The 137,145-nt window shown below is 39.5% G+C and overlaps 1 protein-coding gene across 3 annotated transcripts; it reads right to left on the bottom strand.

Moving 5' to 3' along the window:
• Positions 1–75,727: 75,727 nt before the first annotated feature.
• On the bottom strand, positions 75,728–136,333 carry LOC148033825 (pentatricopeptide repeat-containing protein At5g27110-like). Of its 3 annotated transcripts, XM_087681834.1 has the most exons (3): positions 131,674–136,333; positions 131,419–131,578; positions 75,728–75,996 (listed from the first exon to the last, which is right to left on the bottom strand). In XM_087681834.1, the coding sequence occupies exon 1, from the start codon at positions 136,267–136,269 to the stop codon at positions 132,952–132,954; it is 3,318 nt and encodes a 1,105-aa protein (XP_087537960.1). In that variant the 5' UTR covers positions 136,270–136,333; the 3' UTR covers positions 75,728–75,996; positions 131,419–131,578; positions 131,674–132,951. The 3 variants fall into 3 exon arrangements, with proteins under 3 accessions (XP_087537960.1, XP_087537958.1, XP_087537957.1); XM_087681832.1 differs by lacking the exon at positions 75,728–75,996 and having other exon boundaries at positions 130,999–131,578; positions 131,669–136,333; XM_087681831.1 differs by lacking the exon at positions 75,728–75,996 and having other exon boundaries at positions 130,999–131,578.
• Positions 136,334–137,145: the final 812 nt, after the last annotated feature.

Raw genomic sequence — 137,145 nt, 5'->3', positions numbered from 1 at the left:
TCTTGAATTTTCAACATTGCATCTTAGCTCACAAGATTCAAAATTTATTGCATATGCATGTTTCCAACAAGTAGAAGCTTAAGTTATATGAAGAACCTTCTTTAGGGTGATTTTGGGACTGCATAAAGGAGGTTTTTTACGACTATTTATAGTAGTAAAATAGAGTTGAAATCATATAAATAGGCCCATACACAGATATTATAGGATTCGGGGCTTATAATTTCTTGATATCATGCCCGATTGATGGTAGCTACTATATGCTACAAGTTTTCTTGGATTAACATGAGATTCGAAGCTTATGAGGATGCATAAAGCTCGTGTATAATAGAGACTTGTTCTATAGTAGAATATTCTTTGAGTTCTCATCTCAAAGCTTTTGGACAATTGTCTTGACAAGTGGTATTGTGCTCCTACAATGAGTGCATGTACTAGACTTCCTTTGTTATGCATTGTATGAATCAAAGGGCTTTGTGATAGCTTTAAATAGAGTCACTTTGTTTTCAAATTGATCCAATATTCACATTTCTTATTCTTTTGGAATTGTACTCTCTATATCATTCTCTCTTAAACACCCCTTTGGTTAAGGCCTTCGATTTAATACCCTCTGACGCCATACCATCTCTATGAAAAATATAATCAATAGTTGAATGTAGAAATCACAACCATAGCAAACAGTGGCTAAGCTACTACAAATAATCCTTTAAAAAATCATTATAGAAACTACAAATTCACTTAGCACAATTGCTTTTGTGCGATTACAAAGATTGAGTACTCTTTTCTATTCAATGGAAAACTAGAATATGCCTATATATTCAAAACCCTATGTGATTTAAGAAACTCCATGATTTATGATCCTTAGTAAATAGTAAACAACTTCAAGAATGAAAAGTATGAAGAATGTTTAAAAAACAGAGGAGTGCAATGCTAAATGTAAGCTTATGATGAGAAGGTGCAAATATGGGTTGGATGCCCAAAGGGGTGAGAAATCCTTGGTGACCAACCTTCACATGAGAAGGTAGAGGATAATCAATAGGCTTACCATCTTGCATATGAAACTCCTCAAGGACTTTTTGGATATACTTCTTATGTGATAGATAAAGGAGCCCCTTAGAGTGATGGCCCATGATACACATCCCAAGAATATGAGAGGTATGTATGTCCCATGTCCTTGATCTCAAAGCTCTTCTTGAGTTGAGTTTTCAAGGCATCCAACTCATCATGAGCTCTCCTAGCAATAAGCATATCGTCCACATAGAGTTACTAGCAAAATCATAAGGTTGCCATCACAAGGCTTCTTCTATATAAATATAAATCAATATCACTATGGCCATATCCTTGTGAATGCATAAAAGCATCAAACTTGTGGTACCATTTTCTAGGTGCGCATGCCTAAGGCCATAAAGACTATTTCTCAACTTGCACACTAAGTATTCCTTGCATTTTTCTTCAAAGCCCTTAGGTTGTTGTATATAGATCTCATCATGCAAGTCCCCATGTAAAAAAGTCGTCTTTACATCCATATGAAAAAGGTTCAAATCTAGTTGAGCAACCAATGCTAGTATCAAGCATAGGGTTGTCATTTTGACCAAAGGAGAAAAGATTTCATCAAAGTCAACACCATATTCCTGCTTGAAACCCATTATCTACCAATTTGGCCTTCTGAGAGGGCTTGGAGTTTCCAGGGATACTTTTTAGCTTGTATACCCACTTGCATGATAATGCCTTCTTACCACTAGGAAAATGAACCAAATCCCATGTATGGTTAGTATATAAGGAGTCAAACTTTGATTGTGTAGCCTTGTCCCATGAGTGACTGTTGTCTCTATGCATAGCCTCATCATAAGAGAGAGGGTTACCTACGTTTGTCACCATAACATAAACCATGGAGGACATAAATCACTCATGCTGAAGTCTAGCTCTAGTAGAGTGTCTCAAAGAAGGCTGATTTTACACAATAGATGGGGCTTGGGCCACTGAGCATTGGCTACTGTAGGTTGTCTAGATGGCTGTATGGGAGTAGGAGGCTTCTCCTGAAAGATCACCATGCATGCCTCAACCACCTACTTAAGTTGCTTATGCATCTTTTCCTAATGGAAAATGACATCATGGCTGTAGATAGCCTTGCGAACTTACAAATCCCATAGGCAATAGCCCATCTAACTTGCATCCCCATAACCAAGAAAGATGCATTTCACGGACATATGATTTAGCTTATTGCGCTTATATTTGGGAACATATTAGAATGCCTCACAACCAAAGATGTGCAAATGAGCATATGATGGAGGTTTCCCAGTGGAGGTTTCCCAATCCCCAGACCTCCTCTATAACTTGGCAATCAATAATAGTGCAAGGGGACCGGTTAATCCTGTATACAACAATAGTAATTGCCTCAGCCCAAAAGTGATGTGGTAAGTTTGTATGGCTAAGCATACTCGGACTCTCTCTTAAATCATCATGTTCATGCGTTTGGCAATACCATTCATACTCATCCCCATTATCTGACCTTAGGCATTTCGGCCTATATCCAAACTGGTTCTCAACAAGAGTCAGTCAATGCTAAAAGGCAAACAAGACATTCGATTTTTGCTTAATAGGGAAAGCTAAGACCTTATGTGAGTCATCAATGAATGTGAAAAAGTGCTTTACATCACCTACTAGTGAGACTAGCATGGCATGGGACCACATACATCTAAATGGACAAGAGCCAAAGGCTCACCCGTGGACTTCATGCCAGACTTCTTATGTGTACTATGTGTCTCACTACCATGTAAACAATGATCACGAGACTCAAAACACTTATCATCTAGGGGCAGAAGATACTGCAAAATGATAAGCATTTTCATTCCTTTCAAAAACATGTGGCCAAGGTGATGATGCCAAAGAGATACATGTGGAACTATAGCCATAGCCAAAACAAGGTCAACTGACCCAGATACAAGCAAAGGATAGAGGGTACTATACTTAGCATCACGTGTAATAACAAGACTCCTATGGAAAATCTTTCATGAGGAATCACCAAAAGAGACAACATAACCTACATCATCCAAGGTGCCAATAGAGATAAGGCTCTTCATGAGAGCTAGTATATGATGTATATCATAAAGAGCGAATATGTTGCCTGAACCAAAATGCAGTTGGACATCACCAATACCAATGATCTCCAATGCCAAGTCATTACCCAAATAGACAGATCCAATCATATTGTGATAGGAGTGAAACCACTCTCTATGAGAGGTCACATGAAAGGAAGCCCTTGAATCTATCAACCAACATTGAGTATATCCTAACAAAGCATCAGTCAGCTGTGAAGCATCCAAAGAAGAAGCTATCAAGATAAAATCATTAGATTTATATGGCTACACCACATTAATCTCTTCAATCTTGTCACTAGACTTGCTAGGCACAATGCTACGATCATCATTCTTGTCTTACACTTTACCCTTTTCCTTTTTCTTGCACTTGTCTTCACACATTTTATGGCACTGTGGTCGAATATGACCCACTTTCCCACAATAATGACAAGTAAGACCGGACTTATGGCCACGACACTTATAGCAAGATTATCCACGTGTCCTAGACTAAGACATATTAGAGTCTCTACCATGGCCATTTGCATCCTCCTAGCCTTTCATAGTCAATGCATGTGATGTATGGGAAATATCCATATTATTTTCATTTACCTCTTCGATCAAGAGGGCACTCTCAACATCCGACAATTTCATCCCATCTTTAGCATAGAGAGTCGTATGGAAAGTATTCCATGACTCAGGTAGAGTACCAAGTAGAAATAAAGGATGCAAAGTATCCTTGAACTCAATCTCTTGAGAAGCTAAATGGTTGATGATGGAGTGAAACTCATGCAAGTGTGTAGACATAGAAGTTTCTTCCTTCATGCAAAGGTCTATCAATTGTTTCAGCCAATACATTTGAGATGTAGGACTTTGCTTTTATAAAGATTCTTAATCAAAGTCCAAAACTCATATGTTGTTTGATGTCTAGTTAAAACACTGCAGTGAACTTGCTTAAAGAGTGATAAAATGATTGTGGACTTACATAGGTCATCCAGTTCATCCCAATCCTTGGCTATAATATTTTCAGGTTTAGCATTCCCATTTTTGAGTGGTCTAACTTGCAAATTTTGCACTAAAACCTGCCATATCTCAGTCTTCCAATAGCTATAATTGGTCCCATCCAATTTCTTAATATTGAAGATAGTACTATCATGAGAATCACTAGCCATAATGAGACCAATCAAGTACACACAAGGGCAAGGCTTTTGTAATACCCTACAAGTAAGCCCCAAAACCATTTCTAAATTACATGGGAGATAGGAGATATTGCCAAAATAATGAGTTGTCCACAAACTGTAAGCAAAAGACTATCAAGTCTAGGTAATTGCCCTAAAATAGAATGCATAGAATTGAAATAACAAATTGCTATAGTAAATTACAACAATATGCCAACAACCAATTGTGAGCAACCAAGAAGAAAGAAGCCAAGAACAATTGGCATTGAAGACCATCACAATGGCAATGTGTTAGAAACCATACATGGAATAGGCATAGACATCATGCATAGGGTAGGTCTCAAAGATAAATGGAGAAAATTGCTAGATGCATAACCCACTGAGCAAAGTTCAATACATAACCCAAAAGCACATAAATACCATTGATAACACCTTGGCAGACATAAGTACTAGGTCGAAGCCAATAGATCAAATCAACCCATGATAGGATAACTACATCCAATAAATATTAAGAGAGCATATATATGTCACAACGAGTCCCACTATCTCACTATAATAAGCTCAAGCTCAATTGCATAAAGCAAATGCTCTATAGTAGCTCCATTGAAGCAAAAGTCGAATGCCAAATGAGCAAGCAAAGCTCAAAACATCATGTGAATGACATTTGAGTATCAAAGATCCCATATAGCATACATCCAAAAGAATTGAATCCAAGTAATCTATAAGACTCTAACTGTAGCATCCAAATAGAATCTAAGGATAGGAATGACAACTAATGTCAAAGTATCCAAGCTCCAATCTTAGCCTAGGACCATGTCATAAACATATCCATACGCATATATGACAACCAAAGTGTCAGTACATCTAATATGTGGTACCAACATAGCTTCAAAGCATAATGAGCATAATCTTTATCAGACAATGGCTTTTGTTGTCCAGTATGAACAATAGGGATATGACAATCAAAATTGAGTGAATGCAAGCTCAATTGAAGCCCAAAAGTATTCTAAGACATGTGTCAAGTATCCCCAAGTGTCAAGCGAACATTCAAGCATCAATATCAAGCCCTGGAAGCATTAAGTGACAAGAGACATATGCTTTTCCCATATGAATGGCATTCAACTATGTTATTATAGCAATAAAATCTTTGAGAAAAATGAGCCAACATGTGCTAAAATCAGTCCAAAAGCATAACCATACAATCTAGGCCCTAAAATAACATCCTTAAAGCATCAAACATGCATTATGGAATTATTGTTTGTCATTCAAACTAAAACAATTTTGTTTTATATGAAAGATAGAACAAAAATGTACATAAAATCAACTATATGGGTGCTTAGATTTGTAGCTCTTGTCATGCTCCTTGTTTCTAGCTATAGAACACCTAAATCCGATATCGTATACAAAAGTTATGGTCAAAATACGATAGTACTGTCAAGCTACCATAGTTGTCCATGACTTCTATGGCATGCTTTGTATCCACTCAAAATGGATAAAATGGCTGCTTCTTAGCTTAATAAGCACTCAACAAGGCTCAACTAAGCCTTGGAAAGCTCATCAACAAGCATGGAGCAAGGTAGAACAAGTCAAAAGAAGGAAAGACTCATTACGTACCTCGCAAGAAAGAAACAACGATTGCCATGAAACCTTGAGTTGAAGCTTTGAATCTAGGTTGAAGTAAAGGATGAAGAAGCTTCTCAAATGGTTGTCTCTGATACCAGTTGAAGAGAGTGAGCCCGAAGTGGAAGCACGTGAGTGGAAGCAAGAGCTATGGTGGAAGGAGCAAGATCAAGAGAGAGACACACAAGATGTGGAAATTCCAAGAGCCACAATGTATGATTGGACTTCCCTTTATTCAAATGCCACTGAAAGAATAAAGTGATAGTAATGGGTGCATGCCACCTGTAGTGTGGAGGTATGTGGGTACTGTCAGTATAGTAATACACGGGCAGCTACACATATGCACCTTTTCCCCCAATATGTGTGTGTGTGTGTGTGTGTGTGTGTGTGTGTGTGTTAAGTTCTTGGGAAGGGAGGAGGTAGAGGGGTCACTCTTGGATATGTAATTATATCACATGCGTCCAAAAGTAGATGCTTTTGAAACACATTTTTTAAATATTTCCTACATATAGACTGGTGATAAATAAAGGGGTTATTCACAAATGGAATAGAAAAGGGGTGTAATTTATGTAGGAAAAACTAACAAATAAGATTCTTTTTAAATAGGTCTTGAATGCATATACTATAGAGGGTTTCCATAACGTGAAACCCCTGAGGAAGACCCTTAAGGTAGTTGTTCTATTATAGTAGCAATGGGCTTAGTAAAAGAATTATAACAACAATAGTACGTGTTGGGGTAAAAGGCCCTTGGGCCTTCCCATGTACACTGACCGCCTGTATTCTTTATTCATATATATGAGATAGTGCAATAAGGCTATCATATCATTCTTGACACACCTACATTGTGTGTGTTCTTCTCTCCCGCATCTTCCTCTTCTCCTTATCCACTGCCATTGCATCCCCTTCAACTAGTATCAGAGCTTTGGATCAGAGCTTGATCGTGGAGCTTGGCCTGTCGGCATTACTTCAGCTCGGATTGAAGACTTGGAGCTTGGAGCTTCAATGCCAGCCATGGCTTCTTCCCCCTGAGGTAAGATTTCATCTCCCGTCTCTCTCCGACCCTCATAGGCTCTTTGCAGGTATTCCTTGGCTTCATTGGCCGTGTATGCACCCATTTACCCCCTTATCCTCAGGATAACCAGTAGGCCCCACAGTAGCAGCTCACGTTTTTTTGCGCATGTTTCAAAATCTGGCTCAAAAATCCCATTTTTTCTCATATCTCAGGCATCTGGAACCCGATTTAGGCAAGGTAAGAGTCTAACTTGGGGTTTTAGCATGCTTTGAATGTAATGGCGATGTCAGATTTGCCAAATTCCGATCAGATAATGTTCTGTAACAGATCTGAGTTGATTTACATCAAGAAAATGTCATGCTCTTAGCTTATGTGATGCTCCTGAGGCTTGGTATTTGATGCCCAGATGCTTTGGGGGTGTTTGCCCAATGTTTTGAGATGCTTTGGGACTTGGTTTGAGCTTCCATAGCTTGATTTATATAGGGATTTACTGCTATACATTGTTTGGGTAGCAAGGTTTTATCAGGGACGGCTTATGTATAATGCTCTTTGTTGACATTCGGGTGTCCTATTGGATGTATTGATTCTTGGTCATCATGGTTTATGCCCGGATATGCTATTTGAGAGCTTTTGAGCCTTGATTTGGATGCATACACTTCGTTGTTGGTTGGGATTTATGCTACCTTGGTTGACAGGTTATTTTACCTCCAGTTTGGTTATACCTATGGTCTACGGGTGCTCCTGACTACTCAGGATGATATGCTGATGTATTTGGATGATGCCACTCTAATGTTTATGCTCCCAGATGCTTCTTGAGAAAAGATTAGAGCTCAATTCTGGGTTCACTATCATTTTCTTTACAGCTGGCATTTCACTTGACAAGGCTTATGCCCCGTGCTACCCATTATGGGATTGATGTCTGATGTGAATGCATTTGGGTTCGGCTGCAGTATGGCAAATGTTTGGGCTTGAATCAACTTGCATTTGAGAATTTTGTGGAGCATTTTGCATTTGGTTGGCTTATCACTTATTCAACTTGGATGCTATTTGGTCCTTAATGCCCTGATTATGGATCTTGGATTTACTTGGATGCAGATACATGTTTGAGCAGTGCTTACTCCATTGTCTTGGCAGTTGGTTATTGAGCTTTCATTGCTCATTGATGCTTGGTTATTTGCGTGTTACTCCTTGATTAGTGGACTTCTTGACAGTGCTTGGTTCAACAGTTATGGCTTTGTTGCTTTTGTGTTGCCTAGCTTCTATGCTAGTTGGGTTGCTTTTGCCCATACATGTCAGAGAGCAGTTGCTCTTAATGCTTATCTAGCTATGCACTTTGTCTTCTATCATGTACTTTATAGAGCCACTTATTTAGATGTTGTTGTACATATACTTGGGCTTCTCTTGGAGCTTGACCATTGTAGGATCTTATGCCACTCATCGGTCTTGCATTGACTTGGATGCTACTATGTGGTGTGATGTACTGCAGAGTCATGTTTGCCATTATGGTTATGGGCTGATTTCATGGCTGAATATCGTATGCTATTTTGACAAATGTCTTGCCTTTTACACTATTGTAGTTGGTTATGTCGTGCACTTAGCTACGAGTCTTTTTCATGTGGGAGCTTCTGCATCCCTGGTTGATGCTTCTATGCTTCCCTCTCCAGCGAGGATGGAAGAGTACTTGCAGCCGCATGCTTCTACCACTTGTGCTTCTACTAACAGTTGTCTTGATGAGCAGGTTCCCTATGTTGGAACAACCCTAGACTCTTTGAGTTCCTTGGATGTGGATAGCCCTATTCATGGTGACTTGGATTCCTTGTCATCTTCTACAGGTTCTTCTACTTCAGATGTTGTTTGCTTTCATTGTGGGAATCTTGGGCATGTTCAAAGAAAATGCTTTAGACGGATTAGAGAGCAGCAGAGATAGAGATGGAATCGACGTGAGCAGAGAGTCAGAGGTTCTAGAGTTGGTTCTCATTACCCAGTGCATGCCTCTCATGTGGGAGATTCTATGGTTGCAGTTATCCGGATACCACATGCATTGCTATGGCATTATTGCCTAGGCCATATGCACCACAGAGAGATGGAGATCTTGTCTCGTTCAGACTCATTACTGCCTCCTTTGTCACATGCAATCTTGATGCTTGCCATGATTGTACTTATGATCCTTGCAAAACCCCTTTGGCTCATGGCGATCATGAGGCATGATCCTCTAGATCTTGTCCATTGTGCAGTATATGGGCCTATGCCTTCCTAGTCACTTGGTGGAGTGTCATATTTTGTGACCTTTGTGGATCATGCTACCCATCGTGTTTGGGATTTTCCCTTGGTATGTATTGAGGATGCCACAGTTATGCTTTACAAGTGTATGGATTCTGATGGTTGCATGCCTAGGTGCTTGCAGATGGATTATGAGAGTCATGCTATCTCTCCTAGCTTTAAATCCTATTGTCAGCAGTCTGTCATTGATTTCTTATGCCCGGGGTATTATGGGATTGCTCATGGCATGTGCATGACTTTACAGGCAAAGGTTTCTTCTATGCTCACCATAGCTAGGTTATCTTATGTCTTTTGGGTTGAGGCCCTTATGACTGCAGTCTACTTGCTTAATAAGATGCCGTGTTTGACTTTGGATGGTATTACACCACACAAGGCATGGAGTGGCATGAGACCCTCCTATGATGACTTGAGGATGTTTGGTTGCCAGGCATTTGTATGTATGCCAGATATGCCTATGTCATGCAGATGTATCCTCCTTGGTTATGGAGATGGTGACTTTCAGGCTTATAGGTTATGGGATTCGGATGTCCAGCAGGTTATACGCAGCCATCATGCTGTCTTTTATGAGACGTAGACATCTCTCAAGCCTCTTGATGCACGTTCAGTGCGATTTATAGTTAATGCTATAGCCGTATGTTAGTCTTCCGCTTCGCTGAGGCCGTGTACTATCTTGAGACCCCGTCCGGGATGCTGGCCCTTCTTCTATGATTGACTTTGGAGAGTCTATGTGCTCTCAGCTGTCTCCTATGTGCCATGCTGATGTTTTGCGCTACTCTAATGCTTATGCATTACAGCCTTGCACTCATGAGTCGTGCTTGCTTCATGAGAAGTATTCTTGGATTGCTCCACTGTATGGAGCTGCAGGATCACTTATCTCCTAGATGTCATGGACTCGAGGATGCTTGACTCTTCTTTTATAGAGGTTTTCGCTTATTGCACAGCTCGCTTTCCGATTGGGCATTGGGTGAGATGTCATGATTCCTCACCTTGTCTCTTTTCATTTTTTCTTTGTTTTTTCACTCCTTGGCCCATTGGCCTTTTAGTGGGAGGTTGTTGGGGTAAAAGGCCCTTGGGCCTGCCTGTGTACACTGACCGCCTATATTCTTTATTCATATATATGAGATAGTGCAATAAGGCTATCATATCATTCTTGACAGCACCTACATTGTGTGTGCTCTTCTCTCATGCATCTTCCTCTTCTCCTTCTCCACTGCCATTTCATCCCCTTCAGTACCAATATCAAGACCTATTAATATACATATTAACCAATTACAAATAGTAGCAATATTAAGACCTATTAATATACATACTAACCATGAGAATCACAATTAAATGGCAAGTAAATTTGAGGGGGGAGCAAGAGGGAAAGATAGGATAATCAATGGTGGTGCGATCTTTCTTGTGCCCTCAAACTCTTTCTAGAACATAAACATCAAGGAAAGGTTTGGCAAGTTAGCACATTGGTAGTTAACAATGGCAATTGTGATCCTACCCATTACATTGGCCATCACCATATATTTGCAAAGTGTTGACAACTGAACTCACACATAAGAAGCTTCAAGATGCTAAAGACAACAAGGTCTTTTGAACTTCATGCCAAGTTCTTGGCCACTAAATAGACTTGAATGTAATCATTTTGATTTGTTGTCTCTAGATTTAGGAAGCTCACTTCACATAACTTCATCACATATGTTAGAAGTACTACTTTGCACCCATTGATCACATCTTCTAGTGCTTTGCATATTAGTGTTCACCTCATGCTATTCACTCGGATCAATCCCCCATTGCATTCTTGTTATGCATAGAAGTTTAATGCTTGGCAAGTAGGTGCCTATTCCAATGCCAATTTGAGAGAGGAAGAGGAAGAAAGTAATATTGCATTTGTAACAATGCTTGTGTTTAAACAAGAGAGAGTGAGAGAGAGTTAAAGTTTTATGCACATGAAGAGGGAGAGATTAATGGGGGGACATATCAATCTAATAATGTTGCTTGAGAGGTTGCAACTTTGTTTTGTAAGGCAAAGGATAGGAGCCTTGAGAGAACTAAAGTGCCCACATGTATGCATTCACACACATGCATACACATACAGATTACATTGAAAATATTGCTAGCCTTCATCATACAACAACCAAATATTGATGAAAATTTGAGAAAGGACAAATTGCAAGAGAGAAGAAAATAAAATAGGCTTGTGCGACACAAGATCATTATGTACAATCTCTTCCCATCATGGGTGAGCACCTACCCCATATTGCATGTATTTATGAATCATATTAAGCTTTTGTGCTAAAAAATAACATTGAAAAGCATCTTCTTTTGGGCCTTTGCTTTTCTTGTATGAACGGCATACTATTACTCCAATATTTCTAATTTCTATCAAATACACCTAAACTAAGGTTTGCAAAATAATAACCAAGCCTTCTAGATCTTCTAAAATAATTATATCCAAATAAATGAATTATCCATGGGCACCTAAAATTTTCTTGCCCTAAGAGATATACAAAAATATAATAATGCTATGTTATGAAGTGCTCAATCATAATTAATTCTTATGCATAAAGATACACATTCACAAAGTATTTATTATGTATAACTCCATCTAATAAATTGTTCAATGCGCCATTTGATATGGAGATATATGCATGAAAATCTATTGTAGCTCCTCATCTATGTACCATCTTCTCATTCTACTCTCTGGACCGTATGTAGTGACGTACACAATCATAAATAGATGCTAGGACATTCAATAAAAGGTGAAAGTAAAGCATAATAATAATGTCTTATTCAACATCATGATCATCATTGTTGGTCATTTTTGCTATAGTATGGGCAATATATCATTTAAATGATGAGGTCACCCACTAAATCAAGTAGAAATCAACAAGTCTAACAGATTTTCAGTAAAACTCTAGAATTTAATGATAGGCAAGTGAGTGTTCCTATTTTTGGTATTTTGACTTTTTGCATTATAAGAAAATCAAAAGCTCTAATCTAAGTCTAATTTTAGCCAACCAAACTTCTCTTCTCAAATCTTTTCCCAACCATGCATTGATTATTTTCCAATTGAGTTCATGCACTTCCAACCCCCTTTAATATCTCATGGCCTCTCATATCATAAGCATTCATATCGCACCTATCTTGCTTGTGTAGGCTATCCATGGAGCTACACTATGGATGTTGTCATTATCTTGCTTGCTTAGCCTATCGTCAATCCCATTGATCTTTCAGGTAGCTTCCTAGACTAGTGTCACATGTGTATACTCATGCAACGAGTCATGAATCATGCAAGAAATACACAAAATTCAAAATCAATAAAATAAAAAGCATATTATTTTCATAGTGAATTTTGATAAAATATTATAAATACCATAATTTCATAGCATTTCAAGAGGTTTCACACAAAAGTCACGAATTATGCAACAAATAGACAAAATCCATAATAAATCAAATAAAAATCATATTATTTTCATAGTGAATTTTAATCAATACCATAATTTTATAATACAACATATAAATATAGGCAAGAGAAGAGAGAGGTGAAGAAATCGAGAGCACACATACAAAACAATGGAGACTTTGACATACATAGAGATATGGTTGAAATCTTATTATTATTATTTATTCTTCTTCTTTCATACAAAAGAACTAAGTCTACAACATAATAAAAGACTAATATGAAAGTACCACAATGTATATACATGAGGTTACTAAGTGTGAACTTGCTAAGAAAAGGTGGCACAATGAATATGCCATAACCAAGGTAGACTTTGTGGGTGTATTCCAGTTGTAGAATCACTAGCGTATTCTCATGTCGATCACCTAGCACACCAGTGAGTAATATCCTACCACATCACTAAGGTATGTAATGGATGCTAGCTCATGTAGAGCTCGAGACCTCAATACTCCCCTTTGAGCTCAACAAGAGCTTGTAGACTCTAAGCAAAGTCATGAAGCATTAAAGCATAGTCATGAAGCATTGAAGCTTCTTAGCTCCTAAGGCCTTGGAAAAAATGTAGTAGCTTGATTCTGTGTGGTGACATAAGCCAAGTCAATATCACCTACCAAAACCTACTCCCAAATGAAATAGTAATGAACCTCTATGTGTTTGGTCTATGCATGATACATTGGGTTCTTGGCCAATTGAATGCTACTAAGGTTACCATAGTAGAAAATAACCTTCTTATCCACATGCATCCTCAAGTCACCAAGTACCTTGTGTAGCCAAGCTATCTCATATACTATAATTGTAGCACCTCTGTATTAGACAAGGCAATTATCGGCTATTTCTTACTACTCTAAATAATGTCAAGAATGGCATGGTGGGGGGATTTGCTTGAGCTGCCATGCCAAACACACATAATACACACAAGAGGAAGCTCACTCAAGAACACAAGAAGAGAGATGGAGGCCAAAACATTTTCTTGCTGGGTTCTTCTTCTTCTTCCACTCATAATACAATGTACACAAAGTATAGATAAGATAAAATATAAAGGAAAGTGGCCTACTAAGTTGACCAATGCATAACTGACTTGTTAATTGAGTGGCACTAACTATGCCAGCTATAGGTAGGTGTAACAAACTAAATATAATAAGTGATAGGTTAGTGGCTATGTGAGGATCATAATAACCATCGATGTGCTATGTGTAGACATGCGGACCCATCTAGCCAGGCACTCCATTATTAATGTTTGCACATGTTGAGCTTGCCATCTCAATAAGCAATAATAGCACTGCTAAAGGAAAATATAAGATGATTGGTAGACCTCCTGTCTGAAGTACTACTAGCTCAATCTGCATCTATATAACCATACAAGTCCAATGGTATGCTTGCACCATAGAATAAGGCCTAATCCAATGTGGACTTAACATAATGCAATGTGTGCTACACTACATCCAAATGTGGCTTTCATGGAAGCATAAACTAACTCTCCAAACCAACTATGTAGTATAGGTCTGGCCTAGTGATTATCAAATAGATAAGGCTATCTATAATCTTTCGATACATAATGATGTCTTTAATCAAGTCACCCTCATGCACACTAAGCTTAGCATTGGCATCCAAAGATATAAAAATAGGCTTGTAATTAGTCATATCATATTTCTGTAATATATACCAATGAGTATTGTATTTGTAACAACCATATACCCTCTAGAGTTTTGATTATCTCTATGCTGAGAAAACAACACATCTCTCCCAAATCCATAATCTCAAATTCAATCTTGAGGAGACTCTTCACATGGTCAATCTCTATCTCACCATCACCCATAGTGATCAAATCATCCACATATGTAGTAATGACCATAATACTTACATCACTCACACATACATAGAGTGAGTGATTAGCCTATGTTCTAGAAATCCAATGTTGACATGGTATTTTTCAGTCCTATCATGCCATGCCTTGGGTACTCTTCAGCCCATACAAGGCCTTATGAAACCTACATACATAATTTGGATGACTCTCATACATATAATTAGGTGGGCGCTCCACATAAAATTCCTCTTGCAACTCCCTATGCAAGAAGGCATTCTTAACATCCATTTGGTGCATCATCAAACCTTTTGATGTAGTAATTGCTATGACAACCCTTATAGTGGCCATTTTAGCCACCGGGAGCAAAGCCTCCTCACAATCAATACTATGTACATACCCTTTGGCAACCAATCATCCCTTATAGTGCTCAATAAATCCATTTGCTAACTTATGATTTGACCTTGTAAACCCATTTGTAGCCAATAGCTTTCTTGCCTTTAGATAAATGCACTAACTCCCATGTGTCATTCATAGCATGATCCCAATACTCATTACCCACTGCATCCTCAAAACAAGTGGGTTCCATATCCTACACAACCTTAGTTATTTATGCATAATGATGAGCTACATAGCTATTATATGTCAATCATTGCATTGTCTTTCTTACTCTACTCGGCTTGCGTGGACTTGGATCACTACCATGTGCTTTAGCATCGTCTTATGTGTTCCACACACTAGGTGTTTTAATAGAGGGATCCCAAACTTGTCATCCAAGATTTGCTTAGAGCCATTTGAATTAATATTCACATGAGAGAAACCTAATTATACATTTGTCATAATAGGTAAGTCCCCAACTTTCTCTTTACATTTTCTTGACATTTGTGATGTACTTGGTGGAGTAACCTATGATCTCAATCTACCACTCTAAGGTTTATCAACAGAACCATAACTGGAAGAATCTTGTAGTCTACTGAATATTTGTGAGACCCCTGACCATTTTTTGCATAACATACATTGATGACACCAAAAGAAGCATAAAAACAAGGCACAAAAGAATCCAAGCTTGCATCATATTTTTTATCAAGAGAATAATACTACATTGTTACAAAATCACCAAAAAGAGATAGAGATATGAGGGGGCCACATCCACATCCACATCCATCATAAATAAATGGTATACACAAAAGTGTTATGTGCATGCATTTGTAAAGGGTAGGAATACTCAAAATTAAAGGCCAAAGGTCTTATAATATCAAATGTATCAAAGTTTCAAAGAAATAATAAAATACGAAGGGGTATGCTTTTTGGGAAAGAGGTGGGGTGGAGTGCACGAGTGGTTATGTGCCTCTTTCCCTTCCCTCTCTTGTCCAATCGCATATTCTCCCTTTTGGTGCTGCCAAAAATTTGTTCTCTCTCCTCTGTTTTTTGTGCAGAAATTCCTATTTTCCCTTTTGTTCTTGCATAATGGTTGAAGCTATGGATGAAGATGATGAAAGTGACAAATTTGTTCATTATTAAAAAAGAGATTTATGGTTTTTTTTGTCAGTTTTGAGATTAATGGCAGAGCCATACACATAGATTTTGTGTGCTTTGTCCCTGGTTTTGTAGCTGATTATGTTAGTGGGAGGGTTGCTGTCATACACACTCTCATGCTTATCAACCGCAACTACATTCTATACATTACTATATGAGCTACTCATTTCATATATATTTTTGCTCAAGACTATCCTATAAATACATTTTTTAAACTTTGGGATCCAATTTACCATGCAACTCACTAGGAATATGCATATAAGCAATACATCCAAATACTGTTAGATAGGACAGATTTGGCTTTCTACATGTAAATTTCTCTTCGAGTATCATACTATGTATAATAGCAATGGGTGTCCTATTCATAAGTCCTATTCATAATGTATATAGTAGTACCAACTACTTTAGCCTAAAAGTAATGAGAGAAGTTTCTTTCTGACATGAATGCACAAGTCACCTTTGAAATTTTCATGTTTTTTAATTCAATAGCTCTATTTTGCTACAGAGTATATCTATATGTCATCTAGCTATGTATACCATTTTTTTGTAAGAAATTAGAAAACTCATAAGAGAGATATTCCCCCCCTCCATCCGACCTTAGGCATTTAGTATGCAACCTTCTCAACCAAAGCCTTAAAGATTTTAAAGTAAGTGAATACATAAAGTAAACCTATACTTTGCAAGTATGATTGTCAATGAAGGAAATATAATACTTGCAAACACTTAAGGTTGTAGTCTTTGTAGGACCTCACACATTAGAATGTATCAATTCAAGTTGCTTCTTGCATACATGATTTTCATGTGGAAATGCATGCCTTGCTTGCTTTCCAAATTGACATGCTTCACATAATTTATGCATTCCATCAACCCCAAACTTAGGCAAACCATCCACAATATGTTTTGATTGTGCGTCTTTCAGCCGTTGTACATTCACATGACCAATTCTCTCATGCCAAATTTCAATATCAACCATAACATTGGAACCATGGTAGCTGTAATGAAACATTCAACCATGAAAGGAAATCTAACTAAAACTGTAATTGATATGAAAACAACAAGAAAATAACAAAGAACTATAGCACCAAGACATCTTGCCATGTATTAATGTTGATGGTTCCAAGATACATGACAGCCATGGCTGATGCTTCAACTAGCAAGAAAGAAGCTAACTTCAAGAAAGTAGACAACCGAATTTAGTGAATGAGCCAAAAGATCCCTTCCCTTGACCTCTTGCCCTCTTTATTCTAACCCCCATTTCCAAAGTTAAGGTCTATTCACATAGGCAAAGGCTGAATTTACAAGGGCTGGAATTTACATGCTATAGAACTAACATGATTCCAAGGTGCAAAAGATATCAAGGTATTTTCCTTCATGACAAACCATTCCGTCCTAAGATGGTTTTGTCCTCAAAACCAAGGAGAAATGGACCAAATCCAAGTGGAAGATGATAGTAATCATGCCTATATAGCTCCAATATGATATGAAAGCACTTTCCAAGTGAGAGAGACCTTTATGTATGTCAAACTGTGAGTAAACTGGCTGCTGTCCAAACAGGGCTGATTTGTAAAAAAATCTATCATAACTTTTGATAGAGTGGTCCAAATGATACATATGAGGTGTAGAAATGAAGTCTACACTCCCAAGTATCATCCCATAACATCAAAATCAATTTTTGATAAAGTCAGGACAGTTTTATTTATGACATAAATTTCTCACAGCAAGCTATCCCTGCACAATCCCTGCACAGTCTGTCACATATCATCCTGTAATAACCAAGGAAAATCATTCACATAAGTGGATGATTGCCAAGAAGATTCCTCTATAGGTAGACTCTTCCACTTAATGAGATACTCAGTAAGAATACAATTTCTGAGCACTTTTTCTCTCTTCCCAATAATGCTTTCAGGTTCATATATAACAAGTCCTGCCTCATCTAAAGGTGGCAACTCTTCCAATACCTTCACATCAGGTCCAACATACTTCTTAAGTTGTGAAACATGGAATACATCATATATTCTAGTGGAAGAAGGTAGTTGTAGCTTATAAGTGAGCTCTCCAACTTTATCCAAAACCAAATATGGTCCATAGAATCTATGAGCAAGCTTATTGTTTCCACCCTTTAATGAAGCATAATGGGTCTTGGGAACTTTGAGAAACACCCAATCTCCAACTTTGAAATCCAAATGCCTTCTCTTCTCATTGGCATAAACTTTCATTACTTCTTGTGCTTTCTTTATGCTGTCCTTGCATTGCCTCATGAGCATCTCCATTCTTTTCAATTTTTCCTTTGCTTGGGGATTGATATCTTCATGAAACAAAGCTGATGGGATTTGAACTTTGTATCCATAAAGTGCTTCAAATGGGGACATACCTATGCTCAAATGAAGTGTGTTTTTGTAGCAAAATTCAGCAAGGTGGATCCAACGATCCCATGAAGCTTGTGTGTCATGGCAATAATGTCTAAGGTAAACTTCCACCCAATGATTGACTCTTTCCGTTTGCCCATCGGTTTGGGGGTGATAGGCTGTACTAGGAGTGAGGGAAGTACCCATAGAAGAGAAAAGACTTCTCTCCAAAAGTTTCCCATGAACTTGTATCTCTATCCGATACTATTCTTATTGGCATACCATGCAATTTGAACACACTTTCCATGAACTGCTCAGCCACTTACTTGGCTGAATATTGTACCTTGGTTGAAATAAAGTGGGCTGATTTAGTCAATCAATCAACAACCACATAGATACTATTCCATCCATGACTAGTGGTAGGTAGTCCCGTTATAAAATCCATGGAAATATCGGTCCATTTACCCGTAGGGATGGGTAAAGGCTGAAGTAAGCCGACTGGTAATAAGGTAGAGTTCTTATTTTGTTGACACTCTAAGCACTTGGATACATGCTCCTTGACATCTTTCCATAAACCCTTCCTGTAAAAGCCTTGATGAACTTGATCAAAAGTCTTGAAAAGACCCAAATGCCCAGCCATTGGCGATGAATGCATCTCATGGAGCACTTTCAGCTTGAATTTACTGTTAGGAACCAAGTACACTTTACCCTTAAACCATAAGAGCCCATTATGCACTTTGAAATTTGGAAATTCTTCATCACACCCTTGTTGTAATTTCTGTAAAATCTGGGTAGCATGCTCATCAAGCACATATTCTTCTTGGATGCCGTCTATCCAATCCTTATAAATTGTAGACACGGTAGATAAACTGCATGCCCACATTCTAGAGAATGCATCAGCCACAATATTATCCTTTCCAGCCATATATGCTATCTCGAAATCGTATGATTGCAAAGTGGCCAGCCATCTCTTTTGCTTGGGAGAAAGGTTGGGCTACGAGAGAAAATACTTCAACACTCTATGATCGCTTTTGACTTTGAAATGCGTCCTATAGAGGTAATGATGCCATTTCTTGATCCCATGTAAAATAGCAAGCATCTCTTGCTCGTATACATGCATCTCCCTCTCTTTCTCATCAAAATTTCTGCTCTCAAATGCAATGACACCATGGTCTTGGACCAAAACAGCCCCTAAACCTCTACCATTAGCATCCGTATAGATGGTAAAAGTTTTAGAAAAATCAGGGCAAACTAGTATAGGTGCTGAAATAAGCAATTGCTTTAGCTCATTAAAGCTCTTGTCGGCAATTTCATCCCAAAAGAAGGCCTCTTTTTTTAGCCGATCAGTAAGACATTAGGGCCGAAAACGCTTCAAAAAATGCACTTTTGTTAATCACGGGATTAAGAAAAGGGCCAAAGAGAGTTTGCCATGTGTGCAAGAATATGGTATTCTTGTCTCCTCTTTTTTGGAGATAGTAGAGTCCACTTCGTGATTCTCTCCTCCTTTTTAGCCAAAATCTCCAATGTCTGACATGTTTTGGTAGTCCCGAAGTCCTTATTTACTTATAAAATTTGACAAATGACATAATAAAGTTGCTGTGAAGTTAATGATGATTTTTTTGAAAGTCAAAAACTTTTTGGCACCCAATATATTTTCATTAGTCTTCTTAATATTCCTTTTTAGCTCATTCACCTTTCTCAGTGAGCTTCTTTCTCTGCTTTTTAGTTCATTCATCTTTCTCGATGAGCTTCTTTCTCTGCGAATTTAATTTAAGTATGGCATCCAGAAGGCGCTCTTCTCGTTTAGTAAACTCTTGCACTGTCTATAGCAGAGTTGATGAAAATTGGGAGCCAAAGATCTTTAGTATAAACGATTAGGTTGCCATGCTGCCCTCTTGCAAGGACTCTCACAAGGTGAAAAGAAAAAAACGAGAGGATATTAAACATCACTGGAAGGGACGTATCATTTCTTTCAAAATTATGCATGAAGGGTAGTTTATCAAACTGCAACATGTTTATATGGCGAAGGATATCCACTTGCCTCCAAACGAGTATGTTTCGCAGCAAACACATTGTAAGACTTGAGTTGATAACGTTTTTTTTTTTCATTTAAGCAAGTACTAATAATGAATTCTTGGTTGTAGATATATTTCTATCAACAAGTACGGAATGGCAACCTATGGAAAGCCTAAGTGGAACCTTCCATGCGATTCATAAGGTGTTCATAGACATTATCTATGCTGATCAGATTGTGGGTTCTTTTATTATGCATGTTTCATGGCTTTGTGGAGGGGAATCGGAATCAACTAGTGTGATTACCCTATCCAAAATCAACTCAATACATTGCTCCCTTATCCATTGCATATATGAGTTAGGGTAATCTTAGCACTACGAGAAAAAATGTGACAAGTTGGTAAAAAAGGGTCCCTAAAAAAACCAACAATATGAAAGAGACTTGCATTCACTCCATCTATCTTGAGTATCTTTGAATCTATTGTCCTGCAGACATTTGAAAAGCACTCGCTTTCCACAAGTATATATATGACTTTGTGACTTTGCGATGGTACTTCTTGTTAGAGAGAGTTATATGGTTTTCTAGGATCAACAATATCCTCATATGTGGTGTCCAAGAAGGTAGTCATGAGCCTGCCATCACTGCAAATGGAAACATGTAACTAAAATAGACAATCAAATAAAATAAATAATTAACCAAAAAGCAAGCAGTATTCCATTCAACCCACATTCTTCCTTGGCCATGGATACCACTTAGAGAGTTCGTGAGGATAATTTCTCTGGTGAGTGTATCCGATGTAATAAAAAAAAATATGGTAGTTGTGATGGAATCAAAAGCTTTGAAAGACATTGTTATATTTGAACCAAATCTCGAAAAAAATTCCATTGATAACAGTGGATCAACAATACACATAATTTTAGAGATTTATTGGCTAAGAGATGCAATCAATGTCCTAAAGCTAATAGCAAAAATAAAGGGGTGTTATTTGCAATCAATAGCACAATTATTCTATATACTAAAAATTTTTAGAGTCAAAATGCCTTACCTTATGCAATAATAAACTACAGAATCTAACAATTAAATATCCTTTTTACAACTAGCATGGATTTGTCCTCATGAGATATGCTAAGATAGTCCTCTTCCTCAGAAGTGCAAGAAACATTGATAACCATTTGCCCATACACCTCACCCATTCTCTTATAATTAACAGGTCCAAGTACATCGATTTTTCTCTTACAAACATCATCCTCGGTACCTTATTCTGCTAATCATATTAAAATCTTTGTTCATTAGGGTGATCTTATGAGCATGAGCAGCAACAATGTAAGAATAATTCATAAAGTCATAAAGTCAACCATGTGAGAATAAATTGATATGACGCGAGAGCAGCAAAACCAAATTTTCGCAGGGTCATATTCGCGCTGTATCATGGAGCAGCTCATACGGCGCGAGCGTGGCAAAAAGCATAATGTTTGGTACTATACTTCTCGCTCCGTATTGTGGATGAGTTGATATGGTGCAAGAGTGGCACAACAAAATCTCCGTAGGGGTCCTTCAAAGCTGCTCGGACATCCCCCTTGTAATGACTTCTTTTTTGTGGGACCTTAAACCCATAAAAAAAATTCAAAAAAATTTCCATAAGTTTATTAGGCTCTTAAAAAATTTTAGAAATTTTTAAAGATTTTTTTGAGCTTTTTTACTATTTTAAAACAAATTTTTAGTAGGGGTCCTTCAAAGCTGCTCGGACACCCATTTTCGTGCCATATCGGACATGCTATTTTTGGGTGATTTTTTTGTGATTTTTGGGGTCTTTTTTAGGCTCTTTTTACTAAAAATTTGTTTTAAAATAGTAAACAAGCTCAAAAAAATCTTAAAAAATTTCTAAACTTTTTTAAGAGCCTAATAAACTTATGGATTTTTTTTTTGAATTTTTTTGATGGGTTTAAGGTCTCACAAAAAATAAGTCATTACAAGGGGAGTGTTTGAGCATGTCCGATACGGCGCGAAAAATAGCATGTCCGATACGGCGCCAAAATGGGGTGTCCGAGCTGCCCCATACGGCGCCAAAATGGGGTGTCCGAGCAGCTCGGACACCCCATTTTGGCACCGTATCGGACATGCTATTTTTGGGTGATTTTTTTGTGATTTTTGGGATCTTTTTTAGGCTCTTTTTTGCTCTTCTGCTCAAGGAAGTTCATGTTATTTATTTATCTAACTTCATTGACTTGTCAAAAGTTCATGTTATTTCATGTAGAGAACTTTGTTTAACATCATATAATACTCTTTAAACTATTTTTAAAAAATAAATAAGATCATGAATGCTATAGAGTAAAGGAGATCTATAATCACAAATATTATTTTGATGGTCTTTTTTTGTGAAATTGAGATATATTACATTTGAAAAAAGATATACAAGGATAAAGCATCAATAATGTAGTGATGCTTTCAATTATAAAATCAATCTGCATTAGAATCAAAGTTCTGAGAGAAAGAAATAGAGTCAAGTCCTTTCTATTTCTTCTTACAAATCAAGGGAAGAGATCTTAAGAGATTTGCTAGGATATGATAGCATGAGTAGTATCATCCCATGACATCAAGCCACCATTTAGGTATTGAAATCTGATAGTGCTAATAAGAATCACAATTGAAGATATTGAAACTTGAAACCCCATAGTGCTAATTATAGTTGAGGGTATGATGAGAAAAATACTCCCAAGAGCTAATATCAAGTAAGAAGTTGTATCCTTCATATTCTTCGAAGCATCCTGCACACATAAAATCATCTTAGTCCTAAAGTTGATATGATACACAATATCACTAATACTTCTATCTATTACTTGTTTAATGTTTTTTATATTTTAATAAACAAAATTGAATAATAAACATTTGCATCAACACCATGGGACTCTTTTACCCATTTTCTTATGAATCAAATTGAAGAGATTGAAGAAAAAGCTTGGATTTAGTTGAAACAAAATCTTACAGAATGGATGTCTTAGGAGTCGAAGTAAAGATGCGGCTTGGATGTCCCAACCTAGTTGGGTCTGCTGAAAACTAATGAGATGATCTCGTCTCAGGTCCATGGAGGACCATATCTCTATAGCTCAATCGGCAAGTAAGTGGTATTGATCCTCTGTGTAGAGACTCTTTTGATTGTTGATCACCTTCTCAAGATTTTGTGAAAGGAGATGAAGGGAGACGAAGGGAGACCAATGCACGCTGCTGGTAAGAACCGGACGTGATTTTGGTGAGAAATTTTACGGCAGAGTAAAATCTGCTTTAAGAACTAAGAAACAAAGTGAAGAGGAGAGAATGATGATTCAAATGAATGCAGACGAAAAAAGAAGTGTGATTTTGGTGGGAAATGTGATAGTAGAATATTCAAAAAGAAAGAATAATGGCCGAAAAGTGACCTCTGACATGAGTTAATGTCCTTAGGCATTTAATGGCTAACCTCTTAAATGAATAATAAATTCTCTCATTAATCATGTTTGAATGACCAAATTTGGAGGGTTCATTATTTTAAAACCTCAACTAATTAGTAACTTAATCATTTTCTTACAAGTGCCATTTTTGAAACGTTTTTGGCCCTAATGAGGGGCTGCAACATGAGCATAATTCTTCATAAATCGACGGTAGAAGGAAGATAACCCAAGAAAGCCTCTTAGAGAAGTGGCATTAGTTGGAGTAGGCCATTCTTTGACGCATTGCACCTTCTTAGGATCCACTTTGATTCCATCTTCTCCCACTATGTGGCCTAGGTATTCAACTTAGTTGCCTTAGCAAATAGTTTGTGCTTCCTCAATATGTCAAAGACCTCTTTTACATGCTGCAAATGGTCCTCTTTGTTCTTGCTATAGATCAAAATGTTATCAAAGAACACTAAAACTGTTTGAAATAGCAAGGGCTGAAGTATCTTGTTCATGAGAGATTGGAATGTGGCCGGGGCATTGGATAAACCAAAAGGCATAACCATAAATTGATGGAGGCCTCTTTCCATCCTAAAGGCCGTTTTAAACTCATCCCCTTCCTTCATGCGTATTTGATGATACCCCAATCGAAAGTCAATCTTGGAGAATACCTTAGCATCCTTCAATTCATCCAAGAGGTCATCTATTCTATGTATTGGATACCTATTCTTGATAGTGACCTTGTTAAGATCGTGGTAGTCGATACACATGCAAAAAGAGCCATCTTTCTTCTTTACAAGAAGGACAGAAGAGGCAAAAGGCAATTGGCTTGCCTTGACGAGACCCATTTCTAATAGCTCTTTCACTTGGCGCTCTACCTCTTCTCTTTCCACTTTGGAGAGGTGATATGGTGGTTTGTTAATGGGCTTGGTGTTGGGCAGCAAGTCTATAGGATGATCCACTTCTCTTTTAGGAGGAAGAGAAGTAGGTGGTTGAAAAATATCATCATAATCCTTAAGCAACTTGCAAAGACATGGATCTATGTCATTGGTAGAAGAAAAGGGCTGATCCCCATCAACCTTGGAAAGAAGAATAGCGAACATACATGCCTTTGCATTGATCTCCTTTTTTATCTTCTTAGGGCTGATCACCTCCATTTTCTTCTTTTCAACACCATGTAGAGTTACTTACTGTCCACACCATTGAAATTCCATTTCCATCTTGTTGAGATCCATAGTAAATCTGCCCAAAGATTTCAGCCAATCGTAGCCAAGTATAATGTCAATGGGACCCATTTCTAATGTGACTAAACCCACCGATGTAGTGCACAATGGAGAAAGAGTAATACGTACATTTGGATAGCATTGATTGCTATTTTCAAAGTCTCCATTTGCCACTTGGATTTTGAGGGATGTAGGCATATCATGAGTATTCAATTTCAGCCCATTGAGTGATTTGGAATTAATAAAGCTATGTGTGCTGCCCGTATCAATGAGTATATAAGCGGTCCTTCCCTTGATTTGGCCTTTGAGGTGTAGGGTATTGTCCCCTCTTGAACCACTCCATGCATCATTCGATATGGCACATAGCAAGGGATGCAGATTAGTTTAAGAATCATCCAAGTAATGACTGCCCGGATCGAAAGGGAAACCATCCATCGGGTCATAAAACTCATCGTGGATACTCTCTTCGTTTTCATGCATCTCTTCTTGAGTTGTTGAGCCTTCAAGCTGTGCTAGACTTCCTTTGATAGGTTTAGCATCGGAATCATCCTCGAAGATCATGCTAACCTTCAAATTTTTAGCCTTGCACTTGGACTTATGGTCGGGTGACCATTTCTCTCCACACTTGAAGCATAGTCCTTTAGCATACATTTATTTGAGCTTGTCATTGGACACATGTTTGCCTTGGGTAGGGGCTAAAATTTTGGCACTAATATCAGTCCTCTTTCCATCAAATAAAATTTCAGCATTAGATCTGAAATTACTGCTCTGTTTTGGCCCATAAACAGTGGGAAAAGTTGGTATCTTGCTGTAGGTGTTGCTAAAAACATTTGATGGCTTCCCAATATGCTGAAAATCAGTTCTAACATGCCCATAATGGCTTGATGTCTTTGGGAACTGTGTAGGCTGAAATGAATGCCCATCCTCGTCATATATCTCCACCAAGTATGTGCATAGCCTTCTAAATGAAGGGCTGCAAATTTCACTCTAGCATTTTCAGGCCTTGGATAAAGGGAAAAGTACATCTCCAATTTGTCAAACCACTCCTCCAACTCCGTGGGTGAAGGATTCTCTCCTTTGAAATTTGAGATGACTATTTTCTCTTTATACTCTCTCTCATATTGAGGTGGCTGCCCATTATGGTGCTGTTGTCCACTATGGTGTTGTTGCCCAAAAGAGTTACCAAATGAGCCTTGCCTAGGAAATTAATTATTCAAAGTTCCTTGTGCATATGGGTTTTGCTGTCCATACTGCATACCATAACCTTGTGGCTGGAAATAATGTCCTTGAGGCTGAAAATAGGTGTTGCTCACATTGAGAGGTTATCCATGGTACCCTTGAGGTTGTCCATGCATAGGAGTGTTGAATGGTGGTTGCTGTCCACTATTTTTTTGTGGCCAACCATGATTGGATAAGGGGCTTGGCCTATTAGGCTGCATTTGAGTATGAGAATTGTGTTGTGGCTATCCATAGGAGTTTGGGGCTGAATTCACATGCCCTTGTTCATACCCACCAACATTTGGTTGGGGATAAAATTGCTTGTAAAATGAATTGCAACCGTGGATGTCTTCCTCATGCCTAGAGTTTGCTTGAACCCTCTCATGTGGATCTTGCCCATGTGGCTGAGAATAGGCCTTTGATTGATGGGGCTGGGGTTGAAACGAAGTGGGCTGAGCAAAATCTTTAGCCTTTGATGATTCCCCAATCCTAAATTGTCCTAGCACCTTTGGAGTAGAAGGTTTGGGTTGCTCTTCAGCCAAATGAGGATGTGGGACATTAGGACCAGCTGTAGGTAACATCTTTTCACTAAAGATAGCCACTAGCTTGTCAATACCCATCCTCATACCATCAAGGCCTAATTTCATGCCTTTAATATCATTTGAGAGTTGTTGTAGGCTGTTAGAGTTCATAGAAGCATGAGATATCTCAACACCATTCATTGGTTGATTGATTTTCAAAAGTGAGAACACTGTTGCAGTCATTTTGGACACACTTCCATGAATGGGAATCAAGTGGGAAGGCCACAAGGAATTGAGAAAGGTTTCAACTCTTTTGATATGCATTCAAATGGACATTCATACATAAATGGGCAGCAACATGTATATGATCATGATCTTGGATATGAGCAGCATTATGTTAGTGAACATGGGCAGCATGTTGATTAGTACCTCTATGATGATCAGCCATCCCATAGTCAATATTATGATGATGATCAACTATTTCCTGGACATTAGCATTATGTTAGTAGAAATGAATGTGGTCATGACTATGGAAAACCATTTTATCATGAGAAATATGACAGTTATAGTGGCCAGCATGATGTTATTTGAGGAAAGATCTTAACTAGTGATGATATTAGAGGACTATATACACAAGGCTTATGTTTTAGATGTACTAAACCAATACCTTCTAATCATAAAGATATATGCAAGAAAAGTAATGCTAAAGTGTTGCTGGTTATAGAGTTTCTGGATAATGGAGAGGAAGCTAAAGAGGTTGAAGAGGAAGTGGATTGTAAAGTCCAAGATGGACAATCTTACAAATCCTTTGAAGTTACTCATGATGCTTATCAGCCTATTGATGATGATGATCTCTACTATCACGATATACACATGTTTGTTGAAAATGATGGTGATATTGATGACTTTGAGGTATATGGAGCTGATTATGCAGATCATGGGTAGGACTCTTCTTATCCTTTTAACCTAGGTGGTGGTCAATATTGTGTTGACAGATTTGATGTTGATTTTCCTATCATAGATGGCTATTATGATGAAATATCCTTTGATCCAGGTGAGGATTGGGTTCATTGGGCTAAAGATTACTATTACTGTGGAATCCCATACGATCCAGGTTGATTTTGGGAGGAGAATGTCATGTGGCTAGAGATAGGGGACAGTTTGCTGTATTAATTTTTTGTGAGAAAATTAATCAGTATAACTTCATCAAACATGGCAAATTTTGTTATGACTGATATCTTATGTTATGAACTTTGTTTCTAGTATTCATACGCCCCGTTTGGATACTCCTATTGAAAGTTATGAACATTTTTCTACAGCTACCCTATTCAGCCTAGATTCACTGTTTCATGGTGGCAGATCTCCTATCCTATGAAGACCATTCGTTGAAGATCCACTTTTGGAGTTTGGCATAAGTTTTGTGTCCTATATTCTCTCCTATTACATGTATCCATCCTTGTATCCATTGTAATTTCAACTTTGAGGACAAAGCTTTTCCAGGAGGGGATGGTTTGTAATGTAGGAAAATTTCCCATGTATCTAGGATACCATTACAGCCATGAAATGGGTTGACATATGTAAATATACCCTATAATTAGAGGATTAGGGTTAGCTAGGTTAGGCTAGGGTTAAGTATAAAAGGTGGAGATGTAACATGTGAAGGATCTTTTTGCCATTTTCAAACAATACATGTTTTGAGGTTCCTTTCTCCCACCAACTAAGAGGGTGCATGCTCCTAGCCACCAAGATATGGGGTGCACACCATGTCCCACCTTGACATGAGGTGAGTATTCATGTTGCAGCTTACATCTATGATTCTCAGCCTTCCATGGCAATATTATTTCAAGTTTAGCTACCTTGGATATGGCTACCTTGCAAACATGGTGTATTTCTTGTATTTCTTTGCAAGAATGGTGTATTTCATGAATTTTCAATTATTTGATTTGTTGTGAGAACTGGTTTATTATAGACACGCTAGCTAGGGTGTTCGAAGAATCCATCCGAGTAGACGACCAGCTGAAGGAGAGGAGCTTTAGGAACTTGAACCAAGAAGAGACCAACTCTAGAATCTCGGAGAGAGCTTCAGCATCTAGCAAGCGACCAGGCACAAGTACCCAAGATAAGGGAAAGGCCATAGAAACCAACCAGGAATTGGCTAACATGAAAATGAAAATAGCCAAGATGCAGGAGATGCTAAGATGACTAATGCACCCACACGTCTATTGCATGTATTGTGGTGGAAACCACTTGCCAACCGAGTGTCAAGATTTTTGGTCACGACCTTGTGCTAATTGTAGTAGGTTTGGTCACGACGTTGCGCATTGTAGATTGCCTAGAAGACTTTTGTACCCACAACCATATAGTCAACCTTACCTAGGGAATAGGTCGTAACAATTCTTCGGAAGGGGAACCCCATTGGCCCTTCCCACGCCAAATGACATTAGGCCAGTTGTTCCTAGAATGGACATAAATCCTACTGGAATACCTAGATCGCCTGGTCCTTATGTGACCCATTCACCGAATGACGCTCCAATCCACTACGTGGAAGAGCCAAATGAGGAATAGACTTACGTATACCCTTATGTCTCGCACGACGATGAGGACAATGCAGTCCTTATGGACTATCGACGACCAGTACTAGTGATGGTGTTAGGTAGGGGACGAGATAGAGGCCTAGGAGGGCAAATCCAAGAACTTCTATGTTGGACTTGCGGTCACCCAGGACACGTCTCATCACGCTATCTTGAAAGGGAGCAACAAAAAAGAGACAAGGCTGACCTAAGGTGCCTTGAGTGTGGAATCATTCATCTCTTCATTGAGTGTCCAAAGTGAAAACCATCCTCCTTGCACATTAATGCTTTTTGGGAAGGCACAGAGATGCATGCGGTCTTACCAGTCTTAGCTCTAGGTGACACAACAAGGAAAGGGATTGTAGACATAGGGGTGGGAGTTAGTGTACTGAGCCACACAGTGCTCTAGACTTGGGGAAACCCACCTATTGAGACTGCTAGGTTCAATGTCACATTAGCTAACGGAATGAAAGTGAAGCCATTCGGGGTGCTAAAAAACTGGCCAGTGAAAATCGTAGGAGTTCAATTCTCAGTTGACTTTATAGTCATGAAGGGAGTGGACTACGATATCCTATTGGTCCAACCCTGGATGCGCAATGCCAGAGTGATCAAAGATTGGGGGAATGGTCTCATCTTCCTAGGCAATAGAACATAAGTTATAAGGGTAGAAATGGACTCTTGGAGGACTATACTAGTTGACCTCGATTCCATTTTCGCAATGCTTAAGGGCGATGCTCAAATCAAGAAATCATACGAGCCATTGACTAAGTATATCCCATGTCTTGAAGATGAGCGAGATTGGATGCTTGTCCTTGCTACCATTGACCTGACATTCTTAGACAATGAGGAGTATGAGCAAGCCATTAAAATGATCGGTAAGCCCAAGGGTACACCCTTGGTATCGGTCTACATGATGGTAAGAAATCTTCGTAGAAGACCCAACCCTGTCACTTTCCAAGTGCCAAACAACAAGAGAGAACTCCAGGAGATTTTAGAGTATTTGATTGGCAAGCTAGCTAGCAATCCAGCAACAAATTTCAAGCCACTCTAAATCTCTTAGATGAACCAAGGTGGCAATGGACCAGGGTGCATGACCTAAACCTCATGTACAATTGGGCCCTAGTCCCCTGATCAAAGACATGAGACATACCAAGACCTAGGAGATGACGAGCAATCGGATGAAGATGCTTTCGATGACAAATACGAAGACTGTTGCTCCTTCAATGATGAGAGTGAGGTGATATAGATACCATAGAATACGACATTGAAGGATGAGAGATAGAACAGATACGAGTAGACTCCAAGCCACAGAGAAAGAACACCTTCAGGATAGAGTGAGGGGCCATGCGTGTGGATTATGACCATGCTTGGTCGGAACATATAGGAGCCATAGACTTTGAACAAGCAGGCCTAACCCAACCAGGTACCACACCAGTGCTTAGAATAGAGTCACCCTCTGAGCTACGACCATCGGGAGAGACTACCTCTTCTAGTGGAGATGGGGAGTTTGATTTTGAGTAAAAAGTGAGTTCAGAGAGCGACCCAGAAATACCTAGGCCTTCCAAGACTAGATGTACCAAGGGGGGCCTACCCGTCCACCCGAGGCATGGACGGTTAAAGGAAGAAAGGGCAAAACAGCCTAAGGACGCACGAGCAGATGAACAATAAAAACCACAGGACCTCCCTAAGAGATTTACAAAGTTCAAGAAGGGTGATAGGGTAGTGATCCTGATGGGTGCCAAATGTCAAGGGCAAGCAAGTAAACCCATCGAGGGACCTGCCAATGTCAAGGAGGTGAACCTAGCCTAGGAAGGGGAGACACCTCAACCTGTCTTTATTACCGAAGACTTGACGGAGGAAGAGGAGACAAGTCTCACTGCTCTCTTGTGAGAGTGTATAGACGTATTCACTTGGTCCTTAAAAGAGCTTAAGGGGGTAGATCTGAGTGTTGTGACTCATAACATACCCATGATGCCAGAGCAATGCCGGTTCGTACCCTATGAATCCAAAACATGCTCATGCGGTCTAACAAGCTGATGAGAGCGGGATTCATCAATGAAATTGAGCACACAGACTGGGTGTTATCCATAGTCATTGTAATGAAGAAGAAAAAGAGATTAGAGTGTGCATCAATTATAAGAAGGTGAACACTGCCACTAAGAGGGACAATTACCCATTGCCGTACATCAAGCATATGCTCAAGAGAGTGGCGAGTAAAGAGGCCTAAAGTTTTTTAGACGGCTTCTCTAGATACAATCAAGTGCAGGTGCATCCTGACAATAGGCATAAGATCGCATTCGCCATTGAGTGGGGTGTCTTTGCCTACATAGTCATGCCCTTCGGGTTGACTAATACTCCAGCCACCTTTCAATGCCTTATGTGCACTATATTTAAAGACATGCTTAGGAAAGAGTTAGAAGTCTTCATAGACGACTTGTATGTTTACTCGACCTGGAGAGAACACTTAGACAAAAACTGAGCAGTCTTTGAATGATGTTGCCTATATTGTCTCTCTCTGAATCCCTTAAAGTGCTAGTTCTGGGTAAAGCACAGATGCATGCTCGGGCACGTGGTGTTGAAGAACGGCATTGCCATGAACTTTTCGAAAGTCAGGGTCATTGTTGATCTTCCATCCCCAACCAACTATAAGGGAGTTTAATGCTTCTTAGGTCATACAGGGTATTATCGGCAGTTTGTACTAAATTATGCATTGATTGCTAGACCTCTGTACAAACTATTGATTATATTCAAATGGACTAAAGAATTTCAACGCACATATGAGGAGGAATTGAAAAAGGTTCTGACCACAATACCGATTCTACAAGCCCCAGATTGGACCATTACCTTCCACATGCATATTGATGCTTCAAAATTCCCTATGGGGGCAGTGTTGTGCCAACCTGGCAAACACAATCTCAACTATCTAGTGAGCTTTGCTAGCAAACAACTCACTGAGACCGAGATGAACTACTCGATGATAGAAAGAGAAGTTTTGGCCATGGTATTTACTGTGAAGAAAATTTGGCATTATTTATTAGCCATGCCTTTCTCTCTCTTTGTGGACCATCAAGCCTTGCTATATTTAGTAAACAAACCTTGTGCTACAAGATGCGTAGCTCGATGCCTCCTTCTGCTATTAGAATTTGACTTCTCCGTGGTTGTACAAAAAGGAAAGCAGTACTACATGGCCGACCACATGTCATGCATCCCCATGCGAGAGGCCACTGGACAAGGCATTGCCGATGAGTTGTCAGATGCGCACTTGTTTAGCCTATCTAGTGAGAGAGATTTATTTTGAGCCGACTTGATGCCATATTGGGCAGACGACATAGTCCAAGTGCTTGAGCATGGACTACCTAAATGACCGATAGAGAAAGCGCGACTTAGGCAACTTATCCTCAAGATCTAACCCTATCAGTTGATAACATGCCAGCTATATAGCCTAGGGCAAGATGGATTGTTGCGTAGGTGCGTATGCGAGCATGAGATGCACGATGTGCTCTCAAAGGCGCACAATGGAATTGCTGGAGGACACTTTAGTGAAGATATGAGAGCCCACAAGGTGTTGCAGTCTCAACTGTGATGGCCTATGCTTTTTCGTGATGCGGCATGATTCGTTAAGCATTGTGACGAGTGTCAGCAGACAAAGGTACCGATTTGCAAGGATCAGATGGAGCTAACCCCAATAATTGCAAGAAAATCCTTCGAAAAATGGGGAATGGACTTCATGGGACCCATTAGTCCTACGACACAATACTCGCAAGCCAAGCACATCATTGTAGCTATTGACTATCTAACAAAATGGGTAGAAGCAAGAGCTACGAGAAAGAATGACACTAGAACAACTGCCAAGTTCCTATGGGAGCAGGTAATCTCACGATTCACTTGCCCTGTCGAACAGATTAGCGACCAGGGTACACACTTCATTAATAAAGTGATTGCACATCTTCTATCCATCTTTCGAATTATCCATAGGAAATCCTCGCCATACTACCCTCAGGAAAATAACTAAGCAGAATCCACAAATAAAATTCTAGTAAATTTCATGACCAAGGTAGTCTCTGCTTCACGCAGTGATTGGGATAACAAGTTGAAGGCAGTCTTGTGGGCTTACTACATAGTCTATAAAACGGCTGTATGTTAGATGCCTTTTAGGCTGATTTATAGAACTGAAACAATTCTACTTGTAGAGTTCTTCATTCCCTAGCCTAAGGATTGCACTTCACGAATGATGGGAAGGGAAGGAGGCATGGACGGAACATTCTAGTTGAACTTGAATGCCTCTCGAAAACTTGACTTCTAGTTACCCATGCATTCATATGCAAGAAAACACGATGCAAAAGCTGGTTTGACAAGCATATTAAGCAATACGACTTTGAATAGGGAGACTTAGTGCTCTTGTACTCTGTTAAGGGGCATAAATAAAAAATGAAGTTTAAAGGTCTAGGGCCTTTCAAGGTTCGTGCCATCATCCAAACTGGTAATGTCGAACTCGAGACTCTGGAAGGCGAGGGCATAGGCTTCTTCAATGTCAGTCGCATCAAGAGGTACTACCCTCCCAGACTCACAACTGATTATGCCCATGAAGACCGACCAAGTCTATCAGACCAAATCTTAACTTGCTACTCCCAAACCAGTACCACGTACCTCTACCAAGACTCAGGAAGCTGCATCCGCAAGTAGCAGTGCCCCATTAGTAGTCCAGTCCTAGCCCCTTGTGCAAGGGACCCAACTGCAATCTCAAGAACAATCGAAACTACAACCATCTACCACAAAACTCTCTAGTTCTATCAAATCCCAACCACTCGTAGGCTTTAGATCGGGTTCCTATGAATGGAAATCATTCTTGACACTGGCTGTAACTTGGACATGGACCTATTGCAAGAGCCCATAGCAACAACTGAAGTTCGTATGATGCCTTTTTCATGGGACACATTCGAATTCACATTCATCAAAGCATCCCACTCAGCTGCTCTGCAGAGTTGCTCAGCACTGAGATATCTAGAGAGCAAGCCATCAAACAATGTCTCATTACATCATATGATAAGTAAGTTACTTCTGCTATCATTGACCAATAAATCAAGGAGTTGAAATAGCTTGTTGAAACCAAATCCCCATTCTTACGGAACTGGTATGCTCTTTGATTGCAATGGGAACTCGAAGGATGCCAAAAAATGACCAACGCTGAGCAACGACATGCAATGAAGACATCGGAGTATGACTCAACTTATGTTGCTCCAACCTCGTATAGGGTGTTAACAATTATTTGTGGCCGACCCATAAAAGAGCACATCAAAGGACACCCTTACCTTGATCACCTCCTGATGATCGAGGAAGAGTTACATATTGCTAGCCGTGTCGATTATGGCGACTTCCTAACGGATGTCCTTACTTACATCACACATGTAGGCAGCCGACCCTTTGATTTGGACTGCAAAGCTCAGTTGGAGTACAATCCAGATTTCTATTCTTGGCTCATGCGAAGGTAAATACTTGACCTGTACATTGAATCCCCTTGGCCCACTAACCTTCAATCCTAGGAAGGATTATTCTCAAAACTGGAAGGGGAGGGGGTAAGGTGAGGCAAATTAGAACCAATCAAAATCAAGCAAACGCATAAACACATAAGAAAAAACGCACCGCCATGAAAAACTCAGTCTACACTTAAACACAGAAAGGAAAGAAATATGATAACTTGTGATTGAGGAAAAATGCCCCAAAAATTTTGAAATAAAGGGTAAAAAGTTTGAAAGGAATGCAAATAATTGTTTTGAAAGCACTAACGGGAGTCATGGTTCATGACAGGAATGAAAGATGTCGCAGCAAGATCATGCTCACCGACTCCCTTTCACAGAGGAGGAGGGGATGCAGTATGACATCAGCGTAGAAAACCGTGCTTATAATCAGCTTTGAAATTCTGCAGTATCCACAACCTCGAGGAGGTGGTAGCCAAGGAGGAGACTGCAATGAGAGTGGTGGAACAGTGTAACCTCTCAAAGTACCTAGAGAAGTTTGTGTAGGAGCCTGACCACACAAAGTGTGTGGAATTTTTGAGAATGTACAACCTCGAACAAGAATGTAGAATGGTGATTGTGGGAAGAGGGGAGAATGCTAAACATGTGTATGTGCCATTGAACCAGGACTTGGTGGAGAAGGCACTGGGGTTGGAACCTACGGTAGAGAAGAAACATAAGAGAGATGTGTATGCTATGCTAAGGATGAAGAGGGAGGATGTTTTGAAAAACGACGACATCAAGATACATGATATCCCTGATGCCGAGGCCCGCATGCAAGAAAAATTGGTACACTCACTCTTCTCCAGCCAGCGCTGTAACTCCCTCATACATTGAATCAGTGTGCTTGTGCTGGAGAATGTGGCAGCCCACACCTTGGATGAGGTAAATTGGAATGGCTACGTGCACAAGACTATAGACCCAGCAGCCAAAGCACTAGCCCTGGGCAACATACTAGAAGATGAAGAGTCCCTAGCCTCTAAAAGTATCCAAAGAAAGAAACCTTCCTCGAAAGCCTCTTTCATCGGATATGGAAGTGTGCTGATAGCCATCATCTAGGAGGTTGTAAGAGAAGCTCAGCAAGGAGAAGAAGGAGAGGATGAGACTTTAGATAGGTCATCGATCCACCAAGATAAAGAGCCATCAAGCGACATGACAGAAATCGAGACAGAGAAGGAGGTTCCGAAGGCTCAATCCAGAAGAAAAAAAGCAAAGAAGCCCTCTAAAAAGACAGCTCAGAAGAAGAAACAAGATGAGGGCAGGAAGAAGAAAAACAAATATCTAGAGAGAGCCAAAAGGGAATCCCTAAGAGAGGCTAAAGAGAGGGAGAAGAAGAAAAAGTAAGAAGTAGCGGAGTTGAAAGAGGAAGCTAGAAAAGCCAAGAAGGAGTCGGAAAAAGAGGTTGAAGAGAGGAAGAAGAAAGAGAAGGAAGAAGCTGAAAAGCTGGCAGAACAATCAACAAAAACAGAGGAAGAGAGAGAAAGAAGAGCTGTGAAAAAGGAGGTGGAGTTAAGGAGAAAGGAGGAGGAAGACATGCCAAAGCAGCTCGCCGGTCCATAGAATAGCAAAGCCGACTCGATGACCTAGGGGCTTTAAGTCTACCCAAGGATGAGGGACTTGGCTCAAGCACTCATGTACCTGAAGTTATACCACCTATGGTCATCGAAGGCAAGGGCAAGGCTCCCATCCATCCCATCCCACCCCTCTTGGTGCCCACCAGCGAAGCAACCACTCTCACTCCAAGCATCCTGGCCAGTGCCGATGTAAACAATTTTGTGACATGGATGCAGTACTTCATTAATTAGGAACTGGCCCAAGGAAAGAGTGTGGAGACTACGACCAATGGGCAAAAAAGACCAGCTATAGATGCCAAGTCTAAGCAGGATCCGAAATGCCAAAAGGTGGAAGCTTCAACCACTCAAATCCCTACCAGTATGACGCCACCAGCAAATTATGATGAATATGTTGTTGAACTGCTCTCTCAGCTAGAGAAGGCAAAGGAGGAAAGAAAGATAGCGGTGGCCAAGTTGGAAGCGAAAAAGGAGTCAGTGGCAACCTTCTAACTTGAAAAGACAAGGCAAATAGCTATGCAACAAAAGGAGATCTTTGATCTAAAACAGGAACTAAGGGCCAAAGATGACAAGGAGGAAAGTTGGCTGCAATGGCTCGAAGATGAAAATCAGGAGCTAGTGAAAATGTAGAGAGAATATAAACTTTTAATCATGCAACATGAAGATTTGGTAGCAAAAACATATTGGATCAAACGAGGCATGGAAAAGTTTTCTGTAAGGGAAGAAGAAAGGAAGTAAGAAGAGGAGCAACACCATAGAGAGATGAAAACCATGACAAAAAAGTTGAGTCTTGAAAGAAAAGAGTAGGAGAGAATGAGCAGGGAATTGGAAGACCAGGAGCAAAAATTCATGGCCTTGGTACAAAGACAAGGAGAAAGTATGGAGGAGATGAAAAAGAGAGTCGAAGAGTGGGTAGGTCAAAATGAACGAAGAATGAAGACCTTGGCGCGTCGCCTGGCTCTCATGGAAAAAGAGAAAGTCCTAGTAGAAAGCAAAGTAGAGGAAGCCCAAGTGGGCTTGAATACTCAACAACAAGATTTCTTGAATAATCTGATGGATGTCACTCACATAGAGGAAGGGGAGTCCCTCACATAGAGGAAGGGGAGTCCCTTGAGGTGGTAAAGAAGAAGTTGAGCATAGCACGCAGAGCTCTGCAAGTAGGGCTATACATGCCACCAAACCCATTACAGTTGGGTTGAGCCTTGATGAACAATGCAAGTACCTGTTGATGGCCAGCCTAACCTCCTAGGAGATTGATGCACTAGGGTTTGTAAAGGAGGTATAGCAAGAAGATCGCCAAAGGGGTGAAGTTGAACTGCAATTTGATATGGGTAGATTCGAAGAAGAAGTGATCCCACAACCCCCTTCACCCCACTGTGAAGAGCAGCAACATTCAACAAACACATCCGCTGAAAGAAAAATCGCCCTGAGGGAAAAGAGAAAGAAAATGGTGAAAGAAGCCAGACATAGATTGAGGGCCAAACCTATGGCATAGCCATCTGCACCTCTTCCACCATGCCTAGGTGACCTACTGGCCAACTTCCATGCAGATCTCGTAGTTTGGGAGAGACAAGAAAAGAGAAACAACCTTTTAACTTTAGCTTCCTCCTCCCCAACGGCCTGCACAGAGTCCTTCCCCTTAAAGTAGTGGAAGAGGTGATCGGCGTTGGAAGCCGACTAGGCCAACAATGGCTAGAAGAAAGAGAGAAGAATCCCACCCTCTGGGGCACTGAGGATGCAGAGTATTGGCAAAATAAGGTTTTTGAAGTGCCTCGGTCTGTGCTCGGATATGAGTACCAGCCCCACTGTGGCGGAGAGGCATTTGCGATGACAATGTGTTCTCTTGGATGGCTTTTTGTAATACCCTCCCCTCTGAGAGAAACAACCCCACCCTCGTGGAGTATCCTCATAGGGTAGGAGTGGATTTTGATACAAACATCCATGGTCGCTATGACTTCGCCATCATATATAACCCCCGTACTACTACCTTAGCACAAGCCCTCACTTTCACCTCAAACAACCTAGAGGCTACCATGACCCACTTCATTGCTGAATGGCTTTTTCCAATGCATGTTAAAAATAGGTAAGGAATGAAGGATGCTAAGCTTAGATTGGTTATGGATAGAATTTTAATTTGAAATTATTCCAAGTGTAGAGCAATCCAACTCAAGCAGCTTTTCAACCATGAGGATATTGTGTGGCTAAAAGACAAGCCCCTTCTCTCCCTGCTTGACTTACCCAACACTATTGATCTTGTAGGGACAATTAGCAAAAGGTGGCATATTTCTTGCAATGATGCAAAGTGGGACTTTAGATTTAACTCAGTTTGGGTCCCAACTATTTAGGCTAAATAATTTCAAAGAGCAAGCTCCAATTATGTTAAGCACTAGGCACAATAGGCATTCAAAGCATGAAGCAAGGAAGCCACTTGTGTAATCAATGAAAGCTCAAAATTAGCCAAGCATTGCACTTGATTCAAAGAGAGAGGAACAAGAGGAGTGTAACTCAACCTCTCTACCCCCATAACATAAAATCTCAACTTTGGCCCCCTAAAATGGTACTATGTTGGTTCTACAACCAAACCTTAGGAAGTCATTGTATTTGGCTCTATCTTATTTAAGTTGTGGGAAACCACCCAACTCATTAGGTCCACCCTAACATAGGACATTCTTGTTGGGAGGATGCTCTCTTGCTTCCCTCTACGGAGACATTCTTTAGTTTTCTAATTACCTAAGCATATTGGTTTGGACATTCAAAACTAACTTTCTTAATTATCATTATTAGCACAAATTCCCTCACGTAACTTAAGCATTAACACAAAAAATTTACCAAACAATATTCTCAAACAACAAATAATGTTTATTTCAACTAGAAAACACACAACTTTTGGCCCAAGTCCACAAAACTGTGCTCATTTTGGAAGGGGTAGTATAACCCTATTACCAACAACCACCAAACCACCTCCTAACTAGTATGGGGATCTTCTAGAGTCCACATGACTTGTAGGATGCCCCCCTATAGAGTTACTAACCAGAGTCTCATTGGTTACCACAACTCTCTATGAAGCAAACACTCCTACAGAGCGACCTCTTAGTAGTGAGCTTGGTCCTAGCACTTGTGTTAGCGATTGATTCTTGGTGAGGAAAACCCTAAGGGATGCTTGGGGATATCCATCTTGGGTAAACATTGTACCATTGGTGGGATGCTTGGGGATAGCCATCCTTGCAAATCATTGTACCATCTATATGGAAAATACCATCAATAGTTGTATGTAGGAAACCACAATCGTAGCAAACAATGATTAAGCTACTGCAAAAAATCCTTTTAAAAACCATTGTAGAAACTACATACTCACCTTTGCAATTTCTTCTTTGCAAATACAAATATTGACTACTCTTTTCTATTTAATGGAATACTATTGGAATTTGTTTGTACACTTATAACCCTATGTGACTTAGGAAGAAACTCCTTGATTTATGATAATTAGTAGACATCAACCAACTTTGAGAAAGAGAACTAAGACCAACATGAAAACAAGAGAGGAGTGAAATGCTAAACATAAAGCTTATGATGAGAAGGAGATGGTCCAAGTAGTTTGAAAGTCTAGAGATTGGTTGTGGTGCACTAGGTGTACCATCAACGATGGTAGAAGAGATAACATGAGTGAAGGAGTTGTGGCCTCCACTAGGGATTGGGGTGCCACATGCATCACATTATCCAATGGATGGGGAGGAATGTAGGCAATGGTAGTGTGGTTTGGCATGAGGGTGTGTGTTCAGGGATCATCCCCTTCCCCTTCTTATATAGTTTTTGGAAGGGGGGTTTGCATTTAGCGCTTACAACTTAATTTCATCGATGATGTTAGGGAGGATCCATTTCTGAGATGCAAAGTTGATAAGCATGGAGGGGCCTTACGTTGCAAAAAAAGAAAAGAAAAAAAGGAAAATTATAAAAAAAATCATTGAATCATCGAATTGCCCCTCATTTCTTTTTTAGCAACTTTGTGCCTACATGTGTGAAAGTGCATGAACATAGGCTAGGCCAATGAAGCAATAAGGTGCAAATAACATGGTTTAGGAAGGATTGTAATATACTAGTAAGACTTGGAAGACAAGGCTTATTTGGAATATTTTATATGGGCACAAGGAGTGGCAAGGCAACTTATTGAGGTGGCACTATTCCTCATTAAAAAATGTTGGATAGTTTTTGGCAAGTGGAATCACAAGAGACCTCTACATGTCAGGTGTTTAAGGTGGGTTCCAACACATGAGTGTTCTTGAGAAATGTACGTTATATTTTTGGCCTAAGTTTGAAACATATTTTAATGTGCACAACAAGATTCCTTCTTTTGTTTTCTTGAAAGGATTTGATAATGTGAGATATAACTCAATCAAATGCTAGTGTTTCTAACCTAATTTTTCATGATAGGAGGCATAGGTTTGCATAACTATACATTTATCTCAATCCTTTTTGTTTATCCAAGGGTATTCCTTGGTATCATGTGGCTTTAGAATACCTCTTAAGTCCTTAAGATTGAGATTAAGGAGTTAACAAACAAATGATTTGTAAGTAACTTATCAGGAAATCATATCCCTATCTAAGTACAATGAGTGACTAAATGCCTTGTGATGAGCTCAAGAGTTTATGCCATGACTTCAAGTCATTGAAGTTGAAGACTTAGGTAACTTTTAAATTCACTTAGAGAGCGTTGAGAAACTACTAAGGAGGCACACCTAAATTTTAAATGATGCATAATCAAAATAAAGGTGTTGTTTGATACTTTTGAAGCTTTTTGGGGGGTGAAATATAAGCTAAAGAACTCTCATTTCAATTTTCATATATGCATACTCCTTTTGAAATTAAGGCAGTAGTGCCTCATGGATAGTAAAGAATGTTGCTTGGAGATACTATCGGTAAAAAAATTGAGGGTTAAACCTTTTGAGTTATTAAGTTTGTACCTATGTTGAGTGATTGTTAATATTTGATATGCATTAGTGCTTATTCAAAGAGAATGAGATAAGGGTAGTTCCTCAAATTGCATGGTTGAGAGGTGGAATTGGGCTAGAACCTTAGTTTACCTATCGAATGACCTGAGTTAAAAAGGAATGAGAGGCATAGAAGATTTGCTCTTTGTAATCTAATGAGTAGAAAATTATCACCTAGATATTTTAGTTTTGTAGTTGATTTGTTTGGTTTGATGCATAGGTCAAATAAACCTTAGCATTTAGTCACTAAACTCTACCAACACTCCTTAGTATCCCTCAACTATGCATGTTTTTGTGGGTTTTTCCTAGCACACTTGAGGACATGCTATCATTTCTATTACCTTTGTTGAGGAGTGACTTTTGTGCAAAAGGCTGACAAAACTTGTCTAGACATGGTGGAAAACTTGTTTCCTGAATTTCATGGAAGAAAAGGAGAGGATTCTCATAGGTTCCTAGAGAAGCCAGAATTGGGTTGCATCATTTATAGATTGGTTGAACCAATTGTCAAGCTCCAAATCTTGAAGTTTCAACCTTTTGGATAAGGAAAGAAATTGGTTAGAGACCTATGAGAGGAAATTGAGTCAAAGAAACCCTCTAGTCCAATTAGAGTATGAAACTACAAAACAATCTTTTCTAGATCATTTTTGAGAGACCAAGATCCCACAAGAACTATGGAAAAGGACTGGGCTAAGCTATGGGGAATAGGGCCAAATCATCAAGTAATTTACCCTAGATTTTGAGAGATTGTGGGACCTTTGAAACACTGCCTTAGAAGATGAAGAGAGAGCACCAACCATACTCAAAGTGATGCACTTTGTGGACAAGCTTCAAGGAAAAGTAAGGACAAAATTGGAAGTCAAGGAACTAGACACTCTCAAAGAGGTAGTAAGGATTGTAGTTGAGAAAGGAAAATTTAAAAGTTGAAAAGAAGAGATTAGTTTGAAAGGCCAAGAAAGGACAAACCAAGATGGAACCTAAGGACCTTCCTTAGAAGTCAATGGCTAGAACTACCAAGTGATGACTAGATAAGGAACCTAACTAGCTCTTGAAGTTGGAAGACTAGTTAGTTGGTTAAATGCAAAATATGAGGCTAGTTGCCTTGAGGGATAGGCAATGGGAAAGAGGAGCTATTGCACCTACTAATCAATGAATGCAAGGTTAATTGCCAAGGGGAAATAGAAGAGGGTTTTCCAACATGTTTTAACTATGGTGAGGTTGGTCACATAAGTCCAAATTGTCCACAACCTAGGAGATCAGGAGGTGAAATGTATCCACTTTCCAAGAACTTACCCAACAGATAGAATGACTATGGGATTGAGATACATGACACTTCAAATTCTAGAGGTCTTACTATGGAGGAGAAAGGAATGCGTGTACTAAATTGCATTCTAGTAGCCGACAAAAAGATTGATATAGCACTTGCAATGAAGAGAAGGACTAGCTATGTGCTCACATATTTAGATTGGAAATGATTGCAATATTATCTCTTCAACAATCTCCTCTGTGCTCTCCATCACTATGGTGCCACAACGATATGGTTGGTTAATGTCTCCATTGGGAGATTTGGAAAAAATTTCTCCCTTCTTCTTTCCATACCAATGATATACACTTCTTCATTTGGTGTTTTCATTGCCAATCAAAAAAATATAAACCAAATATTAATATAGAACATCTGGAACTTGGAGGTCTAAGGATGGAAATGCTAAAAGATAACTCCTACCATGTTTCTTGTATTGGAAAAATTATGGTTTGGGTCTCAAACACACTATGTCCCTCCCCACTCTCTCCATCATGCAAATTTCTGGCACGTCTATATCTCTGGCCTTTCATTTTCGTAGATCATACACAATCGTCATAGGTCCTAGTTGGAAATATATGTCCAATGTAGTACATGAGAATTAATTGCTATAACAATAACATATCAAACCTTTGGTGAGAAGAGAAAGTAGAATGATTGGTAATGTGGGAAAAATTTCACTCTCCCTCTCTTAGTCAATACTAATTAGAAGTGGATATTCAAGTACCACATATTCTAAAGAATACCTATGAAATCCAATTGTAAGTACTTACTTTGAATTTTGATAGTTGTGTCTTATATGCTTGTCTTCTCTTAGAGTAGTTTAGATATATTATCTTCATCCAAAAAGGAATACATATTGACCAGCAACTTCATCGAGAATGCTATCGAGCTATGAGATGGGGAACATATTTGAGATTGTTGCAGCATTCGGCTTCCTATAATATACACAAATTTGAAGATTTTTTTTTGGGAACAATGACAATGGTTAAGATCCACTTTGCCTGATCTACTAGAACGATGAAGCTAACTTGGAGGAGTTGGTCTAGCTTTGCCATGTGGGGATTCATCCGATATCTCTACATGTAGATTGACACAACATTCAACTTGAGGGAAATTTGATGCTGATAAAATTGAGTATCCATTCCCTTCGTTTTAGAGTAATCCCAAGCAAAAATATATTTGAATTCTGTCAGAGGAGGGCAACTAGTTGGTCATGGAAATTAGGTTGTAGGTGAGCACCGATTTTGACCAGCTTGGTTTCTTTCGGACCAGGGTAGATAGTGGTGAGAGCATCCTCATTGACTCTTGTGACCTTTTGCATTTAAGTTTCAAATTCTCTTTCTTGCCAAAGCACATCCAAAATTTTAGAATCGACTATAGCCATAGCTTGAGTTGCTTTTGCCTCAGAGTTTGGATTCTAGGTTTATATACCATCATAATTCCGGTCTTGGATTGATTCTGGCTCTTGGTTGAGTGGGGAGTGTAGATCCAAGTACTATTGATTGACTTGTAGTACATCCATTAGATAAAATGGTTCCAAGTGGGCATTACTTGCCAAGAGTGCATCTTTCTCATCATCGTTTAGGCCATCCACCATGTTGATGGTTTCTGCGATGACTACTGTGGTTAGGAAGCTATTGATAGAAAAAATTTTATTTAAGAAGATTTGGTTTTTTTTGTGACCCTGGCAAATGGTTAGTTGGTCATAATCCCAATTGTGATTGACCCATGTTGACTGCAATTAGGACTGAGCAATATGTGATAATCTTCGTATGCATGCTTCATGTTGAGTACTACTAGGGAAATTAGGAATGGCACACTAGCAACCTCCATGACGACTGATGATTTGAATGGTAGGGTCAAACAACAATACTAAAGGGTCAGTACTAAGTTCTGCAAAGCCTAAGCATAGGAGAAAGACACATGCCAAGGGTTGGAAAACTAGTTCATTGCATTAAAGCTCAGTGTAGCTTCCACCTCTGAGGACTCACCATCCGATAGGTACATGATGCTAGGAATTACAAGAAGAATCTATGTTGCAGCAATTTCAAGGTATACTCAACAACCACTTTAGGTGATTCTCTATACTTGCACTCAGATCTAGGAGTTACCATGTTTGACTTCGAAAGAATACCTTCGTAAACAACTTTGTTCTTTGCGAGGAAATATAAAACTTCATTCCAGACCTCTTTTGCAACTTCAAGAGTCCCGTCAATACTATGATCTCCATCCAAAAGGACCTCTGGTTCCACAATTGGGACCAAGCCATTGTCCTGAGAAATTATAGCATATCATGCCAGTCCCCCCTATAGCCTCTTGAACTGCTAACTCAGATGGATCATTAGGAATGTTGATCCAGTTTTAAAATTAAACCCCTCTCAATGGAGAGAGAGAGAGAGAGACAGAATAATGATTATTATTTTTTTCTTTATGCAAGATTTTAAAACCTCTCTCTCTTTGTGTATGCTTTGAATTGTTTTTTTCCAAAAAAGAACCCCTTTTTTGGCAAAAATTTTTATTTGACCATCACTATCATCCCCCCCTCCCCCTCCCCCTCCCCCTCTCCCTCCCAATCTCATTCTCTCTTATCCTCTCTCTCTCTCTCTCTCTCTCTCTCTCTCTCTCTCTCTCTATTTGCTCATAAAAGAACCATTGCTTACATTTCTATTATATTCATTAACTATCTATGTGTGTGTGTGTGTGCACGCGTGCGCTTTTAGATTTCTTTTATAGAAAGGGGTTACTAGGACCTAAGGAGAAAATAAAACAATGCATTCTAGATATTGAAAGATTGCAATTAGACAAGGGAAAGGCAATCCAACTTATGCTACCCAAGTAAGGAAAAGAAAAAAGAAGTTCAATGACAAGCTCTCAAATAAGAAGATTATGAAAGAGTCTCTTGTGCTTAGGTATGATAATAGGTTTGACAATAGGAAAGATGGTAAGATTGAAGTCAAATGAAAATGGCATTTTGTTGTATTAGAGAGGTACTTCAATGGCAGTTATCAATTTACAAGACATCTCGAGCAAGATGCATAAAACTCGAGTGAATGGCTGGAGATTGAAACCATATCATTGTAAGGTCTTTTGTCATAATTTGTGTATCTTCATGGGAAGAAGACCTTGTGAACCTATTGACACCGACAAAAACATAAAGGTAAAGCTAGAGGCATGAATACCTCTAGCTTGAGAGGAGGGCTAAATATGATGGGTGTATTTAACCACATATTCGAAAATTCAAAAATTTTCATAAAGTTTAAAATTTTCTAATGTGATTAATATTTGAAAAATGGTCAAATCTTTTTTGACTTGAAGTTAAAAAATTTTCTAGATACTATGTAAGTAATCCCTCCAAGTTCTACTCTCAAATATGAGGTTAAGATTTAACCACTTAGTCAAATATTTACTACATATTTAAAAGTGAAACTTGGAAAATTTTTAAATTCTCTAATATTTTATTATTTTTTAATTTTTTGTTTTTTCATGTGAATCTCCTCTTAGAATCATACAAGGTATACATAGCTTTTGGATATGTAGTTTAAGCCTTATATAGGAATAATATTTATAAAGGCTTACACATTTCTACTAAATAAGACTGATCTAGTTTTCTCTTATGAATTTTCTTTTTAGAAGTAATTCTCTTTGGAAACATTTACCTACAATTTAGCATTGGGCTTGGATGGATTTAGAGATAAGCCATATGACATTAAAAAAGCCTTGGAGTAGTGCATAAGAGTCTTCTCACATTTAAAAAAATGGTGTCCCAACATAAGGACAAAGGGATATGAGAACATCTTCTACAAAAAATTCAAAGTTGTTAGTCACTTGGAGCTAACATTTTTAAAAATTAAAGGAGGAGATGGGGACAAGCTTGGATGCACATATCTTTGAGTATTTTAAGAAAATACTCCAATAGGTCTTCCTATGTGGTGCATACATCCAATTCTCTTTTTTTCCTCTCTTATATTTTCTCATTTCATGAATCTCACTTTTTTTAGCTTATTATTAAATTAACTATGACACTCTTCTTTTTTTAATATATTTGGAGCTTTATAGATTGTACATGTATGAAAAAAGCTTTGAGCTACCAAAAGAAAAAAGTATAACAATGTATTTGTACATGAAGGGATTTATAGCAAAGGCCATATCTATAATAATAGATATTTGAAACTCTTCTCAATTATTATTCTAAGCCTCTTTCTCCATGAATTTCTCTTCATCAAATCAAGCTTCCACTCCTTTTGGAGAATGGAAGATATTGTAAGAAGTGTATATACATTTTCATATTCTCTCTACTCAAATCCTTTTGAAACTACCCAACCCATATTGTAAAACCTCACATTATACTAGTAATGCACATGCACAACTTTCCCTCATATTTTTCAAACTTTGTAGTTTATCTTCCATTTTCTTATTATTTTCTCTAGGAAGCTTGACTATGAAAACTTATGCACACAAGAAAACAAAATGCATTATGAAGGGAGACTCTATGTACTATCTTATATCACTTGGTGTATTATCCAATTTGGGATCTAATTGATTAATGATATAGTTGTTTACTTAGAGTTACCAGATAATTTAATCCAATCAAGTACCTATAAAATGAAATCCCTTTGAGCCTTCAAGGGGAGACATATATACTCCACTCTATCACTATTCTCTCTATCTCTATTATTTTTCTCTCCTTCACTATTTCCCCATCCCTCTCTACTCCACCACTCTTTTTCCCCACTTCATCACACATACTATCTCTCTCTCCCTCTCCCTCTCCCTCACCTTCCCATCCATCTTCCAACTCCATTCCCCTCCTTGCCCTCCACTTGATCATACCCTCACCCTCTCTTACTATTTCCCTCATCCTCTCTCATTGTCCATCCCTCCATTATCCCCTTCTTTCCCATTTCACTTTCCACCATCATCATCTCCACCCCCTCCTCCTTTTTCTCTCCCTACATAATCACCACCATTATCTCTCTACTTATATGTGCATGTCCCCCTTACTATTTTGGATTGGGATGCATTAGTTGTAACTCTAAATATTAGCGTTTTCAATTATTTGATTCATATTGCATCACATATTCTCCTCTCTTTCTCTTTTACATTATCACATCTCTACTCATGTATGTAAGTGTCCTAGTCCACTTCTAATTTGACTAGGTGGTGTTCTTTTCACATCCCTTAATATGAGGAGATTGATCCCATTTCTATAGAGGCCACATGTGCTTATTTTCTCCATCACTTTCATATTAGTCTTTTATCATGTTGCAAACTTGGTTTTTTTTTGTGAAAGAAGAAGAAGATTATTTCAGCCTTAACTCTCTGTGTGCTCGTATCCATTGCCTTTATATGTGTGCTCTTGGTTTTTTCATCTCTCTCCTCTCTTGTCTACTTTCACTTTGTTCATTGTTTCTTTCATCTTCTTTGGCCTCCTTCTCTTTTCCTTGTGAGTAGATGTATCCTCACGTAAGGGCTTGGGAAGGTCACTCATGAATATATATGTGCATCACGTGGATTTAAAATAAGATGTTTTTAAACACAATTTTAATATATGTTTACATATAAAAAAGTATAATATAAAAGAATTATTTATCAATTGAATAAAAATTATTATATTTTATCTTTAAAAATTCACAAACAAAGATATTTATAAATAATCCTTGAACGCATGTGATGTAGAGGATATATATATATATAGCGACCTCCTAGAGTACAAGGAACAAGGTGACATTGCCACCGTCAAGGTCACTCCCTTCTCTTCAATATTGCTCGTAGACAATACCAATTTTCTATTTCCTTGCAAGCTTACTCAGGCAAAGCACCCTCATGTCAGGGGTGAGATGACATTGCCTCCCCCAAGGTCACTCCTTCCTTATAAGCAAGCGCAATGGTCTCCTTTGTCTTCTCTAGAGAAGTTAATAATATATATTGTCTTACTTTCCCTATCCCCCCCCCTCCCCCTCTCTTGGTGAATATCCCCCTCTTTCTTATTTAACTACCTTTAATGACTATAGGATGCCCAATTGCAAGGCAGGGGTAGGGGGACAATCCTATTTTCTCTTCCAAAGATTCATCCGATCATCACTCTTTTTCCTAGACTTGTCTAAAAGAAGTAAGAAGGAGAAAGTAAAACATACTTATTAATATCAAGAAAGGAGCTACTTATTGTTAATTCAAATGGCCATTACACACTTTCATTTTTCTAGAGATTAATCTCATTTTTGTCTATGTCCATTTACTTCATATCTTTGCAATGTATAATATAGAGAAGATCTCCCACATATATAGAGAACAAGTATTATCATTGTTTATTGAATAAGGCCTTCTCTAATGCATTCATCACTCTCAAAAAGGATAACATGATCTTGTTTTTTTAACTTTTCTCTTGCTATGATGCTAGGTTATTGATAACTACTAGATGTTGAGATATTTCTTTCTAAATTTATTACCATAAATAAGCAATGGTGACTTAAGTGAAAGATGGTGGACACATGCTTGCACACGCACACACACACACACATACACACACACACACACACACACACGTTTAAGTATGTATGTGTGTGTGTCTATATATATATATATATATATATATATATATATATATATATATATATATATATATATATATATATATAAGCATGAACACACACATATAGAGACAAAAAGAAGAGTCACGTATCGACGGTTGATGGAAACCAACCATAAGATGATTTTCTAGGGGGAGAGGATTTCTTATATAGGTAAAAAGGAGAGAGAGAGAGAGAGAGAGAGAGAGAGAGAGAGAGAGAGAGAGAGAGAGAGAGAGAGAGAGAGAGAGAGAGAGAGAGAGAGAGAGAGAGAGAGAGAGAGAGTTGGACTATGAGGGAGAGAAAAGGATAGTAGTTGAGTAATTTCTCTCCATCTAGTCATGTAGTCCACTCCTACTATGATGTATTCCTTTCAAGCATTAGTACATGGAAAAGGGCCAATTGCATCAATCTCCTACTTTTCAAATGGCATGTATGATCTAATAGGGATTTGAGGTTCATTGTGAGTGATCTTCCTTAGTCCTATTCCTTGATATGCATCATAAGCCTCACACCAAAATTGCACATCCCAATGTAGACTTGGCCAAACATATCCTACTTGGAGTATTTTCCTTCCAATTCCATTTCAAGATAGAACTTGCAAAGAATTGATCTTTTCCTTGACAATAGAGCTTATTGTTGATGAGTCAATATCTAATTGCCTTTCAAGTTAGCCACCTTTGTTGCTCCTTAGTTAAGTAATTTGGATGCTCTCTTATCCCTTTTAAAAAAATAATGTTATGTAGATGTTCACTGTCTTGAATCTTAGGATCTTGTAGCTCTACAATTTCCACCATCTGATCTCGCAAGGTATCTATAATTTGATTCTTGTCTCTTGGAACAAAGTGAACGTATATATCTTTAAATTTCTCCATAACACTTCTCACCTCCCTTAATCTAGTGGTAGCATTTCCACTCTTACAAGTTCAAGTGTCTTGAATATGTTTGATCAATAGCATAGAGTCAAAAAAAATATTCAATCTATGAATCCCATTATCTAGACACATTCTAACCCCTTAGAAAGAGCTACATATTGTGCCTCATTTTTTGATCTTATCCCTTGCAATGAAACTCTTCTTCCCATTATATTGTCTCCCATAGGGTTAAAAACCACTATACCTATTGTTGCTTTTCTTTCCTTCCTCTTATATGCTCCATCAACGTAGATTGCAAAGGCTTCATCTAATACCTTGGGTGGCTCCATTTATGGTTGTAGCATGAGCTTGTTATTGGTTTTTACCTTCTTCTCATGGTATCTTTGAGTTAGCACATTGGCAAGGCATGCTCAGGTTGAATCTTCCACCATTATTGTAAAGGCAAATTCTTGCAACTGTTTAGAAATCCTATGTGAAACATCCATGTATTATAGAACATAGGGAAGGTTTATTTCTATAGTGATAACAATGAAGTACCTTGATAAAAGATAGGAGCGGAACGTCTTCACACCAAACATAAGAGCTAAAACCATCTGCTCAACGAGAGTGTAGTTCTTGTCTATTGGTTTCATCACTCTACTAGCAAAATAGATAGGTCTCAGTTTTTGGATCCTTTTATAGCAATACTACTTCTAAAGACTTTGATCCCACACTAGGATTCACATAAAAATCTTGGTCCCAACATGGTGGTAGGATAATGGGAAGAGATGCTAGTATCTCTTTTATTTTTTGAAACTATTGTTCACTTTCTTCATTTCAAGAAAGTCTCTACATTAGCGAGTCATTGCAAGAGCAAGACCAATTGTGCTAATAGATGAACAAATCAACTTAGGTATCTGACCTTTTGGATTAAAGAAGTTAGCTCCTTAATTGATGTAGGAGCCCGTAGTATCAAGAGAGCACAACAAGTCACCTTCAATTCCATTTTCTGACACCACATGGCCTAGCAAGACCACCTTTCTTTTCCCAATGCAACATTTATCTATGTTTAATTGCCCATCCATTTGTGCTAATCTACTTAGTCCTTCATTCACTCTAGCCAAGTGGAGATCACGAGAAATATAGATACAATAGTCATCAATAAACACCTTGCTTAACTTACCAAAGAAAAGCTGGAAGAAAAAGTTCATGAAATGATGAAAGGTAGCAGTAGGAGCATTGGTTAGATCAAATGGCATAATCCTATATGTAAAAATTTCCTGAGGAGTGAGAAATGTTGTCTTTCTTTGATCTTTTTCAGTAATTCAAATTTGAAAATAGCTTGAGTACCCATCACAAACAGTGCATCTCTCATGAATGGCTACCTTGTTGAGAATCTCATCTTAAAATAGAAGAGGAAAATGATCTCTTTTTGTCACTCCATTAAGTGGTTTGTAGTCCACACAAAACCTCCACTTTCCATGTTTCTTAGGTATTACCCACAACCAATGAAACCCATTTAGAATCCTCCATATGATAGATAAAACTTGCCTTGAAGAGCCTTTTTACTTCCATTAGGAGAGCATTTTGTTGTATGACTCCCAACCATCACAACTTTTCTATTACCAATTACTATTTGGCTTCAAGTTGATGTGGTGCTCCATGATAGTCACTCCTACAATGTGATCATAATTAGAGATAAACAAAGTGGCATGCTTTCTCAACATTGCCATGTAATCCTCCTTCTTTGTACTAAGATCTTTGGCCAATATCTTTTCTAGCTCATTTTCACTTGGTCCCACCCAAGTGCTTGACTGACCTCCATTAGCTCTGGTTCCTTTAGGAAAATTGCCATAACTTCTAATGAACTACTGTCTTCTTCTTTAGATGTCACTTCATTGAATGAGGAGCATTTATGTGAGCTCCACTCATCTTCTAAAGTCTCCAACTCTATATACTCTTGTGTCCCTTCTCTAATATTGTACACAATGGCTTGTCCTTCTCTTCCAACCCTTCCTTATGGTTGCAACATGAGTATACCAAACTCCCAATCTTGCCTTGCTTTCATAGAAAAAAAATGAGACAAGGTCTTCTTAGTATAATTGGATAGCCCTCCCCATTGGATAGCAATACATACATATACACTTCCACTTGAATACCACATACTATAATCTTCACACCTTTTATCACACCAACAAAGTGTATATCATTTGTCCACTTACCTCTAGACCCAAATGATACATTAGCTTATCACTCATTACACACATTTGTGCACTCCCATCAACATATACTTTGGATACTCTTTCTCCTTTTTTATAAGACTCTACTATCAATAGCACATCCTCAATGTGCTTTGGTCTTTAATTAAGACCACCTTCTTCACTGTCTTTAATTAAGACCACCTTTGGTCTTTAATTAAGAGTACTTCGAGAATGAAATAGACTCCTCTTTGTGTGGAGTACTATGCATAGACCTTTTAGTGTATGTTGAGCCATGGCAAGAGCAAGTCATGGAGCTATAGGACCCCACATATATAGTAATGATCACAATACATGCATCACTCTCACATACATAGAATGAGTGATCAGTCTGTGATTTACAAAATCCAACATTAATAAGGTATTTTGGAATCCTAACATGCCATGTCTAGGGTGATTGCTTCAACCCATACAAGGCCTTACAAAGCTTGATACATAATCTGGATGACTCTTATCTATATAATCAAGTAGCTGCTATGCATAAAATTCCTCTTGCCACTTCCCCTACAAGAAGGAATTCTTTACATGCATTTGATGCATGATCTAACCCTTGATGTAGCCACTACAATGATAGACCTTAAAGTTTCTAATTTAGCTATTGGAGTAAAAGTATACTCATAATAAATACCATGAGTCATCGCATACCCTTGGAAAACTAATCATGCCTTATAGTTCTCAGTAGATCCATCTGACTTCCTTGTCAATCCATTTATAGCCAATAGCTTTCTCTCTTTTAGGTAAAGGCACTAACTCCCATGTATCATTATCCTTAATTTCAATCATCTCTTCTTCTATAGCACGATCTCGGTACTCATTATCTAATGCATCCTCAAAACAAATGGGTCCCACATCCTGCACAATCTTAGCTATGTATGCATAGTGATGAGTTACATAGCTATCATATGTCAATTGATGCATTGATTTTCTCACTATACTTGACCTACATAGGCCTAGATCACTACTAAGTGCTTTAGCATCCTCTTGTACCTTTCGCACACAAGGTGTTCTAATATACATAATCTCAAACTCCTCATCCAATCTCTATTCATATCCATCTAAATCAACATCAACATGAGAGAAACTTGATGATACATAAATCATAATAGGTGAGTCTTCAACTTTCTCTTTACCTTTTCCTGATATCTGTAATGTAATTGGTGGAGTAACCTATGACCTCAATCTACCACTCCAAGGTTTATCAACATAATCAATACTAGGAGACTCTTGTGGTCCACTCAATATTTGTGACTGCTCATTTATTTTTTGCATAGGAAAAATCTCATGCTCATCAACCCCAACTTCATTCTACAAATTACTATACCGGCTACTCATTTCATAAAAAACATTCTTCCTAACTCTCAACTCATGTGTAATATGATTATAACATCTATATCTCTTCTACTCAAGAAAGTATCCCATAAACACATATTTTTCTACTTTGGGATCCAATTTATTGTATAACTCATCAAGATAATGCACATAAGCAATATATCTAAATACTTTTAGATGAAACAGATTTGGCTTTCTACCTGTAAACTCCTCTTTAGGTATCATGCCATGTGTAGTAGTAGTGGGTATCTTGTTCATAATGTATATAGCAATAGCAATCACTTCAGCCCAATAATAATGAGGTAAGTTTCTCTATGACATCAATCCACATCCCATATCTACAATATGCATGTTTTTTTTACTTAGCAACACCATTTTGTTGTAGAGTATATCTACATGTGTACTATCTTTGTATACAAATTTTCTATAAAAAATAAAAAAACTCATTAGAAAAATATTCTCCCCCTCCATTTGACATTCGACATTTAATATGCAACCCTATCTTCTTCTCAACCAAAGTCTTAAAGCTTTTAAAGTGAGTGAACACCTCACTTTTCTCATACATAAAGTAAAACCATACTTTGCAAGTATGATAGTCAATGAAGAGAACATAATACTAGCAACCACTCAAAGTTGTAGTCTTTGTAGGATCCCACACATCAAAGTGTATCAATTCAAGTGTCTTCTTGTATATATGTTTTTTATATGAAAACACATGTCATTCTTGCTTTCCAAATTGAGATGATTCATATACTTTATACATCCCATCAACTCTAAACTTGGGTAAGCCATCTACAATCTGTTTTGATTGCATGTCTTTTAGCCACTGCATATTCACATGAGCAATTCTCTTATCCCAAATTTCAATATTAGCCACAATACCTAAACCTTATTCAAACATGGCAATATCCATTTCAACTAAACTTACATCAAGAGTGAATAATCTAGCAACATATTTTCCTTTTGTAATCAACCTGCATTCATTTTTAGGGTCTTCTATATAACAACCATTAGGTGTGAACCAAACCTGCAATCCCTGGTCTACCATCTAACCAATAGAAACTAAATTTTTTGTAATATTTGGTATATGTAGCATATTAGCTAAGTACTTAGTATTACCATCTTGCATACTCAAAGGAACATTTTCAACATGAGTAATAGGATGAGCTTTATCATCCCTTGTCCACATAGACTAGAGACTCTAGATTGCATATCTCATTAAACCACTCTCCATGAGAAGTCATGTGGTTAGAGGCACCTAAATCTACATATCATGCATCATTCTTTAATAGAACATTATCAGACATAGTACTCATAAAGTGTTGTTCACTTCGCTCGTCATTGTTTCTACTACTAGATGTGTAATTACCTTTTGCTTTTTCTCATTTCTAATTTCAACTTTCTTTTTGAAGCAGCTTTTAGAAATGTGGCCTTTCTTACCACAATGCTAGTATTCCCTACAATCACCAAAATTATGTTGTCTGTTACAATTTGCAACTTGGCTTCTTTGACTCCCTCTCCTTGAGGATTATTCTCCTCTATCTTATTGTGTATTTTAACTTTAACCATGACCACCACATTAGCCTCTAGCAGGTCCTCTACCTCTACTACTAGAGTAAAACACATGTTTAGACTTGTTCTTTGAGAAGAAGAGGAATCCAAGCCAAGTTTCTTCTCCTCAAGTATTAACATAGAAATCAAGTTTGCAAAATTAAGGATATCATCCCTTGTATTCATAGATGAACTAAGCTCTTGTATTCATCTCTAGAACCATATAAATATGCATCCACAACAACAACATCATCAGCCACCACAGTGATAGATCCAAGATCTTCCACAATACTCTTGATCTTCAAGGCATAATCATTAATAGACAAGTTTCCTCTTTTCCCTTGGTTCAGCTCTAACTTGAGCTACAACTTTCTAGCCTTTGTGTTTACTTTGAATAGCCTTGCCAAATTCTTCCATACAATAGCAAGGATATTAAATTCTTACAAATAGACCATCATGCTATCTGTGTCACTGATAGACAACTAGTACATAACTTTACTTTGTGTCTACTACCATACTTTGCTATCCTTTACCTATTCTATAATAGTATTTCATGCAAGAACTTCGAGTGATACTACCATGTCTCCTTCAATGTAATTCCAAACACCTTTTCCCCTCAAGAAATTTGCCATCTTGAACTTTTATACATGATAATCATTCTTGTCAAGGTTCTTGCTAATAATGTGATTGAAGTTGTTAAAAATTTTGATAAAACAAACAATCTTGCAAAAAATTGCAATCTACAAGCAAGTTGATATAAGGTGTACTGCAATACATAGCCTTTTTCACTAACTACACAACAATAATTACAATCTGCAATCTAGATGCATATGCCTTTTGTATCGACAATCTAGCAAACACCTGAAATCTTACAAATTGTAAATCTATAGCATGTACATTTTTAAATATTTGACATAGCGAAAACTATTATCCAAAAATTTCTATTAAGACAACTTGCATGCCCAAAATGAAGGCCAAAATTTCCTCAAATGCCAAAAATTTGAGTACTCTTCCTACTCATCAAGTTTCACTGCAATCGCAGACTACATCCCTGCTAGCCTCAAGAGCCTCTTGTAGTTGTAACACAAGGCAAATTGAGCAAGATGGAAGAGCTTCTTACCCATAGCTTGCTTTCTTTCTTTCTTGCTCCAATGCCTTCACCTTAGACTTCAAATGATCTCCACATAGCGATGGGATGGCTTTGATACCATGAAAATAAATTAGAAGGCAGAGAGGTGTTAACCCGACCTCGAGACGAAAGAAAATAAAGTAAAATATGGAGGCAAGGGAAGAAGTAGGATGGAGAACAAGCAAAGGCACAAGGATGGCCTCTAAAATCAAGATGAAGGCAAAAGTGCATTTTTAAGTGAAAGGCATCCCAAAATTTTTGTAAAAGAATGCCAGGCTCCCTCCTATGCAAATTGTAAAAGGGTAGACATGCATAAACTAAAGAAATAGGTCAAGTAGAAGGGAATGGAAAAAAGGATATTGTCACAATGGCAGATCATGTACAAAAGGAGATGGGTGCCATGGGATTTTAGGGCATGTATATAAAGTTCAAAAAGTAAATGAGAGCTCATTCTTTGGTGTGTGGCAAAGTGGACTCTTCTTCTTCTCTCCTTCTCTTCTCTTCTCTTGCTTGCTTACTTGCTTGTGAGTGCTTGCGGGAGGGAGTGTGTGTGAGTGAGGGTGTGAGTGTGTGAGGGTGAGAGATCTTGAAGTTGAATCCCTCCACCATCTCCTCTCTTCTTCTTCTCTACTCTTCTCTTCTCTCATCTCACGCGTGGCTATGGAGGATAGAGCTTGGAGGAAGATGCTTGAGGATGCTTGAGCTTGCATCATGAATCATGGAGCTATCGAAGTGCTCGAGATACTGACTACTTAGGTTGATATACCAATACTTATGATTCATGTTTAGATTGCTTTTGAGCTGAGATTGGAGCTTTGAATCTTGTGTTGATATATTGATGCTTATGATTCATGTTACATGCTTTATCATGTTTCCAAATTCATATTACATGCTTTGTCATTCATTGTTATGTATGGTTATTTGATGCTCTAATAAGTGCTTTGCAAGTTACTTGGGTTGGATCCTCTTGGATATATGCTACTTGGATCTTGGATGTATGGATGCCTTCTACATAATATTTTGAGCTTTGATTGCTTATTTGGCATTCGACTTTTGTTCGAGTGGAAGATGCTACTTAACACTTGGATGTTACATTGAGCATTTGGTTATGCAATTGAGCTTGAGGGTCTTATAGTGAGACTGTGGGACTTGGTGACATGCACATGCTCTTGTCATGCTTTATATATACTGTTGATGCTTAGTGGGATGATTTGGCATTACTTTTGGGCTGGCATCTATCTCTATCATGATGTTTTCACTGATGTATGCATCTTGGTTATGGTTATGTACTGAGCTTTTATTACATTGATCAATCTGTTGTACCTTTAGTTAGTCTCTTTTGTTACTCATGAGACTCACTCCATGCATGATGATTAAGCTTATGGGATATATCTCAATCTAACGCACTGATCCTTTGAAAATTCTTAGTGCCAGTCACACTACTAGTTGGAGTTGTTCCTTGGTAGTTGCAAGTTGTCTTATATTAGTGATTGCCTCTCTTTTGCATTGATCTCTTACTAATGTACTTCAACTTCATCATGCTGTAATTGTAGTTTACTACACTATTTATACGAGTAGTCACCTTTAGACAGTTCTTAGCATTGATTTTGTGGAGAGTTCCTTACTTGGTCAATACCCCCCTTGGTTTCAGCTTATTCTGGCAATGGTTTTAGGATTACTTGCAGTAATTATAGTAGCCTACTTTGATAGTTTGTATACTTTTTTGCCTTCATTATGGCTGGTGCCTTGAGTGATAGTGCTATCTTTAATATTACCAAGTTGGATGGCACCAACTACAGCTATTGGAATGCCTAATTCTAGCAAGTTTTAATGTAGAAAATGTAGGTTAGGCCTTTAAAACATAAGGCTGTCAAGCCCAAACTTATTTATGTAGAGGATTGGGCTAAAGTCCAATCCTCTACATAAATATGATGGTGGGCTAAAGTCCACCATCATATTATCCCTCTCTAAGAAGGTTCTCTATAATGTTGTCTTTGATGGGCAGAGTGCGTGGGAATTATGCAAAAATATTTGCAATCTGTATGCCAAGCAAAGCCCCGTTTCTTAGATGTGTTGGTGGTTGAAGCAACTCATGGACCTTCACATGAAGGAGGGCATTTTTATGTCTGCTCACTTATATGCATTTCGTTCCATTATCAATCATTTTTCTTCACAAGGGATTGAATTCAATGGTACTCTTCTTCCCTTGTTCCTCTTAGTTACACTTCCTAAATCATGGGATATCTTTCGTACTACTATGTGTGCTAACATACCTACTGATGGGTTATAGTTGCAAGATGTAGAGGGTGCACTCTTGATTGAAGAGGTTGAAGAGTCATCCTCTTTAGGTGCAAATAGAGACCCAAAGAAATGGAGGCAAAAAAAACTAGGTGAAGTGGAGCTAAAGCTTAGGGTGGAGCCACAACATGTATCAAAGGTGTCCTTCTTGAGAGAACCACAAGAAGTCATCATACACTAGGGAAGAATGGCTCTCGTCCCTAGAAATAATGGAGTCATGGGGTGCACCGATGACTTTTTTCTTCAATAAAATGGCAAAGCTCGAGAAAAATAGTCCCAATGAATGTCATAAAGTAGGTGATTGAGATTTGGCTAGTGTTAGGTAGGAGTTGGTTGGATCAAGAGCTACGAGATCTTGACTCATGCTAAGGAGAGGAGGCAAGGTACTGGAGGAATAAGGTGTTTGAAAAGACTAGACTAGTGCTTGGCTTCGAGTCACAACTAGCTTGGAGATAGACTATCTTGGAGAAGAGCCATGAGGCATGGATGGCCTTCTGTGGAGCACTGAGGAAAGAGGAGATCTCGTGCATTTACCCTACCCACAAAGTCATGGTATTGACTAAAACCCTGATACACATGGAAGGTACCACTTTCCCCTAATATTCAATGTGAAAGCTAGTAGATCTAGGGACTACCTCAAGTTTCAAGGGTAGGACCTAGTGCCTTCATTCAAGAAGTTTATAGACACATTTTATAATTTTTGAGATCTAGTCTTTGTGATAACTTTTAACTATCTTAAGATCTTGATGCTATTGCTAAGTCAAAATAAAGCAACTTTGAGGAAGGGGGACTCCACCCCTTGTTTTTTGATAAATGCAAGAATAGATGGGTATGCCATGGTGAGGCTCATGCTCCGAGCTACCATGCTACCTGCCTAGTGCCCTGAACCTTTTGGAAGACATGAATGAAAGCCAATTTAGTAGCTACAATAATCCCTTCTTGCCCTCAAGAATGGTGAATACACACTTGTTGATTAAGACATACTTGATGAGCAAGGCCTTCCTTGAGAAATCCATGAGGCCCCTACTTCCATTAGCCCGAGATCAAAGGAGAGGTAGGGAATAGTTGCAAAAAAAGAAAATAAAATAAAATAAAACACTCTTAGGTATTCCCACGTGAAAAAAATCACGTGGGGTCGTGTGATCCACTAGCCCCTTTTCAACCTCCAAAACCCCCTTTCCTCTTATTTAAACACCCACTTCCCTCATAATCATTTAGGGTCCTCAAGAGTAGATGATCCCAAGAAACTAGGAGACTTGTCACCTTGAACACCACCTCAATGCACCCAAATCTCTCACAGATTGGGTCCTCAAGTGTGGGACACACGTAGGGAATCTCGGTTCACCTAGCACTAGACCCATATTCTAATCAAACATCCATCCACTTACACCTTGCTCAGTGCACACAACTTTTCCTTACAGGTATTTTGAAGAGTGAGGAAAATTTCCAACAACCTTCCCTTCCTTTGTCAACATTACATGACCTCCTATCTTCCCTTTGACCACTCCATGCAAGTCCCAAGCACCTTAACCTTTCCTTCCCTTCCTTTGTCAACATCACATGACCTCCTATCTTCCCTTTGACCACTCCATGCAAGTTCCAAGCACCTTAACCAATGCCAAGGGACTGTCACTTGTGTAGGAGGGGGTAATGTTAACCTTTTTTGTGAAAGAGTTACAAAAGCACTAAGTAGCAAGCAATGGGTGTATATGAAAATAAGCAACAAGTGTCAAGAGAAGTGAAAAGCAAGATATGTTCAAGGATCTAGGATAACCCAAAAGTGACATTGACTATGTCCAACTGGCAAAATTCAAAGCCTAGAGTAAAAAGTGCTCATCAAGAGAGAAAAAAGATAAAAATAACATGGTGTCATGCACTCTAGAAAAAATTAGGAATTAAAATCAATACTAAGAAGATTTAAATATTTTTTTGTAAAATCATTCTCGAGCATCGGGCTCACTTCCCATGCAAATTGTAAATTAATGCTCATTTAAGGGCATGCAAGTGGAGTGAGTTAAGATATCTAGACAAGTCATAGGACTTTACAGGTAGGCATGAAGAGACCAAGGGTGGTGGGAACCCTTGAAACATAGGCCCAATCCAAATCCTAAATCAAAGGTCACATATATATGGTGAGAAAAACCTTATTGTAACTATTCCATCGACTAATGCAAAGCATGCTTATCTCTTTTCTTCTTCACAGTCTCATTTTCTTCTTTATGTGGCCATCTCTTGCATGCAAGATCTTAGAAAGATAGGAAAAGTCTTTTGAGAGCTTGTGAGCTTGCTCTTGGTTACGATAGCAAAACTCCATTTGTTCCCCTTACCTTCTTGGGATCTTCCCAGTTTGAGAGGTGGAAGAGTAGAAACTTTGTTGCAAAGATAGAGAGCCAAAGGGGACTTGGGAGAGAGAGAGAGAGAGAGAGAGAGAGAGAGAGAGAGAGAGAGAGAGAGAGAGAGAGAGAGAGAGAGAGAGAGAGAAGGTGGATTTTCATCAGCTTGGAGGAACAAGTGACGAAGATCAACTCTTTGTTGTGAAGGATGACAAAGTAAGAAGTACGGAGCTTGTGATAGCATACATCAACGGAGTTATCAGAGTTTGGGAGCTCTCAATCAACATCTAGACTACAGGCGGTGAGTTCCCCTCCATCAACTATTTTTCTTTGGATTTCTTCTTCCTTGATGGGTTGCACGTTCTCATCTCTAACGAGTTGAGTGAGCAAGACAAGATGGTAGGAAACCTTAAGGGGTGAGAGATGGTGAGTAAACTTGGGCTTGAGGGAGTGCATGATTGATATGTATCTTTTCGTGTAGATCTAGTACATAGGTGAAGTGACCCTATAGGGGGTAGCATGGAGGGAGTGGGTAGGGCACCTCTAGCAGCTAGGGGGAAGAGGAGGGAGAGGGAGAGGAGGAGCGAGGGTCTCAATAGTATAAGTTGTGAAGAACACATTGTCTACTAGCTTCCTAGTGGATTGCTAATTGAATCAGCAGAAGGTTATCTATGCACCAAGCATCCCATGTATCTTATTGTTGTGCATCCATGAACAAATCCCAACTCTTTTCCTTCTTATTCTTGTGAATCTCCACCAACCATGACTCCTAAAGCTTCTTCACAATCTTCCACTTGATGATGTCTAGAAATTCTTCTCAATGATGGCCAAATCTTCTATTTATACTCATATGGTTTGTTTTTCTCTTCAATTTTATGGAAAACAATTGGCTATAGTAATATGACTTTCTGTAGCTTCAAAAGACAGTGGGATCAATTTATCACATAGAGCCTACATTAAGATAGTGACATGTTTCTACCATTGAGGAATGCACTTCTTGTAGAAAGTGGAATTGGCAATGAAGATCTCCGATTCCTCAATAGTAGGAGGAATTCTACAAATTTCCATTGATTTTCTTCCTCTTCAACACTACCAGCACTACTTTCATTTTCAACCTTTGTTGGTGCTTGTTGATGGCAGTTTTCCTCGACTGCATATAAAAAATATGGAGCCCCAAGAGGAAAACCAAGAAAATGGAAAGACTAATATAAGAAAATCTATCTTGTCATACCAAACAAGCATGTTCTTCATACTTTAATCAACCACAAAAAGAAAAACAACACCAAGAACAATCGATCTTTACATAACATCATATAATGAATCTCCCATGGATTTATCATAACAAAAGTTCAACATATTCTTCATAGAAACTATCAAAGAAACAAAATAAAACAATGGAATGATCAACTTTGAATGGGATTCATTACATAATATTCATATTTCATCATCTTCATAGTCTTTCTCTCAATCTCTCTCATATAGATACAATGTTTCTTTATAGAAATTAGCTATATCTCATATACTATCTCTCTCACATATGCTCTCTCTCAATAGTACATGAGAATAACAAGGAATAACACTCCATAATCTTCTCTTAGTTGTTGATACCCCTCACAAGAGGTATGCTTGATATGAAGAGTCACAAGAGCCACTACAATGTCCCTTGAGAGCTCGTGAGTGTCATTGTTACTTTAGTCTTCACTTCAAGTCTTCATCATCTACTTCTTTGAGCTATTAAGAGCTTCCATTACTATCTTTCCAAGATTAGAGACATCCCCAAGCTAAACATCCATTCATCAGAACACTTACAAAAGCATGTAGAAGACAACAGAAGACATTGTAGAAGGTCTACAAGAAAAAACCATATAGCTCTCAAACCAAAACCAATGCAGACCATCAAAAATAGTCTAGCACACTCTCAATCATTCCTCAAACAACTCATCTATAATCATAACCTCTCAAATAGAAAGAAAACATATAAAACAAAAGAAAAATAGACCCATCAGATTCAAACAAACACACCATAGAACCAATCAACACATCATAACTCAACTAAAAACCATCATGAGCTTCTTGAACCTACTCAATCCATTCCAACATATTTCAAAATACTTCCAATCCATGCAAAAATCAATCAATAAACTACAAAATCAAATAAAAATCACCCAAAAATTCAATTAAAAATAGCTAAAAATACAATCATTTTAGTACTCAATACAATTTTCTCCTCATTAGATTATAAAGACTAACTCTTGTATGCCTCTCATTCCTTTTTAGCTCAGGTCCTTAGATGAGTAAACTAAGGATCTATCCCAATTTTACCTCTCAACCATGCAATTTAAGTAATAACCCCCTTATCTCATTCTCTTTAAAGAAGCACTAATACATATCAAATATCAACAATTACTCAAAATAGGTACAAACTTAACAACTCAAAGGGTCTAACCCTTAACTATTTTACCAATAGTATCTCCAAGAAACATTATTTACTATTCATGAGGCACTACATTTTCCTTGATATAAAAAAGGATATGCATATATGAAAATTGAGAGGAGATTTCTTTAGCTTATCAAAGATTTCATCCCCTAAAAGACTTCAAGGTATCAATCAACACAACCTTTATTCTTATGACGCATCATTTCCAAATTAGGTGTGCCTCCTTACTACTTTCTCAATGCCCTTTAAGTGAATTTCAAAGTTACCTTAGTCTTCAACTTCAATGACTTAAAGTCATGGCATAAACTCTTGAGATCGTTTCAAGGCATTTAGTCACTAATATTATTTACATAGGGAGATGCTTTCCTATTAAGTCACTAATAAAACATTTGTTAACTGCTTAATCTCAATCTTAAGGACTTGGGAGGTATTCTAAAGCCACATGATACAAGGGAATACCCTCGTATAGACAAAAAGCATTGAGGCACATGTATACTTATGCAAACCTATGGCTCCTCTGATGAAAAATTAGGCCAGAAACTCTAGCATATGATTGAGTTATATTTCACATTATCAAATCCTTTTGAGAAAATAAAAGAAGGAATCTTGTTGCACATATTAAAATATATCTAAATTTAGGCAAAAAAAGAACATACATTTCTCAATATCGCTCATGTGTCAGAAGCCACCTTGAATACCTAACATGTAGAGGTCTCTTGTGATTCCACTCGCCAAAAACTATCCAACATTTGTTTGTGAGGATTAATGCCACCTCGACAAGCTGCCTGGCCACTTCTTGTGCCCACATTGAGTATTCCAAACAAGCCTTATCTTCCAAGTCTTATTAGTATATTAGGGTCCTTTCTAACCATGCTACTTACACCTTATTGTTCCATTAGCCCAACCTATGTTCAGTATCTTGTCCATACACTCACACACATGCACACACACAGTTGCTCAAAAGGAAAGGATGGATTCTAATTATATTTGAACTAAATCTGACATGGAAAAATTCTTATGAATTCCTTCAAGATTAGACACCATCCACAATGGAATAGATTCTAACAATCTATAGTTTGAGTTTCTTAAAATGAGCATCAATGAGGGGAGAATGCTCATCTATCTTGTTTTAACTCCCCAATTGATGTTCCTTTAAGACCCATCCTATAATAACACACAATTTATTTGCACGTGCAGAAACACATATAGCCATACTAGGTTGCTCACCATCAAAGATAATCTCTCAACTACAAGAGTCAGTTCTATTCTCATTGAAAACTAGGTTGAAATGGTTGGCAAAGAATGGAAGGGGATAGCAACAAACACATTACAAAGGCTCCCACATTAAAGGGACCCTCAAGTGAAGAAAAGTGATTGTGATTCTATATGTGAGAACCAAAGGTGAAGTAGATCCAAAATTTGTACATAAAAAGCTGCAAATCAAGGGAACACCCTCATAGATGCTTGGAGAGTGGAAAATATGACATTAGGAAAAGTTAAAATTGATCATCACAATTTTCAAAATAGGTTTTATAGAGAGATGTCTTGATGGCTATGAAGGTAAGACTTGACAAATCCTAATTTAAAGCAAGGCATATGTGTATCTAGAGAGATTCATCTATAGGGATAAGGGATGGATAACTAGAGAGGTATGAAAATGGGCTCCCTATGTAGTTTAGGGATGGTTTGAGAAGGAAGGAAGCACACAAATGTGGGATTACAATGGCATGTTATGGTTCAAATGAGCACTCACGAAAACATACAAGGCACGAGATAGCAATTTTAAATGAATATACCATAGGTGAGACTCAAAAATAATCACATCATAAATTGGAATCATCACATAGACAAATCTCTTGGAAGAATGGAGAAGATTGTGGATCACTACCACATATAATGATGAGAGATGAGGGAGCCACATTCATCTAGGTACGTAAGGCTAGCACTCTCCACTAAGCACAAGAGTATCCATTGCATTGAATGTTGTTTCCCATTAGATACATCTTAATTTTTCAACATGTCTCTCTACATTAGTTATATGAGGACATGGCATGGAACATGCAGGATACACTCCTCTTTGTGGGAGATTTAATGTCCACAAAGCACACTGCATTCCCACTTTTATGATACATAGAATAATCACTCCATTTAAGAGTAGAGGATTGCATGCCAAACACCATTTAACAAAAAGAGCCTTACTTAAGCCTCACAAAGAAAGAGTGGAGGCTGAAATTTCCCTCCAAGTTAGCTCATTATCCTATGTAGATCTACTTGTATCTCTCATCCTCGGGAGAGATTTGAGCGTAGGTTTGACTATGTGATGTTGATAGCACAAGGAGCTTTTGAATAGTTCCTACATAGGAAAACTCTTGGAATGTAGGAACTTCTCTAACTTTTCCTAGGTACTTGTATATAGATTCCCTATGTAAAACAAGGGAATTACTTTCCCCACATCCCATGCTAGGGAATCCTAGGCATGCATGTATGAACTCCTTATATATAAGTAGGGAATTTGTTGCCCACATCTTAAACTAGTCACATAACTAGGGAAATTAATTCCCCATATCTTAAACTAGGAATTTGTAGGTCATATAACTAGGGAATCATGTTTCCCATACAACATAGTAGGGAATTCTAGGCCACACAACCAGGGAACTTGGTTCCTCACATTTCATATTGGGTAATTACAAATAGCCATATCAATAACATATTATATACACTTCATGCAAAAGTATACATAGTTTATGGGAAATGGTTGCTAAGCAAATTAGGCCTAAATTAAGTAGTCGCTCAATATTACAACATTGCTTCTCATCATTTTTTACAACTTTTTTCAAAATTCTTCTCTTTATTTCTCTGAAGATTAATTGGTGATGCACAGTCAGTCCTATAATTAAGGTAACTATTTATTTCTCTACAGATTAATTGGTGATGCACTAGCCCTATAATTAAGGTCACTATGTTGATCAATAATGTAATATTGAGAGCACCATGTGACCTATGTTGCCAATACTTATGGAAATTAGGAACCAATTGTAGTGTGCCACTTATGCATATTCTTCAGCACATTTCTAATACATGTGCATTGTAAAAAGAGATGAAAATGATCATCTTTCTCCCAATGTAAATGTCCTAAAATAAGCATTAGCATACTAAGTCCACCTCTAAAAAACTTTAACACAACTTGCCTCTGAAGAAACATATTAAAACTTAGAAAAGATATGGCATTCCATATTCTTAAGGTTAATTTCCTAAAACAAGCATTAGCATACTAATTAGTCCACCTCTAAAAACTTCAACACAACTAGCCTCCAAAGCAACATATTAAACCTTATAGAAAGATGTGGCATTCCATATTTGTGAGGTTAATTTTTTACATTTTGCTCACATATGTAAGTTTATTGCACTAACTATGATTATCCCAAATTAGCTTAGAGTTTAAAAACATATTACACATGTCACCTGTAATCAACCCTACTTGAAGTTGAGTTAAGGGACACATTGCCCATGTCACCTATACTTAGGCCTAATTGAGGTGTAAAATACTAAGGATTGTAATGGACAAAATGTACTTGGAGATCAAAGTCCTGCGTCAAATGGATTGGTTTCTCAAGATAGATATGTTTTTCCCATGTCACCTATAATCAAGCCTAATTGAGGTGTAAAATACTAAGGATTGTAATGCTCAAAGTGTACTTGGAGATCAAAGCCCTGAGTCAAATGAATTGGGTTCTCAAGGCAGATATAATGTTTTACCTCACTTTCTTTGACATCAAAGAGTACCTGAAAATAATTAGCTACAAAGATACCTAGTTAATTTCATGTGATCCTCCCACAAGCTTTCTAAAATGTCATTTCCTTTTGAGAATTGATAGGCCAATTTAGATATTTTCTTAGTAACAAATATATCCTCTTTTAAGCCCAAAGCATTCAAACAAATAGGCCAATTCAGGATTTTTCTTAATAACAAATATATCCTCTTTGAAGCCCAAAGCATTCAATTAAATAGACAATCCAACTAATGAATCAATCTGCATGAAGGCTCCTAGTCAATCTTGAGTATTTTAAGCTATGGCTATTGTTTTTCATATTTTTTCATGGGTAAACACCCCTCAAGGAGGATATTCACAATGGGTCAAATATACATTTATTGGAAAGGGGTCTATTCATGCTCTATTAGTGTTTAAGGACAATACATTGCCCATCTTACATATGATCCAACCTAACTAAGGTAAAAAATACAAATGTATCGTAATGGAAAATGTGATAGAGATCAAATCCTTAATAAGGCAAATGGTTTGGTTTCTCAAGACATATGTATGTTATTGCACTTTCTTTTATGTCAATGAGTACCAAAAAGTAATTAGTGATAAGGGTACCTAGTTAAGTCCTTGCAGTAATCCCAAAAGTTTTACGAAAGTTGATTTCCTGTTGCAAATTAATGGGTCAATTTAGGATTTTCTTTAATCATCAATATATTCTCTTTGAAGGCCAAAGAACTCAATTAAAAGACAATCCAGGTGACGGATCAATCATTACAAAGGTACCTAGACAATCTCAAGTATTTCAAGGTACATATTACATTTCATACTTTTAATGGGTGCAAATACCCTCTAAGGAGAAGGTTCCACAATAAGTCAAATACAAATTTATTAGAAATGGATTTATTCATGCTCAATTGGGTTTAGTGATTAGAGTTTCTCCACTATTTTCATTGGTTAACAACTTATTAGCATGCTCCTCTCTTGAGGAAAGAGAGTGTGAGCTTACAATATAAAACAAGATCGTACACTCAGTCGGTAACAAGATAATGTAAAGCTACATAAACAATATAAATGAGGATCCTTATGAGAGAAGCCACAATACACTTTATAGGGTGGCAAACATGAACAATGTAAAGCTACATAAACAATATAAATGAGAATCCTCATGAGAATCGAAACCACAATACACTTTATAGAGAATCATACATATTTCCAACCACCCCTCTTGATACTCGATAAATTCTAGTAAGAAATGATTACAATGGGATAACAAAACCAATAAGATGCTAGAACCATGAATGCTCAAGTCTAGCATATACATAAAATGTGTCTCGAAGACAACACAAAGAAGACTTGTCAAGTGTGAAGAATGGGATAAGAAAACAACTTCCTATATGCTCAAATCTCACATATGTTGAGAAATAGACAAATGATGTGTGCTCTAGGAAGAGATGTCTTGAATCCCATATGCACAGTGAGGAGAGTGGAACAACCCAACTTCTATAAAGTGTTGTACTTGACTATCACTTTCATATGGAATGAATACAATATCATGATGCTTTGTACTTTCACTTAGTGTCTTTGCCATTGTCAGTCCATTACACAAGATTGTTTTTATGAGTCCAAGCTTCCATCTTGGAACCTAATTCACTTGTGTAACAGTTGGTTTCTCTTTGTCTTTGTCAACATGAGTCTTGTCTTCATCTTCCATCCTCCATAGCTCCTGACATGCTCTAGATCTGCATTTCTAATATGGTATTAGAGCCCAATCAGGCATGATACTACTCCTCTAGCTTCATTTCACTCTCATCTAGCTCAACTTGAGCTCAGTCTAGAACCCCATCTCCTACTCCTTCTTCTCATTGCCCTGCTTGGCAACCATAGCCAGAACAAGACCTGCAACATTTTGAGCACTTGTATCTCTCTCTACAAGCATTATCTCTTCACCCTTCCTGGCATGTCACAGTAAGACATTGTGTGCCCCAGCATCCGACATTGCAAAAATTGCACAAGGAGCTTTTAATCATTCCCTATATAGGAAATTCATTTATATTTCCTATATATGTATCCATGTGTTTCCTACATATAACTAGGATATCAAATTCCCTACATCTACTAGTAGGGAATTACACATCAAAAGAGAGAATTTCCTACATTCTTTCAAAATTCCCTATATAAGAGAACAAGACAATGTGATTCCCACTTCTAATACTAGGGAATTATAGATCACTATAATGAATTCCTATGTTCTCTCAAAATTCCCTACATAAGAGAATGTAAGAATGTCATTCCCTAGTTCTAATAGTAGGGAATTATATGTATGTATGTAGAATTGCCTACATTCTCTCAAAACTCTCTATATAGGAGAATATAGAAAATTCAAGCATTGGTCTAGGTATTTAAGATCTAGATTATAAACAAAATTATAAATTTGTTAAAGTTGGAATTGTCCATATGAAGATGTTTAAGATTCATCTACCCCAAGTACACACATATACACATGTGTAGATGCATATACTCATATATGCCCTCTCCACTCCTACTTAAAAGGTCATATCTACATGTAATTATGGACTTGTTTGCCTTGTATGAAATGTTCAAACCTCACCAATTAAAATGCCCCCCATATTATACAAATGGGTGGCCTCAAGCTAGCTACTTAATCCTATATTATACAAATGGGTGGCCTAAAGCTAGTCACTCAATCCCATATTATACAAATAGGTGGCCTCAAGCTAATTACTCAATCCTATGCTAAATATGGCTCTATTTTGTTCATTTCATGCCAATCTAGTGCAACAATGCTTCTTGTTTTTGCGCTATTAATTTGAGAATTTCTCCTCCTTACTCCTTCAAAATTTTATCTCAATGGTGCAACAAACCATGTGAAGGTAACATATGATTAACTAATAACTAAACATTATCCAACATTTGAGTAGCTCAATACATATAAAAACTTATAGTAGACATGATAGTTTGATTAGTAGAAGGGGACAATTTGTTGTCCTCAACATGGACTCAATGAAATTGAACTATTAGTGAGCTTCTAATGAGGATTAGTTGTAAGTTAGTTTATTGCTATTACTGAATTGAGTTTGTTCCTTTTTTGTATTATAGAAAATATTTTGATTGAGTGAATTGTCTACTTTAGTTCTTAATAAGAGTTAATGGAAAATACTTATTAGCTTCCAACTAATGTTTCAACTCTTAGCTGGGTCTTTGAAGGTAAACTTAAAGACTTAGTCAAATTTCCTAAGTAACCTTGTTCCTCATGTTCCAAATGATTTCTAGAACAATGGCACTAACTACTTTCCAAAGCTTTAAGGACTCCTCATCTAGGGAGCCTTTATCAATAACCAAACAAAGCTATGTGCATCCTAATGGTAGTATTTATCCCAACAAGATGGGTCCATTCTCTCACTCTTTCCCACAATATCCTTGCCTCCACATAGTGCCAAAAGCAATGGGTGACTATGTCACTGTGTACGATACAGAGGAGTCATCAATCATTGATATTCTTGAATTTGGAAATCTTAACCTTAGTAGGTATCTTTTTAGCACCTACTTTCCAAAGCATTAAGTTCAACACTTGACTTGGCTTATTAGTTTTCCCAAAGTGTCAAACATGGTATAATGGTAACATGTCTTCCATGCTTCTTTGATGTGGGCAGCCACGTGTCCCTTCTCTTCTATAAGTCCTATTTCTTTGATGTGGGCAGCCACGCGTCCCTTCTCTTCTATAAGTCTTATTTCTTCCTTGTTTTGCATGTTGATTTTTTCCTTGTATTGATGAGAGAGCACCACATGTCTTCCATACCAACCTTCATGTCTAGCGACCACTTTGCCTTCTTCATTTAGAGAAGTGCAATCAAGCACTCCCTCTCTTATTTATCTAGCTACAAATTACATGTTATTTCCTCCAACTCAAGTTCTCCCTACACGTTAGTGTTCCAGATATCCAACCATCTCACTAGTCCCTTGTTGCCATTTTGAGGTCCTGGGTAATGGGGGGATGTTCATAGTGTAAAGTTGAGAAAACATATAGACACTTTGTAGCAACACTTTGCCTCTCATATAACTCTCCTTTTCAGATTTTCATTGAAGATTGGACACAACTTATCTCCACTAGTGTGGAGCACTTGTGTTGTGATAGATATTGGGAGTTGGATTTTCCCATTGTTGTCCATTTTCACCCATGAAAGTTTTGTCCATTTTTTCCTATGTAACTTTTCCTTATGGGTAAGTGATGTCCATTTCCACATATATCTTTGCCTTCCCTAACATGTGTATAATCATGATAGCCCATGGTTTTCCTCATTGAGCTTGTAAAGCAATTTGAAGATCAACCTATTGGCTTCTGACATGATTTCTCCTTAGATTTCTCTAGCCCTAATCCTCCACAATTACTTATTGTGGTTATCACTTTCAAAAAATTGAAATACGCCTACTACTTGGTCCAAAGCTCCACAAAAATATATGGAGCACCTTCTCATCTCTTTTCGATTGCACATTGGAGTATGGGGCTACAACTATTTAAAACATCAAGGAAGGTCAGAGTATCTTATCTTCCACCATTGAGTTGTCTCCAAAACTTAGAGGCAAGGCACAAAATGTGTTTAATATATTTTCCATCTTTCCTAGCATCCAATCCATATGCCCAACCCCTAGAGGGCACTCTAGATACCAAAAAACTTTCCTCACCTTAATTATCTTATAGCCCAATTGAGAAATCCAATCAAAAGTATCTTCCAAACCTAGATAGAGAATATTTAGCAAATCATAGGTCATCTTCATCCATAATCGTGGGGAAAACATCTAGCAAATCATAGGTCCTCTTCAAGTCATGCCATTTTTCCTTTTCACATGCAATCATGGTACTATTTCCATGGAAGTGGCCAACCTCAATTGGCATATTGTTCTAGTCCCCTACCAAGATGGTACACTCTTGTGATTTTTTTCCTTTTAAAGTTTCCCAAAGCCTATTTGACCATCCATGTTTCTATCATATTCGACTTGCCTTTTTCCATGAAATGCATTGCGAAGCATAGGGATAGATGCATAGCCATGGAGGAGGATGCAAGTTCCTACTCTGACACCACTTACACCGATGTCTCACAAATTTTATCTTTGAATCTACATGCATACATAGTGATTGTTCTCATTTTGGTATCCATTTTGTGAAGATATCATTCATCAATGTTACATGTATTGAGTAAAGAGCTCAACAACTTCAAATATCTTTCTCATGTGATTTGTTCATGAAGCAAACCACTCTTACGTCTTTTGAAATGGGCATGTGTAGCAACCCTACTCTTATGTGATCTGCCTACAGGTATACATATTTGAATCTACATGTATACATAGTGATTGTTCTCATTTTGGTATCCATGATGAAGATGACTTTTGTAAAGATATCATTCATCAATATCACTTGTATTGAGTAAATATCTCAACAACTTCAAATATCTTTTTGATGTGATTTGTTCATGAAGCAAACCACTCTTATGTCTTTTGAAATGAGCTTGTGCAGCAACCCTACTCTTACCTAATCTGCCTACATAGGTATTCATTTATTTTTTCATATCCATGTTGAATCACTTCTTGGTTTGTGAATCTTGATGTCCAAGTGAACTTTGAAGTTTCACTTGTTGCATCTTGTCGAGTAGTTCCAACTTTTTGGACATGCAAGATATGTGCAAGCTTTGATTGGGAATAGGGAAGTGATGATTGGAAATGACTTGGTTTTTGTCAAATTTTATATCAATGGTAACTTACCAACTTAAATTGGTGTATCCTCATTGTGAAATCCATTTGCTAGTAATATGCATGTATCCAAACACATACAATATTTTACTATATGGTTTGAATCCTTATAGGCAACAAGGCCAAGCCAAACCATATAGATTGGTAAGCAACATTGTCAAGTATAATGTTGACCTATGTCAATGTGAAAGATAGCAAACACCATTGTCAAAATTTTCATGCCTTCATTATACTTGTGAAATACTTTTGAAAAATAGGTGTCTAAAAGTTTGAAGAAACATGTAAAATACCATCATCCTCCTTGGAAAAGTTAACTAACAGGTCTTATTTAGTTGAATATTCTAAATCTGCATCTACATGATTATGATGTTGGGGACTAGTCAAGACTTAGCAAACATGTTGGATTTGCTCTTTTTTTTAAAATGTTACGAGACTCAACACAATCATCAACAAAGTCATAATTTTTGTTAACCAAATAACATACTTGATTCCTTTTTAGAAGCTTTAATGACTATCCCAAAGCATGTCTCATGTTATTAGATGGCTTTTTTCCATAAACATTGTTGCACCATCAACATTGTTGCCTTCTTTATGCATGTTTTAATCATCAAGAGCAGGCAAATAATTACTCGAGAATCCACAAAAAGGGAGACAAGTGGGAGAACAAGTTTATGACATAGAAGAAGAGCATGATTTAGTCCACACAGGGTCTATGCGGGTTTCAATCCCAGATCTCGCTTCTATTCACAGACAAGCAGCCTTGATCTTTCCTGTGTAGGGCAGGCATAGTTTGAATTTTTTGATACGATAAGTGGTCCCTTGTGAAGTTGTTGCATCGTCCATTTGCCTTGCATTTTTTTGTCCACTTAGTGTCTATGGGGGACTCCGCCCCACTTATCGTGGCTCTGGTGATGCAGGTATTGTGGTCATTACTATATATGTGGATGATTTGATCATTGTGAATAATACTGAGACAGAGATTGACAATGTAAAGAGTCTTCTCAAGGTTGAATTTGAGATGAAGGATTTAGAAGAGCTGCACTATTTTCTCAACATAAAGATAATCAAGACTCCAAAGGGTATATGGTTGTCATAAAGATAGTATGCATTGGATATGTTGAAGAATTATGGTAAGGTTGATTGCAAGCCTATTTCTATACCTTTGGATATTAATGCTAAGCTTGGTGCACATGAGGGTGACTTGATTGAGGATGCCACTGTGTATTAGAAGATTGTGGGCAGCCTTATCTATTTGACAATCACTAGGCTAGACCTAAACTGTATAGTTGGTTTGGAGAATTAGTTTATGTAGCTTTCATGGAAGCCACATTTGGATGCAGTGTGGCACACATTGCGCTGTGTCAAGTCCTCATTAGGCTATGCCTTATTCTATGGTATAGGTGTATCGTTGGACTTGCATGGTTACACAGATGTAGATTGGTTGGGCTGCTAGTATTTTAGACAAGAGATCTACTAGTGGTTTTATGTTTTCATTTGGCAGTGGTGTTGTTACTTGGAGTAGCAAGAAACAACTAACAATTACCTTTATCTAGTACAGAGGTGGAGTACATAGGTGCTACAATTGCAGCATATGAGGTAGCTTAGTTATACAAGCTATTTGGTGATTTGAGGATACATGTGGATAAGAAGGTTATCATCTATTGTGATAATCTTAGTGGCATGCAATTTACTAGGAACCCAGTGTATCATGTGCACACTAAATACATAGAGGTCCATTACCATTTCATTCGAGAGTGGATTCTAGCATGTGATATTGATTTGGTTTATGTCAACACAAAGGATCAAGTTGCTAATATTTTTACCAAGGATTTTGGAGCTGGGAAGCTTCAATGCTCTAGGACTATCCTTGGAGTTCACAAGCTCATGCTAAGCTTGACGGGGAGTGTTGAGATGTCAAGCTCTACATGAACTTGCATCCACTATGTGCTTTGGTGATGTGGCATGATATTATTCATTGGAATGTTAGGTGAACTACATGAGGATACACAAGTGATTCTACAACTGGACTACACCCACGTAGTCCATCCTTGGTTATGGCAGCTCTTCTTTCCTAGGGAGTTCACACTTAGTGACCACATATACATACATTGTGGCACTTTCATATAAATCTTTTATCATGTTATAGACTTTGTTCTTTGTTTGTGTAAGGAACAAGAAAGAAGAAGAACATTTCAATCCTATCTCTCTATTCTCAAGTCTTCATTGCTTTTGTGTGTGTGTGTGCTCTTGGGTGCTTCACCTCTTTTCCCTCTTGTCTATTTTCACAAAAACCTTGAGTCAGAGTTATAGGAATCGTCAAACTACTCTATAGGATCCCCATGTTGAAAGGTTGTCTTACTAATATAATAAGCTTGACCATCACTTCTTTCCAAAACTGACAATTGTTGTGACATATAGTTGGTTGCATAGAATGCTCTTATATACATATCCCTTACACCTTTTATTCTTCTCCTATTTTGTAACTTTTGGGGTTCCTCCCCTCTCTCGCAAACCTTCCTAGCTCTAGGAAGAGAGCATCTTGATGGCCACCTCTTGAACAAAAAGGATGCATCATTGAGGGACGATAGGTCATACGTTTAGGTGAAGGGTCTAAAGTGTGATTGAAAAGAGAAACTTTGATGTGATCAAGATATTGAGAGAGATTGTAGCTTAGATGAAACTGGTTGTCACTTGTTCCTTGTCTAATCAAACTCGGGTGCTTGTCTGTGCACACACACAAGAATTTAGACAAAACAAATTGAAAACCATGTTTCCACTTATAAGATATTAATTATTGCCCGATTGAGAGGACTTGAGATCATGGAAGAGTTCTACAAAAGGGTATTACCTCAAGTTTGATAGTGACCTTATCTAATGTATCATTGATGTCTCCAATAAAGGAAGATGGTGATAATCATAGCGATAGCCATGATGAGCACACCGCAACACACTCAACAGGCCCAAACATGCAATTATATCATCTTTTGACTCAGATCCCCTTTGCTTGTCCTTCTTGCCTTTCATCTGCATCCTTCTCTAGGAGGTATAGATCACCTACTTCTGAAGCTTGCCCTCAAAGAACTTGATCATGCGAGAAGCTACATAGTAGAGTTGCAACAAGAAAGAGCGTGAGATATGGAAATATATGAATCAGACATGCCAGAAAGCAAGCCAAAATTCATTGAATTAAACCAAGAGAGAGGTGAACTTAACTAGATAGTTCCTAATTAAAAAGTTGAAAAGTGATCTAGTTAACTCAAGTTATGGTTTTTTTTTTTGGGTTAGACACCACCTTGCTATCATACCATTGTATAAGCATATTCCCTAAAGGGCAATGCTAATAAGCAAGTAATATATGTGTCAAAAATAGAGCATCTGATGTTAGTTGTCAATTCAAATCTTATCTATCTACTCATTTTAATGCATAGTTGTTGCTCTTTTTGACCATCTATAGGTTGATCAATAATATCATGCGATAGACATTAACTTTAACCAAACACTTTTCTTCATCTCAAGATATAATCCTTGTACTCATCAAATTTTGTATGCCTATCAGCTAAGTGTAAGTGCACTCTTAACAGGAGAATACCTTTAAAAATCAAGGCTAGAATGGATATACAAAAGGTTGAAACAATTGGTTGTTGTGAAAAGAAGGGTTATTAGACGGCAATTTGAAATGCAACACTTCTTTTCACAAGGTCAAAATAATGGAGACAATATCAATTTGTAGTCTAACTTCTACTCAAAATAGTCAAGGAGAATGAGGTTAAATTTTAGTGTAAGCTCTGCTTAAAGCCATTTAATGAATAGATTTGATTGGATTAGCAAGGATTCAATAAGGAAGAAGATAAAGTGGCATTCAATGGAAGGCAAATTGCTACACAACTCAATACACCATACATGGAATGATAAACCCACTTTTTGTAAGTTTAGAAGAAACTTGAAGCAAGGATCAAGGGGTGTAAGTCATGAAAATGCTGCAAAATTTTGGAAAGGCCAAATACATATGGAGATGTGTAAGATAATCATCCAATAATTTCTATATAACAATGTGGAGACAAGGCCTCATAAGTCAATAAATTTTATATGCAACACTCTTGTAACATGATTTTTGTTGCCTATTATATATAACATAAGTAGGCACACTATCTAAAGAAAATACAAAACTAGATTCTATGATATATGCATGTCTTCACAAACTACGTTCTTGTGACATTTATATTAGGATCTCTTTCAAAAACTAGGACACATTATTCAAGTGTGACATCAAATATCCCAAAAGGCTTAAAGTTGGAGTAAGGAGTCAACAAAAGTATAAGAGGAATGTACAGAACTAACATATGTTACTCAAGGTGAGTTGCAAAAATGTATATTATCCATGGAGAGCATAGTTGGGATTGTATCCATCAAGATAACATATGTTATTCATGAACAAGAAGAATCCAAAAAAGGCATGTAAATCATGTGTGAATTAGATTCCAAAATAGTTGAACCAAGTTGCACTCTTCTACTTTCTTTTACTCAAATACTCGCTCATGGTTATGGACATAATGCTTATGAAGCTTCCCATGGAGATTATGGACACTTGATTATTGTGATATCACACTTGGATGTTCAAAAAATATTATACATGTTTGGAGAGGATGGATAAGCACATTTCTAGAGATTTGATGCATGATTATCGCTCTTATTGGATGCTTTGCAAAACAATCATTTGTATGATATTTACAATGGATTTGGATCATTCCAATATTAAAAAAATGAGATGAATGTATTTTGCATCCAAAATAGACAAGGATATTTAGGTGGAAGCTCACCAACATAAATGTCACAAGGGTTCAACTATGCAAAATTTTACAAAAAAGGTTGTGATATTACAAGAATTACAATGTAGAAATAATCTTCCAATGGTGGAAAATACAAGAAAAATGCTTTTTTTTTCCAGTATTTTCGACTCAATGGCATGTAATCACCAATTCTATTCAACAATTGATGAGGCAAACAAAGATAATGATGAAATTGAAGTTAAAGGAAAAAAGAAAGATCACTACTTTGGTCTAGCTTTGAAATAACACAAGGAAGGAGTTCAAACCAAAAAAGGGTGTAGCTAAGGGAAATTTTGCTACTATGCAACCTAGTCGCACAATTTACCATGTATAGCTAGGGGTTGAAGTGTCTAATGTACACATGGAGAAAGGAACAAAAGCCTAAATCAGTATGAGGATATAGTATTAGGCTTTTATCATAAAGAAGAAGAATAGAGTGAACAAAAGCCTAAATGAGCATGAGGATATAGTATTGGGCTTTCATTATAAGGAAAAAGAGTACATGTGGAATAAAAGTATATAAGGATTGTTGATGAAAGAAGAATTGGAGATGTATTGGGGTTTTTAAAAAGAGAGCCTTTCATTTGGATTTTTTGAGACTATCTTTGGGTTTTCCATGACAAATTAAAAAGTTTGAGAGTAATGTGGAGTTTGTTAGATTTCACTATTATTGGATAAAACTATACCAAGCACTTCTTGTCATACTGCGGGGGCAATGATATACATTCAAATGACATTAATTATTAGAGATGGGTATGTGAAATAATGGGTACACAAAATATACTAGTATGTTAAAACATGAAGAAATGTTATGATCTAATATGAAATCTCACCAAGGTTTTCATTGCTCTTAAGAACCAACAATGTAGATATTTCTTATCATATAAAATTGTAGTGAGTTGTAGCTAGCCTATTTAACACATAAGACCTCATTATTATAACAAAAACCCACCCAAACAAGGCGTGATTATTCTATACTGCACTTCAAATGGTTAGCACCACCCAAAAAGTTTACATATATAAAGAACTCAAGTACATAGAAATAGAAGAACCCTATATATGGGTCTCAAACCAAACTCAACTAACTAAGGTGGCATACTAACTGAGCCACGAACTAGAGTAGATAAGGATAGCTATCATCTAGCTATTATTCACGGGCGGTGTACCAACCGCATCTGCAACAACTGACAAGTCGGTGACATAAATGCACAACGGTCACCCTGGCATATCACAAGTGGAGCTCGATATCTCAACACTCCCCCTCGAGCTCAATCCCAATTCCTGCACACCAAGTAGGTCTCTCAACTTGCACAACTTCTTTGCGCCCAATGCCTTCGTAAATATGTCAGCTACTGATCCTTTGTGCTAACATAAACTAGATCAATAAGACCTAGTAAAACCCTCTCCCGCACATAGTGATAATGCACCTTAATGTGCTTTATTCTAGCATGATAGACTGGGTTATTTTCCAAGTGTATACTACTCATGTTGTCACAATAAATGACAACTGGCCCATCTGTAGGCTGATGCATATCATAAAGTAGCTTATGCAACCAAGCTACCTCACATGCAGCCATTGCTGCGCCCCTGTACTCAGCCTCTGTGCTGCTCGACAAGGCAACTGTAGGCTGTTTCTTGCTGCTCCAAGTGACTGCAGCACTTCCAAAAGAGAACACATATCCACTGGTAGATCGTCTATCAGAAATACTACCAGCCCAATCAGCATCAGTGTATCCATGCAACTGTATCTGAACCCCAGTCTCATAAAATAGTCCATACTGCAATGTGGACTTCACATACCTGAATATGCGTCTAGCCGCATCTAAATGCGGTTTCCTTGGAGCCTGCATAAACTGACTTACCAATCCAACAACATAGCTTAAATCTGGCCTGGTAATAGTCATATAAATCAAACTTCCTACTATGTGTCTGTACATAGTAGGGTCTTCCAGAAGCTCACATGCATCTGCGCTCAGTTTCACATTCTGCTCCAAAGGAACTGAAATAGGCTTACAGCCTGTCATCCCATATTTGGACAGCATGTCCAATCCATACTGCCTCTGTAAGAGCCATATCCCACTTGGTGATCTAATCACCTCAATGCCCAAGAAATAACACAGCTCTCCCAAATCCTTCATCTCAAACTTCTGCTTCAATAGCATTTTCACATGAAGGATATCTTCATCACTGTCACCTGTGATAATCAAATCATCAACATAAATGACAAGCAGCATAATACATTTCTCTGTTTTTCTTACATAAAGTGAGAAATCTGCCTTGAAAATCTGAAAGCCAATAGTGACAAGATACTGTCCTATCTTGTCAGACCATGCTCTAGGTGCTTGCTTCAAGCCATACAATGCTTTCTTCAACCTACAAACAAACTCAGGATGAACAGCATGCACATAACCTGGTGGCTGCTCCATATATACCTCTTCTTGCAAATCACCATGCAAGAAGGCATTCTTTATATCCATCTGATGTAAAGACCATTCCTTTGATGCAGCCATAGCAATGACTGCTCTTACGGTTGCCATCCTTGCAACCGGACTGAATGTTTCTTCATAATCAATGCCATATGTTTGTGCATACCCCTTGACTACTAATCTTGCCTTGTATCTGTTCACAGAACCATTTGCATTGTGCTTCACCTTATAAACCCATTTATAGCCAATTGCATTCTTACCTTTAGGCAAAGGTACCAATTCCCATGTAGCATTTGCTTTCAAGGCATCCATTTCTTCATCCATGGCCTTCTCCCATTTTTCTTTTCCCATGGCTTGCTCAAAAGAAGTGGGTTCTGGTTCATGTATCACTTTGACCATATAGGCATAGTGAATGGCTGTAAATCCATCATATTTCAGCCTATCCACAGGATACCTAGCTCTGGTAGACCTGCACAAAGTAGGTTCACTCCCAGGTGCTCTCAAAACATCCCTGGTCTTCCTTATTCCAGGTGTAACAATAGAAGGAATATCCAACTCATCATCAATGCTCTGTTCTGAGCCACTAGATTCACCATTCACATAAGAGTGACCTGCATTCACATCAAACATGGGCTGATCTACCTTCTCTTTTCTTTTTCGTGATACCTGAATACCACTATTTGCATTGCTTTGAGAAGATTCTCCTGATCTCAATCTGCCTGTCCATGGCGAAGAATGTGAACCACTACTAGAGGACGTTCCAGGTCCACTAATATTTTGTGACTGCTGCTGCGAATTCTGTGCAGCATTACCATTTTGTGCATCTACATCGTCAATCACATTTACTGGTTTATACCAGCTACTCATCTCATAAAAAACAACATCTCTGCTCACTGTAAACTTACGAGTAGAAGGGTTATAGCATCTATACCCTTTCTGCAGAGAGTAACCAATAAAGATGCACCTCTCAGCTTTTGGATCCAACTTGGATCTCAACTCATCTGGCACATGAACATAGGCAAGGCAACCAAAAATCTTCAAATGAGAAATATCTGGTTTCCTACTAGTATACCTCTCCTCTGGAGTCATCCCATGTATTGCTGCAGTGGGAGTCCTGTTCATTATGTAGACTACTGTAGCAACTGCTTCAGCCTAATAAAAATCTGGCAAGTCTTTTTCGTTGAGCATGGCACGAGATACCTCTCCAATATGCCTGTTTTTCCTTTCTGCAATTCCATTTTGTTGTGGGGTATGACTGCATGAATATTGCTGCTTTATGCCATGCTCCTGTAGGAATCTTGCAAACTCATTTGAGAGGTACTCTCCCCCTCCATCTGACCTTAGGTATTTTATTTGCAGGCCTGTTTCTTTTTCAACCATAGCTTTAAGAGTTTTGAAATGCCCAAAAACTTCACTTTTCTTTTTCATAAAATACACCCAAACTTTTCTGCTATAGTCATCAATAAAAGTGACAAAATAATGACAGCCTCCAAGAGATGCAGCTTTAGTAGTCCACACATCAGAATGGATTAATTCCAATGGCTTCTTACTCTCTTGAACATGTCTAGGAAATGGTTTCCTTGCCTGTTTTCCAAATTGGCAGGCTTCACATACCTTATGCATTTCTGCAACCTTGAATTTAGGCAATCCTGCAATAATATTTTGGGCCTGCATTGATTTAAGTCGCTATACATTAACATGACCAATGCGTTTATGCCAGATATCAATATCTGCAACTACACCGGTCCCATGTGCAAACATTGCTGCACTCAATTCAAACATGTCTGCATCCAACGTAAACATTCTGCCCTTCTTCTTTCCTTTTGCTATCAAGCGACCTTTATTTTTCATATCCTCAACAAAGTATACATGATGATTAAATCTAACCTGCAAGCCCTGCTCAACCATTTGACCAACAAGAACCAGATTCTTGGTGATATTCAGGACATGAAATACATCGGACATGTATTTCTTTTTCCGATCCTTCATAGACAAATGAATTTTTCCAATCTGCACAATAGGATGTGCAGTATCATCACTAGTCTCCACAAATCCTGGTTTTTCCATTTTCCTTGCATCCTCCATCCATTCTGCATGACCTGTCATGTGGTTTGATGCACTTGAGTCAACATACCATACATCGTTGCTTTCTTCTGCACTTGTCACAGAATTGTTCATGTGCTGCACCATAAACAAATGCTCATTTCTGTCATCACCCTGTCTACTAGAAGATGCATAATTCCCTTGTTGCAATTTTCCATTCATGATGTCATTCTGCTTTTTATAGCAGTCCTTAGACATATGACCCATTTTACCACAGTAGTAGCATTCAACATTGCTGTTTGCATTTTGGCCTCTTTGTCATCCACCACGACCTCTTTGGCTCCCCCTGCCTCTAGAGTTACCACGTCCTCCTCCATAGGACTGGTTTTCTTGAGTTTACTGCATATTCTGATTTCTACCACGGCCTCCAGATCGGCCTCCTCTACCTCTGCCTCTACCTCTTCCAGCATTTGAGTAGAAGACAGCTTCTTTTGAAGTTCCTCTTGAAGAAGATGCACCACCATTTCTCTGTTCCTCAGAAATTAGAAGAGCAATCAACTCCTCAATCAGGAAATCTTTCACGGACGGAAATGGATGTTCGAAACTGTGCATAATCCTTTCCTAGACCATTCAAGGTCACAGAAACTAAATCATCATCTTTCACTGGCGACCCAATGGAAGCAAGTGCATCTGCAATCTTCTTCACCTTCATGTGGTAGTCATTGATGCTCATATTTTCTCTTTGCACATTATGCAACTCTTGCTTGAGCTGCATTTTTCTGGCTTGCGTATTTGTGCTATACATTTTTGATAAAGTATCCCATGCCTCCTTTGGCGTACTTGCATCTTGAATATGTACAATCATAGAGTCTGAAATGTTGATAGATAGCCAGTACATAACTTTCCGGGCTCTCTCATGCCATGCTTTAAATGCCTGCATTTGCTATTGATTGGGAACATCAGGAAGAACTGGTTCTTCTTCATTTCCTGCAATAAATTCCCAATATCCTTTTCCCATAAGGAAATTCGTCATTCTAAACTTCTATGCTTGGAAGTTGTTCTTGTCAAGCTTTTCAGTGACAATCTGTAAAAGAGAATCAGACGCCATTACAGAACACTGCAAAAATTCTGTCACTGCAAAGAACATAGCTTTAGCCTCACAAGGGCAAATCTGCAAAACTGACGAAAGTGGTATTTGACCACACAGTCACTTCCTAGTGACGATTTTGTATCAACAGCAACAAGGATGATTCTGTAACTCCCAATGTCACTGCGCACAGGCATACGATGCAATTTCTACAATAACTTTTCACCGATCTGTAGAACAGTGGTTGCACAGCATAAAACTGGGCCTTTTCTTGAGTGCGTGCAGAAAACTTCCGCCTCCAAAACAGGCCCCGAAATGGCCTCAAATAAAAAAACAAAGCAACCAAGGGCTAAAGCCCTTGCCCGCAGCATATACTGCCGTCTCAATCTGAGACAATGCACTCTTTGTTAGATATGATCAATGCCCCACCCTCATTAGGTGCTACCAATGATCCATGGTGCTCAAAGTTGTAAGGCCCCCATTATGAGGAGAAGCCAAATGTGAGCCCGGACATTGGTTGAGTCCTGACTTGTATATCAGATGAGGTCTATATGATTGGATGGCAAAAAGGTGACTGCTGTGAGTCTAATCTTTGGGTTAGACGGAGTGGTTAAGCTGGTAGCAACTCGAGGTGCATTGCATCGAGTTGCGGTGTAAGGGAGTTAAAAGGGGCCCCTATTGTGGGGTCCGAGGGCTGCGGAAGCGGCCCCTGGCTGGGGGGTCCCAGGGGGGGCCAGCGGCCCCCCTGGCGGGGGTCCGAGGGCAGCGCCCTCGGCCCGATGGTAAAGGGAATATTCCCTGGAATATTCCCTGGCTGACTAGTGGAGGCTCATATGGTAGGTCGGTCAGCAGGCCGACCTAACGACCTTCGCGGGCTATAAAAGCTAAACCCCTTCGCACTCATCTTTCACCCAGTCAGAGTTTTTGTTCCAGCTAGCCTTAAGCTCTTCACCTATCTTCTGTCTAGATCGCCATCTAAGCTTCACACAGTGGAAGCGCACGGGTGGACAGAGCCATCTTTGTATCAGTTGTTTGGAGTTAAAGAATTTACTGATTCTCCTCTTATCTGTTGTGTACTCTCTATCTCTTTCTTAGATTCCATTCGCTGCGCCGTGTAATATTTTACACTCTTGCACTTTCCAGCTGTGCTACCTGCAGAGGCTTGCTCCCAAAACAGAAGAATGAAAGCAACACTGGTCCTCTTACCAGAACACCGCGAACTTGGCTTGCTTCCTTGAGCTCCTTACCACGAACAAGGCTTTGATACCATGTCAAGATTTTGGGAGAGAAGGAAGGAGTCTCACTTGTAGCTTTTTTGCTTGCACAATGGGAGAATACACACAAAGGTGAAGGCTGAAAACAGTTTTCCTATTCTTAATTGTGTAAGCCAAAAAGAACTCAAGTACATAGAAATAGAAGAACCCTATATATGGGTCTCAAACCAAACTCAACTAACTAAGGTGATATACTAACTGAGCCACGAACTAGAGTAGATAAGGATAGATGTCATCTAGCTATTATTCATAGGCGGTGTACCAACCGCATCTGCCAACTGACAAGTCGGTGACATAAATGCACAACGGTCACCCTGGCATATCACGAGTGGAGCTCGATATCTCAACAGGTAAGTGTCATGGTTATGGCCATGTGGCTACAGAGTGTCCGACGCCTTCAAGATTAATGCCTGATCATCCACCATTTTGCACTTTTTGCCTGAAGATAGGGCATTTGGATACCAATTGTTGGCATAAGATAGGGCAAGAGTAACAACAAGCCCGTTCAATGCAAACGAATTATAATTACATGGATCGTAATGATACGACTTATAAGATTGGACCACCCAGTCAACCTTTTAGGCCACAAGGATTGCCAACCTAGGGTAGACCTCCAGTACCCTGAAACAATTATAACAGTGATGGCAATCGAGGGAGAAATTCTCCTTTCAGGAGAAATAACGGTAATTTTCGTAATCCAATGGGGCAAGGTGGACAACAAAGGCCTAGAGGACCAATAATTTGCTATCGATGCCAATAGGAAGGTCACATAGCTACTTATTGTCCAAATGCGCATAAAAATCAAGACAGTACTCCTCTTTGTAGGAGATGTAGCAGCGAGGGGCATTATGAAGGAAATTATCCTAAGCAAGAAGACAATAATGGTATTGACAGAGGTAAACAAGCCTCTAAGGAACCTTCAACGTCTGCTGCAAATTTAGTTGAAGTAGAAACAACAAGGGAAGAGATTGGGGTTAGGTCTAAATTCATACCTCGTAAGGTGACCTTCAAGGTTCACCCCATGATTGGTGTCATTACTAGAGTGCAAAAGCAACAACAAAAGGAGCAAGATCTAGAGGAAGAAAGTCCCCAATCAAAAGAGGTGAAGGATAAATCTAAGGACATAGACCTTAACATAGAGCTACCTGAATCGATTCTCCTCAATAGTCTTCAGACCAACTGTTATTGTCCGTGGCTCTAGCAAATCCTAAGATTCAATTGGGGGTAGCTCCTTTTCCTGAAAGACTCATACCTCCAAAAGAAGGGAGTAAAGAGCAAGCGAAAATAATAAATAAGACTTATGATCTTTGGGCAGCATTGGAGGAAATAAACTTAACAATTAACCCCTGAGGCATCTACTTGAAATAGCGCCTATATGTCAAAGGCAGCTTTATCATAAGCTAGTTCGACATAGGAGGAAAAGGATTAAGACTAACGCTTCTAAAGTAATTACAAATTCATCCAAAAGGAAAACAACTAAGAAAGTAAAAATTGTAGATTTATTTGTAGATCCAAGAGCACCAATTATAGACACTACCATCCATGGACATTTGCTGAGTGAAGTACAACTGGATGGTGATTCAGCAGTCAATTTAATGATGGATCAAACAATGCAAGAATTAGGGTTGAAGGATCTAGAATCTACCCATATAGTTTTGTGTGTGGCTGATCAAAGGAAAGTGACTCCTTTGGGGTTACTTCGCAATGTGAAAACTGAATTTGTTGGATTAGAATTTCATATGAATTATCTAGTAGTTCGCTCATTGTCAAATATCTCTTCATATTTTGTGTTGCTAGGTCGACCTTAGTTGTACCAAGCAAGGTGCACTCATGATTGGTATAAAGGTTCAATTGTGATTGGTCCTCGAAATGATAGGGTCAAGCTTCAAGTTACCGCAAAAGGGTTTTTGAGGGAGTCAGGAGATGAAGTAGTTAATAGTGAGATGGATGAAAAATCCAATAGTGAATTCTATGATTCAGAAGTAGAGAGGACCTTTAACGAAGGGCCTTATGCTTGGTTATTTAAAACACAATGACCAGCAAAAGAAAAAAAAGTAGAGGTGAATATTGTGCATCAGCCTAATAAAGCAGAACAAGTGGGTATTAGTGAATATGCTATAACAATTTCATCTGACAATGATTCGGATAGTGATATTACTCACTGGTTGTCTACATCGGAAGATACAACCCTAGACTGTTTAATGGTTTCAGCAAAGGAAGATAAATATCATGTGGATGTAATCCATGAATTTAGTGATTTGAATGATTCATTTTTCAATGCATGTCCTGGATTTGGCAAAAATGAGAAAGAAGGTGACCTTGGAGATGCATTTTGTGCATATAACAGATTAGAAATCTTTTTCATTAATGACTTAGAAGAGGAGGGGGAGAATGCAACAAGAATATCAGACTTAGATGAAATGTCAGTAAGCTCCTCTATAACTATGGAGGAAGTCAATACTATTGAGAATGATCATGATGAACCTGATGAGAGTTTAGTTACAACATTTCCTTATGAGGTAGATATTTTTCCTTTTGGGTTTGAACAACTTCCGATTTTTGCTAAAAGATATTACTATTGTCGGCTAGAAAAGAAAGAAAGAGAGAGAAGAAAAAGGAATAGTTGCAAACCTTTACAATAGCCGATATTACATGATGATAGAGATGACCCATCTCCAGCTTTAAATAGATTTGCGTAGACTTTTAATGAATGTCATGGTAATTATGATAGGATAATCAAAGATTTAAATGAGACTTTGGAAATAGAACGTGAGGCAGTAGTGACAGTTGTGAATGAAGCAATGAAGAAAATTGCGAAGTTACAAAAAGAAAAGTCAGAATTCCAATTTAGGGAGAGGCGATATCTAGAAGAAATTTCACTTCTAGAGATGTATTTAGAAGAGCAATAATCTAAATTAAAAAATGATGTGCAACAAATGGAACAAACATCGCCTATTCCTAGGAAATGCTCAGTGGAATGTGGGCAAACCAATGAATTTTATACTAGGATTAAATCTCTGGCTACTTCTGGAATAGGATTGCAAGAGAAAAACTCTACTACCACTCCTTGGCTATATCAGTCCCTTAAACACTCTATGAGCAATAGGCCAAAGCCATATCATTATTCTAAAGGGCAACTAGGGAGATATTAGAGAAGGCAATTGCAATCAAGCAAAGCTCATCTACCAAGTATATGTGAGGTAGTCTTACTGCATCCCGAAGAAAAAGTAATGGATTTTACTATCTATGGGGATGGAGTTGAACCAGAGCTTTGATGGTTTGAACCTCTGGCACCTAAGCATTTTCTAGAGCTAAAATGGGTTATACACTATTTAGGGTGTCAGATCCAAGGTGAGGAAGATGAGGATTTACACTCATTAATTCTTAAGCTTAGTAGTACTCAATGGTCTTGGGATTTGAATGACTAAGAATGTTTGGAAAAGCAAAATGGAATTTTACGTTGTTATCGTCGAACATTACATGCCCAATTTCCATGTGATCAAGAGTAGGTTTCTCAGATAATAGGTTTTATAAATACCACATTCACAATAAAGAATAATAGAAATTTGAATCCCATCTCGCATGGCTTGAGTAAAATCCAAGGAGGTTATACCGGTAAGCTATTTCCCGATATCTTAGATGTCCATATGATAGAAATGACTGAGGGTACTAGGGATACTTTAGCTATTGTCCCTTATAGGGCTTTACCTTTGGTACACTCTGTGAATGTGAGGGAAGAAGAACCGGAGTCAAGTGCTAGGCATAGTCCGCTTGAAAATGTATCGATGGGAATATCAGAAGATGTGCCTACAATCAAGTTTCGAAAAATCGCCTCTTTGTTTATTGAGGAGCCTGAAGTTGAAGTGGTTAAACTTAAAATGGCAAAAGGAAAATATGTCAATATAGGAGCTCAATTGGAATCACAAGATCGTGAGAGATTTGAAGAAGTCCTACGAGAGCATGTTGAAGTTTTTGCTTGGTTATATAAGGACCTTAAGGGTATCAAAGCTGAACTATGTCAAGATTCTATTGATCTAGAGCCAGGAACAAAACCCATATGTCAACGTCAATGACGAACAAACCCTGTGTACGCAGAGTTGGTGAAGGCTAAAATCACTAAGCTTTTAGATGTTGGGTTCATTTATCCTATTGCATACAGTGAATGGGTGTCTCCTATTGTGGTAGTACCCAAGAAGAATAGTAAGAAGATTCGTATTTGTGTTGATTATAGGAAGTTGAATATAGCAAAACACCTAAAGATCATTTTTCTTTGCCATTTACAGATGAGGTACTTGATAAGGTTGCAAGCTATGAGCTATATTCTTTCATGGATAGGTTTAGTGGTTACAACCAAGTACTAATTCATCCTAAAGATCAATCCAAAACTACCTTTACTACTGAATGGGGTACATTTGCTTATAAAGTAATGCCTTTTGGTTTGTGCAATGCACCCGCAACATTTCAGAGGGTGATGATTGCAGCCTATCAAGATTTTCTATGTCAATGGATGGAAGTCTTTCTAGACAATTTTTGTGTCTATGGGATAGCAAAAGAAATGCCTGAGCTACTAACGTAAGTGTTCGAGCATAGTGACGACATAGGTATCTCCTTGAACCCTGATAAATGTGTTTTTGGAGTGCCAAAAGGAATCTTATTGGGGCATATCATTTCTAAAAAAGGCATTGCTATGGATCTAGCTAAAATTGCAAAGATTTTTGCACTTCCACCTCCAACAAATCTTAAGCAATTGTGTGGTTTTTTAGGACATCTAAATTACTATCGATGATTTATTTCAGATTTTGCTAAGGTGGCATCACCTTTGACAAATTTGCTACAAAAGGATACTCCTTTTCACTGGGATGATGTCTACCTTAAGGCATTTGAATTTTTAAAGAAAAAGTTAATTGAAGGACTAGTATTGGCACCCCGCATTGGATGAAGGAATTCCATATTCATGCACATGCATCTATGAATGCTGTGGGAGCAGTTTTATGTCAAGCAGATGACAATAAGTTGGATCATCCAATTTATTATGCAAGTCGTAATTTAAGTGATGCAGAAAGGAATTATACCACCACTGAGAAAGAATGCCTATCAATGGTATTTGTGGTGGAAAATTTTCATCATTATTTATTAGGAAATAAATTCACCATTTATGTTGATCATGAGACGTTAAAGTATTTGCTTAATAAAGCAGAACTTTCAGGACGTGTAATTCGTTGAATGTTATTATTTCAAGAGTTTGATTTTCAAATAGTTACTCGTCCTAGTAGAGCTCATGTCTTAGCAAATCATCTCTTACGATTATTAACATCAAACAAGGAGGAAGGAGTGGAAGATGATTTGTCGGATGCATCACTTTTTACTGTGGAGACACAAGTTCCATGGTATGCTGATATTGCAAATTTTCTTAGTATCGCTCGATATCCACCTGGTGATGATAAGCATAGGAAGCAACAGATATTAACGCAAGCATGCTCCTATGGATTATTAGGGGGTTACCTTTATAAATACTTTCCACGCAAAGGTATCTATCGACGATGTGAAGATGAAGTCCTAGTGGTTCTTAAGGCATTGCATGATGAGCCGTATGGTGGCCATTTTGCTAGTAAATTAACTACAAGGAAAGTTCTATTATCTGGTTATTGGTGGCCTACCCTATTTAAAGATGCTTATTATTATTGTTGAAAATGTGATGTATGTCAAAGGACTGGTCGTCCTTCTAAGAGTCTTGCTATGTCTTTGACACCTATATTGGCATTAGCACCTTTTGAAAAGTGGGAAATTGATTTTGTGGGCCCAATTGATCCGCCTACTAGATATCGATCTAATCATTATATTTTGCTATGTACTGACTATATTACAAAGTGGATGGAAGCAAAAGCGCTTAAGACAGATAAAGCCATTGATGTGGCTAAGTTTATGTATGAAAATATTATTACATGTTTTGGTTGCCCACTAGAATTAGTAAATGACTAAGATTCCCATTTTGTCTTATCAGCGAGTTAATGAAAATCTACAAAATTAAGCATCACAAATCAATGCCTTATTATCCCAGAGCTAATGGTCAGGTTGAAGTAACCAATCGCATTATTTGTGGGATTTTAACTAAAACTGTTGCTTCTCACAGATGAGATTGGGATGAACGTTTATATGAGGCATTTATGGGCCTATAGAACCACTTATAAAGTGACAGTGCAGAATACACCTTTCAATTTAGTTTATGGAACCAATGCTATTTTCCCAATTGAGCAAGAGTTGCCCACTTTACGAGTAGACCTATCATTTCGATTAGGTGAGGTTGAATCTTTGAAACAATGGATTTTAAAATTGGTAAAGTTGGATGAGGAGAGATTATTAGCTCTACAAAGTTTAGAGGTGATGCAAAAACGTCGTAAAGCATGGCATGATCAGAACATTAAGGTACGAGAGTTTAAAGAAGGAGATTTAGTTCTACTTTATGACAGTCGTTATTACAAATTTCCTGGGAAGCTTAAAATTCGTTGGTTAGGACCTTTTAAGGTTATTACAGTTTATGATAATGGTTCTCTTGATATACAAGATATTAATGTTGAAAATGAGATATTTACGGTTAATGGCCTCTGCCTTAAACATTTTGTGACTTAGGGTAGCTAGGTATAGTTCACTTTGTGGTTAAAATAATCTTTTGATTAATCTACATTTGGATTTCTTTTCTTTTTTTTGGGGGGGGGGGGGGATTTTAATGGGATGCAGGTATGGCCTTTTTTGTGGATGGATGCGCTTTACCCTCGTCTTGATGCTGATAGTTTTGATCCTATTCATATTGGGCCTTATGATATTCTATGTTTTTAGACGCATGAGAGGTTCTTATATGCACCAAGTGGGGAGACTTGTTGTGGTTCTTCTTTTGTGATTATTTTTTATTTACAGTATCATCCACCATTTGGTTGTAGGTCTTGTCAACGGCATTTATTTGTGCATGCGCAGCTCTTATGTTGGCAGTGTCGCACATACTTTCGACGTTATGGTACAACTGCCATGCAAGATATGATTAGTTACACATACCAGCGCCATGATTATACTAGTGTTTTTTCTCCTAAGCGTGGCACTGGTAAGTTTAGGGTGGGTAGAGAGCAGCCAGAATTTGCTAGATATCGTTCCACTGTCTACCACCTTACTCCATCTTACCATGATTTGCAGACTAGTGTTCCATGCCCATGTTGGGATTATATCTGTTGGTATATGGATGCGACCGAGGGGCATTCTTTAGATGCTTTACCAGTGGCACCTATGCCCTACTATGATAATGCAGCTTCGGCTTCGCTCCATGACGTGATGGAGGTTCTTAGCGATGCATATGACAGCGGATCTGTGACCTCTGATATGCCTACACTAGAGGCTATTCCTGAGCATCCTCTATTTGATAGTTTAGTTTATAGGTTTGACTTAGATAGTGTTGATGATTTTGGATTAGGGTTACTATTTGCACTCGAATATCTTAGCGAGTTTGAAGATTTTAGATATTTTGTTTTCTTAGTCTTTTAGGTTTTTACTTGATTTTTCATTTTTTAACAATAAAACAAAACAAAAAAATAATTATAAAGAAAATAAAATAAAATAAACCAAAGTTTTGAGTTATTGATATCTTGTAGGTTTTAACGCACTATAGTTTAATTTTTCTCCACGTAGTTAAGTAGTTCGTTACACGCACGATTAGGGTATTCATTTCCATGTTGGGAATTGGGGTTAATTAAGTTTAGCTAGGTGGATGATTCTATATGCAAGAATAGTTATCCAATGGAGAAATATACTGCTTTTAAACAACTAGGCAATGGGACCCTTAAGATAGACTAGTTGATCGAGATTGTGCCATGAGCATATGACAATTCTTTTGCATGGGGGGGGGGGGGGGGGGGGGGAGTTTCATTATTATTTATCTAACCCTTTAACAGGGTACTAGTTAGTGCATGGTTGATTTGCAGATTTGACTACGATTTTGATTTACACACTGTCGAATGTTTCTATTGATAATTCTTGGAGTTGCAATATCCATGTACATACTAGGTTGTTCAATACAGAGAAAAAATACATAAATATTTAAAACATGAATGATACATCTATAATTTAGTTTATATGAAGTCCACTCAACAAGAGATGGGACTTAGCACTAGGAAGTGATTAAAAAGGAGGTGATGGATGTGCATAACACAATGAATTTCACTGCATGGGTATACGATTAGGAATCCTACAGAGTCTTTCCCTATTCTTTTTTGGTCGCTTTTCTAGCGATATATGTGGGGTAGCTGAGCAACAAGGTTCTCTCCACAAAATTTTGACTAGGAGTAGCGTGCAGAGAGCTGCTGAGCTAGTGAGTCTCTTTGCTTATCATTTGCCCAAGCAGAGTGACTAGTATTATGCGCTAGATTAGAATCCTCAAGTAAAGTTGTTGAGCTAAAATGTTTGACCGTTCAATTAAGTGATGTATTCTTAGCTCTCTAGTTGATCCTTTTTTTTAAAAAAAACTAAAACTTAAAATCCAATCCAATTATTGAAAGTTCGAAAGGGTCTATATATATTTCTTCTTTGAATGAAAGAAACAGGAAAAAAAAAACAAATGCCCTAAGATTGCAGGGTTAGAAGGGGGAAAAAAAAACAACCAAAAGAAGATAGCCATCGCCTCTGAGGCCCTGGTAGACTGTAAGGATTTCCTTGATGAGTGCCCTCTTGCATCCAATGTCGTGCATCTCTTTGGGGTGGGAACTTTTGGAAAAAGAAGAATATACATATATATACTCTTTTGGCACTGAAAAGAAAGCTATTAAAACTTAAAACTTAAGAAAAACACTTTGGACAGTTCGAAGTTAGGGACCATTGGCTGGTTGTTCTAGTAGAAGATGGAGGGTTAGCAGCTAAACCCTAGGAGTCCCATTTGGTGTTGTAGTATTAGCTTGCCTTGTTTGGGTTCTTTGTTAGGTATCGATCTTATCAGTAAGGCTATTTCAGAAGCACTATTTCTAATAGAATAGTAGTGTGGCAATTTATTGCCTAGAGGGATTCTTGTTGTTTAGCGGCTCTAGACAGCTTCCTCGTTGGCATATTCTATACACTGGATGAAGCTTTGTTATGCATTTTAGTGGGGAGCGTGAGTAAGGGGACTGTTATTTTGCCTAAGTTTTTTACACAACTTACTTGAAATATTTGTATTGCTTGCTTTATCATATGACACAAATAAGTATTTTTTCCTACCTTTTCAGTGTTTAGTAGTTGTCTATGTGCAATTTTGCTGATCTTCTAGGTTTGTGATGTAGTTGTGCTCGTGAGGACACTTCGCAATTAAGTAGGGGAGAATGACAACACCTAGAAACAATGCCTACATTGCAAATTTTTTTAGTAAAATTGTACACAATTGGCACATTATTACCAACTTTTTACATTAACATTGCAGATGCGGTGTTCGTTGTTCTTTTTGGAGGCCGTATCCTTGCATGTCTAGCCAGGAGATGTCGGTACAAGGAAGTTCTTGTACGAGAGGAAGATGGAGTGCTGTGTTCTAGCCCTTTTGAGCATGAGACAACTACTGAAATATATCCGCAAGAACAAAGTCTAAAGCCTTTAGCATCTGATTTTACAGAGGCATGCTTACATAGGGTAGTTTATAGATTTGGTAACCAAGGCAATTACATTTATTCTTTATGAGGATGATATGTTGCTCACTAGACCAAAGAGGATAAAATCACAAATTTCAAGGCTTATTTCTTAGGGGGGGATTTGCATCAACAATTTATAATGATTTAAATTGGACTGGTGATCTAAACACTATGTAATCTACTAGTGGACATTATTTCTATTTGGGCCACTCATGCATTTCATGGCTAAGTAAGAAATAGTATAAAACCCAATGTTGGTGCTTCTAGTGATTTCACGTGTTAGCAACTTCACTGTTTTTGTGAATATTGGGGAGTTGTAATCCAACAAATTGTAGGAGCTGATAGTACAAATGAAGTTGTCAAACGAACAAGCTTCCATAGCTCATATCAACAAATTGGGGGTTATTAATTTTCTTTGCATTATGCAGCCATAGCGAGGTGTATCACACTCATGTTAAGGAGATACATTGGGGGGTGGCAGTTATGATTTGGGATGGGGCGTGAGAAAGCCATAAGGCGACACACCGTTTTTTTCTTGCGGGTAGAAGAGAGAGAGGGAGAAGGATGAGAAGGTGCTACATTGCAAGAGAGAGAGAGGGAGACAGAGAGAGAGAGACAGAGACATATGGATGCCGATTGTTGAGTGATAATATTGCCACATTGCGAGAGCGAGAGAGAGAGAGAGAGAGATGGTGTCGATCGTTGGACTGATCATCATATATTGCCACAGAGAGAGAGAGAGAGAGAGAGAGAGAGATGCCTCTTGGGAAAGCCATAAGGGGGCGTCTTACTCTGCAACGATTTGATTTACTCCATAAACCACTCCATAACCGATTGCGAAGTCACCAATTCACCTTGAATAGCATTCTGGAAGAACAGAGAAAGGGAATTGAAGTCTGTGGCCTGCTCTGGAAGCATCGCCATGATTTCTTTAAAATACCCAAATTTGGAGCCTCAATGTACTGCAATGATCTGAGGTTATAGGTTTGAAGCAAAATTCTCTTTCTTTCAATCGCATGGCTTCGCCTAGGAATCCGCAATCAAACGGCCAAGATACACAATTACTTACTTTCCTTCAAAGTCGTCGACATGAAAGAACCCAAAAGCCATAGCCAAATTAACTCTTAATTAAGAGTTTAACTCTTTTAAACCCCTAAAGGGCAGTTTCCATTGTTTAAAAAAACAATAGCGCAAGAAGCCAAAGAAGAGCAAGAATGTTTGTTGATTTTAAAAAAATAAAAGAAAGTAATTTTATAAAATGTGGAGAAAGAAACATTTAAGAAGAAATTGAAACAGAGATATACTCATAGATTCTATGGAATCTATGTTGTGAAACAAATCTTTCTAAAGTTAAACATCAAAACTTCCTGGATAAACCGCCACTAGAATGGCAGGAGCAATTTATAAGGAGCTGCCCTTGAAAGATGGGGAGAAACCATAGTTTTCCTAGGCTTAGCATCCTTGTGCCCAAAATAAATACCTAGCTGTGCAGATTTAAGAAACGAAGTACTAAACAAGCTTACTGAGTTCTGGTTATTAAATTAGTTGGACTCCTACGTATAAGTGTCATAGATAAAAAGGAAGACTAGAATAAATCGCAAGAATTAGTTATCAAGATCACTTATCTAGTGCAACAACTCTTAGGAGTTGGCTTGGCAACCTGGTTAAAAGTGACGTGGTCTTTGGCTTGTCAACTAGAGTAATGCAGCTCTCCCTTTCTTCATCATACAGGTCTTTTAGACTTTATTCACCCTATCTTACCTTTAGGGCCTCTTTCAATGCCATTGCTTTTCTTATTATTATGGTCATCTACCTCATTTTTTCTAGTTGGTAGTTTGCAAATGCATTCCTTTCTTCGTCTAGCTCAACAAGTGTGGACTTTCTTTCTTCATTCATCTTGTCATGTTGACTCTCAAGTTCTTTCATCAACTCATCATACTCTTTTGTGTTGTTCATTACTGAGGGCATCGAAGTAGTCGATACTTCAAGGTAAGGTACCTTCAGCCCTTGGCATGATTTCGTATAAGCTAGCCTTTTGGTTCTTGCGAGTGGAGCTTCTTTGCTTGGTGTAGGTGTAAGCTCTTAAAGTTTGCTTATGAGATACTATACCCTAGCCATGACGTTACTTTCACTAACTACCCCTTTTGTGGCTTCTTATCCTGGGGTGATTATTGGGGCCATGACTAGTGGGATTGTATGCATGAGAGCCTTTCCCTTCCCTTCCACCACTCGACTTTGCTTAGCCTTCTCTATAGTAGCACTTGTGCTAGGCACATCATCACATGTAGGCTCATCATGGCTAGCTTCTAAGATCGAGAGGGTTGATCCACTGATCTTCTAATGGCAAGAGCCATTTGCTCATTCTCCTCTCATCTTAGCCTCTCTTCTTCCTTCTATTTCTTTTTGTGTTGTTCTTCAGATCTTTTTGACTCCTATTTTGCTCTTTGCAAGTGCTCATCTTCTTCCTTCCATTTCTTTTTTAGTTCTTCCAATCTCCTTGATTTTGCTTAAGTGGCTTCTATGTCTCTACTCCCTTTTTTTGTGGCTTAGATCTTTCTACTTGGGATTCTCAACATGATTCTTTTTCTTTCCCCTTGGCTTGATGGCGCTGAACCATGCTTCCCTTATTCAAAAACCGTCCTCTCACTAGAAGTTTCTTGCCTTTGAGTTTGGTGGTCAGGTTCTCTCTTCTTAGTGGTTTGTTTTGTCTTTTCCTACTGAACTATATTGAATTCTTCTTCCCCAAAATTTCTTGTTGATAATGAAGCAAGAGGGCTCACTAGATTGGGAGAGCGATGCTCCTCTTTGAAAGGTGAGAAGGATCGAAGCTTGCATGCGAGCTATGGCGGGAGAGCAAGAGCAAGAAAGAGAGACAAGAAATGGGAACTCCAACAGTCACAATGTGTGACCGGGCCTTCCTTTATTCAAACTGTCACTAAAAGAATAAAGAATAAAGTGACGTGACGGGCGCCCGCCACCTGCAGTGTGTAGTGGCGGGTACTGTCAGTGTAGTAATACACGGGGCGGCACGGCAGAGGCGCCTTTACCCCCAACAGCCTCCCACTTAAAGGCGAATCTGCCCTAGTGAGAGAGAAAAGAAAAAGAAAAGACAGTACAAATGTACGTAGGTACAAGGGATGAGGAAAGGCGACATCTCATCCAACGCCCATCAACCTCCTGAGGAAGGCAAAGCGCTCAGTAGTGAGGCTCTTCGTGAGCAGATCTGCAGGATTCTTGTCAGTGGAGATCTTGACAAGGTCAACAGACCTGTCCTCCACGACACCACGTATGAAGTGATACCTCACCTCAATGTGTTTCGTCTTCGCATGGAAGACCGGATTCTTAGCCAACTGAATGGCACTCATAGAATCCGAATGCAGTGTAGGTCTAGCATCAATCCCAAGGTCAGCAACTAGACGGCCTAACCATATGGCCTCCTTACAAGCCTCAGTGGCTGCAACATACTCGGCCTCAGTGGTAGACAAAGCCGTACACTTCTGAACCCTGGACATCCAAGAGACAGCCCCTCCAGCATAGATGAATACATAGCCAGAAGTGGACTTCCTACTATCTGCATGTCCTGCATAATCGGAGTCAGTGTACCCCACGACCCCTGTATCCTGGCTGCCATAGCAAATACACATATCTGCTGTGCCCTTCAGGTACCTCATGATACCCTTCACGGCATCCCAATGTCTGCTGCCAGGTGTAGCCATATAGCGTGACACAACACCAACTGCATGTGCAATATCTAGATGAGTGGCTATCATGGCATACATCAAACTGCCCACGGCTGAAGCATAAGGGATCTTGGCCATCTCGGCCCTCTGCTCATCTGTCTGCGGACAATCGGCCTGTGATATCTTCACATAAGAAGGTAATGGACAACCAATAGGCTTTACGTCCTGCATGCGGAAGTGCTCAAGGACTTTATGAATGTACTCCCGCTGTGAGAGATACAAAAGCCCCTGATGCCTATCGCGCTTAATGCGCATCCCAAGTATATGTGAGGCCTGTCCCAAAATCCTTCATCTCAAAGCTCTTCTTCAGCTGAGATTTAAGAGCATCTAGCTCATCATGAGCTTTCCCTGCTATCAGCATATCATCAACATAGAGTACCAAGATAAGCAAACTGCCATCACGGGCTTTCTTCGTGTAAAGACACGGATCCATAGCACTCCTCCTATAGCCCTGTGACTACATAAAGGCATCAAACTTATGATACCATTCCCTAGGTGCCTGCTTCAAGCCATACAAGCTCTTCTTCAACTTGCACACTAGGTGCTCCCTGCCAGGTTTTGCAAAGATCTTAGGCTGATCCATATAGATCTCATCATGCAAGTCTACATGTAGAAAAGCCGTCTTGACATCCATCTGATATAGATCTAAGTCAAGCTGTGCAACCAAAGCCAAGACTAAGCGTACGGTGGTCATCTTAACCACAGGAGAGAAGACCTCATCAAAGTCCACACCATGTTCCTGCTTAAAACCCTTTGCTACCAATCTAGCCTTGTATGCCGGCTTGGGGTGTCCAGGGGTACTTTTCAACTTGTACACCCACTTGCATGGCAAAGCCTTCTTGCCCTTAGGCAAGGCAACCAAATCCCAAGTCTCATTCTTATGCAGGGAGTCTATCTCAGACTGCATAGCCCTCTCCCAGGAGTGACTGTCACCCCTGCGCATAGCCTCATCATAAGTGAAAGGCTCTCCTGCATCTGTAACCAAAACATAATGCATAAAAGGTGGACGTCTGTCTCTAGCAGACCGTCTCACCGCAGGCTCTGCTCCCTGTCTAACTGCCTATCCAACACCCTGGCCCTGTGGAGGAACTGTTGCAAGCTGTACTACTGGTTGTGCTGGAGCTCTAGACTCCTCCTGAAAGATCACTCTGCGGATCTCAACCACCTTCTCAGGCTGCCTGTGCATCTTGTCTTCATGGAAGACGACATCATGGCTGCGTACTATTTTTCGCGCCTGCGGATCCCATAGGCGATAGCCCATCTCTCCTAACTCACCATAGCCAAGGAATATGCATTTAATGCTCTTTGGATCCAATTTACTCCTCTTGTCCTTGGGCACATGGCAGAATGCCTCACATCCAAAGACACGGAGATGCGCATAAGAGGGTGGCTTACCAGCCCAAACTTCCTCTACAACCTGGAAATCCAATCCACTGGAAGACGATCGGTTTATGACATGCACTGCCGTACTAACTGCCTCAGCCCAAAAACTCTGGGGTAGGCCTGCATGGCTAAGCATAGAGCGCACACGCTCCTGAATAGTCCTGTTCATGTGCTCAGCCAAACCATTCTGGGGTGGGGTGTAAGGGGCGGTCAACTGACGCTTAATACCCCTGTCATCACAAAACTGCTCAAAAGCACGTGAGACATATTCTCCCCCATTGTCAGTCCTAAGGCATTTCAGCCTATACCCAGTCTGGTTCTCAACAAGAGCAAGCCAACGCTGAAAGACTGCCAAGACATCGGACTTTTGCTTTATGGGATAAGCCCACACTTTCCTAGAAAAATCATCAATGAAGGTAACAAAGTACTTCGCGCCACCCATAGACATGCAAGGCATAGGCTCACAAACATCGGAATGCACCAATGCCAAGGGCTCACTCATGCGTGGCCTACCCGATTTCTTATGCGTAGACCTATTCTGCTTACCATAAAGACAATGATCACACGAGTCAAAACGTGCATAGTCCAAAGGCGGAAGATACTGCAAACCAGATAACATTTTCATTCCTTTCAAAGACATATGCCCCAAACGGGCATGCCAAAGTGATACATGTGGGATAGAACCCACTGCCAAAACATGGTCTACAGAAGACCCAGATACAACAAGAGGATAGAGGTTGCCAGCCTTGGTGCCTCTAGCAAGCACAAGTCTGCCTTTGGTAATCTTCCAGGCAGAATCCCCAAAACAGACATGAAACCCTGCATCATCCAACTGTCCTGCAGACATAAGACTGCGCGTAAGCGCAGGTACATGACGTACATCCCTAAGCAAAAATGAACTGCCAGTGGAAAACTGCAACTGAATATCACCCATGCCCACAATGTCAAGAGACCTGTCGTCTCCAAGTCTGACTGAACCAGATATAGTGCGGTAAGAGTGGAACCACTCACGGTAAGGCGTCACATGGAAGGATGCTCCGGAATCCAATAACCAGCACTGTGCGTACATACTAGATGTCTCAGTCAAGTGTGAAGCATCAGAAGAACTAGCTGCAAGTATAAACTCAGCACCACCATCGGACTCCTCAGTCTGCGTGACATTAATTTCCTCAATCTTGACGCTGGACTTCGCAGGTACTATGCTGCGATCAGAGGACTTCTCCTGCACTTTATCTTTCCCCTTATCCTTGCACTTCTCATTGCACAATTCATGACACTGTGGTCTAATATGGCCCTTTTTCCTACAATGATGACAAGTGACATTTGCATTGCGCCCACGCGACTTGCCACGAGATTTAGACCGACCCTTCTGCGAGTCACGGCCTCGGCCATTACCACGGTCATACCTGTCATTCCTGCCTCTAACTGTCAAAGCATGACTACCACGAGAGGCATCCAAGTTTTTACGATTCACCTCTTCCTGAAGAAGAGCACTCTCAACATCTGCCAATTTTAGAGTAGCACTAGAGGCACAAAGAGCAGTACGGAAAACATTCCATGACTCATTCAGAGTCCCAAGCAAGAAAAGAGGAGTTACTTCCTCTCCAAAGGTGATATCTTGCGAAGTCAGGTTCTTCAGTATAGCATGGAACTAGCTCAAGTGAGCAGACATAGTCACATTATCCTTCATGCGCAGATCCATAAGCTGCTTCAACCAGTACATCTGACTTGCCGGACTTTTCTTATCATAAAGATTCTTGATCTTATTCCATAGATCCCATGCACTCTGTGCTTCCTCAAATACATTATAATGTACCTGTTCAGTGAGAGACAATACAATCGTGGACTTGCATAGCTCATCAAGTTCAAGCCAGTCGTCATTGTCCATAGTTTCAGGCTGCTCCCCACTCAACCGAAGTGGCTTAATCTGAGATTTCTGCACCAAAACCTGCCATATTTGACTCTTCTAGTAAGAGTAGTTGGTACCATCCAACTTTGTAATGTTAAAGATGGCACTATCATGCGAAGATGACGCCATTATGCAGGCTGGAAATGCCCAAACAGTCCAAAACTGCTTGCTGTTTTACTGCAGAAACTGCCCAAAAATGACCAAAACGGGGTCCAAAGGGCGAGCAAAGTGTGCCAAAAGTTATTGCCCACTTAGTACTAGGTGCGGTACACCAAATCAGGATATTTCAGCATGGAAAGTACACCTCAGTCCACCAATAACTGCTTGCTGTAATAAATTGCAGGTATGCAGTCTAGAGAGCAAACTGTCCCAAAATAGGATCCAATGTCAAGCAAACAATGCTAGGTCCAAAGCCGGCATGAAACGGACATAAGCAAGGCCAATAACAGTGAAAAGAACATGAGCTCAACACCGAAGCATGTCAAAATAACATCTGCCAGTGAAAGGCACACCCCCAGACACTCTAGGCAAAGTGTTCCTGTAACTGCCAAAACCTGACACAAATAGGTGTCTGCTCAAAGAGAAAGATCCAAATATGAGACTCAGCTCATAAGCATCCTGTGAACCAAGAGTACATCAATGCATATCCATAAAGATCGGAGTATGATCCCAAAGTCTCAATGAGTATATAGCTGCTCAAGACATAAACTGCTCCAAATACATGTAAGTGCTCCAATAGCATGCAACTGTCAAAGGTCAAGCAAGCATGTAAAATGCTCCCACTGGCACAAAAGGCGTACAAAGCGAGCTCAGAAGCTCAAACAACCCAAGAGAAAGCACCAGTGATAAGTAACCCTATCAATGCATCAAGCGCATCCAAGAGAGCATGACATACATGAAGCACCGGTCGTATTAACCATGAAGCAATACATAAGCCCAAATAAGCTCTCGGTCAACTCAATGACATCCAAATAGCAACCAAGATCAGTGATCAAGTAAGCCGGGAATGCTCAAATACATCCAAATCCAAGCTCCAAATGTCGGTATGGCATACACGAACCAAATAGCATATGTCACGAACCAAAGCATGTAATGCAAAAGCCTAACTGTCAAGCAGAGACATGAGGCATAGACGGTCCACGAGCATGCCAAGTCGGTCCAAATGCCAGTGAAGACGGAGCTAATGCGAAGCTCAAAAGCATCCCATAATCTCATACATATGCTCCAAGTCGTCCCCAAATGTCAGAGACATCATGCCAAAGCTCAAAGCATACATCCGGTATCGGTAGGTAAGTGCCAAAGCATGTAAAGTACCTTCAGCCCACTGTTATTCCAGCATGTATTTACTGTTCTAAACAGTAGATTTCAGCCCCGAATTCAAGCCAAAATCATGGTCAAACCAAATGCATACATCCCCAATACATCCGGGTAGGAAGTAGACCGCATACGGGCATCAAATAAGGTAACCGGAGTAGAGTATAAGCATCAAATGCCAATGCCAAGTGTGGCTGCCCTGTTTCCAGCACTGTATAACAGTAAATAACAGTCCCAAATCAGCCAATATTTCAGGCCAAAATCATGGCATAATCATGTGCATACATTCCCAAGGCACTAGGCATCATGTAGACCGCATACGGGCATCAAATAGCACAACCGGAATGGAGTATAAGCAACAAATGCTAATGCCAATGGTGCTGCCCTGTTTTCAGCCTGTTATGACAGTTTATGACAGTCCCAAATCTGAAGAGATCAGCCCCGATGCCCAAAGCTTGAATGACATCAAACATGAAGTCTATAGCCCTCTTGATCAAGGTAGAGAGCAAGAAGCAATGGCCAAGTGTGGAGCTGAAGTAGATGAGTGCTCACAACCTGGAAAAAAATGATGCAATCTGCCCTGTTGGTGCTGAACTTGCTGCTGCTCCACATGGGCTGAAAAGGGGGTAATGGGGGGCTCAAGAAGGGCCTATCAAAGGCCTATGACAAGCCTCTTTGTCTGTGTGTAAACTTTCTTCTTATCCATTGTTGGGGATAAAGGCGCCTCCACCTAGCATTGTTGGGGATAAAGGTGACTGTTGGAGTTCCCACATTTGGAGTCTCTTTCTTGCTCTTGCTTCATCTGCCATAGCTCTCACCTCCGTGCTCTCTTGCTCGATCCTTCTCACCTTTCAACTGGTATTAGATCTTGGCTCTTCAAGGACTTGAACACGGTTGGGCACTCCTTTAGCATTCATTCGAATACCTACACTCTTGTCTTTACTATTGGCAGCCATAGCCACACCTTTCGAGCTTCTGGTCACGGTCTCATCCTTCTCGGGAAAGCATTGGGCCTTTTTGGGCAACCTCGGGGGGTTCATCTACATGTATTGAAGCTCTATTTCACTCTTTATTTCAATCCATAGTTTTGAAGAACAGGGTAGCCATGGCTTAGCCCATGAAGGTTTGAACTGAGCTCTCTCTCTTTTATGCCTATTGAAGCCTCTTAGAAAGGTTATTTGGGAGCTATAGAATCTCCCTAACTATTAAGTAGTGTCGAGCTCCCTCAACAACATCAAAAATGTGATTTCAATAGGTGTCCCATTTTCTCAGCCTATCAAAAACGTGGCCTTCATCTCCAGTGCCTATTTAGTCCATTGGCACTACACAAAGGTCTCATTTGAGGCATAGGATCATGCTTCAACCATGGCATTGAAGGCTTGAGCATGGCATTGACATTTGGGTTTGATATACTTCAATCTAGGACTATCATGACAATCCACAGGCAACCCCAAACAGTGCTACATTAGCATTTGATGTCTATGCTTGCTTGGTACTAGCTATTGATGCCATTTGGTACTTGAATCATGCTCGAATGTTATGGGAAGCTATGCATATAATATGCCATTGATTCGGTGCTGATTTTGGCCCTATTTATGCTCAGTTTAACAGTAAATTCACTGTCGTAATAGAGCAAGGCTGAAGCTATTTAACTCAGATTATGTTATGCCTATTGGTCTTGGGTGCTTCCCAAATGCTTGTTATGACTATTTGGATACAAATGGAGGTTGGAAAATGTCTTGGATGGTTCTAGAATGTATTTTGAGCCTCTTTTGAGCTCCGTATTGGTTGGCACTTACTTGGCATTGGTCTATACTAGCATGCTTTGTGACACAGGTTATACCTTTGGTCTATGCATGACCCATTGGTGCATGCTTTGAAGCATATGTCAGTGATACATTTGTTTGAGCTTCTTTGCCACTTGGAGCTTCAGTAGGGCTTGTACTTGGATACTTTGAAACCTATTTTGGATGTTTCTTGGCTTGTCAGAGATTGACTTGGGTTTGTACATGATGTACTTGGATGCTATCAGATGCTTGACCGCTTACATACTCTTAATGCTCTCATGATGTATGATCTTGGCTATGAGATGTCTTATACATTTACATGTTATCTTTGATCTTGGTTGCTCATTTTCCATCGACTTTTGTGCCAGTGGGAGCTTTATGCTTATGGTCTTGGATTTACCCAGAGCTTGCAAGTTATGCATTTGAGCTATTACTGGAGATTTGAGACTGGGATCTTTTACACATCCTTAACTATGATATTTTCTTAGTAGATGCTTCCATGTTTGCTATTGGATGCTTATGAGCTGATTTGATCTGTCTTCATTCACCGACCTTTGTCAAGTCTTGCCCGTGGTGTGTACATCTTGCTTATTACTTAGGGGATGTATCAGTTGTACTGACGGACTCTCTTGACACATTTGGGTATTTTGCGCATGTTCATTGGCTGTCATAGTGCCTTTGTTATGCCTGCTTGAAGCATGATTGAACTTGGCAATCACTATTGTCGTTGGATCTCTATTAGCTCACTGTTTGCTCTCATTTACTCACTGCTGTCATTTATTACAATAAGTTATTTTATGCTAACTGTGATGTATTTACTGAGCTTAATCATGTCCTTTTGATGTAACTTTGGTATTATTTGGTGGACAACTAGTCATTCTAGCAGTTTCTCTTATTTTCAATTTGTTTTGGTAGTGGTTTTGGCATATTTGCTGCTAATTACAACAGGATGTTTTCTGCATAGTCTGCCTCTGTTTGACTCATTATGGCTGATCATCTCAAAGATACGGCTTTGTTTAACATTGCCAATTTGGATGGCAACTATGGCTACTAGAAATCTCAAATATGGTAGGTTTTGGTACAGAAATTGCATATTAAGCCACTAAGAAACAAAGGTATTAAACCCAAGAATATGGATGATGATGATTGGGTTGATTTAGATTCACTATGGAAGTCCACTATCATTTTATCACTCTCTGAGGAGATTCATAATAATGTTGTTGAATATGAAGATCAGAGTGCATGGAATCTATGGGAAAAGATTCAAGAACTTTATGCAAAGCAAAGCCCTGCTTCACAGATGTATTGGCTTAAACAGTTGATGGATCTCCACGTGAAGGAGGGGACCCCATTGTCTACTCACTTTAGCCAGTTTCATTCTATCATGAAGAATCTGCTTCAACAGGGTATTGAGTTTCAAGATAATCTGCATCCTTAGTTTCCGCTTGGCACTTTACCTGAGTCTTGGGATGTATTTCACATTGCGATATGTACCAACAAACTTGATGGGCTGAAATTGCAAGATGTAGAGAGTGCTCTTTTAACTGAAGAAATTAATAGGAAAAACAATTATGCTTCTTGCAATTCACATGTTTTATCCATTAGAAGTGGTAGAAGTGGCAAGAAAGATAATGATCATCATGGAAAGGACTCTCAAAAGTCCCAGTCTAAGTCACGTGGATGCAACAAGTCCCGTGGATGTAAGTCTGATCTTATATACCATTATTGTGGGAAAGTAGGACACATACGACCGCAGTGCTATAAGATGCACGATAACAAGCACAAAGAAAAGGGGAAAGAAAAAGTGCATGAGAAATCCAATGGTCACAACATTATACCTGCAAAGTCCAACGTAAAGATAGAGGAGATAAATGTCATGCAGCCTGAGAAGTCAGTTGGTGACTACATCTTAGGAACCTCTTCATGTGATGCCTCTCAGCTGACTGAGACTAAGTCTATTCATGCATAGTGTTGGCTCTTGGATTCAGGTGCATCTTTTCATGTGGCCCCCTACCATGAGTGGTTTCATACCTATCGCAGTGTATCTGGTATTATGCACTATTATTGGCATTGGTGATGTTCTCTATAGTTTCCCTCTAGTAGTACTTTTATTTTGCATAATGTACATCATGTACCCGCACTGACTAAAAGCCTTATGTCTACTGGGCAGCTTGATGATGCAAGTTATCATATATGCTTTGATGATTCTCAATGGAAGATAACTTGTGGCAGGCTTGTTCTTGCAAGAGGTGCCAAGTCTAACAGCCTCTACCCCTTGGTTGTATATGGTACTATTGACCATGTTTTGTCGGTGGGTTCTATCCCACATGTATCTCTCTGGCATACTCATCTTGGGCATATGTCACTTAAGGAAATGAAAATGCTTAGTGCCTTTGCAGTATCTTCAACCTTTTGACTACTCGCATTTTGAGTCATATGATCATTGTTCGTATGGCAGGCAGACTAGGAATTCACATAAAAATTCAGGTATTCCACTCATGGGTAAGCCTTTGGCTCTTGTGCATTCAAATGTATGTGGACCCATGCCCTGTCAGTCATTAGGGGATGGAAGTGCTTTGTCACATTTATTGACAATTATTCACATAAGATTTGGGCTTATCCCATAAAGCAAAAATCTGATGACTTGGCCATCTTTCAATATTGGCTTGCTTTAGCAGAGAATCAGTCTAGGCATAGGCTGAAATGCCTAAGGAGCAATAATGGGGGTGAGTAAGTCTCGCATGCCTTTAAGCAGTTTTGTGACGAGCGGGGTATTAAGCGTCAATTGACCGCCTCTTACACCCCTCCCTAGAATGGTATGGCTAAGCGTATAAATAGGACTATCCAGGAGCAGGTCCGCATTATGCTTAGCCAAGTAGACTTACAATATCATTTTTGGGCCGAGGCAGTCTCTACTGCCTTGCTTCTCATTAAAGCTCACCTTGCAATGGTATTGACTTCCAAGTTACAGAGGACATATGGACAGGAAAGCCTCCCTCATATGCTCATTTGCATGTCTTTAGATGTGAGGCCTTTTACCATGTGCCCAAGGATAAACACAGTAAGCTGGATCCTAAAAGTGTGAAATGCATTTTCCTTGATTATGGAGATGCAAGTGAGATGGGATATCGTCTTTGGGATCCACAGGCACAGAAAGTGATCCACAACCATGATATTGTGTTCTATGAGGACAAAATGCATATGCAGCCTGAGAAAGTTGTTAAGATACAAAGGTTTATCTTTCAAGAGAAGCCCCCTACCCCTGCATAGCTAGCTAGATAGCCTGCACCAACTGATCCTCATAGCCAGGGTGTTAGACAGATTGTTACACAGGATGTTAGACAAGATATTGGACATGCAGCACAGCCTACATTGAGGCATTCTACTAGAGATAGACGACCTCCTGATCGCTATAAGTCCTCCATAAATTATGTATTGGTTACAAATATAGGAGAGCCTCTCACCTATAATGAGGCTATTCACAAGGGTGACAGACACTCCTGGGAGAGGGCTATGCAGTCTGAGATTGACTCGTTGTATAAGAATCGTACGTGTGAGGGGATTTGGTTTCCTTGCCTAGTGGCAAGAGGGCTTTGCCTTGCAAGTGGGTATACGAGTTGAAAAGTACCCCTGGATACCCCATGCTGGCATGCAAGGCCAAATTGATACCAAAGGATTTTAAATAGGAGCACGGTGTTGACTTTGATGAGGTCTTCTCTCTTGTGGTTAAGATGAGCACCCTACGCTTAGTCTTGGCTTTGGCTACACAGCTTGACTTGGACTTGTATTAGTTGGAAAAGGGACGAGACGACCAAGATTCCCTATGCATCCGTAGTAGGCAATCTTATGTATGTCACGATAGCCACCTGCCCAGATATTTCTTTTGCAGTTGGTGTTGTGGCATATTATATAGCTACACCTTGAAAGAGGCATTGGGATGTCGTGAAGGGTATTATGAGGTACCTGAAGGGCACTGTTGATATGTGCATATATCGTGGAAGCGAAGATATAGGAGTCATGGGATACACTGACTTTGACTATGTAAGACATGCAGATAGTAGGAAATCCACCTCTGGCTATGTGTTCACTTGTGCTAGAGGTGTTGTTTTATGGATGTCCAAGATGCAGAAATTCATGGCCCTTTCTACTACAGAGATCGAGTATGTTGCATCCACTGAGGCTTGCAAGGAGGCCATTTGGTTGGGTTGTTTGGTTGCTGACCTTGGTATTGCAAATGCTATCCCTACACTGCATTCGGATTCTATAAGTGCTATCTAGTTAGCCAAGAATTCGGCCTTCCATGTGAAGACAAAACACATTGAGGTGAGGTATCACTTCATTTGTGGGTATCGTTAAGGAAAAGTTTGTTAACCTTATTAAGATCTCAACTGACCAGAATCCTTTAGACTTGCTCATGAAAAGCCTCTCTACATAGTACTTTGCCTTTCTTAGGAGGTTGATGGACGTTAAATGAGATGGCGTCTTTCCTCATCCTCTTGTATCTATGTACATGTTGTATTGTTTATTTTCTTTTTTCTTCTCACTCCTCACTGAGGCAGGTTCGCCTTTAAGTGGGAGGTTGTTGGAGGTAAAGGTGCCTCCGCCTAGCCGCCCATGTATTACTACAGTGAGAGTACCCGTACCTGCACACTACAGGCGTGTGAGTGCCCATCACTGTCACTTTGTTCTTTATTCTTCAGTGACATTTGAATAAAGGGAAGGCTGGTCAAACATTGTTACTGTTGAAGTTCCCACATTTGGAGTCTCTCTCTTTCTTGCTATTGCTCCATCCGCCATAGCTCTCACCTATGTGCTCTCTTGCTCGATCCTTCATACCTTTCATCCATTCCTAAAATCCCATAGACATCTCTCTTCGGCCTCTTTTCTGGCTTGTCCACTAATCCCAAGGCCTTCTCCACGACCTCCAAGCTGGGGGCTAATTTCGACTTCCACCCTTCTAGTGGCATCTCCCTGTTTGATTATCACCATGCCACTATTCTTCTGAACATCAAAAGTTTTCAAATTTTGTTGCATTTACTATGATCTATGTCTTGGCCCACCTTCCCCAAGTACTTAACAAGATTGCACTATTCAATTATCTATTTGACTTCCTCTTCTAATGTCACCATCTCCTCCAAGTTATGGATGTTGTGGTATTTCACCTAGTTGAAGACGTGTGTCTTAGTGTCTAAGCAGTATTTTTTGTGTTCTTCCTTTGAGGATGGGAGCTTTTTGGTTTTATCCTATTGCCTTGCCATTTGGGTTAGTGTCACCACACAACATCCCACAATGAGTTCTCTTTGAAGGGCATTTCTTGCATAAAAGGTAAAGTGATTGGAAAGAAATACTATCAGAAGGTGAAATGTGTAAACCAAGAAATGAAAATTTCCACATCAATCAATCCATACATTCCACATGAGAACTTCATGGAGAATTTTTACTAAAAGAAGAAGGAAATTCAATTCACCCTTTTCTTTTTAAGTTCAACTTCTATTTTGATTTTTCATTCACCCTTCACTTTACACCCTCCCCCTTGGAAATGATGAAAATCCTTCCTAGGATTGTGGAAGTAAAGGTGTAAGGACCTTCCCTGCATCCTAACTATTTCAAGAGTCAGTCATAAAAGGTAGGGTTATACTCTAATATCGCATGACAGTCCATATCCTATGGATAAATGCTCACATGTCTGATATAAGTAAATACGTCGGTCACGACATCACCTAAGTTGATTTAGCTTGCAATGTGGAGTTCCTCTTCTATTAGGATTCTATCCAAGTATTGTCGTAGCATAGTATTATCTTCCAATGGTTGATTTCTTGTTATTGCTAATACCCTAAATAAAGTTGGGGCCACATATGTTTGGTCATACTCAAAAGTCTTGATGGCACATTGTTGTTCTACATTAGTCATGATTTAATAACCCTCTTATTCCCATTGAATACGTAGAGTATACCACTTGCGTAAGAAATTGGTCTCAAATTCAACTAATTGTTGGCACTCAACAAGTTCTTGTGGTGGCATGGGAATTTTGTTCTTCTTAAAGGATGTGATTAAGTGTTGGCTTAAGGCTTGTTCTCTTGAAATTTCATTGGCAACACCAATCAACTCTTTTGCGATGGCGGAGGCCTTTGTGAAGATAAATTTGTATTCTTTCCAAGAACATGACAAGGAATGTACATCGTTTCCTATGTGTTTGTCAAATAGGTATAGGTCCAAGCATTCGTAACTTCTAGCAACAATGTGAAGGTTGGGTCCAATGATCGGGGATACACGTCACTTAGTCATCTCTTGTATCCATGGTCATGTTCGAAGCCAATTCAATAATGGATCATCATTGCTGCAATGGCTTAAGGCCTACTGGTGGGTTTGGTTTAATTGGACTAGACATGTTGGTATGTGGTGTCTCTACTTTGGGATTCTCATCAGGTTTGGTGAGCATGGTTTGAGAATTTGATTGGGTTTGAATTTTGATTGTTGATGCTTTGTCATCGGATTGTATAGTGGTAATCATATTAAAGTTATTAGGTGGAAGCACATTGATGATTAGTTCTTAATTGATGATTGATTGAGCTTTTGGTCGATCAACCATTGGAGCACTCATGGATTGAGTACCCTTCCTCTTGGCTTTTCTCTTACCTTGTTTTGATTTATGTTTCTTGGCATTATTTTTTGGAACCTGGGATTGAGGGGCATACATGCCACTTTTGAGTTTGGGCAGCCACACCAAGGTGTTACCTTCATAGTGACCTTGGGCAGCATGCAATAGCACTTTTGGGACCAGCATGGCCTATTCTCATGTGTACCATAGAAGCGTCAACTCCTCTATTTAGATCTAGAGTGTGAGGTGTGAAAACTATGAGTTTCCAATGGTTGGATTTTGTGACATTGTGGTCTACGCTTAGGGATCCACTTAATTGTTTGATCCGTAGCTTTGGGTGTGGATTCTAGATGTTGGTGGGACTTCATAATTGGTGTACTACCCCCCTCCTTAGGGTTGACACTAGGGTTAACTGGTGGCACTACAGGCTCTTGGGTAGCTATGGTGCCCTTCTTGAAAGTCATTACTACTCTAACATTGCCTATGGCAAGGTGGATGCACTGTGAGTTGTAGTCAACATTATAGTGAACTTGTTTTTTGAACATCAATGATGGGTAGGCTCTTAGTGTCCTGATAGAAATCATTAGTTTGCACTTCTCCAAGAGTGGATAGGACTACCCTCCAAATGGGTTGAGTTTTGCATTGGTTGGTTACAGTTGGGATTGACCAATAGTGGTCCAATGATCATAGATTAAGATATTATAGTTAGCTCCCTCATCAATTAGCGTGTCAAATGTGTATGCCTTTTGAGTGGTTACTATTATATATAGGTAGTCTAGTGCTATTGCTTCCTTATCCTCATCCTCATCCTCTATTTCAGTGATAGTTACAACTCTCACATTCATTGGTGGTTCTAGCATTGGAGGTTCATGGAGTGGATGTGATGGAGGGTAGTACTTTTTTATGCGACTTCCATTGAAAAATCCTATCATGCCCTCCCCACTTTAAGGTTTCAAGTTTTGCAGTGCCTCTTCTACTGATGTTGCAAACCTTGAAGGGTCCCAATCCCGTAAGTTTTATATTCTGCTTGTATCCCTTAATAGAATACATCAAGACTAGGTCTCCTTGGTCAAAGTCTCATTGTTTGGCATGCTGAAGGCAAGACTCCTAGGAATAAAAACGAACCCCAAAACCAAGATAGAAGCATACAAAATCTATGCACATGGTTGCACCATTGATCTCAAAAATTGAAACAAACCACAAATCTCTCTCTTAACAAAATGAACAGAGACTCATCATCTTCATTGTCTTATGCTTCCATTGTATAAAAGAAAAGAGGCACGAGAGAAGAAGGAAAAGAGAAAATTTTACTCAGGGAAGAGAGAAAAGAGAAGAGAGTGACATTTTTGCACTATCCAAAAGGAGAATGTGTGTCTTGGAAGAAAGGGAGAGAGACAGGCACATAATCAATCGTGCACTCCACCCCACCTTTTCCCCAAAAGACACACAACCCTTCAAATTTTTATTATTTTTTTGATTTGTTTTGATACGTTTGTATTTGTAAGGCTTTAGCCTTCATATTTCAATTCTTTCTAACTGTCTAGAAATGCATGCACATATACTTTTGTATATACCATTTATTAATCATGGATGTGGATGTGGTCCCCTCATGTGTAAGGGTGTATTTTAGTGATTTTAAAATAATGTGTTTATTATTTCCTTTACAAAAACTAGAAATACGATGTATGCATTAACATTTTTGTGCACTATTTTTGTGCTTCTTTTGGTGTTATTGTTTCCTCCCACACTGAAATGTGCAGCGTCCTTGCAAACTTTATCAAATAAAAACCACTGTCTAAGACAAAACACTTCCAAAATTGTTAGTAAAACAACCTTGATCACAAGGCCTAGCCATGGTAGGGTATAGGGACTCCAAATCCATGACCATCAAAGGGAACTCCTACCTCAATCATACTCCCACACTGGAAAGCTTGCATACTTGTTGAAGGATAGGGTTCAATCTTCCACAAGGAATCATAACCACAACTCCTCCAATCCAATTGAGAAAGAAAGAAGACTCCACCATTTAGCTCAAAAACACTTAAGGGAATGGGGTTTATTTCTTTCTCTTCCTCTTTTTGTTCAAATGCTAGCCAATGGGTTTCTTTGGTGGGGAGGTGGGGTGTTATTGCAAGGTTAGCTACATAGACCTCTTCTCTTCCACAAGCCTTTGCACCTACACTTGCATTCCATGCTTTCTCCCAATTGCTTGGTCCATAATCACCTTGCTTGCCTTCTTTCTTGTTCTTTAATCCTTCCTCTTCATGGCATGTACACCATAAGACTATATTCTCCTATTCTATTTCTTTGCCCTTATGAAATGCAGACTATCATTGTCTACTTCTCTTCTTGTAGTCCGAGAGACACAGTTTCTTGAATGCTTTGCATAAGATCTTCAGATCTCTTTTTTTCTCTTCCTTTAGTGTTTTGAGATCATCTTTTTTCCTAGCTACTACACACCAAAGTGAAGGCAACCCTCCCACGAACAGAAACGAACCCCAAAACTAGGGTAGAAGCATGCAAAATCTATGCACATGGTGCACTATTGATCTCAAAACTTGAAACAAACCACAAAGCTCTCTTTTAACAAAACAATCTGAGACTCATCATCTTCTACTTCCATTGCACAAAAGAAAAGAGGAAAGAGAGAAGAAGGGAAAGAGAAACTTTTACTTAAGGAAGAGAGAAAAGAGAAGAGAGAGACATTTTTGCACCATCCAAAAGGAGAATGTGTGTCTTGGAAGAAAGGGAGAAAAAGAGACACATAATCAGCCATGCACTCCACCCCACCTTTTCTCCAAAAGATACCCAACCCTTCAAATTTGTATTATTATTTTTATTTATTTTGATACATTTATATTTGTAAGGTCACAGACTAGGGCATGGGTTGCAATGAGATGAGTCTCGGATAGGCATTCTAGCTCTAGTACCAAACAATTTGTTAATCCTTCTTTGCCCTCCCATCTCTCTTGGACTGCTATTCTCAAGCTTGGAACAAAGAATTCCACTAGTAGAATTGCTTCAGTTTCGTCTGTCAATTTGAACGGGGTTTGTCCTATGGCCATTTTGTAGGCCGTCTTATATGCCCATAAAGTTGCCATGAGCTTGTTGCCCTAGTCACTGCGTGAAGCAAAGATGGCCTTTGTTAGGACATTCACTAAGATCTTATTCGTGGATTCAACTTGACTATTAGCTTCAGGATAATATGGTGAGTATTTTCTATAGATTATCAAGAAGGTGAATAACAAATGAGCAATCATTTCATTGATGAAGTGTGTATCTTGGTCACTAACCAACTTTATGGAACAACCAAACCGTGAGATTACTTGCTCCCAAAGGAACTTGACTGTCATCCTAGCGTCACTTTTGTGAGTTGCTTGAGCTTCCATCCACTTGGCGAGATAATCTGTGGCAACAATGATGTACTTGGCTTGTGAGTGCTGTGCCACAGGGCTGATTGGACCAATGAAGTAAATTCCCCATTTCTCAAATGGTTTGGCATCATTGGGGTCAACTCCATTTTGTCCTTACAAATAGGGACTTTGGTCCATTAGCACTTACCACTGTGCTTCACAAACTTAATTGCATCGCAGAATAGCAAAGGCCACCATAGTTGAGACTGGAGCACCTTGCATACTCTAGTGACTCCATTGAAATGCCCTCTAGCAATCTCACTATGTGCTTCTGTGAGCACATCATGCATTTCGTGTTCGCAAACACATCTCCTTAAAAGTTTGTCGTGTCCTAACCGATATAATTGATAGGTAATCAATTGATAGGGTTGGATCTTCAAAATTAGTCTCTTTAACCTAGCTTTTCCTATGGGTCATTCAAGCAATCCATTCTCTAGGATGTATACTATATCATCCATCCAATACGGTGTAAGGTCTGCTCTAAACAAGTGTCATTCGCTAGACATTCTAAAAAGTTGTGTATCCAGTAGTTCATCAATGATGCCATGTCCAACAGCTTTACCCATGGGTATGTGGGACATATGATCTCTTATATAGTGTCAAATTCCAAAAGTGAAAGTAACCATTGAGCAATGTGTCCTATCACGCAGGGTTTGCTCACAAGATAAAGCAATGCTTGATTATCCGAGAAGTAGGGAAAGGGTGTTGCTAGAAGATAATGTGTAAACTTCTTTACAACAAATACCATGGCTAACCCTTCTCTCTCTATTGTAAAATAGTTCATTTTCATATCAATGAGTTGTCTACTAACAAAACTCACTTGATAATTAAGGTTATGCTCACCAGGTTAGCACAACATTGCCCCCACGACAAACTTTGATGCATCAATGTGCACATGAAAGGTAATGGAACAATTTAGGGCTCTTAAGATAGGAGCTAAAGTTAGAGCTTATTTAAGCCTTTCATAGGCTTGCTGACATTCTTTGGTCCACTCAAATACTATCAATAGCTTGTACAAAGGTCTAGCCATTGATGCATACTTCAACACAAACCACCTGTAGTACCATGTGTAGCCTAAGAAGCATTAAAATATTGTTTTAGTCTTTGCATGTTTACGTGCCCAATTCTTCTATGCCATAACTCAACATCCTTATCTTATCCATACCTTAACATACATGGAACTTTGTGTGATAGGAGTACTTATATCTAATGCAAACAATCTTCCTTTATTTTATTGACCACAAGTAATAAACTTGCCAGGTTTTCCATTTCTAAACTCTTCAATGAAGCAACCATATTTGTTGAGCCTTACTTGTCACCCTTGATTGGTCACTTGTCTACCTGAAACCAAACTTTTAGTGATAGTGGTGGGTAGACACATGACATCTCCAAGCTTATTTTCTATCCCATCTCTAGTTACCAAAGGAACACTATCAATGTGAGTTATCTTATACAATGTATCCTCTCATATAGCCATATATTCTTTAGTTTATATTTGTTACTTTCTATTAGATCATTGTATATGATGTGTCATATGGTTTATAATGCTTGAATCTAAAAACCAATCATCCTCTCTAGGGAAAAGTATCATGCTACGAAGTACATACTCCATAGCAAAATGACGATCTCTAGGTGATGATAAACCACCATGTTAACTCTCGAAATACCAATATGGAAAATCCAAAAAATTAGAAGTAGAAGACAAGTCCCAAGGCAAGAGGAAGATGGAGGAAAAAGGTGATTAAGGAAAATTTGAAGACACAAAGCACATGAAAAATTTCTAAATGTAAGAGGGAGGTGCACAAGAATAACTGTACCTTAATATTTTTACAAAAAAAAGCACCATGCACATTGTAATTCTTTTTGTAAAAGAGTACTGGGCTCCCTCTTGTGCAAGTTGTAAAGAATAAGAGGCACGAGTTAAGGCCATGCTAATAGGAAAGGAGGAGGAAAAAGAGTGGAAAAATGGACAAAGGCTGGACCACAAAGGGGATGGCCTCCAAGGAGGAAATAGGGCATGTATAAAAGTCTAAAAGTAAACAAAAAAGCTTATTCTTGGTGTGTGGCCAAGATTGCTCTCTTGTTGTTTCTTGCTTCTTGCCTCATTCTTGTGTATGAGAGAGAGAGAGAGAGAGAGAGAGAGAGAGAGAGAGAGAGAGAGAGTGTGTGTGTGTGTGTGTGAGGGACTGTGGAGAAGCTCTCATTCTCCTCTCTTCATCTTCTCCTCCTTCTCTTCTCTTTTCTCATGTGCATGGCTATGGAGCTTGAAGCTTGGATCTTGGAGATGGATCTTGCTTGAAAGTGCATCCTGGATTGTGGAGCTATCGGTAGATTCATGGGAGGAGGCAACTTGATCAAATTCAAAGATTAGCTCACTATACTTGTGTATCAGAGAGTGTGCACAACTATGTGAGAGGTAGCCAGAACTCTTGGCTTGAAACACTTGCAGCAATAAGCGATCTGTGGGTCTTGCTGGTGTGCTTGCGAGAGCACCAACATTTTGGTTTCATTGTCAGGACCTATAGAATCAAGCTTGAGTGCGGTTGCATGCTTGAAATTGAGCAACAGAGTAGGAGTTCATCTCCAAAATTGTGCTTGGTTTAGGTAGGAAGCGAGGGAGTCATAGGGTGTTCAATCTCCTTTGCTTAATAGTTTAGGTATTGGAAGATTTAGAAGCATTAGTTAGATTAGTGGTATGTTGTTTTTCATTAGTAGGATGGATTAAGGTTTGGAAAATAAGGAGAAAAGAAGGAAAAGATAAGTCTTTGTAACAACTAGAAAACATGGAAACAAAGAAAGACATGAAAAAAGATTTTGAATGCCTGGAAAGAAAGATAGATAGTAGGGGAAGAAAGAGAGAAACAAAAGGTGAGAAAGGGGAAAGAGAGAGCTCATTTGGATACCGAAAGATTGAGAGAATAGAGAGAGCCATAGATCAAGAGGGAAGCAGCAGCAATAATCCATGGTGTCATTATATTTGTATGTTTCAGCTATGCTCTAAGTCTTCTTTCATGCTTATTGAATGAAGTCAGAACCCTGGGTGTAGAAATAAGTGGTGCATTGAATTATTTCAGTCAATTTTTTTTTCATTTAGTATAATTTTCTGCCACTTGAATGGCATCTCCAAGACTTGGACAGCCAAATTCTCACCGGCCCTCGGACGTCCGAGTCACCATAGTCTAGTCGAACACTCAAACTTGGGCAAGTCCAATCGGACACTTGGACTCATACTAGTCCACTCGGACATTCAGATAGGTACACCTCGTTTGAGTCCAATTTTGACCACTCTAGGAAGACCTGCTAAGGCCATTATCTAGCTACCCAGTAATTCAGGTTGGAACCCAAACATGCAAATGAGACCATAGAGCTAATTGTCACCAAAACCTAATAGTCTAGGAGCGACTAAAGTACCGACCACTAGCGGTCACTTACCCCTTCGTAAAGACTTAATTTGATTGCTTGGGCTAATCACCCATCAAATCACCTATCAAAACCCATAAGGGACCCAAAATCAATTGATAGGAGTAATCATGATTCATGCGAAAGAGCTGCAATTGCATGAAACTGATTGGTAAGAGTGTGGATGTGATTGATTTCATCAAAGGTTACATCCTGCATCATAGACATTTAAGTGCATGTGAAAATTGAAAAGCTTGATTTCACACAGCTCACATCGAGTCACATTGCTTGAGCATGTAAGTGTGTGTACACTTGCAGATTGATTGGATTAACAAGAAACACGCTAAAGGGGATTAAGCTAAGAAATGAACCCACCAGTAAGAGTGCAACCCCAAAAATTGGATGAGTGACCCAAAGCATCATAGACAAAGATCTAGGGAAGACAGAACCATCAAACCATTGAGGGAAGAAAGGACTAACCAAGATTAGAGGCACATCTTTAGTTGGCCTAGCCAACCTCATAGAAATACTAATGGATCAAGAGATAACCATCATGGCAGATACCAATTTGAATGAGAATGACCTTGACCTTAACGTAGTAGGGTACCTAGATGACATTCGGTGACTTATCACACAGGTTGACCAAAAGACAAGGATGACACACCATGGAAGACATGTAGCCAATATCATAGCCAATCTTGAGAAGGAGAGGAGGCTAGGAAGGATCGCATTGTAGTGCATAACGAGCTATAACCAGGAGCAAGGGGCTCAAAGGTCACATCAAGAGAGGGCTCAACGAGGTTCATAGGATCTTAGCCATCTCAAGTAGAAATAAAGCAAGCGAAAATGCCGATAGAGAGAGAGCCTTAGACGAAAACCTTATAGTGAGCGAGCTGCTCACGAAGCGATTGCTAGACAACACCAATGCTGAGCAAAGTGGAGCAACCTTGGCAAGATCATTGCTAGCTAGGGCTGGAAGTCACCCGAAATACCAAGAGCCAAATAAAGATACCCATAGTTGCCAAGCAACTCAACAAATATTAAGCAAGCAATGATCCCTACAACTTCATTGAGCAGTTTGGGTAGGTGTGCAAGGCTAACAACTTTATGGACCCCACTCAACAGACATAAGCATTCGGTCTTTGCTTAGGAGACAAGGAACGGACTCGGTTTACTAGTCTAAATAATGCCGAATGCAATAATTTCAACGATCTAAAGGATCTCTTCATCAAGAGATTCTCGGAGGCAGGATTTTCGATAACCTCATCATTAAGTTGATGAATGTCAACCAAAAAGATAAAGAGGACATACTGGACTACATCGCCCATGTGAGGAGTCTCTACAAGAGGTTACCCACACATGAGTGACCCAATGAGAGAGTGGTTTCCACCATATTCATCAATGGGATCCACAACGAAGAACTCTATAAGCCCTTAGCAAGTAACTCGAACCTACAAAGGGATGTATTGGCAAGAGTCTTTGAGGAGACTATACGAGTGGATGACTTGCTCTCAGAGAGAGAAGCTCCAAGGCTATGCAACAAGATAATGACACATTTAGAAATGTCAAGAGAACCACAACACTTAGGGAATGATCAAGCCTTAGCAACCAAGATAAAAGAAAGAATGTCGACCAAAGCCAAATGATAGTGATCTAAAGTTAGAGGCTGATCAGACTACTATAGGAGTCATTGCAAAGGCCAATGCAACCTCACATACAATGTGTGCTTGTGGAAGGAACCACCTGGCATATGAGTGTCTTGATCCTAGGTCCCAACCTTGTGCCAATTGTAGAAGATTCGGGTATGATGTTAAGCAATGCCGATTGCCAAGACGGTTTCCATATCAACAACCCTATGCTCAACCATACTATCTAGGTATTAGGTAGCCTAATTTTGGAAGAGGAGCCCCTTTAGCTCTACCCGCACCTAATGATTCAAAGCCAGCTGCTCTAAGGATTGATATCAACCTAATAGGAATCTCTAGACCACCAGGCCCTAGTGTGACCCATCCACCAAGCGATGCTCTAGTGCACTTTGTAGAGAAACCACTAGAGGAAGACTCATACGACATGAACTCTTATGTCTCTTATGACAAGGAGGATAATCCCATATTTATGGACCTTAGGCTTGCACCGATCATGGCTTTAGGCAGAGGGAGAGGTAGAGGCCTGGGAGGAGGTTAGAACCATAAGCCCATAGCATGTTGGACATGTGGCTATCTAGGGCATATCTCATCCTATTGCCCTAAAAAATGAGTAAGCAAATAGAGAGAAGGCCGACTTAAGGTATCCTGAATGCGACGGCACATACCTATCCGTTGATTTTCCTAGGCGAAAACCCTCCACTAGTTCGATAATCATGAAATCTGTGTTGCTTGGACTCTTTTGTGTCAAGTCACCTAACAATAATGTCACACCCATCCCCATAAATGTCATGACACAAGCCCAAATGAGGTAGGCCAATATTTCATTACCTAGACCTAGTAACCTAGTTGTAGCCTCTATAGGGAAGAAGAGCTGGTGAAGGAGAAGAAAGAGGACTCATGCAAAAGTAACACTCAAAACAAAGAGCATGACTACTTTAACAAAGAGAAAGCATATTATTGATGCATAAGCATAAACATCTTCTCTTAAGATGAGGGAGAAGGGAAGTGCTAAGGTTGGAGAGTACCTTGACCCCAACTAGCAAAGCTAAAGGCTATGGATAAGGTCAAAGAATGGATAAAAGAAGCACAAGCTCACTTGCAAGATGTTGAGCCTATCATTGAGGATGAGATCAATGAACTCTCAACCAGGTGCCCACCAGTCTCTCCCACATATTTGAGAGCAAGAGAAACAACATCACCACATGCACAACCTCATAGGCAGAACATGGATGCCATGAATAGATTAACTCCCCAAGAGCATTGGGAGGAAGCCCATGAAGGAGAGGAGGGAAAGACGATTGGCAATTTTCTCATCACATTCATATCAACTCCTATAACATTGCCACTGGGAGAATTGCTTAGGCAAAACCTTGCATTGTGGTAAGTGTTGAATCAATGGGTAGAATAAATTGAAAGGCATGAATTGCAAGACTTACTCGACCATGACATTGTGATGCATATACCAAGCCTAACGTTGACCCTAATGTTTGAGTCCCCACACGTGAATGCCTTTTGGGAAGGCACTGAGATGTACACAGTCTTACCTATCGTTACCCTAGGAGATACAACACAAAGAGGATAGTGGACATAGGAGCAAGAGTTAGTGTACTTACCCATGCAATCTTGCAAGCTTGGGAAAACCCATCGATAGAAATTGCACAGCTCAATGTCACTCTAGCGAATACGATGAAGGTCGGACCCTTTGGAGTCCTGAAGGATTGGCCTTCAAGATGCCTATTGAAAATGACACATCATGGCTCTTTGAGGCACAAAAATTTTAATGGCTTACACATGAGTTGGGGGTGGAGCACCTACTTCTGTTGGTGCTCGGGTGGTTTGAGGCATCAATGTTGTTGTCCTCTCAATAGATATGCTAGATCTTTAGCAAGCCTATGCATGGGGAATAACATCTAACTATCATGGAGGCTTTACGATGCCAACTAGTCCATCTTGAGGTTCCTTATGGAGGCTATATATGTACAAGCCAAGCCCTTTAATATCTCAACATGGGTGGCATCACTCTTCTCCTAGGAGGGCATACGTCCTAATTGGGACACCACCTTTCTATCCTGATTACACTCGCATATCACTTTGGTGGCTACGCACAAGAGTGCGGTGTGCACCAAGCTGGGGCAACATTTTACTTTTCTCTTCCCTCTTCCAAAGTATTCATTGCTATAGACTCTACTCTGTTGAGAAACCCTTCACCTGCAATTTGCGTTTTTGCGTTTCTGCGTTTTGCATTTAGGGTTTGCAGCCCCAAAAAGGGGCGCCATCCTAGACTGACTGTGCCTATTTATAGGCCACTCTCTCATTCATTCCTTACGGCTAATTCATTCAGTCCGTCACCTCTTCTCTCCAGTCTCTCCACTACCCTCACACCCCTTCAGGAGGACATTGCGGTTCGTGGTTCATGGTTGTCTTCATCAGAGTTTCTTCTCTCTTCTCTTCTCCTCTCCATGTTTGCTGAGTTCACTCCGTGTTCCTCCCCGCAAACCCTACTGTCTCGCTGGTACGTCATCTTTTGACATGGTATTAGAGCTAGATCTGCTCAAACAGCGGCAAAGATCCTCCACTCCAGTGAAGGCAAAGACCGGTGGCGGGTTCGACATCCACTTCTCTTCTTCTTCCACTACATCAACATCTCGTTTTTGCATGTTTCAGGTGTTTTCAACTTGCTGCCCGCACCCCTTTCGCAGAGGACATCGCAATCTCAGCTATCCCTTACTGTCATCTATAGTCTAGCACCTGTTTTCAACCTTCCACCCACAGTTTGCGACTGTTTACAACAAAACAAATGTTGTTGATCACACTCCATTCAGAAAACAATCTCGTTTTTGCAAATTTCAAGTATTTCAGCTTGTTGCCCACACCCCAAACACGGAGGACATCGCGGTCCAACCTGGCCATTGTTGTCTACATCAGTCTAGCACCTGTTTCCAGCCTATCACACACTGTTCGGAGCTGATTTCACCATATTGACTGCTGCTGTTGTTTTTTTCCTGCATTTTTAGTCTTTCTCACTTGCTGCCTACGTTTTTAGTCTTTCTCTCTCCTGCAGGCTATCTTGCCTACTGCGTTTTGTCTCTCTCTTGCAAGTTGTCTTGCCTACGTTTTTTGTCTTTCTCTCACATGTTGCCTGCGTTTTTAGTCTTTCTCTCTCCTCACGTGCGTTTTTTCTATTGGTTGCAACCTCTTACTGCTGCTGGTCACATCCTCCTCCCACTGGCAGCTTTCTTCCAGTCCTTCACACTGCCCTCACACCCCTTGAGGCGAACATTGCAATTCGTGGTTCATGGTGGCTGACCTCTTCCTTCTTTAGCAAGGCACACTGGTATCCATGGTTTCTTTACCAACAGATGTCCAGACTACTAGGTGCTCCTACTGTGGCATCACCGAACACACCACTGATACTTGCTGACTTTGACCTTTGCTTCCCACCCCTCCGGAGTACATGTGTCTTCCACTAGGCACCCCTTGTGCCACCGCTCCTTTCTGGGCCACAAAGATCGTTCTGCATCAACTATCAGAGTACTATGCTCAAGAAAAGACGCATCCGATGTGCACTAAGTCCTTTCGAGCACATGGAGGATCGATTGGCGCTACGACCTCCTGGAGATCGTCGCAATGCCAGCGGCAGTCTTCTCCCACTTATTTTCATGTACAGTGGCTTCCACGACCTACGAATTTGCAATCCACTCCATCGAGAGACAATAGTTGTTTGATACCATCTCCTCATCAGTCTGCTCCTTCGAGAGACAATGGTTGCTCGACTCCTTCCTCTTCTTTGGCTACCCAGTCCGCTCCACTGAGAGATAGTGACTGTTGCCCACCTCTTGCTCATTCTGAGCACCACCCTTCCCCACCCTCAACTACCTAGGTTTGAGAGGCTACCTCTGGGAGCTCTTTAGCATTCCAAATACCTTCTTCGGCACGACCGGCGGCACTTTCTTCGTCATCAGACATTTTGGAGTCCGTGATCCATGAGTGTTTGGATTCCCTATCTACTTTAGAGGGGGATTCAAAGGGGGATGTTATTTCTTTGCCCTCAGAGAGGGCATCTACTTCTTCTTCGACTTCAGCGGGGGCCCCTCCACCTCCCACCTCAGAGGGGGAACCTACTCCACATGAAGTTCTTCACCCATCCTCTACTTTCTTGGGGTGGCTGTCTTCAACCAGTCATCTCTTCTACTGATACCCAAGATCTTCAGGTACCACCTAGATCGGGACCTTGGAGGTTCAGTCGTGACTTGGTGACGAGGCCTTCGTATTCCTTCCAGCATGGATGCACGGAGCTAGTAGCTTCTCTCTCGAGGTTGAGTTTCGGGTTCTCCAATTCACTCTATCTACTATTCTTTATTGCATGTTTCCTTTCCAGTGGAAATCTTGGATCTTAGGGATCCTCTACATCTTCTTCCTCCTCTTCTCTTCTTGCCTTTGGTCACTTGGCCAACATGGAGCCACCTCCCAAGATTGAGTATGGGCATATCTTTATGGTTCTCGGCACCGACATTCCTCCTATGCATTGCATGTTTTCATCATCTTTATACTAGGGCGCTTGGGCAAGTGACCAATTTCCCCACGAGGGACACTGTCCAAGTGGCATCTGTTGCATGAGCATTCTTCAGTATGTAGCATTGCATCCCCACCTCACTCTTCTCTCATTCCCCTTTTTGGGCCTGAGAGGGGGTGTTGAGAAAACCCTTCACCCGCAATTTGCGTTTTTTGTGTTTCTGTGTTTTGCGTTTAGGGTTTGCAGCCCCAAAAAGGAGAGCCATCCTAGACTGACTGTGCCTATTTATAGGCCACTCTCTCATTCATTCCTTACGGTTGATTCATTCAATCCGTCACCTCTTCTCTCTAGCCTCTCCACTACCCTCATACCCCTTCAGGAGGACATTGCGGTTTGTGGTTCGTGGCTGTTTTCATCAGAGTTTCTTCTCTCTTCTCTTCTCCTCTCCATGTTTGCTGAGTTCACTCTGTGTTCCTCCCTGCAAACCCATTGTCTCGCTGGTACGTCATCTTTTGGCATACTCCTATGGGCAAGCAATAGATCCAGCATCGATGAAGGCGATGGAGATGGAGGTCACCAAAGATGAAGTTGAAGAGAATGCTCCCAAGGGTGAAGACCCTGCTTCCACCCATACCTTTCTCAAGGCCTTGGGCACTAGGCAGCTATGCAATGGGAATTGGATGGCGTAGGCAATAGTTGGAGGTAGTCCGATGGGAGGACATGGTTCTATGAGAGAAGATCCATCATTAATGTATGGATCTTCGAGAGCAGCAACAATGCTTGTGGACAATGGAGCAAGCTCATTTTGGCTTGACTAACTGAGTGTGATTGTTGCCGCTGGGCAATGGAGCAAGCTCATTTTGACTCTACTAACTGAGTGTGATACTAGCTGTTATATGTTACGCGAGCAAAGGTGGCAATGCTATGGACTCAGTTCGTGGCTTTAGAGGATGAAGACAACTCCCTCCTCATTCATACAAAGCAGTTGGAAGAAATCCATTGTTTCCTTATTTAATTGGAAGAAATCCAGGGTCTCCTGAAGACGCTTTGAGATGAGAGAATGAAAGCCACTCGACATCTTTGTGCTACCCTGTGGGAACCATGGTCCCAACTCCTTGCTCTGCCCATGGATGTTGAGAATTCGAACATAGATGCCCAGTCTCAATACCAGCCAAATCCTACCAATGGGTCTACATGATGACTCCCTCCCAACAAATGTCTACATGATTCCTCTTTCCCACATCTCATGCTAAACAGCTCTCACCCGTATTCAGGCAAGTCATGCATCAGAGGTGGACCTGTCCCCTGCTACTCGAGTAGGTTGCAATTTGACCATGCCTTTGTCCATGTGTACCTCGCCCTTTGACTAGTATTCGCATCCAACCACTAGCTCCTTCCCCAATGATACTTATTAAAGATCTTTTTCCTCAACTTGCTAATTTCAAAGGCAAGGATCTGGTCAAAGAAGAAGTGGTGCTAAGCGATGATGAGACCAAAGCTACGATCCCATCCTTCAACGTTGCCTTCGAGGTTCCATCTGGAGTCAATTCCCAGAACCTTGACTCTTGAGCTACGATGAGAGTAGCGTCAAGTACTAGGGTAGCAAAATGTTGAGCTGAAGATATAGATCAAGGTGTTGTAGGACACTCTTTGCTACTATGTTGACTTGATCGAGGCAGAGGCCAAATTTCTTATATGAAAGCATATTCCAAAGTCTATCCAAGAGTGGCTCCCTAATTCTATGTAGATTGTTGCATTGGCTCTTCCCTCCTCTCTTTCATCTCACCCAATCCCAGAAAACAAAATTCCTCAATGTTGTCCACCACAAAAGACCCTTCTATCGGGATAGGAGTCGATTAAGTGGTCGCAAAGTCTCTTCTCCAAGCTTGTGAAGTAGGGCATGGCCACTTTGTCTAGGACAAGCTGGCTAAAGAGGAGAGCTTGCCCAAGGAAGCCCCATCTGACATTAATAAACAACTAAAGGAGTCTCAGCAAGAGTACCTTTTAGTTAAATCAATCTACCCTACGTTTTCTTCAAGTCTAGGAGTTGCAGCACTAGATGATCAATCGATTTACTTCAATAGATTGATGCCTAGAATAGTTTTTTAGATATGATTCGGGACGACAAGAGTTGCCTCCAAGGGGTGGTTCATGAGGTGGGCCAATACATTGAGCCCTTGGCATCTGAGCTAATTTTCTATAAAGTTCATCAACCTCCTCTTTGGATGCGAATCAATGCTTTGATGCAACATCATCATTTGAATTGCCACTCATTTCCACTTTTTGGCCTCGGCCCCCTAGTTGCCTCTTACTGTGGCTATGGGTCTTCTTTCGTTGATGATTATTCTTGTTTTGTCTCTTAGTCTTGCGATTCCTATCCCTTTGGCAATTGCTCCGAATGAACCAACTCCTAATGACTCTAACAACCTAGACAAGGATCAACTTTTATTGCTTCAAATCCACCATGCATGCTATGTGTTGGGCATTGGATGCCAGGTGGACTAATGGTCTCTAGTAGGGAGGGTCATGTAAAACATCACGTCGATTCATATCTATCAATATCTATTCATATATATCAATTGGTAGTTTGGGTGTCACGACACAATGTATCTTCTTCTAAGAATAGTAATTCATGCTACAATCACACATACTGTTCTGCTCCATATTTTCTTTTATATTTGGTGGTTTAATCAATAATTATGCTATAGTTGAGTATGTTCTGTGTGGGCCTAGACTAGGATGTATGTGGTATTCTATTGTATTGTTTGTACCCGATTACAAACCCTAATTACCCACCTTCCATCAACATCAACTTACATTCTACAAGGTTGTTTAAACAAGTTCACAAGGAATCCCATCTACCATATCTAGAGGAGGGGGCCCTAACTTCCATCACACAAAAGGGAAAGCAAGATGGTGGAAAGAACACCAATACTTAGTTGGGTGGTCAAGAGCAAAGTAACTCCCCTCCACAATTAAAATTGGATTGGAAAAATATTCCCAAGACAAATAGGTACTATCAACATTAGCAAAAGTCCAATCATTTTGATGACCACTATTGTTGAAAGGCTAAGGGGGGAAGCCCACCCAAGACTCAACCCTCTTCCCCACCTACAATCATTTTGATGACCACTATTGTTGAAAGGCTAAGGGGGGAAGCCCACCCAAGACTCAACCCTCTTCCCCACCTACAAACTTGAACACATTAGAAGAAGCCGCTTCTACCCCTCCTCCATGGTTAAGAGAGAGTCATCCCCCCACACTTATAGCTTGCCCATACCTACAAGTTGCCTACACTAATTACTGCTAACATGCTGATTACTGTTGACACACTAGTCACATAGCTTCAAGACCACCTCTTAGCCTATCCTTGCTACACCCAAGGGGTTTTTTGACTGGTCCTCCAACTTGTCCATAGACTTTGGTCATTTTGCACTCCTTGTCCCTTTTGAAGATAAGGCCGGTTGCAACCTTCACCTTTCCTTTTGAGTTTCCATCTATATCAAGAAGTGATAGATCTCACTTTCCCAAGAGACACTCAAGTCCAACAAATGGTGGGAGCCTCCCTCCTCACTCAATTCATAAGTCCGTGACACTAATCAACATTTTACTTCTCTTTCCACCTATGAATGTTTGGATTCTAGCTAGGCTTGCTTTAGTACATATTCATTATTCCCAAACCTCTTTAACTCACCTCCCCTTTCAAGAGTGCAAAACCTTCTTCCCAAAAACAAAACAAAAATGCCCAACTATGAAAGCACTTCCATTGAAGTAGAGGCATGCATGTTGTATGGTCTCATGTGGTACTTATGATCTAGGACAACCACCTCCCTACCAACAAAACCCCCACATCATGGCTATCCCCAACAAGAAGCATCTAGCCTAGATGTCGAATGCCAAGATATTGGCACTCATTTGGGAGGGGGGTAAATATTAATCCTCAGCAATGACAACGGAAGAAGAAGAAAAGCGAGAAGGAAAGCTCAATGGTTGGAGAGGGGAAAAGTGAGACTAAGAGCATGAGGGACAAGGGTGAAACACTCATTGGCTCCACCATCTACATCTCCGTTATTTCATTCTTCATCTACTCTCCTTGCAATTGAGATTTGATCTTAGACCAAGGGCAATGAGCCTAAATCAAGATCTTAGAGCAAACAAATTGTGTAAGAATCATAAGACCATCACCAACTTCAAACATAACTCATTCCAATTCGCAAAATTTGATGGAAGAAAAAATAGAAATATTATTTAATCATGGCTAGGTCAACTCGATGCTTATTTTTCTTGAAGAATACTAAAAAGGATAAAATTAAGTGTGTCATTAACTACCTATCCCAAAAAGCTTTCTTATGGTGGAATGTCCTCCAATATAGCACCAATCAACTGAGTACTTGGGATGGCTTCCTGTCAAAACGTAAAAGAATCATTCCTTCCACCACATTCACACTTACGAAATCAACACAATGAAAGGGAGAGGGGTGTGTCTACTACAATCTCAAAAGCACTAATTTGCTTGCTTGATTGAAGGAATGAACTCAATGGTTGGAGAAGGGAAAGCCACAACTAGGTGAGAGCTAGTCCATCCAGGTACGTTGAACTCTTGGCTAAATAAGAGCTCCGTTCACGTCCCATTGTTGAGCACATGGAAACCTCGATAGTTATTATTAGCTACTTAGAGATATACAAGTTTACACCCTAGTGCTTTGTTATTAAGAATACCATCCATGCACTATGTACATTCCATATACTTGCGCATGAGTTGCACTCTGTCCTTTGTTTCAATCGCGGGCCATCCCCCTTCAATACACTATACATCCCCCCCGATTGCTCAAAAGCAAGGAACCCCCTCTTGTGCTAATGAGTCACCTCCTTAATTGAAGAAAACAAAGTGGAAAAAAATCACATAAATATTTAGACCAATTCCACCCTACTTAGTTGATCCTAAATACAGAGACCACAATCTTGTGCCAATTATCTACCTCCTTTCTTGAAGGAAAAAGAAGTGTAATAAAGCTCAAACTCAACGAAGACCTTTTTGGCATCACTTGCCTAAAGAGAACAAGCATTGTATATTTTGCTAGAAACTAAGCTATGTGGATAACAATTATCGCTTAGCAACCAAAGGTTTTAGATCCATACCCAAAATCAAACAATACACAACAAAGGATATTTGACCCACACCTAAGCTAAGCCCAATACATGTCCCAAATTCAACCTCAATCCCCTTCGATAGTAGTGGTGCCATACTATGGAGGTTGAGAGAGGATCTTTCCTAAGGAGATACCATAGATTCTCCAACCCTTGGTATTCATGTCCATTGGTAGGCTAGCCACCAATGCATTGGATCCTAGACCTGCCCGTTAGTGCCATGCTTGTTTGGCCAATTCATTCATTATTCACCATTAGACTAGAAGTCATGCTACAATCCTTTAGGTTAACTTAAGAGTTGTCTTTTATTAAGCAATCCATTTAGATTGTTAGGCTACTATAGCTACACAGACTACTTGGGCTACTTTAGACTTCCATAGACTAAGCCCGCCGACTTTAATATCTTTTTATTTGTCTTTTATTGTACACTTATTCACTTACTTTTAATATACTTTTGATGCATCTATACTCACTCAAATCCATTTCTCTTTTGATTTTTACATATTGGAATTTGTGTTTAAGTCCAACTAAAGGCTAACATTGCAAGTTTCTACATGTCTTGATTGGATGCAACACATGGTTTTTTAACCCTTCCCTTGGTGAGTATTGCCTTCATATCTTGGGTCACCTTCAAGATATAGTACCTATTCCTCTCAAGATCGAGCCTCGTGTATCATTCCATTGTTATGGCAACCATCTTGCTTTCTATTAGTTGAGGAGTTTTTAACATTTGACAACAATTACTGCTCCACTAATTTGCTCATGTTCATGTCAAGTAAATCACAACCTTGGTGGTTGTGCCTTCGCATTCTTGACCGGCACCAAAGCCATCTCCAAAGGTCGAGTTTCAACTATGCCCATGACACTTGGTTACAATCAAAACCATCTCCTGAGATTAGGTACATGCACATCCGAACTACCTAGGTGGCTGATTCTTCCTCCACCAACTCTACCACCTAGGAACTGTCGAGCCTTTTTTTTCACCCACTACATACATTTATATGGTGGATTGCTATCTTGGTGATTCCTGGGAGCATTGAAGCCATCTTCCATAATTGAGGTTCAAACATAGCCATACCACTTGATCAGTATAGGAACCCTCTCGCAAGATGGAGTACAAACATATTCTAAGTGCCCAAATGGTTGACTCTCCTTCCAACTCTTCCAACAAGCTGAGGGATGTCACATCTACCTTCATTCATCATTTCATCTTAATTCTTGGCATTGAACAAAGACCAACATCATGTTTCTCCTCCTTCAGCATCAACATCCATGATCGAGAGGGGGTTTCTATACTTCATTTTTAATTTTCAAGTTTCAACCTTGCCTTCTTGTCCTCGGCATTAGTATCCCTTCCCTATTGTACCTACCCTTTGCAATACATGACTTTTATCTATGTAAAAGGGTGCTTGTTCAAGTGAACAATTTCCCCATGGGGGACACTGTCCAAGTGGCACCTTGTTGTATGAGCATTCTCGTTATGTAGCATTACTATATACATCTCATTATGTAGAGCACCACGCTCACATCAAATCCCAAGCACACCCTCCCTATTCGGCAATCATTCACATACCTTCTTTACCTTTACTTCATCATCAACCATAGTTTTCTCCATACATTTCCATATGACAAATGCATATAGGTATGGATACATAAAATAGGTATGGTTCACCCCCCCAATCAAAGCATACATGGCCCTAAAATTTTCATACTTCCAAAATTTCTAAGAAGTGCAAAAATATGTCCTAAACATTTCTTCACAAGTGGGAGCACAAAATTGAACAAACTTTGAGATGGCTAGCCTATAGATTTGTGGCTGTTTGTGACAATTTTTGCTTCATTTCTAGTAGTTTTGAACCAAATATGAACATTTCTAAGTTTCAACTTTCAACTACTTGGAGCATTATAAATATGTATCCTAAACCTTTCTTCACAAGCACACAAGCAACACAAAATTGAATAAACATTGAGTTGGCTAGTTGATGCATGTTCATGGCTGTTAGTGGCAATTTTTTTCTTTATTCATGGCAGTTTTGCTTCATTTTCTATGCGATAGCCTCTAGAAGCAGTGCATGGGTGTTTCGCAAGGACAATGACATGTAAACTATGGAGTCCTAAAACATTTCACATTGCATTGTTTCACGAGGACAATGACATGTAGAATGTCAAATCCTAAAATATTTGACACAAAGTTATTTTTCCAAGGTCAAGTATGTTATTTTTTTCATGCGTATTTCCAAGCATTTGCAAACATTACTATGTCATTAGCACCCTTGCTAGTGGTTGTATACATGCTCTCTATGTTGTGTTTGCAAACCAACCATCCTTTTATCCCAATGGGCGTATACTCAAAACGAAAAAAGTTCAAAGTGGTTAATACATCACCTTTGTAGATCATGATAAGCCACTGTGCAACTAATGTGCACCCTTCGTCCCATGCCTTAGACCTCTCAAGGATGGCCCTTTACGCACCTAAGGGAAGATATTGCCCCCCCCCCCCGGACCACTCCAGCTGTTGTTAAGATCATCTACAGGTTGCCACCATCTGCAATCAATTGAAAACAAAAAAAGTTCAAAGTGGTTAATACATCACCTTTGTAAACTCAAAACAAAAAAAGTTCAAAGTGGTTAATACATTGCCTTTGTAGATCGTGGTAGGCCACTAGGTAACTAATGTGCACCCTTTATCCGATGCCTTGGCCTCTTGAGGATGGCCCTTTAGGCACCCACAGGAAGATATATCCCCACCCCCCCCCCCAGGGTACCACTCCCGCTGTTGTTATGATCATCTGCAGGTTGCCACCATCTGCGATCAGTTCCAGTTGTTATCACTGTCATTCAGCCCTCTTTGCAACTGCTCCATCCATCCCAACTGCTGCTCTCATCATCACACCCTGGAGGACTGCTGCGTTTTCAGCTGATCGGGCCACCCTGCTGCTATTCATCGCCTAGAGGATATCCATCCAGCTGCATTTTACTTCTGCAAGCTGCCCTGCTGCAATCCAACACTAGGTGATTCCAGCTGCATTTGGTTCCAGCAACTGGCGCCATTATCCAACCCTCTTTGCGACTGTTCCAGCCCATCTCATCTAACTGATTCCAGCTTCCTCCCTGATAATCATGCCTTGGAGGACTGCTATGTTTTCAGCTGATCAGGCCACCCTGTTGCTGTTTGTCACCTACAGCACACACCTGTGGTTTATTTCTGGAAAGGCCACCCTGCTGCTATCCAGCACCTGGTGGTTCATTTCACTGCTGCATTTCATCTCCAGCATCATCTTTCATCATCTGGAGACTGTGGTCAGACAGTACAATGCTTCCTTTACATTCTCTAGCCTCAGAGATCAGTTTTCAGACTGCTACCCTGCAATATATACACAGCCGTCTACATCAGTCTACTACATTGACTGGCCACTGGCTGCTGCATTTCATCACCCTCAGCTCCAGTCTACTTTATCTTCATCATTTTCTGCCTGAACACAGTGGTTGCTGCACTGGGGATCTGTCGCCAGAGGACAACACTCCTCCCTCAGCCCACTCCCACAAGAGCCGATGGCTGTTGGACTGCTCTGCCTTTGAGCATTGTGTACATATATTCATTCATTATTCAGCATTCATCATTCATTCAGGTTCATCTTCATTCTTCAGTTTTCCTTTTTGCATTAGGGTCTTTGTTCACTCTGTTTCAGTGGTGTTTGTACACTGAATTTTATTTTGCAAACCCTGTTGTACCTCCAGAGGAACCAGCTTCAGGCAAAAGCTGATCAACATGGCCCCAACCCCCGTCATCAAGATGATGGGCTGCCAATATCTAATGTCCTGACCCTCACCCTTCAGGAGTAAGCAAATCATCCTAGTCATTAAGCTCTCAGGCATTGATTAGGTGACGACCTAGCAGATCTTTGACATACGGTATCATCATCTTAAGGGCACATGTGCACCTCCTGCTGGGCGAAGGCCTCCAGCACCTAAGCCCAAGGGCATGCCCCTTAGCTGCTCTTCAAGGCTTCTACAACACTGAGAAACATAAGAATCAGAATATATGCTGGACAAAGGAACCAGTCCAGCAGAATTACCTGGATTCCACCAGTCAATATATTGTAAATAATTTTCCCTCAGGTCTGTAACACCATGGGTTTTACAGTTGGTAAGCAAAGATGTCCATACAACTCTGTCTGGCAGCAGTGGCATAGTTGTCATTAAATCCTCAGCTTCGTCTATACATCCTGACCGTCCAAGAAGGTCAATAATGCAGCTGTACTGCTTAATATTATCTTCAAGGCCGTAGCCCTCCCTCGCACATTTAAAAAACCAATAACCTTCTTTCAAGCAGCCAGCCTGTCTGTGAGCTGCAAGAATACTAAGTGCATCAACTCCATTTAACCTTGGTGGAGTCATCTCCTGGTTGCAACTGCCAATAGCAAGGTCCTTTCCTGTAAGTGTGGTAACTGGTTTGTATTTTGTCATATCACAAAATATTTTGCGGGCCTCTATTGGGCTTCCACACTTAGAGTAGAAATTAAAAAGCTGGCTCTGAAAGTTTATATCTGAATCAAGATCAAGCCTCAGCAATTGATCATGTAATATTCTCCCATGTCCAATAGCTCCAATCTCACCACAACTATGTAGAATGGACAAAAGAAGAATCATATCTGGTTCAGTCCCCTCTTCTAGCATCTCTTTGAAAAGCTGAATGGCAAAAGTATACTTCTCCTGCTTTATATAACCAGCAATCATGCAGCCCCACAACACTACATCTAGCTGTGATAGATCCTTAAACAGCTTGTGGGCCTCCTCTAAAAAGCCGTGTTTCGTATACATGTCAATAAGGGAACTTCCAATCCTAACATCTCTTTCCAAACCACATTGGCATACTTGGTCATGTATTAATTTACCCTGCCATAAGAATCCGTTTTGTTTGCATCCTTTCAAGGCACAAACAAATATAATTTGGTTTGGCTTTACACCTTCATTATGCATTTTGGCAAAAAGTTTTAAAGCAAGCAGATCAAAGCCATGCTGTATGTATCCTGCAATCATTACACCAAATGAAACCACATCTTGAATGGTCAAGTCCTCAAACACGCTGTGTGCCTCCTGAATACATCCACAGTTCAAATATGTATCAGCTATGGTGCTTCCAATGACATTATCTGTTTCAAATCCAAGTCTTATGGCTGTATCATGGATCAGCCAACAGTGTCTGATAGCTCTGAGGCTGCCACATGCTTGCAGGATTGACAGCAGAATAACTTTATTTGGCTCTACACCCTTAGTCAGCATTTCATTGAAGAGCTCAAAAGCATGAAACTCATAGCCATTTTTTGCATGACTTGCAATCATAGAGCCCCAAGACACCTCATCTCGATCTGCCACAGTTTCAAATACACTACTTGCTTCATTCAAGTTCCCGCAGTGGATGTACATGTCCACAAGTGCATTGCCAAACACTGAACCTGATTCTAGCCCATCAATAAGTAGCTGATGGTGTATAATCATCCCCTGTCTTAGAGCTGCAAGGTTGGTACAAGCTTGGATACCATACAGGTAAATAACTCTGTTGGGCTTTATATTTTCCTGAAGCAACTTCTGATAAAATTCAAAGGAAGATGAACAATTCCCATTTTCAATAAAACCAGCGATCAAGGCACCAAAGGAGATGACATCATGCTTTGCCATGTGTTGAAAATTTGTGTAGGCATCTTCTAAGCTTCCACATTTTGCACACATATCAATAAGACTGTTTCCGATGCTCAAATCTGTTTCCAATCGCCTCTCCATGATTTCATGATGTATCAACCTGCCATGTCCTATGTCCTGTATGCTGCCACACGCTCGCAATGCAGACAGGAAAATGACTGCATTCGGTATAACACCGAAGTTTTGCAATCTCTTAAAGAGGTCCAATGCAGATAGACCATTTCCATGCAAAACATATGCAGAAATCATTGTACCCCACAACACAACATCCTGATGTGGAAGGTTATTGAACACCTCACGTGCATCTTCTAAACAGCCACATTCAGAATACATACCAACAAGGGTGCTTCTAATGACCATATCAGATTCCAAGCTTTGCCTTACTATTTCATCATGAATTAACATGCCCTGCATAAGTTGTCCTTCAATGCTGCATGCTTTTAACACACATGAATACGTAAACTTGCTTGGTTTAACACCCATCTGCTGCATGGATTGATAAAGTTCAAGCGCAGGAAAACCTTGCCCATGCTGGACATAACCCGAAATCATCGCTCCCCATGTCACAGCATTTCGAGTTGACAATCGGTCAAACCAACAACGCGCATCAAGCAGGCTCACACATTTGCCATACATGTTAACGAGAGTACTCGCAACAAAAGCATCTGTATCAACTCCATGTGCGATAATCTCATGATGTACCAGCTTCCCTTCCTTCAATGCTCCACCTTTGATACAAGCTTTCAAGATGCTCAAAAATGTCACTTGATTCGGTTCTGTGGCATTGTCCTGCATTTTCCTGTACAATTCCAGAGCTCCATTGAATGGCCCCAGCTTCTCATATGCTGATATAATTGCATTCCATGTATACACAGTTGGCCTTTTTACCCTGCAGAAGACTTCATGTGCTTCATGCAAACTCCCACACGAGGCAAAGAGACGTATAAGCTGATTTACCAAGGTATTGTGTGCATCAAACCCTTGGTTGAACATGGAAAAATACAGCTGTCTTGCAGCTGCGAGGTCTTTTCGCTCGATGGAGCTTTGCAGAAGGCAATGCATGACATCCTTGGCGATATGAATCCCCTGCTTCTCTATGACTCCTGCTGCTTGCAGTGCTTCATGCAGCCGGTTTTCCTTACAAAGTCTGCTTAGATGCGCATAACCACCATAATCCAACAGGCTGGTGGCAGGGGAGGGCATGATTGTGACATTGTTAATGCAGTACAAACACTTCCTCAAAATCGCCAGGAAATCAGACAAAACGACCATGACAATGAGGCTGACCTCCAGGGCATTAGAAAGAGTCAGGAGGATTGATCGTGTACCTTCCTTATCAGTCCATTGTTCCACAGCTAAGCATAGAATGCGCGAATCTGGAGTATCTATGAGGAGAGAGAAAACCCAGCACCAGGAATTATATCTTGTCTCGTAGTCTGCACACAAGATAGGTGTGTACGAGTAGAGGTTTCCTTCCATTGAAGGTTCGAACACCGAAGGAAATGCTATGGAATCATGGGTGGCACGCTGGTGCATGAAATTCACCTCTTGCTATGGTGGGCATTTGAGTATTCACCCTTAATGTTGGTGCGGAAGGCAAGAACCCTCAACCTCTTAGAAATGGAGGAGTTTATAGACTTGTTAAATGATACTAGGCGCTTCGCGCAGACTCGCCCGATGCGAAACGTCGGGGCAGGCATGATTTTTGCGAGCGGGGGCGGGTACTGGACGCATGGCACCCGCCCCCGCGTTCTCTTTTTCTTCTTGTGGGGGAGGTGGGGGATTGTCATGTGGCACCCACCCCCCACCTCTTGTTAACTAATAGTATAGATTTGCAATGGCACACTCTTGCTTTTTATATTCTAACTCTAATTAAGCTAATTTTTCCTAAGGTAAATAGTTTTATTATAGAAATTGTGGACGAGAAGTGAGAAGGGAGATCGATTTGGAATTGGTATCAATATTGGCATCCACCTTTAACGTATTTCATTAACAAGCAAGAGGTACAATTCATAGCCTTCCTTCTATTTGAATGTCTATGGTTATTTGAAAGCTTATTACCTCTCCATCAACATCTCATACCCATCCTCCTTTCATGCCATCAAGAACTGATAGCTAGGAGAAAGACAAGTAAAAGAGGTAGTCATAGCTAAGAGATAAAGACTATTACATGCTATTAAACCCCTTAAGATATCATTAAACTCAATAAATGTTATCTATTAAATGATAGCATTTTGGCCTGGGGTCTTCTTTCAATCAATGCCAGAATAATAGTAATAATATTAATAATGATGATGATTAATTAAGTAGGTAATCCTATAACAAGAAAATTTCCCCTCCACAAATCCATGTCAATGCACTAAGAAGAAATCTTATTGCAGAGTTGCATGGAGCAAAGGCTATAGAAGTTAT

Source organism: Lygodium microphyllum, chromosome 7, assembly GCF_053477565.2.
Source record: "Lygodium microphyllum isolate KBCC chromosome 7, Lygodium_microphyllum_v1.1.10, whole genome shotgun sequence".
NCBI lineage: Eukaryota > Viridiplantae > Streptophyta > Polypodiopsida > Schizaeales > Lygodiaceae > Lygodium > Lygodium microphyllum.
The sequence above is the reverse complement of the archived record's forward strand: the minus strand, read 5'-3'. Positions and strand labels throughout refer to the sequence as shown.

Excerpts from the sequence above, each read along its gene's own strand:
- LOC148033825 (XM_087681834.1), bottom strand. The coding sequence starts at position 136,269 with ATGCACCAGCGTGCCACCCATGATTCCATAGCATTTCCTTCGGTGTTC.